General features: G+C 43.1%; 8 protein-coding genes and 2 pseudogenes across 20 annotated transcripts; 5 read left to right on the top strand and 5 right to left on the bottom strand.

Annotated features, from left to right (window-relative positions):
* Positions 1–27,252: 27,252 nt before the first annotated feature.
* LOC115130901 (junctional adhesion molecule 2A-like) lies at positions 27,253–32,407 on the bottom strand. Its single transcript, XM_029662479.2, has 10 exons — positions 32,247–32,407; positions 29,701–29,766; positions 29,458–29,568; positions 29,082–29,231; positions 28,785–28,972; positions 28,549–28,657; positions 28,244–28,354; positions 28,134–28,152; positions 27,964–28,003; positions 27,253–27,781 (listed from the first exon to the last, which is right to left on the bottom strand). The coding sequence occupies exons 1-10, from the start codon at positions 32,293–32,295 to the stop codon at positions 27,743–27,745; spliced, it is 882 nt and encodes a 293-aa protein (XP_029518339.1). The 5' UTR covers positions 32,296–32,407; the 3' UTR covers positions 27,253–27,742.
* A 7,000-nt stretch (positions 32,408–39,407) lies between these two features.
* On the top strand, positions 39,408–41,891 carry LOC135572409 (uncharacterized; annotated as a pseudogene).
* A 9,413-nt stretch (positions 41,892–51,304) lies between these two features.
* LOC115130890 (protein-lysine methyltransferase METTL21C-like) lies at positions 51,305–53,700 on the top strand. Of its 2 annotated transcripts, none has more exons than XM_029662467.2 (5): positions 51,305–51,354; positions 51,727–51,917; positions 52,280–52,443; positions 52,618–52,735; positions 52,893–53,700. In XM_029662467.2, the coding sequence occupies exons 2-5, from the start codon at positions 51,794–51,796 to the stop codon at positions 53,288–53,290; spliced, it is 804 nt and encodes a 267-aa protein (XP_029518327.2). In that variant the 5' UTR covers positions 51,305–51,354; positions 51,727–51,793; the 3' UTR covers positions 53,291–53,700. The 2 variants fall into 2 exon arrangements, with proteins under 2 accessions (XP_029518327.2, XP_029518317.2); XM_029662457.2 differs by having other exon boundaries at positions 51,727–51,944.
* Positions 53,701–54,014: 314 nt separating this feature from the next.
* Positions 54,015–57,758, bottom strand: LOC115130884 (rhodopsin kinase GRK1-like; annotated as a pseudogene).
* A 2,390-nt stretch (positions 57,759–60,148) lies between these two features.
* On the bottom strand, positions 60,149–79,189 carry LOC115116792 (transcription factor Dp-1-like). Of its 6 annotated transcripts, XM_029645547.2 has the most exons (13): positions 78,206–78,955; positions 77,438–77,523; positions 77,135–77,213; positions 76,933–76,999; positions 76,453–76,556; positions 65,927–66,048; positions 65,679–65,844; positions 64,917–65,063; positions 62,990–63,058; positions 62,252–62,403; positions 61,669–61,835; positions 61,380–61,461; positions 60,149–61,273 (listed from the first exon to the last, which is right to left on the bottom strand). In XM_029645547.2, the coding sequence occupies exons 3-13, from the start codon at positions 77,147–77,149 to the stop codon at positions 61,135–61,137; spliced, it is 1,230 nt and encodes a 409-aa protein (XP_029501407.1). In that variant the 5' UTR covers positions 77,150–77,213; positions 77,438–77,523; positions 78,206–78,955; the 3' UTR covers positions 60,149–61,134. The 6 variants fall into 6 exon arrangements, with proteins under 6 accessions (XP_029501407.1, XP_029501217.1, XP_029501544.1 ...); XM_029645357.2 differs by lacking the exons at positions 77,135–77,213; positions 77,438–77,523 and adding an exon at positions 79,140–79,189 and having other exon boundaries at positions 78,206–78,280; XM_029645684.2 differs by lacking the exons at positions 77,438–77,523; positions 78,206–78,955 and adding an exon at positions 79,140–79,164.
* A 1,769-nt stretch (positions 79,190–80,958) lies between these two features.
* dcun1d2a (DCN1, defective in cullin neddylation 1, domain containing 2a) lies at positions 80,959–86,522 on the top strand. 7 transcript variants are annotated; one of them, XM_029645115.2, is made up of 7 exons: positions 80,959–81,051; positions 82,891–83,107; positions 83,307–83,475; positions 83,930–84,060; positions 84,242–84,324; positions 84,458–84,554; positions 85,058–86,522. In XM_029645115.2, exons 2-7 carry the CDS (start codon positions 82,933–82,935, stop codon positions 85,138–85,140), a joined length of 738 nt encoding a protein of 245 aa, XP_029500975.1. In that variant the 5' UTR covers positions 80,959–81,051; positions 82,891–82,932; the 3' UTR covers positions 85,141–86,522. The 7 variants fall into 7 exon arrangements, with proteins under 7 accessions (XP_029500975.1, XP_029500845.1, XP_029500910.1 ...); XM_029644985.2 differs by lacking the exon at positions 80,959–81,051 and adding an exon at positions 81,523–81,626; XM_029645050.2 differs by lacking the exon at positions 80,959–81,051 and adding an exon at positions 81,587–81,630.
* Positions 86,523–87,363: 841 nt separating this feature from the next.
* LOC115116185 (growth hormone-regulated TBC protein 1-A) lies at positions 87,364–92,848 on the top strand. The gene is made up of 8 exons (XM_029644698.2): positions 87,364–87,843; positions 88,549–88,694; positions 88,849–89,013; positions 90,084–90,208; positions 90,514–90,610; positions 90,930–91,102; positions 91,199–91,384; positions 92,494–92,848. Exons 1-8 carry the CDS (start codon positions 87,767–87,769, stop codon positions 92,596–92,598), a joined length of 1,074 nt encoding a protein of 357 aa, XP_029500558.1. The 5' UTR covers positions 87,364–87,766; the 3' UTR covers positions 92,599–92,848.
* A 567-nt stretch (positions 92,849–93,415) lies between these two features.
* Positions 93,416–102,944, bottom strand: LOC115116690 (lysosome-associated membrane glycoprotein 1-like). The gene is made up of 6 exons (XM_029645205.2): positions 102,560–102,944; positions 96,808–97,010; positions 96,591–96,716; positions 95,957–96,023; positions 95,612–95,779; positions 93,416–95,431 (listed from the first exon to the last, which is right to left on the bottom strand). The coding sequence occupies exons 1-6, from the start codon at positions 102,612–102,614 to the stop codon at positions 95,292–95,294; spliced, it is 759 nt and encodes a 252-aa protein (XP_029501065.1). The 5' UTR covers positions 102,615–102,944; the 3' UTR covers positions 93,416–95,291.
* A 1,854-nt stretch (positions 102,945–104,798) lies between these two features.
* LOC115116053 (high affinity immunoglobulin epsilon receptor subunit gamma-like) lies at positions 104,799–115,010 on the top strand. Its single transcript, XM_065016057.1, has 7 exons — positions 104,799–107,518; positions 111,115–111,209; positions 111,410–111,454; positions 112,872–112,943; positions 113,045–113,080; positions 113,246–113,305; positions 113,636–115,010. Exons 1-7 carry the CDS (start codon positions 107,461–107,463, stop codon positions 113,732–113,734), a joined length of 465 nt encoding a protein of 154 aa, XP_064872129.1. The 5' UTR covers positions 104,799–107,460; the 3' UTR covers positions 113,735–115,010.
* LOC115115568 (POU domain, class 2, transcription factor 1-like) lies at positions 114,571–142,546 on the bottom strand. Its single transcript, XM_065016080.1, has 15 exons — positions 142,459–142,546; positions 132,134–132,225; positions 130,277–130,372; positions 129,143–129,325; positions 128,789–128,875; positions 128,196–128,325; positions 127,938–128,029; positions 127,680–127,853; positions 127,356–127,492; positions 127,082–127,241; positions 126,330–126,524; positions 126,020–126,125; positions 125,559–125,886; positions 125,189–125,289; positions 114,571–122,852 (listed from the first exon to the last, which is right to left on the bottom strand). Exons 1-15 carry the CDS (start codon positions 142,502–142,504, stop codon positions 122,578–122,580), a joined length of 2,202 nt encoding a protein of 733 aa, XP_064872152.1. The 5' UTR covers positions 142,505–142,546; the 3' UTR covers positions 114,571–122,577.
* Positions 142,547–143,089: the final 543 nt, after the last annotated feature.

The raw sequence follows: 143,089 nt of genomic DNA, 5'->3' as shown, positions 1-143,089 counted from the left end.
CAAGCAAAGAGGCACTGAGTTTGAAGGTAGGCCTTTAAATACTTCCACAGGTAAACCTCCAATTGACTCAAAGTATGTCAATTAGCCTATCAGAAGCTTCTAAAACCATGACATAATTTTATGAATTTTCCAAGCTGTTTAAAGGCACAGTCAACTTAGTGTATGTAAACTTCTGACCCACTGGAATTGTGATACAGTGAATTATAAGTGAAATAATCTGTCTGTAAACAATTGTTGGAAAAATTACTTGTGTCATGCACAAAGTAGATGTCCTAACTGACTTGCTAAAACTATAGTTTGTTAACAAGAAATTTGTGGAGTGGTTGAAAAAACGAGTTTTAATGACTCCGACCAAAGTGTATCTTCCGACTTCAACTGTATTTATCAAATGTTTAATTGATTTGCAAAGTCTTATTGAGATCAAGTCTCTTTTGCCAAGTGTCAATCTTGTTTACGGTACTCTCATTAATATAAAAATCTCATTTGCAATAGTCTTATTGAAATAAAATCTCTTGCAATACTATGATGTGAGTCACTGAGGCAGATTCAGCGGTTTAGAATAACAGTGTGATGTTGTGAATGGCCCTCTCTGGGTTTCCCTCCGTAACCCACTCCTCCCTCCTAAAGTCTGTGACAGATACTGGAGGGCTAAGAGAGAATAACTGTTTTCCAGACTACCCCTGGGGTCAACCAATTTGCAGGGCTTCCCTCAGCTCTTCCTGCCTCACGTCAACTCAACACTCCTGCTATCTCTTTCTCTGTCTGTCTCTATCTTCCTCTCCTCCTCTCTCCCTTTGTATTTCTTCCCTTCTCTCTTTAGTACTCTCCCCCTATCTTTGTGTCTGTCTTCTTCTTTCTCTCCATCTCTGTCTCTCTTCCTCTGTTCTGTACCATATGTGTTTATGATGTCGGATGTTCTCTGCTAGAATATATTACAAGGGAGCTACTTGTTCAGGACTCATATTTTCCTTAATATTCCACAGCTCTGTCCTCTCTGTAGGACCACAGCTCTGTCCTCTCTGTAGGAACACAGCTCTGTCCTCTCTGTAGGAACACAGCTCTGTCCCCTCTGTAGGAACACAGCTCTGTCCTCTCTGTAGGAACACAGCTCTGTCCTCTCTGTAGGAACACAGCTCTGTCCTCTCTGTAGGAACACAGCTCTGTCCTCTCTGTAGGAACACAGCTCTGTCTTCGCTGTAGGAACACAGCTCTGTCCTCTCTGTAGGACCACAGCTCTGTCCTCTCTGTAGGACCACAGCTCTGTCCTCTCTGTAGGAACACAGCTCTGTCCTCTCTGTAGGAACACAGCTCTGTCCTCTCTGTAGGAACACAGCTCTGTCCTCTCTGTAGGAACACAGCTCTGTCCTCTCTGTAGGAACACAGCTCTGTCCTCTCTGTAGGAACACAGCTCTGTCTTCTCTGTAGGACCACAGCTCTGTCCTCTCTGTAGCACCACATCTCTGTCCTCTCTGTAGGACCACAGCTCTGTCCTCTCTGTAGGACCACAGCTCTGTCCTCTCTGTAGGAACACAGCTCTGTCCTCTCTGTAGGAACACAGCTCTGTCCTCTCTGTAGGAACACAGCTCTGTCCTCTCTGTAGGACCACAGCTCTGTCCTCTCTGTAGGACCACAGCTCTGTCCTCTCTGTAGGACCACAGCTCTGTCCTCTCTGTAGGACCACAGCTCTGTCCTCTCTGTAGGAACACAGCTCTGTCCTCTCTGTAGGAACACAGCTCTGTCCTCTCTGTAGGACCACAGCTTTGTCCTCTCTGTAGGAACACAGCTCTGTCCTCTCTGTAGGAACACAGCTCTGTCCTCTCTGTAGGAACACAGCTCTGTCCTCTCTGTAGGAACACAGCTCTGTCCTCTCTGTAGGAACACAGCTCTGTCCTCTCTGTAGGACCACAGCTCTGTCCTCTCTGTAGGACCACAGCTCTGTCCTCTCTGTAGGAACACAGCTCTGTCCTCTCTGTAGTCCTTATTATGCACTCTTACATCAGAGAGAGGAAGTATGTTTTTCATATCCCCAGATTTGAAACTTCCGGTTAGGGACAGAATAGTCAGCTAAATGTTTCCATGTCCCACTAGTTGGGGGAAAAACTGCTGTGTCTTGTTAGATGACATTAAAGTGAGATCAAGAGAGAGCAAGAGAGAGAGCGTGCGTGCGTGTCATCTCTGCCAATCAAAAAACAGCCAATCTTCCCCTCAGCTGTTTGAGGTATCTGCAGAGGCATTTCCTATGTGACTTCCTGTCCGTCTGGACCAATGAGACAGGTGATAAATCTCCACAAGGGAAGAAATGTGTGTTGAGGGGGGAGCAGGGGGAAGGGAGGTTAAGACAGAAGGGCAGAGAGAGGGAGGAGTAGAAATAGGAGAAGAAATGTGTCAGGAAGAGGGGAAGAGCATGACAAGTGGTGGGGGATCAGTCAGGGTTAGGGATATGGTGGGGGGTTGAGGTGTTCAGAGGGGTGAAAGGGGTGGAGCAGAGGGGTCATTAGACAGCTTCATCCTGTGATAAATCAGAGAGCACTCTGCCTGCTTTTTTTTTACATCTGAATACAGACGTGACAGGAGGGCAAGAGGACACCGTTCTCAGAGTTACTACATCACACAGACTCTCCATGCATGGGAATAACAGCGCAAGAGAGGGAGAGAGAGAGGACAACAAGAGGAAGAGAAAAGAGACCCTTTTCACAAAGAAAGGTAGACACACAGACACAGGGATTGAGAGAGGGACAGACAGGCAGTGACAGTAATTGAGGGATGCCGGCGGATGAATATGATGGATAAAAAGGAGAGAAAGACGGATGATATCTGTCCATCCCCAATGAAAGCAATATATCCACTGCTAGGGGAAGTATTAATGACTTCCATTGATTTACGGTGTGAGACAGATACCCAGCAAACAACAAATTTATCACCTGTCTCATTGGTCCAGATGGACAGGAAGTCACACAGGAAATGCCTCTGCAGAGAACCTTCAGTTAAGAGTCTCATTAGGTCATTACCTATGTTTTCAAAGGATTGTTCCCGTGATGTGCAAGGAATATTTCCAAGAGACCATTCCTTTAATGTCAAAGGGGCCTATTCCGACTTCACACCTGTCCAACTCACTTGTCAGTATTTGGTATTCAGACTTAACTTATTCAGTCGTGTAATGCGCTCTGCAGGTGTGGCTACCTAATTAAATCGCTGAAAACCCATCCACTTGCTGGCCAACAGATTTTCTCATGGAGTTTTCATTCAATAGGCTTTTCAGTACATGTATCTTAAACCATCCCTTTAAATACAGTGTACGTTTAATTAGAATTGTGTGACCAGACTCAATAACAAACAAAGAGAGAAAGGGTTCAGGATATATGGGTCCAAGGAAAGAATGCCGTCTATATATCTTAGTCTCCGTTTCAGCACCAACTGGTAGATTTAAAAATACTCTGATCTTGTAGATTGTTTAGGCACATTTTAGGGCTAGGGAAGTATGTACGGATCAATAAAAAGGAGAGTTTTTAAGGAAAAAATATAATGGTGAATAAAAAATACAGTGGTTTGATTCATCCTGAAAGTTGTCAATTTCATGTTCAATCCATGAAATATTGGAATGTGGAGAAAAGTGTACAATAGGGGTTGAACAATAGTAATATAAATCTACCCTAAACCTCACTAATCATGTAAATGTATGGCAACGGTCCAGTCATCGTGAACTAGGCTCCAGGTTTAACCTGTGTTGTGCTAGGCTCCAGGTTTAACCTGTGTTGTGCCAGGCTCCAGGTTTAACCTGTGTTGTGCCAGGCTCCAGGTTTAACCTGTGTTGTGCCAGGCTCCAGGTTTAACCTGTGTTGTGCCAGGCTCCAGGTTTAACCTGTGTTGTGCCAGGCTCCAGGTTTAACCTGCTATGTGTGGTCTGAGTTCCATAATCATTTAAATAGGCTACATGTCCCAAATTATTGCACAACATTAGCCTAATGTATTCCACTAATGCTTGAGACCTTCAGGAACACCTAAACAGACGTGACAGAGGACAAAAAGGTGATTCCTAGTCTCAGTGCAGTGGGCAGTTGGGAGGAGGTGCTCGTATTCTCTAGAACTTTACAGTGTCCCAAATCTTTTTGGAATTAGTGCTGCAGGATGCAAATTTCTGTTTGAAAAAGCTAGCCTTTGCTTTCCTAACTGACTGTGTGTATTGGTTCCTGACTTCCCTGAAAAGTTGCATATCGCGGGGACTATTTGAAGCTTGTGCAGTACGCCCACAGAGTCTTTTTGTGCTGGTCAAGGGCAGTCAAGTCTGGAGTGAACCAAGGGCTATATGTTCTTAGTTCTTAATTTTTTGAATGGGGCATGCTTATTTAAGATGATGAGGAAAGCACTTTTTAAAGAACAACCAGGCATCCCCTACTGATGGGATGAGGTCAATATCCTTCCAGGATACCCGGGCCAGGTCGATTAGAAAGGCCTGCTCGCAGAAGTGTTTTAGGGAGAGTTTGACAGTGATGAGGGGTGGTCGTTTGACCGCGGACCCATAACGGACGCAGACAATGAGGCAGTGATCGCTGCGATCCTGGTTGAAAACAGCAGAGGTGTATTTAGAGGGTAAGCTGGTCAGGATGATATCTATCACGGTTTACGGATTTGGGGTTGTACCTGGCGGGTTCCTTGATAATTTGTGTGAGATTGAGGGCATCTAGCTTAGATTGTAGGACGGCCGGGGTGTTAAGCATATCCCAGTTTAGGTCACTAGCAGTACAAACTCTGACGATAGATGGGGGGCAATCAATTCACATATGGTGTCCAGGACACAGCTGGGAGCTGAGGGGGGTCTATAACAAGCGGCAACAGTGATGGACTCATTTCTGGAGAGATGGAGCTTTAAAAGTAGAAGCTCGAACTGTTTGGGCATAGACCTGGATAGTATGACAGAACTCTGCAGGATATCTCTACAGTAGATTGCAATGTTATGTTTAAGGTCAGAATATGCATAGAGAAGAAAGTGCATATAAAGGTAATTAAGTTCAGTTTACGCACGCTTAAATCGGGTCAGAATCGTGGCTAAATAGAACTTTCCCAAAACGTGGTTAACATGGTCTCGGATCTTAAGATATTCATGTTCTAGACACGTTTCATGGGATCGTTGCAAAGACATTCATTTCCTGTAGGTTAGGAGAATATTCCATCAACGTCTCACCAAACATACACAGAACATGAGAGTAAGGTGACTCCCCTAGCAGGTGTCGAACACAAGCCACCAGCACCAACGATGAACACCCTAACCTTTGTCACAATAAGGGATAGCTTGCAGCATTTCCCCAAACTCTGTCCTCGGGACCCCAAGCGATGCATGTTTAGGTTTTTGCCCTAACACTACACAGCTGATTCAGATTTTCAAAGCTTGATGATTAGTTCATTATTGGAATCAGCTGTGTAGTGTTAGGGCAAAAACCAAAACCTGTACCCCTTGGGGTCCAAAGGACCAAGTTTTGGAAATGCTGTTCGAGGATATGTGCTTATTCAAATCAAATCAAATTGTATTTGTCACATACACATGGTAAGCAGATGTTAATGCGAGTGTAGCGAAATGCTTGTGCTTCTAGTTCCGACAATGCAGTAATAACCAACGAGTAATCTAACCTAACAATTTCAACAAAATACTGCATAGTTTCCAGTAGTTAGGCCCTTTCCAGAAGAAACCCTAACCCCACCTCCCTAGGCACAGATCTGAAATAACTTGATAGATGTAAGCAATAGGGTGAATGCACTTTGAAGTAAATCCACAGATTATCTATTATATTGACCAGATACTCTAGTTGCCGCTTTAACAATGAAAAGTAAAGTATTCAAAATTGGAAGGCAGTCTGGAGGAGGCAAGATCAAATGGGTCCATTCTAGCCAATAAGAGAGCAGCTACGAGTGTGAACAACAGGCACAACGATTTCCACTAGTTCCACAGCCACAAAGTCAAAATTGGCTATATCATAAAAAATGTATGAAGACATTTTTAAATGTTTTATTTTAATTTAAGGTTAGCGTTACGCATTCGGGTAGTAGTGTGGCTAAGGTTAGGATTATGTTCTATGGGTTATAGTAAGTAGTAAGGCCAAAAATATCACAAATATATACTTACATTCAAAATCAAATAGCTAAATAATCAATGGTATGACCATCTTAAAACAATTCCATATGCTAGCTTAATAGACCTTTCACCTCCTCTATTCAATACTGGCCATGTAATTCTGATAAATTAAATAAACATTCTTAGAATAGCCTAATTGACTCCTATGCAGTCAAGATCTCCCCGGAACACTGAATATTTCAACCTTACAAACATTTTAGTTATATACCTCGCCCACCTTAGCCCAGTTGATCCCTGGTTCATTGAACTAGGGAATTATTTTATAAAGATATTTGGTTGTAATTGTAATGTTGCAGAGTGGCCAACCTCCTCCTGGAGAGTCCAGGAGAGCTACTGAGGGTGCAGGCTTTTGCTCCAGCCTTGCTCTAACACACCACATTGTAAGAAAAAATCAGCTGCTCAACAGGACCTTGATAAGCTGTCTGGTGTGTTTGAGCAGGGTGGGATCAAAAGCCTGCACACCCAGTAGCTCTCCAAATGAAGGATTGATGGACCACATGTGTTTTATACAGTAGCCCATCAGTGCAGTATTTTACTTTGGGGGGGCATTGCTCAAGGCCACAATGGCAGGAGACATAATTCATGGGATCAGAGACCAGCAGCCTTTCATTTTGAAGTGGTTCCTTGTATCATACAATACAATTTCCAGTCACCTTTTTGGCTCATGATGTTACAAACCTTTTTTGGGGGGAGGGGCAGCTACTCTTCCAAGGGGCCTGCAAAATTAAGGCAGTTATCCAATTTTTAAAACATTACGATACATTTCAAAACAGATTTCACAACACATGAAGTGTGTGCCCTCGGTCCACTATTGTACTACTACATATCTACAACACAAAATCCCTGTGTACATGTGTGTATAGTGTGTCGGCAATCATGTGTGTGTATGCATGTGTCTGTGCCTGTGTATTTGTCTCTTCACAGTCCCCGCTGTTCCATAAGGTGTATTGTTATCTGTTTTTTAAATCTGATTCTACTGCTTGCATCAGTTACCTGATGTGGAATAGAGTTCCATGTAGTCACGGCTCTATGTAGTACTATGCACCTCCCATAGTTTGTTCTGGACTTGGGGACTGTGAAGAGACCTCTGTGTGGCATCAAATCAAATCACATTTTATTAGTCACATGTGCAGAATACAACAGTGAAATGCTTACTTACGAGCCCCTAACCGACAGTGCAGTTTCAAAAAAATATGGATAAGAATAAGAGATAAAAGGGACAAGTAATTAAAGAGCAGCAGTAAAAAATAAGAATATATACAAGGTGGTGCCGGTAAGGAGTCAATGTGCAGGGGCACCGGCTTATTGAGGTTGTATGTACATGTAGGTAGAGTTAATTAAAGTGACTATGCATAGATGACAACAGAGAGTGGCAGTGGTGTGGAGAGGGGAGGGGGAGCAATGAGAGTAGTCTGAGTAGCCATTTGACTTGATGTTCAGGAGTCTTATGGCTTGGAGGTAGAAGCTGTTTAGAATCCTCTTGGACCTAGACTTGGTGCTCCGGTACCGCTTGCCCTGTAGTAGCAGAAAGAACAGTCTATGACTAGGGTGGCTGGAGTCTGACATACCAGGCAGTGATGCAACCAGGATGCTCTCAATGGTGCAGCTGTAGAACCTTTTGAGGATCTGAGGACCTGAGGATCTGAGGACCATGAGGACCATGCCAAATCTTTTCAGTCTCCTGATGGGGAATAGGTTTTGTTGTGGCCGCTTCACGACTGTCATGGTGTGGTTGGACCATGTCAGCTTGTTGGTGATGTGGACACCAAGGAACTTCAAGCTCTCAACCTGCTCCACTGCAGCCCTGTCGATGAGAATGGGGGAGCGCTCGGTCCTCTTTTTCATGTAGTCCACAATCATCTCCTTTGTCTTGATCACGTTGAGGGAGAGGCTTTTGTCCTGGCACCACACGGCCAGGTTTCTGACCTCCCTATAGGCAGTTTCCTTGTTGTCAGTGATTAGGCCTACCACTGTTGTGTCATTGGAAAATTGAATGATGGTGTTGGAGTTGAGTGAACAGGGAGTACAGGAGGGGGCTAAGCACGCACCCCTGAGGGTCCCCTCTGTTGAGGAGAAGTGTGGCGGATGTGTTGTTACCTACCCTTACCACCTGGGGGCGGCCCGTCAGGAAGTCCAGGATCCAGTTGCAGAGGGGGGTGTTTAGTCCCATGGTCCTTAGCTTTGTGATGAGCTTTGAGGGCACTATGGTGTTGAACGCTGAGCTGTAGTCAATGAATAGCATTTTCACATAGGTGTTCCTCTTGTCCAGGTGGGAAAGGACAGTGTGGAGTGCAATAGAGACTGCATCATCTGTGGATCTGTTGGGGCAGTAGGCAAATTGGAGTGGGTCTAGGGTTTCTGGGATGATGTGAGCCATGACCAGCCTTTCAAAACACTTCATAGCTACAGACGTGAGTGCTACGAGTCGGTAGTCATTTAGGCAGGTTACCTTAGTGTTCTTGGGCACAGGCACTATGGTGGTCTGCTTAAAACATGTTGGCATTACAGACTCGGACAGGGAGATGTTGAAAATGTCAGTGAAGACACTTGCTAGTTGGTCAGCGCATGCTCGAAGTACACGTCCTGGTAATCCGTCTGGCCCTGCGGCCTTGTGAGTGTTGACCTGTCTAAAGATTTGACTAACATCGCCTGCGGAGAGTGTGATCACACAGTCGTCCTGTATGTCTTGCGGGGTATGCATGGGTGTCCATGCTGTGTGCTAGTAGTTTAAACAGACAGGTCGGTGCATTCCACATGTCAATAACTCTCACAAATACAAGTAGTAATGAAGTTAATAACTCCTCTACTTTGAGTCAGGAGAGATTGACATGGATATTATTCATTCATGTTAGCTCACCGTGTACATTTAAGGGCCAGCCGTGCTGCCTTGTTCTTGGGCCAATTGTAATTTTCTAGTCACTCTTTGTGGCACCGGACCAGTCATGGGCTTGTAGGACCTGCCTTGTTGATAGCGTTGGTAAGAAGGCAGAGTGCCACTTTATTATGGACAGACCTCTCCCCATCTTAGCTATTGTTGCTTCAATATGCTTTGACCATGACAGTTTACAATCCAGGGTTACTTCAAGCAGTTCAGTCTCCTCAACTTGCTCAATTTCCACATGATTCATTCCAATATTTCATTGAGGTTTAGGGTTTAGTGAATGAGTTGTCCCAAATACAATGCTTTTAGTTTTTGAAATATTTAGGACAAATATATTTCTTGCCACCCTTTCTGAAACTGACTGCAGCTATATATGTTAAGTGTTACAGTGATTTCACTTGCTGTGGTAGCTGATGTGTATAGTGTGATAGAGTCATCACACAGGCTTTACTCAGAGCCAATGGCAGGTCATTAGTAAAGATTGAAGAAAGTAAGGGGCCTATAAAGCAAGGGATGTAAATCTATAACACATATTTTTCCAGCAGCAGATTATGATCGATAATGTCAAAAGCTGCACTGAAGTCTAACAAAACAGCTCCCACAATCTTTTATTATCAATTTCTCTCAGCCAATCATCACTAATTTGTGTAAGTGCTGCATATGTTGAATGCCCTTTCCTAGAAGTGTGCTGAAAATCTGTTGTTAATTTGTTTACTGTGAAATAGAAATGTATCTGGTCAAACACCATTTCTTCCCACAAGTTTACTAAGGGTTGGTAACCGGCTGATTGGTCGTCTGTTTGAGCCAGTAATGGGTGCTTTGCTATTCTTGGGTAGTGGAATTACTTTAGCCTCCCTCCAGGCCTGTGGGCACACATTTTCCTGTAGACATAGAAGAGATGACAAATAGGAGTGGCAATATCGTCCGCTATCAACCTCAGTCATTTTCCATCCAAGTTGTCAGACCCAGGTGGTTTGTCATTGTTGATAGTCAACAATATTTTTTTCACAGTTTGCCTTTTTGCCCAAAATGTAATTTAAGGTGGTCCAAAGCTTTTCTCTATTATTCTTTATATAATTTATATTTGGATCATAGTACAGTTTCTTCGGCTTTTTGTTCATTTTAGTCAGATGATTTCTCAATTTACAGTAGGTTTGCCAATCGGCTGTGCAGCCATAATTATCTGCCATTCCTTTTGCATCATCCCTCTCAACCAAACACTTTTTCAATTCCTCATCAACCCACATCTAGTTAACAGTTTTTACAGTCATTTTCTTAATGGGTGCATGATTATAAGTAACTGGAATGAGCAATTTCATAAATGTGTCAGCGTCGGGATGATCCTAATTACACACCACAGACCAGCAAATATTCTTTACATCTTCAACATAGCAATCACTACAAAACTAATTGTATGACATCTTATACACTATATTAGGCTCCGCCTTTGGAACTCTGGTATTCCTATATTTATTTTATTGTATTTTTTTAATGTAACCTTTATTTAACTAGGCAAGTCAGATAAGAACAAATTCTTATTTACAATGACGGCCTAGGAACTGTCACGACTGTCACGTCTAGAATTTGTTCCCTCTCCTTGCTTTCAAACTAGGGATTTCGTGGCCAATTGAAGTAAGAGAGTAATTTTGCTCGTAGGTAATGCATGTATTTTTTTTATGTTTGAACTAACACATCCAGCCCAAAGCGGAAGGTTTAAAAAATACTTAGTAGTCGCATGAGTTCTAGAGCATATCTTTAACCACTTATTAACATATTGTTTTCATCAGAAGAGAAATGTGTGCAATTGTATTCACTGTTTCCAGCAATCACTGAATACTAAATACTAGTGCAAAAAAGTCTAAATCACCACATCCGTGTCATACCATGTACAATATAGCCAAAGATCTACCCACTGGGCACACAATGGTTGAATCAACGTTTTTTCCACATAATTTCAATGAAATTACATTGAACCAACGTGGAATAGATGTCTATGCCCAGTGGGTAGGCAGTGGGGATTATCTCATTTATATGATTTAAAAAATATTGTGGATTTGCAGAGAATTAATTTTTTTAAGTTGAGTTTTTGCTCTTTTACTTTTGGTTTTGTACACCAGCTTCAAACAGCTGAAAATACCGTATTTTTGGTTCTGTAAAATATATTTCACAGCGGTTTAGATGGTACACTGATTCCAGTGGAGGCTGCTCATAATAATGATTGGAACGGATCAAAGGGAATGGCATTAAAAATATGGCAATCATGTGTTTTTGATGTATTTTCTACCATTTATATCTGCCCATCATCCCCAATTAAGGTGCCACCAACCTCCTGTGAATGATTCTCTACACCCTTCAAACTCAACTCTGGACCTCGAAGCCAGTTTCACTGCGTTTTTTCATTGTTCCCCTCTAACAGGGAATGATTTAGACCTTGGACACCAGGTGGGTGCAATTAATTATCATGTAGAACAGAAAGCCAGCAGACCTCATGGGGTAAGAGTTGAATACCCCTGCTATACACTATACTTGCTTGTTCAAATCAAATCAAATTGTATTGGTCACATACACTGTGTAGCGAAATTCTTGTGTTCCTAGCTCCAACAGTACAGTAATATCTAACAATTCACAACAATACACACATCTAAAAGTAAAAGAAAGGAATTAAGAAAAATATAAATATTAGGACGAGCAATGTCGGAATGGCTTTGACTACAGTAGAATAGTATACAGTATATACAGTACATATGAAAGGAGTAAAGCAGTATGTAAACATTATTAAAGTAACTAGTGTTTTCAACCCAATGTCACACTCTCCTTCTCTCCCACTGGGCTTGAGACACAGTGGGATGTAGTGGAGGGGTTAGAGTGCCAGTGAATCATCTACTAGAAAACTATGCTGCCTCCTCCCCTTTCCCTCATCCATCCCCCCTCTTATCCACCCCCACCCCTCTCCTCACCCTCCTCCCTACACAAAGGCTGGTGGTGCAGCTCTGATCCAATCTGACCAGACAACTCTGGGGACAGAGGACACACAGCCAGGACTATCTCAACACTCAGGGCACATACACACACGTACACACGCATGCAAAGGTCACAGTGTGACTGACTGTGTAACTGAATGAGTGACTGATAGAGAGAGAGTGCCATGGAGACAACACTTTTCACAGACACAGAGGTCACAGAGGCAAGAGAGGGAAGAGAGGCTGGAGAGAGGGTGAGAGAGGGAGAGACCCTCCACTGGGACCACAGTCGTAATCAATGGGAAAGAGGGATGAGGAGGGGGATGGAGAGAAAAAGAAGAATGCAGTCAAGAGGGAGGTTACAATCAAAAGGAGAGATGGATGGAGGAGGAGGAGAGAGAGAGAGATGAAAAAGCAAAAAGAGAAGTTTAGAGTCGAGTTGTGAATTTCTTTACTTCCTGTAATCAGGGAAAGTGCTCTCTCTCATCAGATGCCCTGAGGTAGATCCACCCTCTCCTTTAATCACAGTCAGACAGAGAGGGAGGAGAGAGAGAAAGAGAGGGGGGGGGGCAGTTAGCCATCAAGGTTAGACAAAACTTCTCTCTTCTCCACTACTCTCCACTTCTCCTTGTGTTTCCTCTACTGTCTTTGAATGGGGCACATGGCCGTGAACTAGTGACACATTTTAATGCCAGGTGTAACTACGACTTGCCCAGATATGATTGTAATCTGATCATCTGTAGTCGTATCTGTTCATCGCAGTCAGGTATAAGCAGGATATGTTCTGACATCCTCACAGCTCTCTCCGTCGCCCAACTCTCAACCATGTGTTACCTAAAAATCCATTTCTCCCAACCGAGCATTTGGAAGTATTAGGTGGGCCATCTCCAATAATGCACCAGAATTGTGTAATCTGCCGAACACACCAAAACGTCCCTGTTTGATGTCATGGCTCTTTTAATTTCCTAAAACTGCAGATCTGTTGCTACCTCGTGATCCTTGTGCATTACGTAATTGAGGTAGAACTGCTGTAGAAACTGGATATGTTAAACAATAAATTGTGTTTATCTTACTATGATATCCCTGACAGTTTTATGGATTCATCATTGTTTGGTTAAAGTACCATTATGTGGCTGGCTGAGTGTAAGCCTCTCTGTCTGTTTGTCTGTGAGACTGGCCTCTTTATTCACTCGATGAATATTCATCTGGTTTGTTGTGGAAAATTTGATCCAAAGATTAAAGCGGAGACTATTTAATTATATAATAGAAAAACATGTAATGCAAGCAGCTGCAGGGGAGATCTACCTCTCAAATCTACAGTTAGCAGCACATGTCATAAACCCAATTCCTCAAATAGAAATACAAGTGAATGGCATGAGGCACGGACACACTGGTAGCGTTTGCCGGCCGAGAGTACTTAGCCCCTCTGAATACAGTGCCGGACGTCATTTCAGAACAGAGTGCAAACTGATTCAACATGTAGAAACAGTCTAGAACATCATCAGTAAGACGCCTACCGGCGGACAGTCCCTAAAACAAACTGCGCTGAACGAATAGCAGACCCTCATTCGGTGAGATGTGTTTTCTCCTTAATGAAAGATTTGTATCCGCAACTAAATGGCTGGCATACACATCTTACAACCTATACACATCTTACAACCTATACACATCTTACAACCTATACACATCTCACAACCTATACACATCTTACAACCTATACACATCTCACAACCTATACACATCTTACAACCTATACACATCTTACAACCTATACACATCTTACAACCTATACACATCTTACAACCTATACACATCTTACAACCTATACACATCTCACAACCTATACACATCTCACAACCTATACACATCTTACAACCTATACACATCTTACAACCTATACACATCTCACAACCTATACACATCTTACAACCTATACACATCTCACAACCTATACACATCTCACAACCTATACACATCTTACAACCTATACACATCTCACAACCTATACACATCTTACAACCTATACACATCTTACAACCTATACACATCTTACAACCTATACACATCTCACAACCTATACACATCTCACAACCTATACACATCTCACAACCTATCTCACAACCTATACACATCTTACAACCTATACACATCTCACAACCTATACACATCTCACAACCTATACACATCTTACAACCTATACACATCTTACAACCTATACACATCTTACAACCTATACACATCTCACAACCTATACACATCTTACAACCTATACACATCTTACAACCTATACACATCTTACAACCTATACACATCTTACAACCTATACACATCTTACAACCTATACACATCTCACAACCTATACACATCTCACAACCTATATATACACATCTCACAACACATCTCACAACCTATACACATCTCACAACCTATACACATCTTACAACCTATACACATCTTACAACCTATACACATCTTACAACCTATACACATCTCACAACCTATACACATCTCACAACCTATACACATCTCACAACCTATACACATCTCACAACCTATACACATCTCACAACCTATACACATCTTACAACCTATACAACCTATACACATCATCTCACAACCTATACATCTCACAACCATCATCTCACAACCTATACACATCTCACATCTCACAACCTATACACATCTCACAACCTATACACATCTCACAACCTATACACATCTCACAACCTATACACATCTTACAACCTATACACATCTTACAACCTATACACATCTTACAACCTATACACATCTTACAACCTATACACATCTTACAACCTATACACATCTTACAACCTATACACATCTTACAACCTATACACATCTTACAACCTATACACATCTTACAACAACCTATACACATCTTACAACCTATACACATCTTACAACAACCTATACACATCTCACAACCTATACACATCTCACAACCACATCTCACAACCTATACACATCTCACAACCTATACACATCTTACAACCTATACACATCTCACAACCTATACACATCTTACAACCTATACACATCTTACAACCTATACACATCTCACAACCTATACAACATCATCTTACAACCTATACACATCTTACAACCTATACACATCTTACAACCTATACACATCTTACAACCTATACACATCTTACAACCTATACACATCTCACAACCTATACACATCTTACAACCTATACACATCTCACATCTCACAACCTATACACATCTCACATCTCACAACCTATACACATCTCACAACCTATACACATCTCACAACCTATACACATCTTTTGTGTCTTTAGATATGTTTGTCAGATGTTACTATGGAATACTGAAGTATAATCACAAGCATTTCATACGTCTCAAAGGCTTCTATTGACAATTACATGAAGTTGATGCAAAGAGTCAATATTTGCGGTGTTGACCCTTCTTTTTCAAGACCTCTGCAATCCGCCCTGGCATTCTGTCAATTAACTTCTGGGCCACATCCTGACTGATGGCAGCCCATTCTTGCAAAATCAATGCTTGGAGTTTGTCAGAATTTGTGGGTTTTTGTTTGTCCACCCGCCTCTTGAGGATTCACCACAAGTTCTCAATGGGATTAAGGCCTGGGGAATTTCCTGGCCATGGACCCAAAATATCGATGTTATGTTCCCTGAGCCACTTCGCCACTTTTGCCTTATGGCAAGGTGCTCCATCATGCTGGAGGTATTGTTCGTCACCAAACTCTTCCTGGATGGTTGGGAGAAGTTGCTCTCGGAGGATGTGTTTTGAACGTCGTTTTCCACTCGTCCCCCTCTCTGATGCGGACCAGATGGTAGGCAGGTCGAGTTTGGTGAACACTGTGGCACCATGGAGGGGGGCAAAAGCAGAACTGATGAGTGGCAAGGGGTACTTGTTCTTCACAGTGATGTTATTCAGCCCACGGAAGTCTATGCACGACCTGAGAAGTGGAGGGGAGCGTGGCAGGAGCAGATGTAACAGCGACTTCGGGATGCTGGTCTTCTAGGCAGAGTTCCTCTGTCCAGTGTCTGTGTTATTTTGCCCATCTTAATCTTTTCTTTTTATTGAGATATGGCTTATTCTTTGCAACTCTACCTAGAAGGCCAGCATTCCAGAGTCGCCTCTTCACTGTTGACATTGAGCCTGGTGTTTTGTGAGTACTATTTAATGAAGCTGCCAGTTGAGGACTTGTGAGGCATCTGTTTCTCAAACTAGACACTGTAATGTACTTGTTCTCTTGCTCAGTTGTGCACCGGGGCCTCCCACTTTTTCTATTCTGGTTATGCGCTGTTCTGTGAAGGGAGTAGTACACAGCGTTGTAATAGATCTTCAGTTTCTTGGCAATTTCTCGCATGGAATAGCCTTCATTTCTCAGAACAAGCATATACTGCAGAGTTTCAGTAGAAAGTTCTTTGTTTCTGGCCATTTTGAGCCTGTAATCGAACCCACAAATGCTGATGCTCCAGATACTCAACTAGTCTGAAGAAGGCCAGATTTATTGCTTCTTTAATCAGAATAACTTTTCAGCTGTGCTAACATAATTGCAAAAGGGTTTTCTAATGATCAATTAGCCTTTTAAAATGATAAACTTGGATTACCTAACACAATGTGCCATTGGAACACAGAAGTGATGGTTGCTGATAATGGGCCTCTGTACTCCTATGTAGAAATTCCATTAAAAATCAGCCGTTTCTAGCTACAATAGTCATTTACATCATTAACAATGTCTACACTGTATTTCCGATCAATTTGATGTTATTGTAATTGTCACGTTCTGACCTTAGTTCTTTTATTATGTATTTGTTTTAGTATGGTCAGGGCGTGAGTTGGGTGGGTTGTCTATGTTCCTTTTTCTATGTTTTGGGATTTCTGTGTTTGGCCTAGTATGGTTCTTAATCAGAGGCAGCTGTTTATCGTTGTACCTGATTGAGAACCATATTTAGGTAGCCTGGTTATACTTTTGAGTTGTGGGTGATTATTTTCTGTGTTAGTGTTTGTTACCACACGGGACCGTTTCGTTTGTTTCACTTTGTTATTTTGTATTTTTGTAGTGTTCAGTTTGTCTTATTAAAATGGACACTTACCACGCTGCATATTGGTCCGACCTCTCTTACTCCTCATCAGAGGAAGACGACACAGAATCACCCACCACCAAAGGACCAAGCAGCGTGTTAAAGGGCAGCAGCAGCGATCGCAGGACTCCTGGACATGGGAGGAGATTCTGGACGGAAAGGGACCCTGGGCACAGGCTGGAGAATATTGCCTTCCCAAGGCTGAGCTGGAGGCAGCGAAAGCCGAGAGGCGGTGGTATGAGGAGGCAGCGCGGCTGGAAGCCCGAGAGGCAGCCCCAAAAATTTCTTCAGGGGGGGCACACAGGGAGTGTGGCGAAGTTAGGTAGGAGACCTGCGCCAACTCCCCGTGCTTACCGTGGAGAGAGAGGGACTGGGCAGGCACCGTGTTATGTCGTGAGGCGCACGTTGTCCCCGGTGCGCAGGCATAGCCCGGTGCGATACATAGCAGCGCCTCAAATTGGCCGGGCTAGAGTGGGCATCGAGCCAGGCGCCATGAAGCCGGCTCAGTGCATCTGGTCTCCAGTGTGTCTCCTCGGACCGGGGTAGCAGCCTTCCGCATGGTGTCCCCGTTTCGCCAGCACAGCCCAGTGCGGGCTATTCCACCTCGCCACACTGGCCTGGCTACGGGGAGCATTCAACCAGGTAAGGTTGGGCAGGCTCGGTGCTCGAGTGCTCCAGTGCACCTTCACGGTCCGGTCTATCCGGTGCCACCTCCACGCACCAGCCCTCCGGTGGCAGCCCCCCGCACCAGGCTGTCTCTCCGTCTCCTTCCTACAGGTGCTCCCGTCTCCTTCTTACAGGTGCTCCCGCCTGCTCAGCGCTGTCGGAGTCTTCCTCCTGCCCAGCGCTGCCAGAGTCTCTCGTCTGTCCTGAGCTGCCAGAGTCTCTCGTCTGTCCTGAGCTGCCAGAGTCTCTCGTCTGTCCTGAGCTGCCAGAGTCTCTCGTCTGTCCTGAGCTGCCAGAGTCTCTCGTCTGTCCTGAGCTGCCAGAGTCTCTCGTCTGTCCTGAGCTGCCAGAGTCTCTCGTCTGTCCTGAGCTGCCAGAGCCGCCCGTCTGTCCTGAGCTGCCAGAGCCGCCCGTCTGTCCTGAGCTGCCAGAGCCTCCCGTCTGTCCTGAGCTGCCAGAGCCGCCCGTCTGTCCTGAGCTGCCAGAGCCGCCCGTCTGTCCTGAGCTGCCAGAGCCGCCCGTCTGTCCTGAGCTGCCAGAGCCGCCCGTCTGTCCTGAGCTGCCAGAGCCGCCCGTCTGTCCTGAGCTGCCAGAGCCGCCCGTCTGTCCTGAGCTGCCAGAGCCGCCCGTCTGTCCTGAGCTGCCAGAGCCGCCCGTCTGTCCTGAGCTGCCAGAGCCGCCCGTCTGTCCTGAGCTGCCAGAGCCGCCCGTCTGTCCTGAGCTGCCAGAGCCGCCAGTCAGCCAGGAGCTGCCGGAATCACCCTTCACTCCAGGGCTACCGGAATCTCCCGTCCATTCGGAACCCATGGCTTGTGTCCCCAGTCCGAGGTCACGGCGAGGATCGCCGTGTTAAAGAGGCCACGGAGGTGGGTAAAGAGGCGGAGAAGGACTATGGTGGAGTGGGGTCCACGTCCCATGCCAGAGCCGCCACCGTGGACAGACACCCACCCAGACCCTCCCCTATAGGTTTAGGTTTTGCGGCCGGAGTCCGCACCTTTGGGAGGGGGTACTGTCACGTTCTGACCTTAGTTCTTTTATTATGTCTTTGTTTTAGTATGGTTAGGGCATGAGTTGGGTGGGTTGTCTATGTTCCTTTTTCTATGTTTTGGGATTTCTGTGTTTGGCCTGGTATGGTTCTCAGAGGCAGCTGTTTATCGTTGTCCGTGATTGAGAACCATATTTAGGTAGCCTGGTTTCACTTTTGAGTTGTGGGTGATTATTTTCTGTGTTAGAGTTTGTTACCACACGGGACCGTTTCATTTGTTTCACTTTGTTATTTTGTATTTTTGTAGTGTTCAGTTTGTCTTATTAAAATGGACACTTACCATGCTGCAAATTGGTCTGACCTCTCTTACTCCTCATCAGAGGAAGACGACGAACGTTACAGTAATGGACCAAAAATGTAATTTTCTTTCAAAAACAAGAATTTCTAAGTGTCCCCAAACTTTTGAACGGTAGTGTATATGTATATTTTTTCATCCCCTTTATTGGATCAAGACCCCACACTACAGTCCATCACCATTCAGCCCTCATTTGTCATGCTCAAATATGAGAACACATGGTAAAGAGGATTTTTAAAAACTCCAGAGCTCCCTCATCGACAGAGCACAATGCCCCCCGAAGGCCCCTTGTACCAATGACGGTTCCCCACCAGCCTCTAATAGGCATACTTAACCCTCAGCCTTGATACCAGCATCCCCTTAGGCATGCCCACCACATCCACAGACCCCTGTCCCTGTATGCAATTTTACTTAGTCTTCCAGATAGCTAGCTTGGCTGCTCCTGATATGAAGTTGAGTAGGACTATACCACTCCCCTGAGCCTAAAACTATACTTCGGTCTAAAAGAGAACAGCCTGGAAGAGAAGACCTATTCCAAGGCAGAAAACCAGCTGGTTAATGGTGTAAACAGCCCCTCCACTCTGGGACATTGTACAAAAAGATGCGCTGACTCGGGACAGAATGGACAACCCTCCCCAACGCTAGGATCTAGGTGCACCAGATGTCAGTTGGTGGCTATCACCCCATGTATTATCCTCCATTGGAGGTCAGCTGTCGGTTTATCAATTGGCAGCTTATATAGAGACCGCCAGCAGCCTTTCGGGGAAGCACCTTTCCTCCCATTGCCGTGAACTCCCCCAGTTCTGGGGTCTTGAATGGCAGCAGCAGCCCCTCACCCTCCTGCACCGCTCCCGCAGCAGGGTGACGTCATTCAGAATAGGGACAGCGTAAGCTTGGCTCTTCTTCTATTGGTCAGCGTGTGTGTAATTGGACACTTATGCCTGATAAGTTGCTGGCAAGGATTCAGAGACCTCTGTTACCAACTGCTTCAGCAGGCTAAATCTTCCACTTCTGAAGACTTGACAAGATTGGGTTTAAGCAATATGGTAATTGCTACACCTTGCCTTTTGATTAGCTGGGTGGAATCTTCTCCATATTGTTTACACCTTGACACCCACAAGGTTTCATGGTTCCTTGAGGTTTCATGAGATGTTGTGGAAATTAATATTTGTGTCATTCTCAACTTTTGGCCACGACTGTATAATATTTCTCTATCCTGGCTCTCTCTCTTTCCTATCACTTTCTTGCTCAGTCTCTTCTCTCTCTCGGGAGGATAAGTTAAAAGCACATTACTGGGGCTACCTGAGAGCTGAGGATTCTTGCGGAATGTTAAACAGTCTTATCAAATGGCACTCCGCATGACATCCCAGGGCCCTAGACACTGCTGGTCAGAGGTTGGCATAGGCATTTCTGTCATCTGTTCAACTTTATTTTCAAGATGAGCTTTTAAAATATTATTCCAAATGAAGGGGAATTCATTTTTAACACGTTGCAACACACGTGCGCACACACTGTCTCACCACATGGTTTTTCATCTCAAATCCGACTGTGTCGTAAGTCTTCATATACAGGCCCAGCCGTGGGTGAAGCTTGTAATGATTTGTTTGGGACGCCTGGATCAATATGTTAGCTGAGCTCCATATCAGCAGCTGGGGAGATGGTTTGTGTGTGTTTTCTGATCAGGCGCAACGGAGCAGGAGTTATGACTCAGAGGCACTGCAGCATTAAATACCCTGTACACACACACACACACTCCACTCCACTCCACTCAAACATGATCCACAGTGCTGAGTCAGAGGCCAGAATATCATTGTTCTCTTTTGAACAACAAAATATAGTTTTTCCTGGTCTTTATTCCGCCTGGTCCTATTGATAATGTTTCAGAAAAAGGCCCCTCTCAGAAGATTTTATTACAGTCATTAGAAGTAACAGACGAACTCTCTGTTCCCATTGTAACTAGCTAGCATGTATTTGTCCTTTAAAGAGTGACTGCCTTTAAAAAGCAACAAAGCAACAAATCCCTTTGAAAACGTCCTATGTGGCACCGATATGAGTCAGAAACAGTTATTCTAGTGTCAACATTGACTACAAAGTGTAAATAGTATCATTTTGGTCATAAAGTCAGTCTCGTATAAAATGGAGTTTGGATCATCCATGCGTCACACTGGGTAAATGTGGAGGTTGGGTTTTGATTTGACGATGTCCATGTTTGCCCACTAACATGGGGTGAACAGCTGCAGTGATTGCTCTCTATTACAGCAGCTCTGACTGTTCACGTAAGACAAAACGTTGCAAATTCTTTTACACCTTAGTTAGATGTATAATTGTGCAACTAAAACATCCTCGGCCAAAACGTCAAAATGTATTACAGATTTCTTGAGTTTTCTTAGATTCATTCTGGGGATTTTGAGGAACTGAAATAGGCTTCTCGTGGGAATAACAACATGAACTAAATAACCAAATGCGAAATCAGTCCTCTAAGACTGAAATCTAAATTCTCGAATGAACAATAGAAAAACACGTGCCAATCAGTGTGTTCAGTGGCTCTTTATGACTGATACTGTACAGTGGTAGCTCGGGTGGTAGAGCATGAAGCTTGCAATGCCAGGATAGTGGGTTTGATTACCCACATGTGCAAAATGTATGCATGCATGACTGCAAGTTGTTTTGGATAGGAAGCGTCTGCTTTCTAAATGGTAATCGAAACCAAAGCTGAGAACAGATACTGAGAAAAAGTTGCCAAACAGGTTCGTGAAACGGTCAAATTGTCACGACTTCCACCGAAGTCGGCTCCTCTCCTTGTTCGGGCGTCTCCTCTCCTTGTTCGGGCGGCGTTCGATGTCACCGGCTTTCTAGTCATCGCCTATCCATTTGTCTTGTCTTGTTTCCATACACACCTGGTTTTCATTTCCCCAATCAATCTACTTGTATTTACTGTTTCCCATCGTGTTTTGTGTGTAAATGTTATTGTGGTGTCTTATTACGCGCTTTACTTTTGTTATGTTCCGTGTTTTGAGCGCGTTTGATTTATGTAGTGCTCTCGTTTTGGAACTAAAATAAAAGTGCGCCTGTTTACATCACGCTACTCTCCTGCACCTGCCTTCACCTCTTATACACCCGCTGACACTAATGGAATCAGAAATTCTCATCAATGGCTGACTACCTACAACCACAGACTATCTGCACTGACTCTATGCACACTCATAAACTCTGTCCAAACACCCAGACACTGTCGCACCCACACACACTGGCATACTCACATACTGACGCTCACACGCTATCACCATGTACGTTGCTGCTACAATTTATTATATTTATTTAACCCTTTTACCAGGCAAGTTGACTGAGAACATGTTCTCATTTACAGCAACAAACTGGGGAATAGTTACATGGGAGAGGAGAGGGGACGAATGAGCCAATTGGAAGCTGCAGAGTCACTTTAAACCCTGATTACACGCACATACAGTGCCTTCGGAAAGTATTCAAACCCCTTAACTTTTTACACATTTTGTTACATGTCTTATTCTAAAATGTATTAAATACAAAAAAAACTCTGCAATCTACAAACAATACCCTATAATCACAAAGCCCAAAAATGTCTGCAGCATTGAAGGTCCCCAAGAACACAGTGGTCTCCATCATTCTTAAATGGAAGATGTTTGGAACCACCAAGACTCTTCCTAGAGCTGGCCACCCTGCCAAACTGAGCAATCGGAGGAGAAGGGCCTTGGTCAGGGAGGTGGCCAAGAACCTGATGGTCACTCTGACAGAGCTCCAGAGTTCCTCTGTGGAGATGGAAGAAACTTCCAGAAGGACAACCATCTCTGCAGCTCTCCACCAATCAGGCCTTTATGGTAGAGTGTCCTGACGGAAGCCACTCCTCACTAAAAGGCACATGACAGCCCGCTTGGAGTTTGCCAAAAGGCACCTTAAGACTCTCAAACCATGAGAAACAAGATTCTCTGGTCTGATGAAACCAAGATTGAACTCTTTGGCCTGAATGCTAAGCGTCACATCTGGAGGAAACCTGGCATCATCCCTACGGTGAAGCATGGTGGTTGCAGCATAATACTGTGGGGGTGTTTTTCAGCGGCAGGGACTGGGAGACTAGTCAGGATCGAGGGGAAAATGAACAGAGCAAAGCACAGAGATCCTTGATGAAAACCTGCTCCAGAGCGCTCAGGACCTCAGACTGTGGCGAATGTTCCCCTTCCAACAGGACAACGGCCCTAAGCACATAGCCAAGACCATGCAAGAGTGGCTTCGGGACAAGTCTCTGAATGTCCTTGAGTGGCCCAGCCAGAGTCCTTACTTAAACCCGATCAAACTTCTCTGGAGAGACCTGAAAATAGCTGTGCAGCAACGCTCTCCATCCAAACTGACAGAGCTTGAGAGGATCTGCAAAGAAGAATAGGAGAAACTCCCCAAATACCCAAGAAGTAAATGTGATATTTTTATTTTATAAATTAGCAAAACATCTAAAACCCTGTTTTTTCTTTGTCATTATGGGGTATTGATGAGGGGGGAAAACTATTTTAATAAATTTTAGAATAAGGCTGTAATGTAACAATATTTGGAAAAAGTCCAGGGGTCTGAATACTTTCTTAAGGCACTGTAGCTACCTCAACTTTCACCAATATCCTTGCCATTGATTTTGGGACTGATATTGACCCTGTATATAGTGTATATATTCATGTATGTATTAATCTATTGTCATGTGTGTTTTATCATCTGACCTAGTATTATTGCATTGTGTGAAAAAGCATTTCACTGTACTGTTTACACCGGCTGTATCCTGTTCACGTGAGAAGAAAAAAAATGTAGATTTGATTTGACACACACAAACGCACGCGCACACATACGCACACATACGCACACACACACACAGTGTAGTAGTAGGACCTCTCCTGGCAGTATGAGAGGTCCTGTTAATGCAGTTTTAATGGGGCTCTGATGGCCTGTCGTCTAGCAGGGTTTAAATGTTTTAATGTTGCTATTTCTCACTCCACTACTTTCAGCCTGGGAGGAGTGGGACCAGGGAACAGCCTTGGGGTTAAAGAGCTCTAACTGGAACTATGAGCTATTATAGCTATCCATTCCTTCCAAAATGCTTAGAAGTGGCTTAAAGGGATACTATGGGATTTTGGCAATGAGGGCCTTTACCTACAGTACTTCCCCAGAGGCAGATTAACTTGTGGATACCATTTTTATGTCTGTGTGCAGTTTGAAGGAAGTTGCGTAAGCGCAATGCCTGGAAGTCGATGGGTATAGCATGCTAGCAGATACCCATAGACTTCCAGGCATTGCGCTAACACTAGTTCGTGAAACTACCTCTCTCTAACTTCCTTCATACTGGACACAGAGACATAAAAACGGTATCCACGAGTTGATCTGTCTCTGGGGAGACATTAGAGCTGGATTGCCAAAATCCCTAAGAATCCCTTTAAGGCATGAGGAAGTAAAGCTGAGAGTATGGGGTAATCAAGAGATTTTACCTTTATTTAACTAGGCAAGTCAGTTAAGAACAAATTATTATTTTCAATGACGGTCTAGGAACAGTGGGTTAACTGCCTTGTTCAGGGGCAGAATGACAGATTTTTACCTTGTCAGGTTAGGGATTTGAACTTGCAACCTGCTCTAAGCACTAGGCTACCCTGCCGCCCTAGGTGATGATGAGAAGGTGAGGGTACGGGGTGAGAGAGAGGTGAATGATGGGGGAGAGGGGTTATGGGGAGATGAGGGGACATGGGGGGGGGGGGGGGCAGTCATGTTTCTGAGAGGAACACAGAGGGTCTTTCATTGTACCCTCACACACAGGGGAACATTCCCATAGCTACCCCTGAGAGAGGGAGTGTGGGGGTGAGAGAGGAGAGGGGGTTACGAGTTGAGAATCCCAAGAACACACTCAGCACTGAAGGACCACAGCTCTAATGAAGAGTACAGGCATTGAGTGTATTTATAAGTACGGCCAAGAGTGCCTGTGTACATGTGCGTGTGTGTGTGTGAATGCACCTACATGTTAAATGAGTGGTGTGTGTGTGAGTGAGTGTGTGGTGAGACACATAATATGTGTGTGTGTGTGAGGAGAATGACTGTGGGATCAGGTCTGGTGAGTATTTAAAAAGACATTCTACTCCAAAATTAGTGAAAATAAAATTATGCTGACATCTAGAACATCATTCCCCTGCAGAAATGAGCCCAATAACATATTGGTCCATATTATCAGGCAACTGTGCTATTTAGCAATGAGCATTATCACCTGTAGTTCCAGGTAGAATCCTTTTGGACGTTCTCCCTGGAACCAAAAGGGGTTCTCCTATGGGGACAGCTAAATAACCATTTTGGAACCCTTTTTTCTAAGAGTGTAGGTACCTGGTTTTGGAACTGCCGGAACACAGCCTGATTGAACCCCTGCATGTATTCGTATGGACACACATGCACCTGTTTGAGGACAACCTGTGATCCCCTGCCAGTACAAACACACCTCCATTCCATCACCTCGTCTATGCCAAACTCCAGCTGCCTAGAGACTCTAGTGTGCTCTGTGGAAACATATCATGCAATACCGTAAGTGGAGAAAACTCATATTGGAAAGAATTCATTGCATTGCATACGGTCATAAACCATGTGTGTGTGTGCGTGTGTGTGTGTGTGTGTGTGTTAGGCATGAAAATGAAAGGAGGAACTGTGATATTTCCCCAGAGGGGTGTGTCAGAAGTTGTGTCTTATGCCACTTGCCTGTTCAGAAGGGAGCAACGTTTTGTAGAGCAGGGCCCAGATTCACAAAACCTTCTTAAGAAGAAATGTATTCTAAACTGCCATTTTTTTCCTTAACTATAGACAAGTAGAAACTTAAGCAAAGTGTCTATTCCTCAAAAAAGGTTTCTCCTTAATTAAGCAAAAAGTTAAGAAGAAATGAGATCCTTGAAAATAAAGTTCTTGGAAATGTTGTTAATTCCAAGACAGCTAAACCCTTGTCTTAAACTGAGGGCAGTGAGAGATAAAGCTCATGAAAGCGATTGTTTAATTCACTCCCAAACTTCATCTGAAAGTTTCAGTATGGATTATTTTGAACCCAAGAACATGTTTTAGAACAGCAATCTCAAGAAATATGCTAACGTGATTGCCATTGCTAGCTAGATAAAACGGTTGCCTAGCAACAAACCTCTTAAGAAGATTTGTAAGAAGATATTTGAGAAGTTCGTAAGAAAATCATTAAATATTAAGATATTGTTGAGGAATTGCACTTAGCAAACTATCTTATGAACTTCTTTTTTCTTAAGAAGCTCCTTACATTTTTGCTTAAAAAGTGTTTTGTGAATCTGGGCCCTGATATTATATTATGTCATGCAGAATTAAACTGGGGATCATGTCAGCACTATTCATTACATTTCTAGATGCAATGCTTCACCTTGCTGAATACATTCCAGATGTGATGTCCCAGGAGCCTGGGCCCCACTCTATTGTGATGCTTCCTGTTTTTTTTCCCTTAGTTAAAGTCTGTTTTCTCAGTGTGATGTGATACATGGCTAAAGGCTAGGTGACAGAGGCAAGCACAGAGAGACAGGGCAAGGGCACATCTTTAAGGAGACTTTGTTTCAGGCTTCTGGCTGTCAGCCATCATCTTCCACACACAGTAGCAAGACCACATTCACACATTCGGTGGCAAGACCAGGGTCACACACACTGTGGCAAGACCACATTCACACACAAGTGCATGTGTACCAACAAGTTTACGGCAGCGGAGACACACACAAACTATTCCATATATTTGAATTAATGCTCAGAAAAACAATTCAAGACCCCCACATGTAGAGGCAGCAGAACAACAATAAAATAACAAAATGAACAATAGTGCCGTAGTTTGTAGATCACTAATAGATACTATTATACTGTATACAAGTTGACAATCTTTGCTAAGGTCTTTGTGCAGTCTGCCCCCGATAAATATCCTACACTGTACCGCCACCTGGTGGTTCAATCATGTAAAAAACAACTGGAGGAAAATCTGTGCCTGATAACAGCTTGAACATTCAAACAAATGTTAATTTTTTTTTGCCGACTACTTAGTACCTACCTACCTCTTTGTTCCTTGTAAATTATACAACATTTTAAAACTGAATAGAATCAGTATGAGGTTCATGGCCAAACTTATCATTTTGTCAAAAAGAAGGCATCATGTGGTAAAATAACTTTAATTAAAAACTAGCTATCTAAAAATGGTCAGTGCATACAGACACCTGTTCAAACATCACATATCCTTCATCACACAAAGACCTTGTAGGCTACATCCAAAGCCGCAAACAAATACTTTAAAAACATAATTATAAAAGCATCTCTGTAAAACAACAATAATAATACACATCGTTGCTTCTCAATACAGCCATAAACAGCAGAATGTTCTATAAAGCACAAAAAGAGAATAGTACACACAGCAAGTGACAGTTTTTGTGTGACAAATATATCATTGTGCATCATCCTTTGGCCACTAGGCAGTGTAAACAAGCTAAAATATGTATGTTGAACAATTTCATCCATCCACCCTGTGTGTGTGTGTGTGTGTGTGTGTGTGTGTGTGTGTTGGAGGGGGACTTTGTGTGTGTGTTGGAGGGGGACTTTGTGTGATTTCACTGCTTCAAGCTTTGATTTGAGTTTCACAAAGGAAACCCTTAAATCATGAAGGACTGGGTGTGCTTGTAGTTCTTGGGCTGCAGAAAAGGAAAGAGTATCCATCAGTTCACTAGACCTGTTGGTATGATCAACAACTCAGTCTTATCAACACGGTGGTGTGGTCAACAACTGCTCAAAGACCAGTCCAATGTAAAACATGACAACTTCTCTACCAAGCCTATACTGATAGTAGAAGAACTAGGGTTGGGAACACACTCACGTTTCTGGTGGGAGGAGGAGGTGGATTGTAGGAGTTGGTACTAAAAGAAAAAATACAAACACCACTATGAGTTATTTTATTTTTATTTATTTTTTCTGTAAAGAGCTAATGAAATGAACTAATGAAAAACACAATGATAAGTTGCCAGAATGGTTGTCTGAAACACGAACCTTCTTCCTTTCTGCTCCTCTGTTGGCAAACATGAAGAACAGGACAGTTAGAACATATTGTTAATGTTATCAGTCAGTCACAAGCTCAGTCAGTAGTGGTAAGTGCTCACGCTTTTTGCAGCAGCCCCGTCGATGACAGAAGCACACACCCAGGCAGCACATGACAACGAGCAGGAAGAGACCTACAGCTCCGGCTATCAGTGTCGTCATACTCAACTGATCTGAAAGAGGGGGCACAGAGGCCAAGACGAAGAGATGGGATAGGGGCCGAGAGTGAACAGAGAAATGCAAGAAAGATAAGCATGATTGATGATTGGAAAAGAGAGAGAGGGTGAAAAAAAGGAAGAAAAAAGACAGAAAGGGTTCAAATTTCCACAAACATTCTAAAAACACACACACACTGGATTGTACATACATTCTATGACCTTCATGTGATGGGCCACACAGCTCTTTGGCGCCCCCACACTGTTGGATGCCTCGCAACGATACTGGCCTGAGTCAGCCTTGGACACACTCTTGAACTTCTGCTCCGGAGACACACAGAGAGAGTAGAGAATCGGTGAGGACAGAAAGAGAGTATGCAGTGTGAGAAAACGTCATTAACGTGCCTTTGATCAGGCACGTGAACCACCTCCATTACATGTTACTCACCAGTGTTCCCTTGTCAGTGTCCATGCTAAAGGAGGTGTCAGTTGTGTGTGTGGTGCTCAGCGCCTTGTTGTCTTTGTACCAGATGTAGGTAGGAGGGGGTACACTGAGTTTATCCTTACAGTGGAGCTCTACCCCTGCCCCAGACAAAACTGAGCTGGGCACCTCACAGGACGGGGTGTGGGGGGGCACTGGGGGAGGAGGATAGGATTACTAACGACAGCACAAAGGCCCCTCAGCACAAATACACAGACTTCCTCAATCTCTCTCTCACACACACATCCACACGCACACTCTCACCCAGTACGCTGAGGGTGACGTTAATCTCTCCCAGGTTGGTGTGGTCTGCTGGAGCACTGACCTCACAGCGGTACAGCCCAGAGTCCTTCTGGGTAACGGCGTGCAGCGTCACTGTCGCACCCTCGATGTTGGCCCGACCTGCAAAGGATCCTGGGATACCACAGGTGTCAAGGGTTACAAAGATGAGAGAAAAAGTGTAGAGAGATGAAAGAAGAAAAAACAACAAGAGGGGGAGGAATGTAGTAAGAGATGGTGTTAGAGGGGAAGAGATAAGAGAGACGGAGGAGAGGTGGAGCGGTGCAGTAGAGTAGAATCAGGAAAAAAGTTGAAGAAAGAGAGGCGAGGAGGAAGAGAGAGAGGGAGGTCTAGTGGTCACCGCTGAATTTGCCATCAAAATAAACAAAGGTGATGTCCTTCCCTTTCTTCTTCCACTCGATACGAGGGTTAGTCTCCTTCTCTGTCTTGAACTGACATGACAGCACAGCGTCTGACAGAGACCGAGAAATTCAGAGAGAGAGACAAAAACAGTGAACAAACAGTTCATGAACTCACACAATTCATGATCTCTCACAATTCATCCCCTCCCCTTCTCTTCGTCATCTAACTTCTCCTCTCATACCTGTGTTCTCATGGACCACCACTTTGGCCTTACTGGTGCTCACTGTCAGAGAGAGGGAGGCAGGACCTGAGACAGTGAGACAGTGAGAGAGAGAGAGAGAGAGAGAGAGAGAGAGAGAGAGAGAGGTGATTCAAGAGTAAATAATACACACAGCAGCACTCAACATTAACTATTTGTAGCAATGTTTCTAACTTCTAACTTTCTTTCTTAAATACAAAAACTTTATGTAAACATGAACTGAACTGAGATTTTGTACTACACAGTCCAGATTGGGCTGAGGGGGGTATTTCAGAAGGTATTTGTTTGAGAAAGAGCAGACACAAATCCAGACACAGACAGACAAAGAGACACGCACACACACACAATGAAAACACTCATTCACTTACTATACACATTCACTAACACATGTACACACACACAGAGCGAGGTGGTGTAAACCCACAGAATAGATATGCCCTGGTGCCTGGTGTTACCAGTAGGAATGTCGTGTGTAGGAGGAATGGAGGTGATGGATGGCAGACCACTGATCTCTACATGACCTGATTAACCTGCACACACACTTAAACTAACATAGGAATACACACATACTGAAACAACACGCAAATATCAACACAGGAAAACATTTTCTGGGAGATGATTTGTTTACTCTCTCTCTCTTTCAGACACACACATTTTACATTTGAGTAATTCAGCAGATGCTCTCATCCAGAGTGACTTACAGTAGTGAGTGCATACACACGCAGACAGGAGATGGAGACGGCTGCTGGTCATCCACTATCAATGTCCTTAATATTTTTGACTCTGTGTTTGTGTGTGGGGGGGTCCCCTCTATACAAAGCCCCTCTGTATCACAGTAACTCTACACCAACATAGGGTTTTTAACTCTCTCTCTCTCTCTCTACACACACACACACACACACACATCAGTCATCTAACCTAACTGTAATTGCTGATATTACATGAGATTTCTTTGGACCAGTGAACAGTGATAACGATTCCCATGGCTGTTTGGAAGAACAACCTCAAACACTACAGACAGTCTGTAACCCTTCCAGATAGCAACTGATTGCATCTCTGGCCAATTAGCAGCTGGGTCATGGAGGGGCTATTGACAACATTAAACAGGACTATTGCCTGCCTACACCAGGCATCAGAGAGGTTGGCTCTCCAGAACCCTGGAGCCCCTCAGAGATCTGGCCTTTCATCAGTCTCTGGGTCTCTGGGCTTGGACAGCATCAGAGGGTCTAAGGTAAATAGAAGATCTGTATGATTCCCGTCCCACTCTTCCCAACCCCAACCCACTCCCAGCCCAATCCCAGCCCAATCAAATCAAATCAAATCAAATGTATGTATAAAGGCATTCTTACATCAGCTGATATCTCAAAGTGCTGTACAGAAACCCAGCCTAAAACGCCAAACATGCAGGTGCAATCCCGAAACACATTACACACACTTCACCAAATCGAACTGTTTAAAGTGTGCTTAGTCTCAGGGACACATACACAAGAACATACAATTCACGCAATGCATATATATATTGCTTACACACACATACAGCGTGAGAGGCAAAGCTATGGTAAACACTATGATGGAAAATGAAGTGGGGGGCTGTCAATGTTTTGACCCACATTTGCACCCCAGTTCCCCAAACCCTCTTGCTGCTTAATGTGTAAACGTATGTGTTTAAACTATAGTGCTCTGTGTTGTAAATGTGTCTGAAACTTTGTGTGTTCCTATTTTGACCAGGTCTCTCTTGTAAAATAGACTGTTCATCTCAATGAGACTAACCTGTTAAAATAAATGTAAAATAGATTGAAAATCATCAAACATCAATACCATATAGCTTGTATGGTATTGAATACAACTATCCTGTATTAGTCATATGTATGAAGGTTGCAGTGTGCATGACAGCTCATTGACTCCCCTTGAATTCATATTTTCACAGTGGTATAAAGTACTTAATTAAGTAAAAATACTTAAGTAGTTGTGGGGGGTCTCTGTACTTTACTATTTATATTTTTACAACTTTTATTTTTACTTCACTACATTCCTAAAGAAAAGAATGTACATTTTACTTGTTACATTTTCCCTGACACCCAAAAGTACTTGTTACATTTTGAATGCATGGTAGGACAGGAAAATGGTCCATTCACACATTTATCAAGAGAACATCTCGGTCATCCCTACTGCCTCTGATCTGGTGGACACACTAAACACACATGCTTCGTTTGTAAATTGTGTGCCCCTGGCAATCCATTAAAAAAAATGTATTGTGCGGTCTGGTTTGCTTTATATAATGATTTATACTTTTACTTTTGATACTTAAGAATATTTTAGCAATTACATTTACTTTAGATACTTAAGTATATTTAAAAACAAATACTTTTAGATTTTTACTCAATTAGTATTTTACTGGATGACTTTAAGGTATCTTGACTTTTACTCAAATATGAAAATTGGGTACTTTTTCCACCACTGTATTTTCAGACAAAATACCCATTGGGCCAAGATAAAACAAATAAAAGTCTGCATCTCCATCTACTCACTCTGCAACAAGACGAGGAAGATAAGAGACAAAATCCCCATGCGGTCCATAGTTCTTCCAAACGAGTAAACAGTGTCCAGTTAATTTAAATAACCTAGAAAGATATTTGAGTGTCTGAGAACGTTCGCTCCAGACAAGACTGAAACACTTCCAGACGTTCAGAAGTGCTTGAAGTTTTCTATGTGCGCGCTCCCGATGGAGACCATTTCATCGAGCGGAGATACTCAGGCGCGCGCTCACCACGACACACGCGTCTGTGCTTTTGGCTATAGTAGACAAACGTTTTGTCCTCGAAGAGGATTTTACCTCTTCAGTGTGTGTAGGCAGTAAACGGTTATGTACAACGTTATTAACGAATAATGGGTCAATGTATATACCGTCAAATACACCACCCAGCAAACACACAACGTTCTCTAAAAGTTGTGGGACTTAAAGATGCACTATGCAGAAATCCACCATTTCCTGGTTGCAAAAATTCTAATAGTTAGCCTAATTTCAGTTTATGTGACAAAACAAGCAAGCATAGTGTAGAGAATCACTGTACGATCTACTAAACTGCTGTGAAATATATTTTCCATAACCAAAAATATTGTATTTTCAGCTGTTTGAAGCTGGTGTACAAAACCGAAATTAAAAGATGCAAAACAAAACGTACGAATGGAAGGTATAGAAATAGCACATAGTACAGAACTACTGCTTCTTAGACTTTCTTTCAATATGAATGCCAGAACTGTAACACACATTTCTATGTGAATTTGGTTGGGTCGCCCAAAAAGTGACATATTGCAGCTTTAATGTGTCATTGCTACTATCATGTATGTTAGATATAGCCTACAGTAGTCAAAATAGTGATGATCAATTTGTAATTTTCTACCAATTTGTAGCAAACATCTTTTCTCTATCAATTTGTGACAAAGGTGTACTTGTTGTCTTGTTGAAGTAACAAGTAACAAGTTCTAAGTTGTGATAACATTCATATTTCTGTTTATGCTCATCGTACAATCTAGGCTACAACATTCATATTTCTGTTTATGCTCATCGTACAATCTAGGCTACAACATTCATATTTCTGTTTATGCTCATCGTACAATCTAGGCTACAACATTCATATTTCTGTTTATGCTCATCGTACAATCTAGGCTACAACATTCGTATTTCTGTTTATGCTCATCGTACAATCTAGGCTACAACATTCATATTTCTGTTTATGCTCATCGTACAATCTAGGCTACAACATTCATATTTCTGTTTATGCTCATCGTACAATCTAGGCTACAACATTCGTATTTCTGTTTATGCTCATCGTACAATCTAGGCTACAACATTCATATTTCTGTTTATGCTCATCGTACAATCTAGGCTACAACATTCATATTTCTGTTTATGCTCAACGTACAATCTAGGCTACAGCACTGTTTTTGCAAATGTAGATATTTTTATGTTTTTATTTAAAAATGTGTGGTTGTTATAAGTAGGGCCATGCTTTTTAGCCACTTCTTTTACTGGTATTTCCAGCGTTATCCACTAGTGTTGCTGCAGGTAGAAAATCATAGGAAATGTTATTTAATTGAGACAAGCTGTCTCCAATCAACCAATCAATGTCTTGTTGTGCATGTGTTTGGCGGGGGAGGCCTGACCCAGGGTAGACTCTGAGAATGTTCTTCGCACAAAAACTATTATTTGGCAGGGAATGCTATTTGTAGATCAGTAATTCTACTACACCTCACTTTACTCAACCTGATGCTCTCCAACGGACTCGGAAGTTGTAGCTAGAAATGTGTCAATTAGGGGCAGTTAAAGGGGAGAGTCAATGAAATCAATCAAGTATATTGTAGCGAATTCAGGTGTAGCCCCGATCGGGACTTGAACCAAGGTCTAGGTGGGGGATTTGGACCTCTTGGCGTAACAGTTAAGGTGTTGGTTTGACAGTCGCTGTAATGCGATGCTACTGGCGGCAGAGAAGTCAGGCACAGGAGAGCCAAAACTGATTTACAACAGTTGTGTTTAATAACCATAAACCACCATCAACAGAACAATAAAATAAATGGGTCAAACAAAACGCGGTACATACCAGCATACCATGCATAACCACTACAACAAACAATTACGGACAAGGACATGGGGGGGAACAGAGGGTTAAATACACAACATGTTATTGATGGAATTGGAACCAGGTGTGATGGAAGACAAGACAAAACCAATGGAAAATGAAAAGTGGATCTGCGATGGCTAGAAGGTCGGTGACGTCAATCGCCGAACGCCGCCCGAACAAGAAGAGGGACCAACTTCGGCGGAAGTCGTGACAGTCACTGGACATTACAGGAGGCTGCTGAGTTGCGGATGGCTCTTAATAATGGCCGGAACGGCGCAAATGGAATGACATCAACCACACGGAAAACATGTGTTTGATACCATTCCACAAATTCTTCTCCAGCCAATACCACAAGCCCGTCCTCCCAAATGAACATGCCACCAACCTCCTCTGCTGGCGCATTCACACACACAGATGGAGTCAAGAAAACACACTGCCATTGTTCTGTCCTATAGACAGAGGTGGCTTTGGGGAGGTCAATAGGCTCCACACACACACACACACACACACACACACACACACACACACACACACACACACACACACACACACACACACACACACACACACACACACACACACACACACACACACACACACACACACACACAGGGGATCAGAGAGGGACAGCTGGATGGGCTACTGTGTCTCTGCTCCCCTAGATCATGGGTATTATGTGTCTCACCACTCACATTCACACAGACAAGTACATACAGTTATACATTTAACATGTAAGTGCATTCACACACACACACACACACTGCTGTGGCACCTGTTTCCAAGCCACTGTCTGTGCAGCTGCTGTGTTGAGAGAGGACCCTGCTGCTGTTAGCTCAACACACACACACACACATGATGGAGGGGTTGACAGGAAACCCCATTGCCATTACCCACAACCATTCCCTCTGACCGCAGGGAAACATTAATCAACAGCTATTCCAGTATTTTTACCATATTTACTACCTTTTCTTGTAAGGCCACTAAAATGGATAAGAGACTGATTACAAAATGTAAAGCTGCAATAAATAAAGTAGCAGATCAAAGCACATGAAACAAAACGTGATAGATAGATTAATGACAGGCTGATAGATCAAGATATACATGTACTTCTGTCTGACATACATTTTCATTTCAGAAAACAGGTTTGGCTAAGTCCATTGTCATTAAATCTTTAATCACATTCAAAATTTTTGACCACTTTACAGTTAAATTGCAATTTACATCTGCCTCTGTGACAAGCAGGATCTACATTTACTATTTCATTTTATGTACATTTTATAGACTCATTCTGCAAGGCCCCACACACGTGACCAAAATGCGCTGTTACAAAGAGTCTGCCAGCGACTGTTGTTGATGTATAACATGATAATTATAACATATTGAGATAGGGATACTGTTTTTTTACTGTACAGTCTGGGAAACCAGGATGCAGAGGGAGAAAAATAGAGGGATGCTGAAGAGATACTGAGATAGAGGACAAATGTGTTTAGGAATTTACCTGCACATGATAGGAGTGGAGGGGGATTTAGGGGAGGGTGGTAATAAAGGACCAGCTCTTTATAGGGCCAGGAGAGCTCAAAACACACATCACAAAGCAGACAATTGGAGCCGTTACCTTGACTACATTCACAGGTAAGGCAATAACAACAAAGCATGAAATTATACTTTTTTTCTTCACAAAGAGCAAGGTTGTTGATTTGTTCAGTTCAGGCTGACATCAGAGTGATATGAGGGATATTATACGTATATTTACGCACCTCCAAGACATATGATATACACTAATGGTCTTGTTACTTTAGACATAAACGAATGTAGGGAGGTCGGTCGCCTAGCAATCCAAGGGTTGCATGTTTGAATCTCTTCAGGGACAACTGTAGCAGTTGAGTTAATCCTTCTTCTAACATTTTATGTAAATTCTCCTAAACTTTGTCATTACAATGAAAAAAGCAGCCTGGCCTCAGAGAAAGACGTATAATACTATACCTCCTCCAAGATGTATGATAATGTCATGTTCTGACCTTAGTTCTTTTGTTATGTCTTTGTTTTAGTATGGCCAAGGCGTGAGTTGGGTGGGTTGTCTATGTTAGTTTTTCTATGATTTGCTATTTCTATGTTTGGCCTGGTATGGTTCTCAACCAGAGGCAGCTGTCTATCATTGTCCCTGATTGAGAACCATATTTAGTTAGCCGGTTATCTATTGTGTTTCGTGGGTGATTGTTTTCTGTGGTGGGTCTGCACCAGCCATAACTGTTTTCAGTTGTTTCTCTTTGTTATTTTTGTTATTTTCTGTGTTAGAGTTTGTTACCACACGGGACCGTTTCGTTTGTTTCACTTTGTTATTTTGTATTTTTGTAGTGTTCAGTTTATCTTATTAAAATGGACACTTACCACGCTGCGTATTGGTCCGATCTCTCTTACTCCTCATCAGAGGAAGACGATGAACGTTACAGAAGCTACATTATACAATTAGTATGATATTGTACAACCAGGTAAGGCGTATGATACTATAGATCCTCTAATTTATATGATCTTGTACGACTGTTATTCCATTCATAAAGTAACGTAATATATCATACTAAACTAATGGAGGGAAACAAATTTGCATACCTGTCACGAGTGGCGCTCGGCGGTCGTCATCACCGGCCTATTAGCTGCCACTGATTGTCTTTCCTCCCCCTCCTTGTATGTTTATTGGTAGCACCTGTTTAGGTATGATTAGTTTGTCTTTATTAGACAGCCGGCCCGCCTGGTTGTTGTGCGGGATTATTTCAGTGTAACCTTCGGCTCTGTTGTAGAGGTACGTGTTAGTGCCTGGTCGTGACTTTTCCGTTGTACATTTTCATTCCCTGTGTTTGGGGCCGTTACTATTGTGAGCACCCTGTGGTGCGTTGGTGCAATTAAAGACGCACAGCATTGCACTCTCTGTCAATACCAAATCCTACATATTGCTTACTCTGTGTTTCTAAGTGTTATTTGTCTCCCTGTCTAGAGTAATATGAAGACTCTGGTCTTGCTATTGTTAAGCCTAGCAGGCAAGGTGTCTCAGAAGTTCTACATTTCATGTTCTATAAAGTTTTCTAAGTTCTCTCATACAATATTCTACCATCAGAATACTATGATAATGGTTTCCAAAGTTCTCATTCTTCTACATAGTGGTGTGCTGAATGCATGACAAATGAGTAAAACACCATTCTCTGTCAGATCGCTGTGGCCCCTCTGTGCTAGTACATGTTTTGTGTGCACTCTGTTTGCAACACCAGTACAGTAGTATCTTATTTTGAACCAGTTTGCTACATCAGAAAAATGATCTTGGGCAGGCGGGCAGGTGCAGGCAGTGATCGATCGGTTGAAGAGCATGCATTTAGTTTTACTTGTATTTAAGAGCAATTGGAGGCCACGGAAGGAGAGTTGTATGGCATTGAAGCTTGCCTGGAGGGCAATTGTCCTAGCTTTGTCCGGGTTAGTGGGCGGTGTAAACTGTCATTGTAAATAAGAATTTGTTCTTAACTGACTTTCCTTGTTAAATAAAATAAAAAATGTACTCTGTTCCATCTGACTGCGCAATCCACTGTCTCATCAGCCCAGTCAGGCAAATTATAAACTTGATCTCCACTATAAAAAGCATCGATACATTATCTCATATTTCTTTTAGACTAACATTTAGTTTTCAAAAGAGGAGATTTGTATAAACCTTGCTGTCTGTCTCTCCGACATTTGCAACATTGTTTCAATATTCAAATTCAATTTCCAGCTGTCTCATAGTAATGAACGTGTCGGGGTCGTGAGTCAGGATGACAGACAGACAGCGTTTCTCAGCCAGTCGAAATCATGAATCAGCTGGCATTATTTTTTTATGGATATATTCAAAGAAATGTCAAATGAAAAAAGGTAAAACGAAACGAAGTGCAGCTAGTTTGCAGTCTTCACAGCTTCAGTGTTTGAAGTTATTGTATTAGCTGTGTTGTTAGCTAGCTCCTCTGAACAACAGTGTCCTGACGAGAGAGCACATTTTCTATGCCAGGCGAAATCACGCCTCATTAGCTCATTGTTATGGATGTGTACTAATAAATGTCACTAGAAAACAGCTTAAACAAATGCAAATGCGGCCACTGTTATTATTTTTGACGTTGACATGACTTTAAATTAGCCGTAGTTGGCTAGCTAGCAAGTATGGCAATGGAACATTTAGAACGAATGTCTGTAGATACAGAACAAAAAGACTGAAGGACTGGGTCGCATCTCTGGCAACCGAACCAATAGAACGAACGACCAGCCGGCCGGGGTAGCAACCCCTGCCAATATATCCTCCAAACACCAGTTAATCGGGCATTATCACTTACATAGTAGTACGCCAGTGCTACATTTGTAGCTGAATTTCAACGAATAGAGTACATTTTGCTAATGTAACTTCAGAATTAAAATATTAATTTCACCTATTTTTTACATTCTGGCAATAAAGAGCATATGTTTAACATAATAAAAACAAGTTTTCTCGTCTTAAGGGGTAAAACCCCTTAAAAGTCTATAGTAAGTGCCAATAAAATGCCATTGAAGTAACAGGGTTGTGGTTTTCATCTTAAATCAGCCATTTCAGGAATACCTAGGATAGGATAAAGTAATCCTTCTCACCCCCCTTAAAAGATTTAGATGCACTATTGTAAAGTGGCTGTTCCACTGGATGTCTTAAGGTGAACGCACCAATTTGTAAGTCGCTCTGGATAAGAGCGTCTGCTAAATGACTTAAATGTAAATGTAATAAATCCACTTGTGACGGGGGATGCAAGCTTGTGTGCAACAGGGTGAGGCAGTTTAATATATTGTTAAAACATTTGTTAAAGAATTTCTAGCCTATAAGGGTTGTTTTGCTCAACATGATCAGTTTTCCACCATGAAACAAATCTCCAAAAAGAGTATAACCAGCCCACCTGCTTTTACTCTATGATTATTATATGTTCAATGTTTCTTTTGAAAAAATAATTTTAAAAGTTATATGTTTTTAGACCAAAGGAAAGAGTGCCTCCTACTGGCCCTCCAACACCACTTCCAGCAGCATCTGGTCTCAGGAGACCGATGGAGGCTGAGATGGAGGGGGACCTACTGAGGATGTAGATGGAAGATCCAGAGATGGGGGAACTAGAGATGGAAGAAGTAGAGACAAAGAAGATACAAGATCCAGAGCAGGGGTTAGATATGAAAAACCAGAGACGGAGATGGGAAAACTAGAGATGGAAGAACCAAAGATGGCAATGGAGGAGCCAGAGATGGAGAAACCAGAAGTACAGATGGAAACAAGGGTATAAATGGCAGCTGAATTAGAAATGGAGCCAGAGGTGGAGATGGCACTTGCAATGGACAAGGGGCTAACACAACAAGAGAAGGGCCCTCTTATGAAGGTTGAATATGTGATGGCTGAAGAGCCAATCATGGAGTTGGAACCATTTGGGGCGGCAGGGTAGCCTAGTGGATAGAGCTGACAAGGTACAAATCTGTCGTTCTGCCCCTGAACAGGCAGTTAACCCACTGTTCCTAGACCGTCATTGAAAATAAGAATTTGTTCTTAACTGACTTGCCTCGTTAAATAAAGTTTTAAAAATATATTTAAAAAACACTACCAGAGGACGGTCTGATTTAAGAGTATGGGAGAGGAGGCAGGCCTATGGATGACAACAAGATGGCTCCAGAGATGATGTATCAGTTTGATCTGGAAGATGAGCCAATGTCAGAACTGGAGCCATCGCTAGGGGAGGGGCCTGGTTTGGAGGAAGACGATGAGTATTTAACGGCAGAACAACCAAATCATGGAGCTGGAGCCTGGGATTAGGGAGATAGCCTTTGGAGAGGATCCAATCATGACAGATTACACCATCACAGGGGAGGAGCCAGTGATGGAACTGATGCAAGACATGGGGCTTAAGATAGAGGGGGAGTACTTGCTGACTGAGAAACCCATCATGGAGCTGGAACCTGGAATGAGGGAGGCGCCTTTCACTCAGCATTATCCAAGGACAGACTAAGGCTGTGACGGTAGAATAACCAATGATGGAGATGGATCCACTAGAACAAGGGTTCTCAAACTTTTTCACCCAGGTCCCCCTTTCCAGCATTGGGGAACACCCCCCCCTTGCGCGTGCGCCCACGTGCCACGTCTATTTCTATAGGCAAAAGCACTGTTCATGGCACAAACTGTTCACACCTCTCTTTTTGATGGAGAGAATTTTGCATGTTTAAAGCAAATTTTCTTGCAATTCTATATAATTTTGCCATGTCTAATGTGTATTCATGTGATATTCAAGTGACTAAAAAATGACAATATTTATTGGCTGAAAAACAAAATAGAAATAGCCCTCTAAGGTATGTGATGACTAACGTGGCAAGAGGAACTGATGATGCACTGCCCAATTTCGAAATTGCACCTTGTGCATTCTACTATTACAACTTTCAAGAGTAAGATTGAGTTTCTTTAAAAAATCATTAACAAAAACACTTTTTGGGGTGGGGGTGGACCCTCGCCCTACAGTTTGGGAACAACTGCTTTAGAAGGGGAGACACCTCTTAGGGAAGAGAGTTTGCTATTGGTGGAGGGCTTTCGAGTAAGAGAGAGGCCTCTCATGGAGCAGCCAAGCATGGCGAGGGCCCCATGATGGTCGGAGCAGGGTACATAGTGGTGGAGCCAGAGCCCTCAGAGGTGGTCTTTAAATAGGGAGGGGGGGGGCTAATGAAGAACATGGCCCGAATTGAACCCACAGGTTAGAGGGGGGGAGGTCCACACACTACATGTAAAATCATGTTGCAATTCTGCTTTCTACCATAGGGAGGAGCTCCTGCAGTGGTGTGGTCCTAGAGGGTAAATGCTACTAATTCTTTAGAGGCACAAAAAATGCTGCTGATGCAGAGGTGAGTGGAAACTCATTCCTCCTCATGTTGTTTTTAGTTTTCTCAATCTCTCCAGCTTGTCTCTTTTTGAATCATTCACCATCTCTAATTCAACAAACATGTAAACATTTAATTAGTGTTTTCTCTGCTCCTCTGCAGTTCTACTGCCAGGCTAACTTCCCTTGTGGCCACCTGGCATCTATCACCAGTCAGACCATCCACAGACAGGTCATGGACCTAATGCTTCAGCAGAATTGTGAATACACACACTCCTGGGTTTGAGGGCTGCACTACCTGGATGTGAGTGTTTGTGCGCATCCTGTTTTTTTTCTTCATATTTGTGTAGACACTATTTTCTATTCTTTGCTCTGTCAGACTGGTGCCCACTGCCCTGAGGATTGGCTGCCTGAAGAGCCAGTGGAGGACTGTCTGGAGCTTTTGGTAGTTGGTACGTATGACTGAAAGCCAACTAATCATGCAGTGTTTTCTTAAATACTGTATATCCATATTGCGTGTGGGGAATGGAAGGATAGCTATGGATAGTATAATGACGTATACAATTAAATAATACTTTGTTCTTCTGCTATTATTCATTTGTTTGTTTGCTGTTCAGGAAAAGGGAAGTTCAATAATATGCCATGCTGTGATCTGCAAGTGTTCATCTGCACTTACCCTGTCTAGAAACAGAGTAGGACAAAGTTGCCCCTAGTAGACACTGATCTAAGGTCAGATTGCATTCTTCACCCCAATGTTGATGATTTGGGGAGGGTAAGCTGATCCTAGATCTGTACCTAAGTTCATCCTCTATCCCGAGCTCTAGGAATACAGCGGTCTTAGTTTCTGTGACCCTTGCACTTTGAACCAGTGGCCCCTCTTGAACCTATGGCCTCTCAACTGTCAGTTCCACTCTGCATCTCAGGAAGTTTCTAGTTTGAGCAACTTGGGATTCAGTTCCCTGACTTGGTGAAAGCCATTCTTAAACATGTCACTGCATTCACACTGTAAGATGTTATTTCAAAAATATGATTTATTTCGTTGACTTTTAGGGCTATAGGAAGGCACTTGTTATATTTTGAAGACGGGATATCTATGTTCATATGTTAGTGTAAAGGTTATATAAGTGACTAATTAATTATGTAAATAGTACGACTAACTTCTCTAGTGTGGGTTTTGCTCATTGGTCTCCTTTTTGATGACTCCATTAAAGCTGCGCTTTAGGGTCATAGCAAAGGGCAGACTGGGTGGAGCTTTGTCTGAGCACTGTTTACTGACAACATACAACCCATACACTACACAGCACATACACTGAGTGTACAAAACATTGCTATTTCTAACCAGGTGAAAGCTATGAACCCCTATTGATGTCACCTGTTAAATCCACTTCAATCAATGTAGATGAAAGGGAGGAGACAGGTTAAAGAAGGAATTTGAAGCCTTGAGACATGAATTGTGTATGTGAGCCATTCAGAGGGTGAAGGGATGGGCAAGACAAAATATGTCAGTGCCTTTGAACGGGGTATGATAGTAGGTACCAGGCGCACCAGTTTGAGTGTGTCAAGAACTGCAATGCTTCTGGGTTTTTCACACTCGAACAGTTTCCCATGTGTATCAAGAATGGTCCACCACCCAAAGGATGGCCAGCCAACCTGACACAACTGTGGGAAGCATTGGAGTCAACATAAGCCAGCAACCCTGTGGAACACTTGACACCTTTTAGAGTCCATTCCCCAATGAATTGAAACTGTTCTAAGAGGAAAAGGCGGTAAAACTCAATATTAGGGAGCTGTTCCTAATATTTTGTACCCTCAGTGTATACAACCCATATTAGACCCATATATGACTCACATTCAGCCCATATTAGACCCATACACTACACGGCCCATATTAGACCCATACACTACACGGCCCATATACAGCTTTCTCTTCATCAGACTCACGATTCCAAACATTCCAGTGTTTCCTGCATGTCGTCTGTTGGATAAGGGAAGAGCCACTCTGTCCAAGCGAGTGTTAGTTCCCGGGCCAACAGTCTCCCATGGTGACCAAGGCTGCATACATCCAGCTCTAGTATTTTAACTCCGTCTCATTGTCCACGGGGGTGCTAAATAGTGTATCTGTGTGTGAATATGTACCAGTGTTTTTGAGAAGTTGAGAGAATAGACTGAACTACTGTACGCCCATCCACAGATCTCCATCAGAATTAGAGGAGCTTAGCACCCTTTCAAACACACACACACACACACACACACAATAAAGCCTGCTGGGACTCCTACATAGTTGTGTATGAGTGTGACTAATTTTCCATTGGACTACAGAGGCTGTTAATGAGCTTCTGAGAAAGAGGCAGCATTAGCAGCTCTCAGGTGACAATCAACCCTGTCTAATCATTTGAATCACTAATTACCATGCACACAGAGATATCACATGCAAACTCATAATACAAATTCTCTCACGTACAAACACAAACTGAAATGGGCACCCATGCTCTCTTTCCCCCTCCATCCCTCTTTCTCTCTCTGTCTAATTCCAGCCAGTGGTTGAGAAAGGCAACCTTTCACTGTGAGACAATTGAGGCCTGTTTGGGTGATGATCAGAAACAAGGTCATTGTTCATGTACCGGGAACCCGGCCTTTGGCAGGGTTTAGGAGATCAGCCCTCACAATACAACTCCAATCTATTACTGGCGTTGAAATCTAGACCAGCTTTGCATCGCATTACATGAAAATGGCAACCTTATTCAATCATATCTGGAGATTAAACACATTCAGGACAGGTTAGTCACAGTCACTCAACAGTGTTCCTCTGAAGAATGTTATACTGTTGAACCCTTTCACCACTTGATGACTGTAATGCTGTATTTTGCAGACATAAAAACATTTACAATCAAGAGCAATTTTGACCCACAGAAGTTTGATAAAAACATGAAGCCGTACTGTAATATGTACATTCCATCAAAGAGAGGGTTCCTCTTGATACATTTTCTAGGATGCATTTGAAATATTTAAAATTGTCCAAATAATGCATTTCAGAAATATATATTTAATACATGTTTAATACATTCAAACATATTACAGAATGTATTTAAAATGTATAAAATGTATACCAAACAAAAATATAAACACGACATGCAACAAGTTAAACATTTTACAGAGTTACAGTTCACATAAGGAAATCAATCAGTCAATTTAAATAAATTCATTACATCCTAATATATGGATTTTACATGACTGGGCAGGGGCACAGCCATGGGTGGGCCTGGGAGGGCATAGGCCCACCCACTGGGGAGCCAGGCCCAGCGAATCAGAATACGTTTTTCCCCACAAAAGGGCTTTACTACAGACAGAAAGACTTCTCAGTTTCATCAGCTGTCCGGGTGGCTGTTCTCAGACGATCTAGCAAGTGAAGATGTCGGATGTGGAGGTCCTGGTCTGGCGTGGTTACACGTGGTCTGAGGTTATGAGGCCAGTTGGATGTACTGCCAAATTCTCTAAAACAACATTGGATGCAGCTTATGGAAGAGAAATTATCATTCAATTATCTGGAAACAGCCCTGGTGGGCATTCCTGCAGTCAGCATGCAAATTGCACGTTCCCACAAAACTTGAGGCATCTGTGGGATTGGATTATCTTTGCAAAGGAGAAATGCTCACTAACAGGGATGTAAACAAATTTGTGCACAAAATTTAAGAGAAGGAAGCTTTTTGTGCGTATGGAACATTTCTGGGACTTTTTATTTCAGCTCATGAAACATGTGACCAACATTTTACTTTATGTTGCATTTATATTTTTGTTCAGTATATAAAGTACCAGTCAAATGTTTGGACACACCTGCTCATTACAGGGTTTTCCTTTATTTTTTACTATTTTCTACCTTGTAGAATAATAGTGAAGACTTAAAAACTATGAAATAACACATATGGAATCTTGTAGTAACCAAAAAAGTGTTAAACAAATCAAAGTATATTTTATATTTGAGATTCTACAAGTAGCCACCTTTTGCCTTGATAACAGTTTTACACACTGTTGGCATTCTCTCAGCCAGCTTCATGAGGTAGTCACCTGGAATATATTTCAATTAACAGGTGTGCCTTGTTAAAAGTTAAATAGCGGGACTTTTTTCCTTCTTAATGCATAGTGATGGTATACAGAAGATAGCCCTATTTGGTAAAAGACCAAGTCCTTATTATGGCAAAAACAGTCCATCATTACTTTAAGACATGAAGGTCAGTCAAACAATAGTACAAACAATAGTACGCAAGTATAAACACCATGGGGACCACGCAGCCGTCATACCACTCAGGAAGGAGACGCGTTCTGTCTCCTAGAGATGAAAGTACTTTGGTGTGAAAAGTGCAAATCAATTCCAGAACAACAGCAAAGGATCTTGTGAAGATGCTGGAGGAAGCAGGTACAAAAGTATTTATATCCACAGTAAAACGAGTCCTATATCGACATAACCTGACAGGCCGCTCAGCAAGGAAGAAGCCACTGCTCCAAAACCGCCATTAAAAAGACAGACTACGGTTTGCAACTGCACATGGGGACAAAGATCGTACTTTTTTGAGAAATGTCCTCTGGTCTGATGAAACAAAAATAGAACTGTTTGGCCATAATGACCATCGTTATGTTTGGAGGAGAAAGGGGGATGCTTGCAAGCCGAAGAACACCCTCCCAACTGTGAAGCACGGGGGTGGCAGCATCATGTTGTGGGGGTGCTTTGCTAAGGGAGGGACTGGTGCACTACACAAAATAGATGGCGTCATGAGGAGGGGAAATTATGTGGATATATTGAGGCAACATCTCAAGATATCAAGAAGGGAGTTAAAGCTTGGTCGTAAATGGGTCTTCCAAATGGACAATGACCCCAAGCATACTTCCAAAGTTGTGGCAAAATGGCTTAAGGACAACAAAGTCAATGTATTGGAGTGGCCATCACAAAGCACTGACCTCAAACCTATAGACAATTTGTGGGCAGAAATGAAAAAGCGAGTGCAAACAAGGAGGCCTACAAACCTGACTCAGTTACACCAGGAATGGGACAAAATTCACCCAAATTATTGTGGGAAGCTTGATGAAGGCTATCTGAAACATTTGACCCAAGTTAAACAATTTAAAGGCAATGCTACCAAATACTAATTGAGTGTATGTTAACTTCTGACCCACTGGGAATGTGATGAAAGAAATAAAAGCTGAAATAAATCATTCTCTCTACTATTATTCTGACATTTCACATTCTTCAAATAAAGTGGTGATTCTAACTGACCTAAGACATGGAGTTTTTACTAGGATTAAATGTCAGGAATTGTGGAAAACTGAGTTTAAATGTATTTGGCTAAGGTGTATGTAAACTTCCAACTTCAAATGTATGTAAGAGTGGTTTTTCATTTTTAAAATATTTTTTTATATACATTTCCAAAAAATTTGAATACCTTTGTCATTATGGGGTATTGTGTGTAGATTGATAAGGCGGGGAAATGAAATACATTTTTATGTGACGTTAAATATATTTAAATGTATTTATTTTTTCTCCTATGGGTAGGCTTAATCTGTGTCTGGGAAACAGTCCCTCTGTATTAAACCAGTATTTTTGTATTCCATTCAAATGAAACTTCTTCTGCAGCTGTTGCTACTGTGGACGTGTGTGCACTCTTTAAGCCCAGACACACCTGTTTCTCCAGAGGCTATGAGAATGAATAAGCCTGCAGCCTGCCTGACTAACACACACACAGGCTGGATTAGACTCCACTCCATCAACGCTCAATCATAAACTACATGAGCTATAGGCCCATCCATATTTGGCATACTCTAGCCTCTCAACTGTTCACCAGACATCCATTGCCATAGTCTCACTGACCCCAAACCAACTGTTTACTGTAAGTCAAACAAGCCTGATCATAAAAATTACAACTACATCTCCCACATAGTACAGTTCCATGATCTATTCTACTCACCTGTCTCCCTTGGATACAACTGGGAATGATATTAACTCACATGGTATTCCAAGCCTCTCCAGATGAAATCAGAATCCTCTGATCCATTTTTGGAGGAATCTGCTCATAAAAGAGGCAAGCCATTGAAACAGGCTGTTCTGTTCTCCTGTACATAATCACCAATCAAACAACCCTCTTATTGTCTAACATAAATCAAACTATTTGAGTGATCCTGTGCTTAGACTGGTATGAGTGTTTTGATATTGAGCTATATCATTTACATGACAACGAGCCTGGTTTATAGATTTACACACTCAGAAATCCTCTCATCTGTTAGTGTCAGCTGGCTCTAGTCTGTGTATCGTTATCCGTACAGGCGAGAGAGGGATGGTGGAGGAGAGAGAATACAGGCCGGGGAGATGAATGACAGAGACAGAGAGAGAGATAGTGAGTCAATTGTGGTGAGAGAAACAGGAGAGGAGAGCCAACTCAATCCCTGGTCAGTGCTGACAGGGAGGAGAGGGGGTCAAGTCCGGGTCAGTGATACTTGACCCCACAAACTAATGTCACACAGTACACTAACTTCATAAGACTTGTGTATAGTGTAATCTGAGCCATAGGCAGTAACCACGGCAGGCATGCCTTCAGTGTGCCCTTGCTCCATATCTCATATTATTGTCATAAATCAAATCAAATTTTATTTGTCACATACACATGGTTAGCAGATGTTAATGCGAGTGTAGCGAAATGCTTGTGCTTCTAGTTCCGACAATGCAGTGATAACCAACAAGTAATCTAACTAACAATTCTAAAACGACTGTCTTATACACAGTGTAAGGGGATAAAGAATATGTACATAAGGATATATGAATGAGTGATGGTACAGAGCAGCATACAGTAGATGGTATCGAGTACAGTATATACATATGAGATGAGTATGTAGACAAAGTAAACAAAGTGGCATAGTTAAAGTGGCTAGTGATACATGTATTACATAAGGATGCAGTCGATGATGTAGAGTACAGTATATACGTATGCATATGAGATGAATAATGTAGGGTAAGTAACATTATATAAGGTAGCATTGTTTAAAGTGGCTAGTGATATATTTACATCATTTCCCATCAATTCCCATTATTAAAGTGGCTGGAGTTGGGTCAGTGTCAATGACAGTGTGTTGGCAGCAGCCACTCAATGTTAGTGGTGGCTGTTTAACAGTCTGATGGCCTTGAGATAGAAGCTGTTTTTCAGTCTCTCGGTCCCAGCTTTGATGCACCTGTACTGACCTCGCCTTCTGGATGATAGCGGGGTGAACAGGCAGTGGTTCGGGTGGTTGATGTCCTTGATGATCTTTATGGCCTTCCTGTAACATCGGGTGGTGTAGGTGTCCTGGAGGGCAGGTAGTTTGCCCCGGTGATGCGTTGTGCAGACCTCACTACCCTCTGGAGAGCCTTACGGTTGAGGGCGGAGCAGTTGCCGTACCAGGCGGTGATACAGCCCGCCAGGATGCTCTCGATTGTGCATCTGTAGAAGTTTGTGAGTGCTTTTGGTGACAAGCCGAATTTCTTCAGCCTCCTGAGGTTGAAGAGGCGCTGCTGCGCCTTCTTCACGACGCTGTCAGTGTGAGTGGACCAATTCAGTTTGTCTGTGATGTGTATGCCGAGGAACTTAAAACTTGCTACCCTCTCCACTACTGTTCCATCGATGTGGATAGGGGTGTTCCCTCTGCTGTTTCCTGAAGTCCACAATCATCTCCTTAGTTTTGTTGACGTTGAGTGTGAGGTTATTTTCCTGACACCACACTCCGAGGGCCCTCACCTCCTCCCTGTAGGCCGTCTCGTCGTTGTAGGTAATCAAGCCTACCACTGTTGTGTCGTCCGCAAACTTGATGATTGAGTTGGAGGCGTGCGTGGCCACGCAGTCGTGGGTGAACAGGGAGTACAGGAGAGGGCTCAGAACGCACACTTGTGGGGCCCCGTGTTGAGGATCAGCGGGAGGAGATGTTGTTGCCTACCCTCACCACCTGGGGGCGGCCCGTCAGGAAGTCCAGTACCCAGTTGCACAGGGCGGGGTCGAGACCCAGGGTCTCGAGCTTGATGACGAGCTTGGAGGGTACTATGGTGTTCAATGCCGAGCTGTAGTCGATGAACAGCATTCTCACATAGGTATTCCTCTTGTCCAGGTGGGTTAGGGCAGTGTGCAGTGTGGTTGAGATTGCATCGTCTGTGGACCTATTTGGGCGGTAAGCAAATTGGAGTGGGTCTAGGGTGTCAGGTAGGGTGGAGGTGATATGGTCCTTGACTAGTCTCTCAAAGCACTTCATGATGACGGAAGTGAGTGCTACGGGGCGGTAGTCGTTTAGCTCAGTTACCTTAGCTTTCTTGGGAACAGGAACAATGGTGGCCCTCTTGAAGCATGTGGGAACAGCAGACTGGTATAGGGATTGATTGAATATGTCCGTAAACACACCGGCCAGCTGGTCTGCGCATGCTCTGAGGGCGCGGCTGGGGATGCCGTCTGGGCCTGCAGCCTTGCGAGGGTTAACACGTTTAAATGTCTTACTCACCTCGGCTGCAGTGAAGGAGAGACCGCATGTTTTCGTTGCAGGCCGTGTCAGTGGCACTGTATTGTCCTCAAAGCGGCAAAAAAGTTATTTAGTCTGCCTGGGAGCAAGACATCCTGGTCCGTGACTGGGCTGGGTTTCTTCTTGTAGTCCGTGATTGACTGTAGACCCTGCCACATGCCTCTTGTGTCTGAGCCGTTGAATTGAGATTCTACTTTGTCTCTGTACTGACGCTTAGCTTGTTTAATAGCCTTGAGGAGGGAATAGCTGCACTGTTTGTATTCGTTCATGTTGCCAGACACCTTGCCCTGATTAAAAGCAGTGGTTCGCACTTTCAGTTTCACGCGAATGCTGCCATCAATCCACGGTTTCTGGTTAGGGAATGTTTTTATTGTTGCAATGGGAACAACATCTTCAACGCACGTTCCAATGAACTCGCACACACCGAATCAGCGTATTCGTCAATATTTTTATCTGACGCAATACGAAACATGTCCCAGTCCACGTGATGGAAGCAGTCTTGGAGTGTGGAGTCAGCTTGGTCTGACCAGCGTTGGACAGACCTCAGCGTGGGAGCCTCTTGTTTAAGTTTCTGCCTGTAGGCAGGGATCAACAAAATGGAGTCGTGGTCAGCTTTTCCGAAAGGGGGGCGGGGCAGGGCCTTATATGCGTCGCAGAAGTTAGAGTAACAATGATCCAAGGTTTTACCACCCCTGGTTGCGCAATCGATATGCTGATAAAATTTAGGGAGTCTTGTTTTCAGATTAGCTTTGTTAAAATCCCCAGCTACAATGAATGCAGCCTCCGGATAAATTGTTTACTCTCATAAGTCTGGTTTCAACGGGCTGCAGATGGTCGATATGGGATCAAACCATGCTTTCCAAACTCAGTGGAGGAGGGTATTGCAATGCAGAGGCTCTAAAACATTCCGAACGGGGCTTGCAAGATACTGCTGGATTTCATTTCATTACAGCTAACCACACAAACACAGGTGAGAACAACAAAGTCTCAACATATACATGAAGAGTGACCCTCTGATATCGGACACCAGTTCCCGCTGTGCCCTCCGAACCAGAGTGCCCTGGCCAATCCCTGGTATGGGCACTGTGTTGCCAAGTCCACTGTTTCATTTAGACTAGCAGAAAGTTATCCTCCGCTTAGGTTCTACACTAACCTGGACGCACACACCAGTGGAGGCTGCTGAGGGGAGGACGGCTCATAATAATGGCTGGTAAGGCACAAATAGAATGGCATCAAACACCTGGAATCCATGTATTTGATCCCATTCCACTGATTCTGCTCCGGCCAATACCGTGAGCACGTCCTCCCCAATTAAGGTGCCATCAACCTCCTGTGGAACACACACATAAACATCTCTGGAAATGGTGACTTCACTTGTCTCCATGTCAGTGGGATCAGTGAAGAGTGGAGAGGGCTTTAGTCAAAGTGGGGGTATGGCTTTAGGCAGCATATCTGTCTCCCACTCTCTCTGACTGTCACTCTATCATACTAGCTTAGTCTGACGTTCCCTCCCTTCCCTAATTATAGCTCCGTGTTTTGGGGACATATTTAAAGGGATGCTGGCCAGCTATAAACACAGGATGCAGAAGGTCAGTCACAAAGACAGAGAAAGAGACCACCACCTCACACAGGTCTGTATTACATATCGTACATCATCCCATCTTATCTCACGCATTCTGTTCAATTTCATTCAGCTTGATTAATTTCTCTGGAGCATGAGTCTATGAATCTGCAAGCCTCCTGGACATTAGTATGTGGAAATTAACATGTCTGTAAAAGCCTTGTTACATTATAATTTAACTTGTATTAATGATGCTCCATTCTGATACTTACAAACACTGTCTTAGCGAACAATGTTTTGATGTGAAGTCTGGTGATTGTATGTGTGGAGAAGATCAACTGTAAGAGCATGGAGCTGAGGGAGGTCGGTGATGTATTCCCTTTCAGAGCGTGAGTGGCATGCTGCTGACGGTTGGTTATAAATAAGTATTTCTCTGGGCCAGAACCCAGACCCAGGGGAGATAGGGGAGCAGCGGACTCACCATTGCCCAGTCCAAGCACAAGGTGGCGATGGAGACCTACTCTACAGCCAAACAGTCTGACCAGGAGGTTCCCAAGAAAGAAAGGACAGATGGAGAGCCTGGTGAGAACAGGGAAGAAGAAGAGACAATGGAAAATGGAACAGCAGGGGAAGGCAAGCAGTGGTTTCCTAACCTTAACAGTAAGGAATGGTGACTGTGATCTAGTGTAGAAGAAAATGCGAACTAAGACTCACACTTTTGCTACTAGCACAGACTTTGCTGATGACTACTTCTTCTCCCACTGCCAGCCACGTGGCTTCCTCTCATCACCAAATTTGGTGGTGAGTGGAAATGCCACCCGGATGCTTCAGATTTATACATCCTGTGAAACATCTGTCTCATTGTTCGATCTGTGGTTGTGTGTAATGGTCAGTCTTATTTTGTGACCCTGTGTACTGTAATAGTGATTATTAAAATATTGGCCATCCAGTGTGGTGTAGAATTATTGGTTGTATTGTGGTCCTGTTCTCTACAGTGGTGTCTGACTGTAAGCAGATGGCCAGGGAGGCGTTGGACAGACTGAACGTCTGGGAGCCCAGTGTTTACTACACCCTGGGAAAAGAGTCCTTCTTCATCGCTGGTCATGAAATCTGCATCCGAGAGTCTCTGGACTCCTACGGCGCCCTCATCTGGCCGGGGGTGAGTTCTACAGATGCACACCGACAGTGGAATATGATGATAGAAACCCATTTTTACAAGGAAAAATGTAAACGCAGTGCACGTAATTCATATTGACTGATCTGGATTTACTGACAATCATTGTGCGATAGTTGATAGTAGTGACGATGATGATGATTGTGTGTGTGTGTGTAGGCGGTAGCTCTAAGTCAGTTCCTGGCGAATAACCGGCAGCAGGTGAATCTCCTGGATAAAGCAGTTCTGGAGATCGGGGCAGGCACAGGCTTACTGTCTATTGTGGCGAGTCTACTGGGTGAGTCTGTCCTTCAGTCTCTTAGTCAGTCTGCCTAACTGTATAGTGGCCACTGGCCAGTCTACTGGGTGAGTCTGTCAGTTGGTAACATGGTTTGATAGACTGATTGATTTGACTGATTGACTGGCTGATTGTTCCCTTGTGTCCTGTTTTCCAGGAGCCTGGGTAACGGCCACCGACCTGCCCGAAATCCTTCCCAACCTGACCTTTAACCTCTCTCGTAACTCCAAGAGCCGCTGCCGCTACACGCCCCAGGTGAGGGCCCTCACCTGGGGTCAAGACCTCGAGAGAGACTTCCACTGCACTTCCTGTCGCTACGACTATGTTCTGGCAGCCGATGTGGTGTATCACCACGACTACCTGGAGGATCTGCTGGCGACCATGCGCCACTTCTGCAGACCAGCAAGTGGCACCACGCTCCTGTGGGCCAATAAGGTGAGGTTTCAGTCAGACCTGAGGTTCAAGGAGAGCTTTGAGAGTTGTTTTAGTACGACGCTGCTGACAGAGCTGAAGGAGGGGGACGTGAGGATCTATAAGGCCACTGCACGGGAGTGAGGGGGAGGAAAGGAGGGAGAGAGGATAGATGTGGAGGGGATAGTGAGAAATGAAGGAGAAAGAGGGATGGAGAGACCAGGGAGGATAGGAGCTAGACACAAGGAAAAGAGGTGAGAAATAGAAAGAAGAGATGGAGGTTGTTCTCCACCGTGGATGAAACCGAGAACGGACTGCCTAGAGCCCATTCTGTGGTGCTAAGTCATCCTCGGGATGGGTACATTCACCTCATCAGCATATTAGACAGACAACAAAAGCTGATTCTGTGTTTCAATGACATTCCTGTGAGCTACATTATATTTACAATGTGTCATGCAGAAACTCCATGTGACTTTAAAAAAAAAAACAGTGGGTTTTTTTCTTCATATATTTGATAGTGACAAATGTTTTGTTAATAAATTTGCTTTGCAATACAGTGTGAAAAATGTGTTCCTTTCTCCATGCTCCATAGTCTGCATTGGCATCACCACAGATACATGTATATTGAAAGTTACTGTATAAAGTTCATGTCAAAAATCTACAAGAAATCATCTCCATATACAACAATGGTCAAACACTTTTCCACTAAACATGAAAACAGACTAGTTTAATAAGAAGCTAAACACTCATTTTTATATACAGTGCATCCTAGGTAAATATGAACAAAAATGGCTGTGAAAATGTCATTGTTATTCATCAGCTTGATCTTACACTGAAAATATGATAGGAATCTATCCTTTGAGTTAAACATTTTCAAATCAATTTAAAAAGTCATGAAATAATTATTTTATGAAAAAATTTGTCACAATTATTGGCACCCCTTCACTTAGTACTTTGTGCACCCTCCCTTTGCCACGATAGCAGCTCTGAGTCTCCTATAATGTTAGATAAGACAGAGTTAAGACCATTCCTCCATACAGAAACTCTTCAGATCCTTCAGAGTCCTTGGTCCTCGCTTGTGGACTCTCCTCTTCATCTCACCACACAGGTTTTCAATAGGGCGTGCCCTGATCTCGTCACAGGCGCCGTTCTTGAAGCATAGTCTCTGGTCAACCTGTTTCTCCAGTAGCCCGGAGCAGATGGACTTGCCGTTCACACTGAATGTCTCTGGGTAGACCACCGTCCCAGTCATGATACGCTCCTTCAGCTCTTCCTTCCTACCTGACCAGAAGACGACTGCAGGTTAAAGACATTACATCAATGTCATAGACCAACTCTGGACCAAGAGAGCTACTGGGTGTACAGGATTTTGTTCCAGCCCTGCACTAACACACCTGGCTCAAATAATCATTGTCTATGAATGAAGAATGATAAAACAGGTGTGATAGTGCCGAGATGGAACAAAAGCCTTCAGACTCCAGTGGCTTTACAACATGACCAGAATTGGAGACCTCTGAATTAAACGGATTAGCCTTCACACTCATCAGTTTGAAGAGTTAAGACATGAAAGGGAGGCAGGATAGAGTGGGTTACCTTCTACCCTGGTTCCCTAAACGGGTTCTTGGCGGCCATGAACTCAAACAGCGTGACCCTCGGGGTGAAATAGTCTACTGAGGTGTCATACTTCTCCCCCTTCAGCAGCTCCGGGGCCATTAAACCCTTGGGGCAGAGGTCAAAGGTCAGTCACAAGAGACAGAGTGGCGCTTCTTGGAGACACTAAACATGAGACCCATTGTGAGATAATGATGTCGGGCAGGTGAGACTGACCTGGAGTTCCGGCATAGCCTTCGCTTTTTGTCTGGTCCACTTTTAGTTCAACCACCAGACCCAGGTCAGAGAAACACACATTACCTAAGGACAACATCGCATCACAAAGCATCACGTCAACGTGTGTGTGTGTACATAACTGTATCAGTGTGTAGCTTCATTATTCAGGAGGACGTTCTCAGGTTTGAGGTCTCTGTAGAGGATGCTCTTCTGGTAGAGGTGCTCCATGCCCTGGATGATCGGAGCAGAATAGAAACAGGTTCTGGGCTCCTCAAACCCTGGGTTGTTCTCATCTATCAGGTAGATGTGGTAACTGGGGCAGTACGAGAACAAACATGTTACAGATCTATTACAAGAAACAACAAATAGGATAGTTCCTGCAGTGTGTGTGGGTATGTGCTTTGTGCATGCGTTTACTTCAGGTCACCTCCATTCATGATGGTCATAACCAGACAGAGTATTCTAGGCCAGCAACACGATGAAGTGACTGTGAACCCTGGCAAGGATCCTCTTCTCCACCATCGCCCCCTAAAGCAGAGGAGGGGGACAAACATGACAATGTATAATACAGAGGGCCAAGACAGAGGCTAAAGTGATTAAGAGCATCTCCTCATCACTTACTGGAGAACAGGTACTGTAGCCTACATCAAAACTGCTTCCATGAACATAACCATTTCCACTCCAGATAAGGGGGTTCTAACAGTCACAGTGGCAGAGACACTGTAGCACAACCCTCCATGTCATTAGTCATTGTGTTTACAATCCTATTCTGATCTAGCATTAATAGTCTACAGAAGCATACTGTACTGTAATTAACCAAGTTCCCCCTTTAGATAGTATCTTCTCTCTCACACATCAACTACAGCAGTGGTCACCGATTGACTGGACAACCTTCACTCCTTCCTAGTCGATCACCAAACATTTCTGTAGAAAAGCCCATGATAAAAAGCACAAAGGCTTGCGACCCTTTTTCCCCCGAGTTGCTGGTAGGTGCTCTTGATTCGGAAGCAAAGTGTTCCCATTGTGAACCATTTATTGTGTCTGAAAAGATGAATTCAGCCTATCCGACGGATGAGAACTGTGGATACAGCGCTGGCCAATCAGACAGCTCAAATCACCGTACCTACAGCTTCCACGACCCTGGCCACAACAAAGTTTGATACTAGCCTACGTGAGATTTAATACGTTTTAAAACCATGACAAAAGAGAGACTATCAAAAATACAGCAAAGAGCTTGTGTTTTTATGAGTGAGTTCATGTCTATGTTCTATTCAACACTATTACAAAACGCACTTCTTTCTACTTCCACTCGCGCTGCAACTGCAAGGAATGAGTAGCCATGCGTTTTTATTAGTATTACCAGCTCGTCGTGTCTATTTTAATATCGAGGAGTATTTCACTTGCTCTGGTCGTAGGAACAACATTAATTTGTGCCTGAGGCAGATGCGGTGCAAATTGAGTTTCGCCATCAGGTGGAAGACTGTGGCCCCTTTCTCTGGTCAGTCTAGGAGAGAGCAGGGCCCGTGAGATGCGTAACCTCAGCTGCTCTCTCCGTTGAGACTAATGCCGTGTTCAAAACAACTGGAATCTCGGAAATCTCCAACTTCCGAGCATTAATGACAACTGGGAACTCGGAAATAAATTAGATCCGACTGGGTGAAATCGTTTTGAGGAGTCATCCAAATCAGAAACTCCGGCACCTTTCTAGAGCTTCACTAACATGATTTTAACTCTTTTTTTTTCTGGAGTTCCCAGTTGTCTTGAACGCACCATGACCATCAGACGCAATTAGTCCAGTAAAATAAAATACAATTTGAAAATTATTTCAATTTATGCTCAGCTTTGCCTCGCAAGTGCTGCACCAACTGATCTATTTTGTCAAAGCTAGAGTTTTGAAATATGGTCTGTATAGAAGAACAATAACGTATAGCATATATGGCATATAGCCAATATGCTGTGATAAGGTTTTCGGGCTACTGCACAAACCTCATTCTTACATAACTGTTTTTATTAGTTTGTTAAAAAAAAAAGTTTAGCTGTAGATCTCAGCTTGCTTTTTGACTGCATAAGTGATCTTGACTCAAAAGGTTGGGGACCACAACTACAGTAAACATCAGGAGACTAGACTACAGTTCAGGTGGGGCATACCAAAGACACTCACTCACACCTCATAGCCTTTCCTCTTCTTCAGCCTCTTCTTGTTGAGATTCATGCAGGCGTACAGACTCCGTGTGGCCTTCATCTGACAGGCAGACACCTCTCTGAACCCCCCCTCCCCCTCCACTGAAGGAACCTCTTCAGGAACATGCTTTCCAGGAAAAATGTGGAGGGAGCATCCTAGAGGTAGCCCAGTACTGAGGTCAGTGTTTGGGCAAAGAGGCCGTCCCCAGGCCCCTACAGGGGGTTCACCGTCTCCGGAGTCAGAAAGGGACAGTAGAGCCTCCAGGTAGCGCTGGACGATACTGAATGCCTTCTGGGCCCGGTCTGAGCCTTCTGCTTAGCCGTACTCCTCAATGTCCAGCCACAGGTGGCAAGGACCATGGATTTGGGAGCAGCCTCAAGGAACACGCGGAAGAGGCGTTTGCCAATGGGCTGCTCCAAGCAGACTGACTAGAAGGCCAGGTCCAGGGTTTCCTGGATGCCCTCACACACTGATGTGGGGCAGCTTGAGGCAGGTGGGGTACTTGTTGTCAGACAAAGCCGCTAGGTTTGAGCCATCGAAGCTGCCACGGGCATTGATGGTGGTTGCCAACTCAACCTACGTGGTCAGGCTGCCCAAATCCATGGCAATGGAGGAAGAGGGCCTGCAGCACTCAGAGAGCATGGTGAAGGAGAGATAGGGTGAGATAAAGAAGCCTGCAGCACTCAGAGAGCATGGTGAAGGAGAGATAGGGTGAGATAAAGAAGTTCAAATGTGAGAGTAAAAGGTGTTAGAGAAAGGGAGGATTAGAGAAGGGTAAGATGAACAGAGGGAGCGACAGGAAGGAAAAAGATCAGTGCCTTCAGCAGGACAGAGGACACAAGAAGATCCTCCGCATGTCCCAAGGCATACTTCCTGAGCGCTTTATCGGTCTCTCTCACACACACACCTGACTCAACACCCTTCAGACAGTAATGCCTTTATCCACTAACTCCCTAATACCACAGGCGGAGAGTGAGCCCAAGCTGATAATGTATTCAGTCCCTGTGGCTGGAGTAGCACCTGTTATCTAAAGAACAAGAAGCAGTGGTGCAGCACAGTATAGGGGGGACATGCAGTCTAAAATGGACAACTCTGGACTCTTCGGAAAGGCCCCTAGCCCTCGGAAATGAAAGGTTCAGACAGGTGAAAGCAACACTGTTATGGCTCCCTCTAGCCCTCAATTCTTCCATCATATCGCTCACACATTCAAATAAAATAAAATTGTATTATTCACATGCGCCGAATACAACCTTACAGTGAAATGCTTACTTACGAGCCCCTAACCAACAATGCAGTTAAAAAAAAATATGTCTAAGAATAAGAAATTACAGTAATTAAAGAGCAGCAGTAAAATAACAATAGCAAGACTATATACAGGGAGATACTGGTAGAGTCAACGTGTGGGGCACGGGTTAGTTGAGGTAATATGTACATGTAAAGTCATTAAAGTGACTATGCATAGATGACAGAGTAGCAGTGGTGTAAAAGGGGGACAATGCAAATAGTATGGGTAGCCATTTGATTAGGTGTTCAGGAGTCTTATGGCTTGGGGTAGAAGCTGTTTAGAAGCCTCTCGAACCTAGACTTGAAGCTCCAGTACCTCTTGCCGTGCGGTAGTAGAGAGAACAGTCTATGACTAGGGTGGTTAGAGTCTGACAATTTTTAGGACCCTCTGACACTGCCTGGTAGAGGTCCTAGATGGCAGGAAGCTTGGCCCCAGTGATGTACTGGGCCGTACTCACTACCCTCTGTAGTGCTCAGCGGTCAGAGGTAGAGCAGTTGACATAGAAGGCAGTGATGCAACCAGTTAGGATGCTCTCGATGGTGCAGCTGTAGAACCTTTTTGAGGATCTGGGGACTCATGACAAATATTTTCAGTCTCCTGAGGGGGAATAGGTGTTGTTGTGCCCTCTTCACGACTGTCTTGGTGTGCTTGGACCATGTTAGTTTGTTGGTAATATGGACACCAAGAAACTTCAAGCTCTCAACCTGCTCCACTGCAGCCCCGTCGATGAGAATGGGGGCGTGCTCGGTCCTCTTTTTCCTGTAGTCCACAATCATCTCCTTTGTCTTGATCACGTTGAGGGAGAGGTTGTCTTGGCACCACACGGCCAGGTCTCTGACCTCCCTATAGGCTGTCTCGTTGTTGTCGGTGATCAGGCCTACCACTGTTGTGTCAACTGCAAACTTACTGGTGTTGAAGTTGTGCCTGGCCGTGCAGTCATGAGTAAACATGGAGTACAGGAGGTGACTGAGCATGCACCCTTGAGGTGCCCGTGTTGAAGGTCAGTGTGGCGAAAGTGTTGTTACCTACCCTTACCACCTGGAGGCGGTCCATCTGGAAGTCCAGACTGATCCAGTTGCAGAGGGAGGTGTTCAGTCCCAGGGTCCTTAGCGTAGTGATGAGCTTGGAGGGCACTATGGTGTTGAACGCTGAGCTGTAGTCAATGAATAGCATTCTCACATTGGTGATACTTTAGTTCAGGTGGGAAAGGGCAGTGTGGTGTGCAATAGAGACTGCATCATCTGTGGATCTGTTGGGGCAGTATGCAAATTGGAGTGAGTCTAGGGTTTCTGGGATGTTGATGTGAGCCATGACCAGCCTTTCAAAGCACTTCATGGCTAAAGACGTGAGTCCTATGTGTCGGTAGTCATTTAGGCAGGTTACCTTCGTGTTCTTGGGCACAGGCACTATGGTGGTCTGCTTAAAACATGTTGGTATTACAGACCAAGACAAGGAGAGGTTGAAAATGTCAGTGAAGACACTTGCCATTTAGCTCAGGATAGTCACCCTGGGCACCATTATCATAACGCAGTCAATTAAATTAATTAATTAACTAATTAACACAGATTTCCCATTGGATTTAATAGGTTTGACACATTTGAGGTTTTACTGTCCTAGTTCAGCTATTGAAGACAATTGAGAAAATACCACCCAACTGCTTTTCAGATTAGAAGTTATAAAACCGCACAAAACGCTCACTGAAGTCAACTTGTTAAAACAGTCTCTATATTTAATTTTCAAACTTATATTAGATTACAGAAAAGGTATTTTGGAAGAATCAGTACATGGGTTGTTCAGTTTGAAAAAGGAGATCTTCGAAGTGAGTCCATAGAGACCTACACAACCCACATATTTGATACATCGATCACGTCCAGGCCTTCCTTCCGCCACTGACCTGTAAAGGATGCTATAAACTACAATCTTTACAGGATCCGTTTACATTTCACAAACAAAGCCTAACATTGTCCTATAGTTAGCGTGGGTAGGAGTTATTTTCTTCGCTGGTGCCAGTCATTTGTAAACACTACCACGGTGTGACAGGGTCTGAGGGATTGAGTCGCTGCTAAAACGCTCCAAAAACAAGGAGCAGAAAAGCAGCTGCCTACAGAACTGTGGGGAGCAGATACAAATTCTCTGCTTGAAATCAATGCCACAAATAGCAGGGGAGGGGAGGTATAACAAAATAGTGTCCACGCTTTCAAAAGGGCAGTTTCAATCTTTCTTAGGGCGTTGTGGCAACTAAATCAGCCATTTTGGATCCAGTGAATGTCTCTGAGCCAGCGGTCTGGTGCAGTTACACTGGCAGCCATCTTGAAACAGTGGTTCACCATTGAGTCTCTCCAACGTAATCAAAACATAATAAAGATAACTATTTCACACACAAGGAACACTATACATTCTCCAACAGCAATGAGTTGGCTGGAAGATTTTTTGTTGTAGCTTTATTCTCAGGTGGGATGGCTTGCCAAGAAGAGGGTGATAATACACAGAAAGGACGCAGCAGTGCCAAAGCCATAAACTACACTTCCCAGAGAGCCATTGGCTATCATGTGATTCAGGACCCCGCTCTGAGAAGAGGGTTGCACAGCCTCCATACTCAAACATTCTTCAACGCCCTTGAGAGAAAGCGATACAGAGAGAGATGCAGAGACAGACTGCATGTTGGAGATGAGAAATGTGTGGAGTGGCAGGAGGTTAATCTTCATCGTCATTCTCATCATAGTCATCCTCCTCGTCATCATCCCCCATGTACGACACAGGGGTCTCAACACGGGAGCCGCTGTAGTGAGAGTCATTAGAGCTGGAGGCCAGGGTACCATCTGCACCACTGTCACTACAGAGAGAGAGAGAAAAATATGGTAACTCTTCCTCTCCCTCTATGTGAACGTGCTATAGAACACCCTGAATAGGGCAACAGTAGAGGAGAGAGAGAGACTCACCTGCCCTGGCCGTGATGGCGCCCCCCGTTGGTGGAGGATCCTCCAGTGATGTAGACGTTACTGATGGGGCCCTGGGCCATCTCTGCTTGAGACAGTAGTACACACGTTCACATATATACCTTAGAGAGAACCAAACAGGACCAATCTACACCGAATTAGAAACATGTTTGAGTATTTCATGCCCAATTAATCCCACTTACTTTGATAAGGATCATGTGTAGCTCAATGACTTGACCTATTGCTGAAATTTAAGCATGCGCCATGAACCCTGAACCCTATGGTCTCTGACCTGTGACGTAGGGCTCCAGGGCTTTGGGCACCAGGCTACGTGCCACCTTCAGGTCCTCCGGGGAACACTTGCCCACCTCCAGGCCACAGGCCATGCCCATACGCTTCAGCACCTCAATGTCGTCGTGGATCTCAAACATGCTGTCAAAGTTGAACAGGTACTCAAACCTGAAGAGAAGGAAAGTAAAGAGGTGAATATAATGGCATGATTAGAACATGAATGAAAACATTTAATCCTGGAAAAACTTGAGCAGGGTGTTGCCATTGCCTCAATACGATACTTTATTGGGGGGCGGCAGGTAGCTTAGTGTTTAGGAGCATTGGAGCAGTAACCGAAAGGTAGTTGGTTCGAATCCCTGAGCTGACTAGGTGAAAAATCTGTCAATGTGCCCTTGAGTAAGGCACTTAACGCTAATTGCTCCCCTCCTCCAGTCACACTGGATAAGAGTCTGATAAATTTACATTTTAAATGGTCCATTTACATGAAAATCTATTTGGTGAAAATTCTGTGGGACAAAATAAAAATGTCTACATGAATTAAGTTGATCAATTTACACAGACACTCAAATATTACAGTCACTCACTTGTCGTTGGAGATGCTGCAGTCGATGACAGTCTTCTTGCTAGTGTTGACAATGATGAAGGGGAGGTGGATGAGAGAGTTGGGGGGTGGAGGTCTGTTGGTCTGCTGTTCAGTCTGTCGGTTCCGCTGCACCAGGTTCTTAAAGGCTATTTGCTGCAGGAGAGGATCATGGATAGAACATTAGAACAATGTTAAAGTGCCAATCGGCAGTTGAAACAATAAAGCATTGTCACCACCACTGTCGTTTCGGTAGAAAGCTGAGGGACGGGGCTCGAGAAATATAACAACTCAAATTCAGACAAAGCTATGGATGCATGGACATGATATCAAAATTATAGTTTTTTTAACCAGTAAAACAGGCTTATATTTTGGATTCTGATGGGGTACGGCAGTTCAGGTAAGCTATTGTATATGCTTGCCTTTATCAGTGATTGTATTGTTGTCGATGAGGCAAGCTAGTCCTGTAACAGGAGGCAAGCTAGTCCTGTAACAGGAGGCAAGCTAGTCCTGTAACAGGAGGCAAGCTAGTCCTGTAACAGGAGGCAAGCTAGTCCTGTAACAGGAGGCAAGCTAGTCCTGTAACAGGAGGCAAGCTAGTCCTGTAACAGGAGGCAAGCTAGTCCTGTAACAGGAGGCAAGCTAGTCCTGTAACAGGAGGCAAGCTAGTCCTGTAACAGAAGGGAAGCTAGTCCTGTAACAGGAGGGAAGCTAGTCCTGTAACAGGAGGCAAGCTGATCACCTGTAATATAAGCTCTTGGAGTTGTGACTGCTTCTGCTTGATTCTCTCCAGTCGCCTTTGTCTCTCCACCTACAGAAGAGCAGAACACAGCCAGGGTGTGAGAGCGTATTAGAAAAAAGGGGGTGAGGGAGAAGAGAGTTCATGGTGTACCAGGTGTGTGTATATACACAGTGGCTTCGGAAAGTACTCAGACCCCTAGACTTATTCCACATTTGTTATGTAACAGACATATTCTAATATTGATTAAATTGTTTTTTTCTCCTCAATCTACACACAATACCCCATAATGACAATGAAAAAAAAACTGGTTTAGACATTTTTGCAAATTTCTATTAAAATAATTAGCTGAAATATTACATTTGCATAAGTATTCAGACCCTTTAGTCAGTATTTTGTTTTAGCAGATTTGGCAGCGATTACAGTATTGAGTTACAGCATCGAGTCTTCCCCATCCAACCCGACAGAGCTTGAGAGGATCTGCAGAGAACTGGATAAACTACCCAAATACAGGTTTGCCAAGCTTGTAGCATCAAACCCAAGAAGAGGGGTGGGAGGTTGCCTAGTGGTTAGAGCGTTGGGCCAGTAACTGAAAGGTTGCTGGATTGAATCCCGAGCTGACAATTAAATAATCTGTTGTTCTGTCCAGAACAAGGCAGTTAACTCACTGTTCCCCGGTAGGCATTCATTGTAAATAAGGCTGTTAAGTAACAAAATGTGGAAAAAGTTAACGGGTCTGAATACTTTCTGAATGCACTGTGTATATACACTGAACAAAAATAAAAAAGCAACATGCAATTAAAAAGATTTTACTGAGTTACAGTTCATAAGGAAATCAATCCACTTAAATAAATAAATTAGACCCTAATCTATGGATTCCACATGACTAGGAATACAGATATGCATCTTTTGGTCAATCAATAAAAAGGTAGGGGAGTGGATCAGAAAACCAGGTAGTATCTCTGGTGTGACCACCATTTGCTTCATGCAGCGTGACACATCCTTCGCATACAGTTGATCAGGCTGCTGAGTGTGGCCTGTAAAATGTTGTCCCACTTCAATGGCTGTGCAAAGCTGTTGGATATTGACGGGAACTGGAACACGCTGTCGTTCAAGTCAATCCAGAGCATTCCAAACATGCTCAACGGGTGACATGTCTGGTGAGTATGCAGGCCATAGAAGAACTAACATTTTCAGCTTCCAGAAATTACATTCAGATCTTTGCGATATGGAGCTGTGCATTATCATGCTGAAACATGAGGTGATGGTGGCAGATGAATGGCAGGAAAATTGGCCTCAGGATCTCATCACTGTATCTTTGTGCATTCAAATTGCAATCGATAAAATGCAATTGCGTTTGTTGTCCGTAGCTTAAACTATAACCTCACCGCCACCATGGGGCACTCTGTTCACAACGTTGACATCAGCAAACAGCTCTCCCACACAACGCCATTCACGTGGTCTGCGGTTGTAAGGCCAGTTGGTTGTACAGCCAAATTCTCTAAAACAACTTAAGGCTTATTGTAGAGAAACGAACATTCAATTATCTGGCAACAGCTCCGCATATTCCTGCAGTCAGCATGCCAAATGCACGGTCTCTCAAAACTTGAGACCTCTGACATTGTGTTGTGTGACAACTGCACATTTAAGAGTTGGCTTTTATTGTACCCAGCACAAGGTGCACCTGTGTAATGATCATACTGTTTAATCAGCTTCTTAATTTGCAACAACTATCAGGTAGATGGATTATTTTGGCAAATAAGAAATACTCACTAACAGGGATGTACAATTTGTGCACAACATTTGAGAGAAATAAACTTTTTGTGTGTATGGAAAATTTGGGGGATATTTTATTTCAGCTGGTGAATTATGGGACCAACACTTTACATGTTTAGTTTATATTTTTGTTCAGTGTATATATTAGACTCACCTCTAGGTTCTGGCATTCTTGGGCCGAGTTGGTGGGCAGACCAATCCACTTGATCTCCTTCTTCTCTTTAGAGATTATGTTCATGGCCATAAGCACATTGAGTGCGTCGTACACACGCCTACGGATGTTCTTCTGGTCATACACATGCTACAAGGAGAGGGGGAAGGGGTTAATCTCTGACTCCTGGGTGTGCAGAGCACTTCCATTGGGTTTGGTGTCATAATGATCATGTGGTTTTGTCATAATGAAACCAGTGTGCTAAAGCCTAATTTACTACTTCCGTTTTAGCATGAGCGAAAACATCCGCTTCAGTCCGCACTCCGAAATCTCTTTCGGACTTTACAAGGTGGATGAAGCGGAACACTGAGGATGGCAGCTGATGTTTGAAGTCCGAACACCAAAAGCAAAAGTAGTGGACATAAATTAGGCTCGAGGAAGACCTCCATGTCATAACTTCATTTCCTGAGTAGGTTTGTTGTGTCTGAAATTGTGATGTCATATAGAGATTTGTTTTGTCTAAGAGTAAGGCTGAAAAACGTGATGGTTGTCAGAGAGTGATGTCATAACGAGGAGTTCTGTCAGAAGAGTTAAGAGTGATGCAACAACGGAGAATTCTGTCTGACAGTGTGATGACATAATTAGGAATTCAGACAATGTCTGATGTCACAGAGAATTATGTCTCAGAGAAAGTGAAGTCAAAGACTTCCCCAGGCTGTTTTGAGGAAGAGCCCTGTGCATTGTGCATACAGTTGCAAAACTCACAGAGTCATTGGGGGAGATGTGGTTGTCTGCAGCGCTGAACTCCGCCACCAGCTCATCTGCCACCTCATTGTACGAGGTGATACCCTTCTTTTGCACCTTCTCACACACCTTCATGGAGAAATGCCTCAGGCCCTTGCCATTCTTCTCCCCCTTCTTACCACGCTTCCTGTGGACAAAGGTGGTTAAACACAGCTATATACTTCTAGACTACACTGGCACATCACACAGAATAAATCAACTAAACTCACCCCGATGACCAAGGCGACGCGTCGGCCGGCTGGCTCTGTGTGAGGAACTGGGAGCTGGGTGTGTGAGGGCTGTTCACCAGTATGGCACTGGAAACACTGGGCCTCTGGGGCGTACCAATAACCTACAGGGGGAGGGGGGAGAGCTCAACCAATTCAGTTTTAGAGTACTAGAAGCTTTATAATCCAAAAGAGTCATTTGCTTTGCAGCAAGCTGTAAATTTTTTTTTTTTTTACATACACATCAATATGAACAGACCATCATAGTCATACATCATTGAAAAGGTTAGTGTAGGGTTGGGCGACAATACGATTGCATTGTCTATCAACGATGATTCACAGCCATCATCAACGGTGACGACATTGTGATTAGGGCTGGCACAGTTACTCTATAACAGTGTTACCAGATGAAGATCTTCATTCGGCTTGTCACCTAAAACCCTTACACATTTGTACAGATGCACAATTAAGAGCATGACTGGTACGGCAACTGCACTGCCCACAACCGCAGGGCTCTCCAGAGGGTGGTGCGGGTCTGCACAGCACCGGGGGCAAACCACCTGCCCTCCAGGACACCAACAGCACCCGATGTCACAGGAAGGCCAAAAAGATCAAGGACAACAACCACCTGAGCAACTGCCTGTTCACCCCGCTACCATCCAGAAGGTGAGGTCAGTACAGGTGCATCAAAGCGGGGACCAAGAGACTGAAAAATAGCTTCCATCTCAAGGCCACCAGACTGTTAAACAGCCATCACTAACAGTGAGGATACATACCGACTTGAAATCATTGGCCACTTAAATGGATCACTAGTCACTTTAATAATGTTTACATATCTTGCATTACTCATCTCATAGTATATACTGTATTTTATACCATCTATTGCATCTTGCATACACTGCTCATTTGCATCCATATATTTATATGTATATATTCCTATTCCATTCCTTTACTTAGATGTGTGTGTATTAGGTAGTTGTGAAATTGTTTGATTACTTGTTAGATATTGCTGGACTGTCGGAACTAGAAGCACAAGCATTTCGCTACACTCGCAATAACATTTGATTTGATGAAAATAAAAGCCTTAACTGTTTAAAAAAATGACTAATGGGGACACCCGTTCTTTCAATCTATTTCTATTGCAGCACATGCTGTCAGGAGCAGAAGGAGAAAATGTGTCTTAAGTTGGGGCTAGCCCTGAATACTGCCCCTTCTGGAGGAATTCGGCACCCATATAAACCATGATAAATTTTTGTCAAAAGTTGCTAATATATGCAATTAAAAATTGTTATCGAATAGGAAACACTCTAAAGCTTATAAAACCGTTTAAATTTTGTCTCTAGCTAAAGCAGAAGTCTCAGGGCATGCATTCTCCCAAAGTCTCTCTTGTAATGGGAAAAGTTGCCATCACTTTGACGTCATTGTATACACACTTCCCAAACAGCTATAACCATGGAAACACGTTCTATGTCTTCAGCGTGAAGCCTGCTTTCGATGAGGCGTGTAACTGTAAGAATCCCGTGCTCACGAGACGTTCAGCGTGACCAAACGTCCCGGTGACGCAAAAAAAAAGTTTCACCAATGGGAGATTGGATATTTCTCTCTCTTTCTCCCAGGACAGACTGAACAACGTGTGCTAATCTGTTCGCCCTCACGATTGCTGTAGACCTTTATAACATGCTAAGGCTTAATTATAAACATAGTTTGACAAGTTTACTCGAAATATAATGTATACTTTCGACGTTTTGGTGCGCAGCCACTTGAAATTTGCATACATTTAGACCGAAAAGTGTCTAGTTTGAGAACGGAAAGACACAGACTTGCAAACTGAACGCTAACTTGGTGAGTATTAACCCTTCCACGTCTTCTGAAGCAAGAACAGCCATGGTAAGGGAATATTTACGTCTTCATTTTGGGTTTCTGCCGACTCCATGATAGAGGAGTCAGCATGCTAAATGAGAGCGCCGACTCTCTATTATAGCCTAGTAAACGCCAAATGTAACGTTAAAAATAATTGTAACATAGCAATTGCATTTAGAAGAAGTTTATCTTGCCATACATATGTAAAACATGCATATTTAGTCAAAGTTTATGATGTGTATTCCTTGTTAGCTGACGTTATCTGCCGGAGCTATTTATTTCTCCTGACATTGCAGTAGCATTTTTTGAACGATGCATAATTGTAAACAGAGATTTATGGATATATATTGCATATTATTGAAAAAAAAAATGAATGTACTGTGTAACATGTTATATTACTGTCATCTGATGAAGATTTCAAAAGGTTAGTGAAATTATTTTTCTTTTAATCCTGCGTTTGTTGATTGCATATTTTTTCCTACTTGGCTATGCTAATGAGGTATGTATGCAGTGGTGGTTGGACATAAATATGTGCTATGTTTTCGCCGTAAAACATTTTAGAAATCTGACTTGCTGGGTAGATAAATAACTTCTTTATCTTTCATTTGAGCCATTTTTCAAGCGATTCTGTGGAGGTTAAATATTTTTAGGATTATTTCTTGCGTTCCCTGCGCCACATTACAGCTCAGGGGGGGTGGGGTGAGTTCCCAAAGGGGAACTAGTAGCTCTAACAGGTTTAATATCATATATTTTCTCATTTGAATGGTCATTACAGTGATCACTGTCATTTGGCTGGCCAATAACCGTTATCCAAAAAGTCATGACCGTCACAGCCCTAATCATGATGTGAAATGTGATAAGAGCGTCTGCTAAATGACTTAAATGTAAATGTGATGGCTTATAGACCAGGGATGTCAAACTCATTACACGGAGGACCAAGTGTCTGAAGGTTGTCATTTTTTCCTTTGAATTCCTTACTAGTCACCTTAAATTCATCAATCAAGTACAAGGGGAGGAGCTAAAACCTGAAGACACTTGGCCATCCATGGAAGGAGTTTGATACCTGTGGTTTAGCCCAATTGATTTTGTTGCTCACACTGATAACATATTCAAACATTTCTCTCCACCTGATGCCAAAAAGTGTAGCATTGCCAGAAATGAACTTAAACTTAAATTTGTTCTCTCCGCTGTCAAGATGGGGAGGATGTGGGTACGCAGACCGGCGAGCCACTGTGGCCCCTCACAAAAAGCAGTGTAAAGTATTTCAGTAAAAATACTTCAAACTACTACTCAAGTCATTTTTTTGGAGTATCTATACTTAACCATTTATATTTCTGACATGTCGTACCACATTCGTCAAAATACGAAGTGTACAAGCAGTGGACACGTTTTCGAGTTGCAGTGCGTTTTGTTGCCAACCTATTTTGCTACCTGACAGCTTTACGGTTTTCACTTTTTAATTACCGTTCATATATTTATTTATTTTTTCCTCAACTTTTTCACTCCGGACGCTTTATCTGGACACGATTCGTCAGGACCTCCAACAGCCGAAGCTAAGTAGTAACATTAACATGATGCCTTCTAATTGCAGCCGCTGTGCTCGCCTTACGGCAAGGATAGCTGTACTGCAAGCCCAGCTTCAGACGCAATCGTTAGGCAAGGGTAATTTCAGTGTAGGAAAGGATGAAACAGCGTCTGTGCCACCAGTAAGTACAGATAGTAGTATAAATCCCCTGGCACAGTCCCCGCAGCCGGACAACTTTCTCACGGTTTCTGGAAGGAAATGCTGTAGGAAAGCTCAACCGGTGTCGCTCATTCAGCTGACAGAAACTTTCAACCGGTTTTCCCCATTAAGCAGCGGGTCGGTGTCAGAGGCCGAGTCTTCTCTGGTCTCTACTCCTCCCGTTACGGGTCTGAGACGCCGAAGCTTCCCACCATTAGCTCTGACAAATTGAAAACTCTAGGTCATTGGCGACTCCATTACCCGCAGTATTAGACTTAAAGCGAATCATCCAGCGATCATACACTGTTTACCCGGGGGCAGGGCTACCGACGTTAAGGCTAATCTGAAGATGGTGCTGGCTAAAGCTAAAACTGGCGAGTGTAGAGAGTATAGAGATATTGTTATCCACGTCGGCACCAACGATGTTAGGATGAAACAGTCAGAGATCACCAAGCGCAACATAGCTTCTGCGTGCATATCAGCTAGAAAGATGTGTCGGCATCGAGTAATTGTATCTGGCCCCCTCCCAGTTAGGGGGAGTGATGAGCTCTACAGCAGAGTCTCACAACTCAATCGCTGGTTGAAAACTGTTTTCTGCCCCTCCCAAAAGATAGAATTTGTAGATAATTGGCCCTCTTTCTGGGACTCACCCATAAACAGGACCAAGCCTGACCTGCTGAGGAGTGACGGACTCCATCCTAGCTGGAGGGGTGCTCTCATCTTATCTACCAACATAGACAGGGCTCTAACTCCTCTAGCTCCACAATGAAATAGGGTGCAGGCAAGGCAGCAGGCTGTTAGCCAGCCTGCCAGCATAGTGGAGTCTGCCACTAGCATAGTCAGTGTAGTCAGCTCAGCTATCACCATTGAGACCGTGTCTGTGCCTCGACCTAGGTTGGGCAAAACTAAGCATGGCGGTGTTCGCCTTAGCAATCTCACTAGGATAAAGACCACCTCCATTCCTGTCATTACTGAAAGAGATCATGATACCTCACATCTCAAAATAGGGCTGCTTAATGTTAGATCCCTTACTTCAAAGGCAATTATAGTAAATGAACTAATCACTGATCATAATCTTGATGTGATTGGCCTGACTGAAACATGGCTTAAGCCTGATGAATTTACTGTGTTAAATGAGGCCTCACCTCCTGGCTACACTAGTGACAATATCCCCCGTGCATCCCGCAAAGGAGGAGGTGTTGCTAACATTTACGATAGCAAATTTCAATTTACAAAAAACAAAAACGACGTTTTCGTCTTTTGAGCTTCTAGTCATGAAATCTATGCAGCCTACTCAATCACTTTTTATAGCTACTGTTTACAGGCCTCCTGGGCCATTTACAGCTTTTCTCACTGAGTTCCCTGAATTCCTATCGGACCTTATAGTAATAGCAGATAATATTCTAATCTTTGGTGACTTTAATATTCACATGGAAAAGTCCACAGACCCACTCCAAAAGGCTTTCGGAGCCATCATCGACTCAGTGGGTTTTGTCCAACATGTCTCTGGACCCACTCACTGTAACAGTCATACGCTGGACCTAGTTTTGTCCCATGGAATAAATGTTGTGGATCTTAATGTTTTTCCTCATAATCCTGGACTATCGGACCACCATTTTATTACATTTGCAATTGCAACAAATAATCTGCTCAGAACCCAACCAAGGAACATCAAAAGTCGTGCTATAAATTCACAGACAACACAAAGATTCCTTGATGCCCTTCCAGACTCCCTCTGTCTACCCAAGGACGCCAGAGGACAAAAATCCGTTAACCACCTAACTGAGTATCTCAATTTAACCTTGCGCAATACCCTAGATGCAGTTGCACCCCTAAAAACTAAAAAAAATGTCTCATAAGAAACTAGCTCCCTGGTACACAGAAAATACCCGAGCTCTGAAGCAAGCTTCCAGAAAATTGGAACGGAAATGGCGCCACACCAAACTGGAAGTCTTCCGACTAGCTTGGAAGGACGGTACCGTGCAGTACCGAAGAGCCCTTACTGCTGCTCGATCATCCTATTTTTCTAACTTAATTGAGGAAAATAAGAACAATCCGAAATTCCTTTTTGATACTGTCGCAAAGCTAACTAAAAAGCAGTATTCCCCAAGAGAGGATGACTTTCACTTTAGCAGTGATAAATTCATGAACTTCTTTGAGGAAAAGATTATGATTATTAGAAAGCAAATTACGGACTCCTCTTTAATCCTGCGTATTCCTCCAAACCTCAGTTGTCCTGAGTCTGCACAACTCTGCCAGGACCTAGGATCAAGAGAGACGCTCAAGTCTTTTAGTACTATATCTCTTGACACAATGATGAAAATAATCATGGCCTCTAAACCTTCAAGCTGCATACTGGACCCTATTCCAACTAAACTACTGAAAGAGCTGCTTCCTGTGCTTGGCCCTCCTATGTTGAACATAATAAACGGCTCTCTATCCACTGGATGTGTACCAAACTCACTAAAAGTGGCAGTAATAAAGCCTCTCTTGAAAAAGCCAAACCTTGACCCAGAAAATATAAAAAACTATCGGCCTATATCGAATCTTCCATTCCTCTCAAAAATTTTAGAGAAGGCTGTTGCGCAGCAACTCACTGCCTTCCTGAAGACAAACAATGTATACGAAATGCTTCAGTCTGGTTTTAGACCCCATCATAGCACTGAGACGGCACTTGTGAAGGTGGTAAATGACATTTTAATGGCATCGGACCGAGGCTCTGCATCTGTCCTCGTGCTCCTAGACCTTAGTGCTGCTTTTGATACCATCGATCACCACATTCTTTTGGAGAGATTGGAAACCCAAATTGGTCTACACGGCCATGTTCTGGCCTGGTTTAGATCTTATCTGTCGGAAAGATATCAGTTTGTCTCTGTGAATGGTTTGTCCTCTGACAAAACAACTGTAAATTTCGGTGTTCCTCAAGGTTCTGTTTTAGGACCACTATTGTTTTGACTATATATTTTACCTCTTGGGGATGTTATTCGAAAACATAATGTAAACTTTCACTGCTATGCGGATGACACACAGCTGTACATTTCAATGAAACATGGTGAAGCCCCAAAATTGCCCTCGCTAGAAGCATGTGTTTCAGACATAAGGAAGTGGATGGCTGCAAACTTTCTACTATTAAACTCGGACAAAACAGAGATGCTTGTTCTAGGTCCCAAGAAACAAAGAGATCTTCTGTTGAATCTGACAATTAATCTTAATGGTTGTACAGTCGTCTCAAATAAAACTGTGAAGGACCTCGGCGTTACTCTGGACCCTGATCTCTCTTTTGAAGAACATATCAAGACCATTTCGAGGACAGCTTTTTTCCATCTACGTAACATTGCAAAAATCAGAAACTTTCTGTCCAAAAATTATGCAGAAAAATTAATCCATGCTTTTGTCACTTCTAGGTTAGACTACTGCAATGCTCTATTTTCCGGCTACCCGGATAAAGCACTAAATAAACTTCAGTTAGTGCTAAATACGGCTGCTAGAATCCTGACTAGAACCAAAAAAAATTGATCATATTACTCCAGTGCTAGCCTCTCTACACTGGCTTCCTGTCAAAGCAAGGGCTAATTTCAAGGTTTTACTGCTAACCTACAAAGCATTACATGGGCTTGCTCCTACCTATCTCTCTGATTTGGTCCTGCCGTACATACCTACACGTACGCTACGGTCACAAGACGCAGGCCTCCTAATTGTCCCTAGAATTTCTAAGCAAACAGCTGGAAGCAGGGCTTTCTCCTATAGAGCTCCATTTTTATGGAACGGTCTGCCTACCCATGTCAGAGACGCAAACTCGGTCTCAACCTTTAAGTCTTTACTGAAGACTCATCTCTTCAGTGGGTCATATGATTGAGTGTAGTCTGGCCCAGGAGTGGGAAGGTGAACGGAAAGGCTCTGGAGCAACGAACCGCCCTTGCTGTCTCTGCCTGGCCGGTTCCCCTCTTTCCACTGGGATTCTCTGCCTCTAACCCTGTTACAGGGGCTGAGTCACTGGCTTACTGGGGCTCTCTCATGCCGTCCCTGGGGGGGTGCGTCACCTGAGTGGGTTGATTCACTGTTGTGGTCAGCCTGTCTGGGTTGGCGCCCCCCCCCTTGGGTTGTGCCGTGGCGGAGATCTTTGTGGGCTATACTCGGCCTTGTCTCAGGATGGTAAGTTGGTGGTTGAAGATATCCCTCTAGTGGGGGCTGTGCTTTGGCAAAGTGGGTGGGGTTATATCCTTCCCGTTTGGCCCTGTCCGGGGGTGTCCTCGGATGGGGCCACAGTGTCTCCTGACCCCTCCTGTCTCAGCCTCCAGTATTTATGCTGCAGTAGTTTATGTGTCGGGGGGCTAGGGTCAGTTTGTTATATCTGGAGTACTTCTCCTGTCCTATTCGGTGTCCTGTGTGAATCTAAGTGTGCGTTCTCTAATTCTCTCCTTCTCTCTCTCGGAGGACCTGAGCCCTAGGACCATGCCCCAGGACTACCTGACATGATGACTCCTTGCTGTCCCCAGTCCACCTGGCCATGCTGCTGCTCCAGTTTCAACTGGCCTGGGCCCTAGGACCATGTCCCAGGACTACCTGACATGATGACTCCTTGCTGTCCCCAGTCCACCTGGCCATGCTGCTGCTCCAGTTTCAACTGTTCTGCCTTACTATTATTCGACCATGCTGGTCATTTATGAACATTTGAACATCTTGGCCACGTTCTGTTATAATCTCCACCCGGCACAGCCAGAAGAGGACTGGCCACCCCACATATGCTCTCTCTAATTCTCTCTTACTCTCTCTCGGAGGACCTGAGCCCTAGGACCGTGCCCCAGGACTACCTGACATGATGACTCCTTGCTGTCCCCAGTCCACCTGACTGTGCTGCTGCTCCAGTTTCAACTGTTCTGCCTTATTATTATTCGACCATGCTGGTCATTTATGAACATTTGAACATCTTGGCCATGTTCTGTTATAATCTCTACCCGGCACAGCCAGAAGAGGATTGGCCACCCCACATAGCCTGGTTCCTCTCTAGGTTTCTTCCTAGGTTTTGGCCTTTCTAGGGAGTTTTTCCTAGCCACCGTGCTTTTACACCTGCATTGCTTGCTGTTTGGGGTTTTAGGCTGGGTTTCTGTACAGCACTTTGAGATATCAGCTGATGTACGAAGGGCTATATAAATAAATTTGATTTGATTTTAGGGCCCATAATGCAATTCTGGAAATGGGTGTGGCTTCACAACGTTTTCAGATTTGAAGAATATATGCAGCCGAAGTCCAACGAGGGCGGAAACAAATTCATTGCTTTAACGAATTACGACAAATGTTAAGCAATGAATTAAAGTAATGACTTTTCAAATGGGTTAACTTAAATGTTATGTCTGACAATTTTATAGCTATCCTTATGAACCATATAGCATATAACTACAGAAGTATCTACCGGTATGTTAGCTAGCTACCTAAAGTTAGTTGTCCTACTGATACATCAAACTTGCCAGTATATTAACTATATGCTAACTAATTAACTACACAACAATAATTGACTATTATTCCCATCATTCTTAGCTTAACTAAGTGGTATAGTCGTTGGGCTTTCTCAATGGACATTCGGGTGCATTCGTAAATTCGCTCTGGCTATCTACTCTGATTTCAGAGCACTCTCCTCTGAGTACCAGAGTGCAGAATAACTGATGAATTTACAAGTGCTCAACACCCATTGAATATGGCCGGTGTCAGTAAACGTCAGCAAAAACGCGTAATTAAATTGTTGCCAGCAGCACAATTAGTCACCAAAGCTCTGGATAACATGAAAACTGCCTAAACAGCTCTGCTATGGCGAGTAAAATGGTCAGAGTGAGGTGTTCTCTCATTTGTGTCTGGAAGTAGCTAACCAATGTTAGCTTGGATGCTTGACTGCCGTTGTAAGCTCACAACGCTTGAATCCTCGGCCCGAGCATCCAGTGTGCGCTCCGACTAAACACAAATGCATCTTTTGTAAATCATGTCTGAGAGTTGGTGTGCCCCTGTATATCACAGTGTCAGCTTGTATAGCAATGTTTTATGGGTGGGTGTATCTCCCACAAGACCATAAGAAATGGAAAGAGCATTATGCCGCTGACTCATAATATACCAAGTGCCTGTGGTGGAGTGAGTCTTCTCTGAGGTGAAGAGAACTTCCTGCTCAAATGAAGTACAGGAGACAGGCCAGGTAAGTAATCTATTCCATTGTCTGCTGGCCGGCCATCAGGTGATACCTAAACTGATTCCCTCCATGTATATATTCTCATGTTTGTAATGGGATGGTGTGTAATCCTGCTGACTGCAGAGGTTGATCAGCTTAAGCTCATCCCCGGTCACCTCACAAGGCTAATGGTTTGGGCTTAGAGACCATGAAGTATGTGTGTGCTTGTCTATAAACTGATAGATTGTAGCTGTGAAGCGCTTTGGCCAAGTGTACGCAAGTGGTGAGCTTGCATTTTTTATTTTTTATTTTAAACCTTTATTTAACTAGGCAAGTCAGTTAAGAACACATTCTTATTTTCAATGACGGCCTAGGAACAGTGGGTTACCTGCCTTGTTCAGGGGCAGAACAACAATTTTTTTTAACCTTGTCTGCGAGAGCAAATATCAACCTGCGATCTACCACACGGTCTCAAAATAAAATACTTTGTCATCAAGTATGTGGTTGTGATATGCCTGTATTTTTTATTTTTTTACTTTACCTTTATTTAACTAGGCAAGTCAGTTAAGAACACATTCTTATTTTCAATGACGGCCTAGGAACAGTGGGTTAACTGCCTGTTCAGGAGCAGAACGACAGATTTGTACCTTGTCAGCTCGGGGGTTTTAACTTGCAACCTTCCGGTTACTAGTCCAACGATCCTATCCACTAGCCTATCCTGCTGCCCCCCCCTGCCGTATTGCAGTATATTTCTGTCCATTTGGGTAAATAGTGAAGGTAGACAGACACACTCACCATGTGTGGAGCAATGTTGACATTGGAGAGCCCCAGTGTTTTGGGCAGTAGTTGTTTGGCCACAGGGATGGATGTAGGATGGACAGCAACCAGAGACAAGACACCTAGGAAGGAGCAGAGTAAACACTAGGGTCAAAGGGGTAATCTGGAACCACTGTCAACAAAATGGCTGCCTCTTCATATCCAGTTCCCCCAGGTAGATGGTTACAGAGAACAGGCAGGAGGCCCTATGGGATGCAAACTTACTGGCCCAAGTAAGGGAAAACATTTATTTGCGGGTACACAGATATTTAGAACACCTGCACTGTCTGATATGGAAGCCAGTAATAAGACGAGCAGAAGTTGGGAGGGGAGTAAAATGAGAAACTTCTGTGTAGTCTTATTGCCCCCTGCTGTTGAGTTGAGGACATATACCGGACATAGACAAGGTTTGAATGACACTGATCTGTATTCTGGAGCACAACACTGTGCTTTGCTCACCTTTACTAGGACTCAGATTCTGGTCAATAAAAACCTTCAGTTCTCCATTGGTTTCCATCAGACCAACCTGTGGGGAAGACACCATCAACATCTACTCCAGTAAAATTTCAACAGCTGGTCTCTATTGAATCTCTCAAATGTCTAAGTCCCCCAGGACCAAGGTGGAAGAATACTGCATCTGGTTGTCTCTGATCAGACTCACATCTTTGGCCATCATCCTGTCGGAACAAAGTAAGGCTCTGTCTGAAGAAAGGGAAGCTCTGATGTCACCAACGAGTTCCCTGAAACAGAACAACCATGATACAGCAGGGGAGTGTGTAATGCAATGACGAGAGCTGGATTTTTAGCTGTCCGTGCATAAAAGTACACTGTGGAAACTACCCATTTAAAGTTGGCTTTAACCTGAATAATTCCAAGAATGCATTGGACAAAGCAGGACGACTTTGGTATGGGGAGCAATTGAGCAAAAAATGATCAACATAAATGAGCATAAATAAAACATTACCCAGGAAATTCCTCCCCTCTCGAGTTGGTTAGGCCTCGGGTGTCATGAGAATGTCACACAGGTGAACTATTGCGCATGTATACGAACTGCATATTGTACATGAAATGTTTGCAAAGGCAGGCAGCAGATTACATTATTGATCAAAAATCAAGGCCGCTAGTATGCAAGCAATATATTGCACAAAAGCACTAGCTGGCTACATCGCTATAGCCTGAACAAAAACATTGCTAGCCGACTAAATTGTCTTTGGAAAGCAATTTCGATTGCATATTTCAAAGTGATGAGTTCGATCACCTGTGATATCTATCAAACGTCCTCATTTTTATATTTCTGATATCTTACCATAACTTTTATCATGCAAACTGTAAGGCCTAGTAGGTGTTGTTGACCACGTCCTAGACCAGAGATTCCCCACGAAGTTTACGAGGCAGAGCAGAAATTGCTAGCCAGCTACAACAAGGCACGTTGTCTGGCTGGCTAATGACTTTTTACAATGGAATTTGTTTTTATCCAGCACTCTGCGACAGCTAACTCAAGGGGCAAACTGATGCTAACTAGCTAGCAAGCTACCCACCTAACGTTAGTGATATTACAGGCCAGCTAGTTTAGAGGCACATTGAGACTATTCCAAATGCACTTGAGATTGTGTAACTATAAGAAAACGGATTCAAATATATCCTGCGTGCATTCTAATAATAAAAGCGAACACATGCATTTGCAATAAGGAATTACCAAACAATTTAAAGGTTTAATTTGATATGCACTTACGAGTGCACTCTTCGTCTGCTTCTTCGACGGCTGTTTTGTTGGCATCGAGGACAGAGGAAGAGGAGGTCTAAATCCCTATCGCCAAACAGGAAACAAAACTATACGTCAAATTATCTTGATTCTGAAATAATGAATTTAAGCTTCTAAGCAATTCAACACTCCACGCCTGAGGTATGCATACATGCATAGTTTGACCTTAACGAATTAGTTAGGCAGCTTTCTGGTCCATCATGTCTCAATCTCAAAATGGATGCTTTTCCAAGTAACATCGCTAGCCACCGAGCTAATAACTATGAATTACATTAATAGCGCTCGGATGCCTCGGGTGTAAATGGTAAAAAAATAACGAAATGGTCTAGTTTGCTAGCTGTAATCTAGCTGTCGTACGTGTAGTAATTGGTCGGTAGGCAAAGACTAGAAGGTTGCTGTTAGCTAGCAAGCTAGGACAAAACTTTGCCTACTAACGTTATATTGTAGGAATAAATCTGCAACCATCAATGACAACGAAATATTTCATAAAAAATTACTTGACACTAACGCGCAAGAGAAAGTAACTACTTTATTAGCTATGACTGGCTAACTACAATAACGCGATTCATATTGATGGTCAACTGGTGGGCTTGATAACCATAATGTATAGCTAGGTGTACCAGTCTTGCAATTCTAGCCGGTTGGGTAAATTAGCCAACGTTAGCAAACTGGCTAGCCAACGCGGTCAAAGCACTAGTTAGCAGTAGCAAGTGGTTAGCTAACTTGCTAACATAACAAGTTACCTCCAAGTTACAAAGCAGATAGCCTATCCTTTGGAGAAATCGCTGGATAGACAAATATCCCTTTCGAATGTCAAATGTATAAATTCCCCCTTTCAATCAATAAACACCCAAGTCTATTGCATTTGCTAGCCGTTAGCTCGAGATTCGTGTTCAGCTGTTACCTTCCACCGTCCTAGTCTGAAAACCAATCTTGGCGGTGTCTAACATCTGAAGTTTCGGATTGGATAGCTTCAATATGACGCAGGCAACCCATGCCGCTAAAGCCACGCCTTAGGCGCGTTCTGATTGCTTCGCGCACTAGGACCTCCTATCCCGGGTTCACCCATTGGTCTCCAGCTTTTCAGCGTTTCAGAAGCCTTTTCCGGGATTTAAAACTGAGTAAAAATAGTAACAGCTAGGAACAGTGAGAAGCCATTCGAAAACATCGCAAATCAGAGATCAATGTCATAATAAGTAATCTGTTCAGTTATATATGGGCCTAGCTGGCTCAACTGTCTTAAACACACTGATCTAGGAACTGCTCATATTCCCTGAATATGTACCTTAACCTTTGGGGGTAGTTGCAGCACTGACTTTAGATCAGTGTTCACAGAAAACCTCATCCAGCACCGTCAGTGTCCTGAACCCTTACATACTAATCCTTTATTTTTTCTTGTGACAGATGGTGAACTGTGTTGATTGGGGAGTCAACTGTGAATGGTCTATTGTTTATTACAACCACAACATTCAACACATCTATTTAGAGGAGAGAATGAGACTGTTCAGCTAAAGACTTAAAAAAAAAAAATAAGCATGAGGTGTTTGTGTTGAAAATAACTTATGGAACTTTCTTGGTTTTCTGTTGAGAATAACTTATGCTCAGCTCAATACATTACGTTTTTATCTGAATGCCATGTTGATACCAGTGAAATATTTTCCTGATTACATCTGAATGTGAGTGTTGTACGAGGTCTCACCTTTAAAAGTCGTCCTATGAGCATAACCACGTACACCACAACAACCACAGACATTTTTTTTAACACACAGTCTGACAACCATATATAGCAGAATGGCAGTGCAACCAGCCTAGTGGTTAGAGCGTTGAGCCAGTAACAGAAAGATTGCTGGATGGAATCCCTGAGCTGACAAGTTAAAAATCTGTCGCTCTGCCCCTGAGCAAGGCAGTTAACCCACTGTTCCACCGAAGATGTGGATGTTGAGTTAAGGGAGCCTCCCGCACCTCTCTGTTTCAGAGTTGGGTTAAATGTGGAAGACACATTTCAGTTGAATGCATACAGTTGTACAACTGACTAGGTATCCCCCTTTCCCTTTTCCCTGATTCATTAAGTGATAGATAGAATGCCGTTCTCAACTGAGCCTCCCAGTCCCAGCTCAGTCATTCATGACCCCCTCCAACCTGTAATCATAGAGAGAAAGATATGTCAGTTGTGTCCTCCCAACCTCACCTGCTAGTCACACACACAAAAAGAAAAACGTACAACATGCAACACATGTAACATAGTCCCTAAAACACATTTAGTGATGCTTAATAGTGTGGATGGATGTCAGTTGTGATAAAATGTTGCAGAAGAAGATTATGTGGGAGATTTCTGTTGAGAGATGCAAGTAGGCTAAATTTGGACTGCTATCGCCAATCTGAATACATCTATTTTTAATTGAACCTTTATTTAACTAGGCAAGTCAGTTAAGAACAAATTATTATTACAATAACGGCCTACCCCAGGCCAATTGTGCGCCGCCCTATGGGACTCCCAATCACAGCCGGATGTGATACAACCTGGAATCAAACCAGGGACGCTTCTTGCACTAAGATGCAGTACCTTAGACCACTGCACCACTAGGGACCCCTGCTTTTAAACATGCAGACAATTTCTGATATTTTTTCCACGAATTGGTCTTTTCACCAATCACATCAGATCTTCTCACTTATCAGATTTCAAGGCATGAAGCAACTCCTTTCATGACGTCTGCTTTTCTTGGATATTGGGAAATGTGTCTGGTTTGCAGCCCCACACAATTTCCCCTGGCCCAAAGACCAATATTTCCCCAACCTCGACGGTAGGCCTACCTGAGGTATGTACTTTAATCGAACAGTCTGCTAATGAGCTTTGTGTACATAAAGAAGGGCTCCTTCAATTTCCAACTTTTGGATTACTAACGTTAATCCAATAAACGACTGTGGTTTAGCTAAATTGAATACTGACACCGAGACAAGTTTATTAATATGATATCAATAATAGGTATTAAGGGGTCTAACATATATTTAAAATTAATAATATGTTTTTAGCACACATAAGAAAAAAACTTGTTGATCTTAGACTTGCTTGCTAGCTACTTCCGAAACAAACATACGTTGCATTTCGGGATATGTAGTCTTCGTGACTGATCGGTAGCCAGATCAGTTGTCATCCTTCTCTTTTGTAGATTTTTGATTGATACAGTGGCATCCATATCTAGGTTTGTGCATGACTCGAGTCCACTCGACAAGTGTTACTTGTCAAAGTTTCATTGTTATCCCGTGATATCTGTAGGATATTTACTCAAATGACCTCGACGTGCAACTCTACAAGGCAAGGGCTGTCAGTGCTTCCGCGCAAGCGCATAATGAGCGACTGGCTATCAAATTGGTAAAAAGCCGTGTGAAAATGGTAGGTAAGGAGGGCATTAATAAACAGATTCTCAAACATAAACCGCTGCTGTGATGTTGAACCCCGGGATTATAACATGTTGCGCAAGGTAGAAATGGTTCCGTCGCGGCTCACGGACTGTCTCCTGTCTGTCTGTGTTGCCATTGTTGAGCTGTTTCACTTGACTTAACGTATTTACCAGGGAAAGGAAAGGAAGGTCAGTTGGTGGTATTTTGAGACCTAGAACCGCATTCGTCCAGCGCGCAGCTAGCTGGTTACGACTCCCTTTTTGGTAGTCTGGAAATGCGAGCTAGTCAGACGCTCCAAGTGGAGAAGTTGGTCGTGGTTGACGGCGGTGGCCAAGGCGGACCAGTGAGCGCGCAGGACGGATAGTGTTTTCTCGCACACCCGTGAAATATCCTATGGACGCCGATCTGTTGTTGCATGTTTTTGATGATTACGTTTCCGTCCGAGGTAGTTGTTTGTTTGCTCAACAACATCATAGTTGTCGCTTTTCACGCACACGCTCAACAGAGTAGTTATAACCGAACTAAAATTCACTCTATGGTGAAGGCAGTTAAGTAGTTATCAGTCAGTTATCCAACACCCGGTGATCATCGTTTACAGTTGTTGACTGTCTATTAAAATAGATGCATGTCTCGAAGTTATGGAAATATGCTTAACTTTTAACACGCAAGCAGGACTGCATTACATGTTTAATTGTGCATGCACTCAGTTTGAAATGAACACACCTGGTCACTTCATTACACAATCTGCTTAGTGCTTACTCTGCAAAGTTGGAAATAACCCCTGTATATCTGGCAGTAGCATGGTGTGTTTGGGACCATGGGACGCCCTGGAACAGTTGAGCAGTGAGGTCCCATTGATGGCATCCCCCTACTCGTGTTACATTACATTCCACTAGACGCCCCATATACTGGGGGCCTTCTGGGGTGCACGTGCTCTGAGCTTACCCAACGTTCTCCACTCTCAGAATAGTTCTAGGTCTGCCTTGCTTGTTGACTGGACACCCAAAGCTTGTTTGCTTGTCTGTCTACTGCTGTCTGTTTGTCGACTTGTATCTCATCATCATATGAAGTGAGTGTCTGTCTGTCTGTGACCACCTACCCTTATGTCTGGTGTCCACATGACCTCGGCCTGAATGTCTGTGGATGTGTGTGTGCCCCTGTGTATCCTGGTGTGCGTCTCAGTGTGTGTGTGCGTCTTGCTGTCGGTGCTGCACGGTCTCTCGGTATCTGACAGCCCGTGTCCTGTCTCCGTGCAGCATAAGCTGAAGTCTTCGCAGAGGGACAAGGTCCGGCAGTTCATGTCCTTCACGCAGGCTGGGGAGAAGACTGCTGCTTACTGCCTGACCCAGAATGACTGGAAACTAGAGGTGGCCACAGACAACTACTTCCAGAACCCAGACCTCTACTACAAGGAATCAATGAAAACCCCTGTGGAGAAGAAGAAGCTGGAACAGCTCTACAACCGCTACAAAGGCAAGTGGGGGAAGTTATAGAGGAATACAGCCTGTGGAGATTGTGTGTCAAAGTTTATGTATCTGTTATGGGTTAGTAAGTGTGTAGTATGTATTTGTGGTGTTATGCGTTGTATTGGTTATCCTGTTTCTTGAAAGAGGAAATTTGTAAGTTTCTCTCAAATCCCTAAGATGATTGTATATACATGTCATTTCCATAGATCCCCAGGATGAGAATAAGATAGGCATCGATGGCATCCAGCAGTTCTGCGATGACCTCACCCTGGACCCGGCCAGCATCAGTGTCTTGGTGGTGGCGTGGAAGTTCCGGGCCGCCACCCAGTGCGAGTTCAGCAAGAAGGAGTTCCTGGATGGCATGTCTGAACTGGGGTGAGCGAGGGGTGAAGTCATCACTCTGCGACGCAGCTTCGTTTGGTGGCATGACAGTGTATTGTTGGTTAATGCCAGTACATGTTATTGTGGTGTTTGTTGTTAGTGTGTTCACATGGTGGGGAGAAGTTCTATATTTAGACTCTGAAATTTGGCATTAATACTGTGTGTCTTATGTTTTGTGTGAGGTAGGTAGGTTAGCTCTGGGTCTTATTTAGTAGGTACAGAACAGGAACATATTTTTAAATGGAAATTGAAAATAAGTGTTCTTATTGGACAAGGTTTGCTACTAAAGGTTATCCTGTTTTGTGCCTACCAAACACTGCCCTGGGGAACCCAATGGATGGGTAACAGATCATAGCACAAGAACAGTTTAGGAACCACTGGATTAGAAGAGGTTTGTGTTTTTGATTGAGATCCATTTACTTGCCCACTGTATTTATCTTCTCTCAAGGTGCGACAGCCCAGAGAAGTTGAAGGCTCTTCTTCCCAGGTTAGAACAGGAGCTTAAAGACAGTGGCAAGTTCAAGGACTTCTACCAGTTCACATTCAACTTCGCCAAGAACCCTGGACAGAAGGGTTTAGGTAAGCACAGATGAACGTTAGTTACATTAGTGTTCACAAGAGTTATTGTAGTTACATCAGTGTTTCTTAAATCCAGTCCGGAGGACACCTGAGGGTGTGCAGGCTTTTGTTTCAACCCAGTGTGAACACATCTGATTAAACTATAGTGAGATAACAAGGTGTAACTCTGGCTGTGTTTTAGATCTAGAGATGGCTGTGGCCTACTGGAACCTGGTACTGACAGGCCGCTTTAAGTTCCTGGACCTCTGGAACAGGTTCTTATTGGTGAGTGAGTAATGTTATGCATCCCAATCTAACATTACATTTTGAGCTGGACTCCTTGCTTGCTATGTACATCCTGTGTCTTGTTTTCTGCTTGTGCGCTTTTCCCACTTTTGTTTTCTCGTGTTTTATATAGGAACACCACAAACGGTCGATTCCCAAAGACACATGGAACCTACTCTTGGATTTTGGCAACATAATCGCAGACGACATGTCAAATTACGACGAGGAGGGTGAGTTTAGAACCCGTGGTTACCTGGAGTGTATTCAGTAGGGTACAGAGTAGTCATGGTTCATTGCTGTTTGCAAAAGTGCAATACACTGAATGTTGCTCTCAACTGAATATACACAATGACAGACTGCAGTAGTCATCAAACCTGGTCCTGGAAAGCTACTGAGTGGGCAGGCTTTTGTTCCAGCTCAGCACCAACACACCTGATTCAGCTAATCAAGTTTGTGATGAGCCGTAAATTAGTTGAATCAGGTGATTCAGTACTAGGCTGAAACAAAAGCCCGTAGACCCTGCAGCTCTCCTGGACCAGGTTTGGTGACCAGTGACCACTGCTTTAGATGAGACACTGATTTAAGGTCAGTTTTGTCCCCCCCCCCATGCCTACAGTTAGGATGTAGAGGAAGTCAGCTGTTTTGAGGTCTGGGCTAAAGGTAACTTTCATCCAAGCGATGGATTAAGAGAGTCAATAAAGTGACCGCTAATCATACGTCTCCTTCCTGTCAGGGGCGTGGCCAGTTCTCATAGACGATTTTGTGGAATTCGCCCGGCCGATTGTAACAGGATCCAAACGCAAAACCCACTACTAACAACCCAGCTCTTGAAAGGGGAGCTGAACTTTGGTTCCTCTTCATTGACTTTGTTGGATTTAAAAAAATATATATACTTTTTAAGAGGAAACAGAGAAACACTTGAATCCGTGACACTGCACAACTATCAGGTAACCAACCTATGAGGGAAGAGTGAGAGGAAAACACAGGAAGCAAGGCTTTATTTCTATCCTTGTTTGATGGGAGTCGCCACGTGCACATTGCCAGCTGGCAGTACATGTCCCAGCCTGAGGGCCAGCTGGGAAGAGGCCTTGGGGATATCAGTGTTCCAGGCAACGCTCCCTTTGGAATCTCAGTATTCCAGTGAAGAGGAGAAAAGGAGATTCCTCCCCTGGCACAGTCTCGCTCTCTCTCGCAGCTCTGAGAATTCGGATTTACAAGTGTGAAAAAATGTGTGTTTTTGGGGTTGATCCTTGTTAGTTAGCTTTGTGTGGCACGCAGGGCTCTGAGGGGACTGTTCAGAACGGGCCTTGTTTCTAATACAAACACTTTGGGACAGACCGAGCTGCTTGCAACGTTTCCTCACAACACCAGCGTCAACAAAACTGTTAGTTATATACTGTATATATTATACTGTCTTTTAAAACAGTATGTACAGAGAATTATATAAAGAATAATATAAATAAGTTACATTTATGAATATAAGAGATTCATCTTTTTGTGTAAATTAAAAATAAAATAAAATATCTGGTATATGATGCCTCAATAACATTTGATAGAATTTTAGGTCTGGTGTGTACCAAGTCATTATTTTATTTCAACGTTTGGGTTGGAAAAATTCCAACATTCTGTGTTTTAGAATTTTCTTTTGGTTCACTATGTTATATTTGTTATAAACAAATACATTTCAGCCATTTTAAGTAAATGGACCATGACTCTAAATGTTTGTCCCATTCGACATCTGTATATTAGGGAAAGGCTGTTCATTCTGGCCCACAAAGACTGAAATACTGTTCTGTTCTTCCTGGTTGTTTTGGAGGTTTGGATAAAACAAATGTAATGCAGTGTCTGCAGGCCAATTAATGACACTAATTTGTCAATTAAGTGTAGGCACAAAAGACCAGCAGGACTGTGGACCTCAATGACTGTGAATTGTGCGCTTCTGCATTACGTAATTTAAACACCCCAAAAACGGAACCACCAAGCAGTCACTGGGGGGCACTGTTTGTCATGCATGTGTGTGCGAGAGGGAGCGCTTTGGACAGTGCTTACGTGTGTTGAAAAGGTCCCTGCTGCCCATCCATTTTAGTATTAATGCCTTTGTGACATGCATTTATTTACACTTTGTCATTCACTAATCACACAGGTATTGTTAGTTTGGAAAGGAATATTGAATAAAGCATGTTTTTATCAGAAATTAAGAGGCTGTTCTGCTGTAATGTGATGATTCAGTCTCATGTTTTAAGTGTCTCTCTTGCTATTTGCAAAATGTTTCACCTTCTGAACACATCCACCCCAGCAGACTCAAGTTACACACCACACACACTGCATCATGAGTATTTAAGACCCAGTCCAATTAGCTGTTGCCCTCTAGTACTTGTCTTCCTCCTCCACAAGCATCTGAGCTTCATTTACACATCACACAAGGGCCTTACGCAGGTTGAAAATGTCCCAGAACACTCCAATATAACCTACTGTATTGTGTAGATTAGAACATACATTCTCTATGTTGTAGGACAAGACTAGAATTTGGACTAATGGCAGGTTACTATACTGATGGAGGGAATGAACAGATACTGTATTGTTGGCATCATTACTTGTGTAAATGCACTTACCGGTCAACATATTACATTTGCTATTGATGTTATCACCATCCCAATGTTGCTCTTAGGCACATATCTATGATCTGCTTAGCCTACCTTTTACAAACCTTAAGCTTAACCATTAGGGGAAACCACAACTCTTATACACCCAGAATGCAATGTTTATTTTGTTGATCAACTGTTGAACATTAGTCTAGGCTACTGGAGAGTGGAAAAGTAGGTTTGTCTTTTGTGAGTAAATAAATACACAACACTGACATGAAGGCACAAAAGTGGCATCTGTTGCTGCCATGGCTTGATAGAACCAAGGAGACCATTGAGGATGGAAAGCGGAACGAGCACTATTTAGACATGAATTTGCGGCCTGCAGTTGCACGCTATTGGACTATAAACCAAGTGGGCTGAATGTAGAGTTTACTGAATGGATACACCTGAGGAAGTTTACAAAACAAGTCCCGCCTCCTGATTAATCACTGGCGAGATAGGGGAGAGGAATCGTATTCATATATGGGCTGAAGAGCGGTAGTAGATGAATTAATTAATGGACTTTTCCATGTTTTTTTTGTTTCAACATTTTATGGCAAGATATTTAATTTCACATTAGCCTGCAAGTTGTTTCGTGACATGGATTGCTCCTGATTAACCTTTGAGCATCCGTGTGGTTACAAGTCCGTCGTTTGTTTTGCTCCCGCTGACTGGCAGCTGGCAATGTATGATAGTAGTCTTATGACTTTCTGATGTGACTGCAACTATTGGAGTTGGTTGGATCAGAAACTTAAGTTCGAGAGTGGGTGTCACGTTTTCACATTTTACCGACAATTCGGAGGAGTAGGCTACAAACTATGGAGAGTGAAACGAACGGTAACATCTCGATCACTTCCCAGCTTCACCTGAACAACAGCACCAATGCGAATGACAGGTAGGGACCTAACAGTTTTGACATTTCCTTGTGTGATTTTTGTGTTGTTGCAATGATGAGTATCATACATTTATTTGTCTCCGACTTATCCGTGATGAAAGCATGTAATAATCAAACAATTGATTATTACAAGCAATGAAAAGTTATACAGCATCTGTCATGAAGTTGTGTATCAGGTGACAACGTCATGGCATGACAATAATTAACCAGGTGGGCTTTTAGTGTAGGGCCTATCATCTGGCTTTTACTTTGCTGTCTACAGTATGTCACAAAGTTTGCATTTACCAGCTGAATTGCCATTAAGTACACAATTGTGAAACCTCTACCTTTTTGTTTTATTGCATGTTATGTCTGTTTGGGATGTTTGAACTTAGTCTTCATCTTCCTTCTTTTGGCTTGGTTTTTGATATGCAGTTTCAACCTCTAAGGGTTGTAATTTCACACGGGTTGATTGAACAGCATGTCATCTGATCCCAGCTACCTGTCACAGTAATCCCAACCACCTAGCTCAGGTTATTGTAGCTAAAGCTTGGCCAGTGTCATGTCACCTGACTGTCACTATGCTATAACAGTTCCAGGCTTTCAACCCACACTGACATCCCTCTGTGATCAATGCAGTCTACTGGGTCTAGAATGTGGGTCATATAGATCCATAGTTTTTTTCTGTGTGTGTATTCTCAGACTGACCCTGCTTTATCTCTCTAGGGTGGACTCGTATGGGTTTGAGATGCCTGAGGGTTATGAGTCCTATGAGAAGATGATGGCTGAGTATGTAGCCGTGCTCACCAGAAGGTCCATCAAGTGGTCTAAACTCCTACAGGGGAAAGTCCACGTAGAGAAGAACCTGAAGGGTGTGATGCACACACACACACATATATATATATATATCTAACACACACACAGACAGGGAAATAAACACACAACACATACATATATTGAATAAGAATTTTCATTCTATATTTGCATTCGGAGTTTTGACTGTAGTCATGGTTTCGGTTCTCTTAGTGAAGCGGTACGTGCGTAAGGGTGTGCCCAACGAGCACCGAGCCCAGATCTGGATGGCAGCCAGCGGGGCCCAGGAGCAGCTGGAAAAGAACCCAGGGTACTACCACTCTCTGCTGGGTACCGAGCAGCAGCACGATGCCAAGCTGGAGGAGACCGTCAGGATAGGTACTGTAAGCAATATCAAATGTTTTATGGGCAATTCCACGCCAGCAGGGGTGGAAAATATTTTTGGAATCTCAGATTGTTCTGGCAATTGTTAAATAGGAACTTCATTGGTAGAAAGCATGAGCAGCAGTGAGCTGCATTTTCCTTTCTGTTTTCTAGGAAGGATGTTTACCATGCTTTTTACATTTGTATCACAAATTTGATGATGAAATTGGGCCATTTTAGGCCCATTTTAGACCTATACACTCCTATAAGACCCTATATTCTGTAAACCATAAATTATACAGGCATTTATACTCCTTATAGTGTGTTCCCAAATATGGAGTATGTCTTCATTATGAAATACACATTTTCACATTCATGCACATTTATTCAACATGGTACTTTTAATGATATTCCCTATTTTATTCATGGCAATTGACATTATAGGTCATTAACAAAGGTCACAACCCTCCTTCAGGATTGCAATTTCAGTCACCAGCAAATGGAGTTCCCTTTGAATCCATTTTCCCATTCACTGTGTTGGTGTCGCTCATAAAATGTATCATACCTTCAGAATTAGCAGAGAGCCCACTCTGGAATTGTGATGTACTTGTAGAGTATATTGTTCCAAACAATCTGTCTTAAAATGAACAAAATCAAAAATGGTAGTTTTGAGACATTAGTTTAATGTGTAAATTTATATTTCAGAATCAAGACCTACTCCATATTTCAGAGCACATTATAAGGAGTATAATGACACCAAGATGTGTCTATCAAATACGGTTCACAGATCGGGTCTTACAGGAGACATGTACAGGTTAAAAAGGGCCCAAAATGGCCACTTTTATCATGAACTTAAAAAAAATGTGAATAATGTAAAAAGCATTTCAAACATCCTTCTTCCCAATGGAGTTTCTATGTGAGAATTTCCAGAACAATCTGAGATACCAAAGATATTTTCCGCTCCTGCTGGCGTGTAATCGCTCTATAGCATCTTGCAACAGAAAACATAATTGCTGTCTAATGAACAAGACCCTGATTGTTCCTTTACAATGATTGGCTGATGGCGGAGTGCCCTGTCTCGCCAGACATGCACAGAACGTTCCCTGACAACGTGCAGTTCCGGAACAGCTCAGAGCCCTGTCTGCAGAAGGCCCTGTACAACGTGCTGCTGGCGTATGGACACCACAACCAGGCTGTGGGATACTGCCAGGTACTGGGCCTTATAGATACTATAAATCATCTGTTGGATGGATCTCACCGGTCTCCTGTGTCAGTCTTGCTTACCTTTGTTTACAATACGTCCACTGTCGCCTCTTCCATGTGTACCTGTTCTGTCCCCTGTGGCTGTAATAACTGCCTATACCTCACCTGTCCTCTAAAGGCTCTGGATAAGAGCGTCTGCTAAATGACTTAAATGTAATGTAATGTAAAGTGTGTGCATTGTGGGTACACACCATGTGTGCACAAGTTTCTGTTTGTGTGTGTGAAGGGAGTTATTGTTTTTCTCTACTCTAGGGTATGAACTTCATTGCAGGTTACCTCATCATCATCACTAAGGATGAAGAGAAGTCCTTCTGGCTCATGGACTCTTTGTTGGGAAGAATACTCTCTGGTTAGTCCCACACGCTCCTGTTGTGTCTGTCTGGTTGTGTGAGAGGATACGCGTGGTGAGGTTTGCATAGTCATAGTAGTAGACCCACTTGTTTGTTTGAAGGTTTTCCCTTCTGTGTATTTTGGGAGCTGCTAATGTGGAATAGCGCCATGGTCACGAGGCTTGTGGTAAGACTGTGGTGTTGGTATGTCGAGCTCTCATTACGACATGCGCAAACACAGGATCTATCTCAGGTTTCAGGATATATGCCATCTATGTACACACACACAACCTCTTGTCAAACACTGGACTGAATTAACCTGACACGTTCTTGTTGTAGACTACTACAGCCCGGCCATGCTGGGGTTGAAGACGGACCAGGAGGTGTTGGGCGAGCTGGTGAGGGTCAAAGCCCCGGCTGTGTGGCAGGCCATGGCCCAACACAACGTCATGTGGACCCTGGTGGTCTCCCGATGGTTCATCTGCCTCTACATCGATGTCCTGCCTGTAGAGGTGAAGGGGATTGGGGTAGTGTGTGGATGTTTTGGTAAAGTCTGGGTCTATCGTCACCCTCTGTATGATAATTATTCTCTTTTTTTCTTCTCTTAGACGGTTTTACGGATCTGGGACTGCCTGTTTTACGAGGGCTCTAAGATCTTGTTCCGCGTGGCCCTGACTCTGATCCTCCACCACCAGGCTGAGATCCTGCAGGCCCGCTCCATGGTCGAGGTGTGTGAGCGCTTCAAACTGATCACCCAGGGAGCCTTCACATACGACTGCCACACCTTCATGCAGGTAAGCTACTCCAGAAGAGAAGTAACCTTAGGCAAAGGTCTAGGGTCTGTTCCTAACCTTAATGTCAAATGCAGCTGGGTGACAATTAGGTACCCTACTGTGATTGTTTTCAATTAACATGGTCAAAAAGCTTCTTAGCGAAGACTCGTTTCTCAAACAATAATTTTGCTAGGACTATCTGGGAGGGGAAAACTTAAAGCCAGCTGTTATTGGCAGAGAGGTTTGGATCTCTTTCTTATTGGTCTGTTAACTAATTTACCACCTGGTGATGTCACCAGGCATGCCAAAACGCCATCCCACCAAAACAGGCTAAACTTTCAGGCAGTCTGTTCAAACAGCTCTTGTACGAAAAGAGGGCATTTATAAGGTTCACAATTCCTCAGTATTATTCCAACCTCATGTGGAAATGTATAAATAAAACACAGGAAAAATCACATTCGTTGACTGCACTGGAAATTTAACAAAAGGCACATCTCTATAGGTGGTCCAGGTATGACATTGCATAAGTGTGTGTGAGCCTTTCCTCTTTTGACCTGTATTGCTTGTCTATTGTTCCCACGAGCAAGGGGGAGGAGTTAACTCCTTGAATAGCCAACTCTTGAAGTTGGTGTAAAACAGGGGTTCTCAAACATTTTCACTCGGGCCCCCTTCCAGAATTGGGGAACATCTCGTGCCCGCCACTGCTATTTCTATGGGCACAAGCACTGTTCCTGACACAAACTGTTCCCGTCCCACTACAATCTATGGGCTAAAAAACCTAGCTCAAATGTTAGCTGACATGGGCTAGTTGATCTGGACATTTGACGAGTTATAAATAGCTCTAATGTATGCAATGACTGACATGACGAGGGAAACTGATGATGCACTATCGCATTTGTGCATTCCCAGGGAACCACTAGTCTAAAAAACACTTGCTCCAAAAAATGTTTTACCCTTAAGTCCGTGTACATTACGATTTATACTTGGGATATAATTTAACAGGAAAAGGTCCAAAATAGCTGAAGTGCATCTTTAACCATGAGTAAGGAAATGCCAGAGACTTTAGATCAGCATCTATTGACAACTTCACCAGTGAACTCTGGCTTTTCTCCTTTTCTTGATATTGACAGGAAATCTTCAGGGAACCAGGAAGTCTCTCCATGGCAACCATCACTAAGCTAAGGGAGACATGCCGAGAACACATAGTGACTGAGATGTCCAGACTCCGCCCTTGACCACTCCTCCACCAATAATAACCTCTTAAGGCAATCACCCTGTGGTTATCCTGGGCTTGTTCCAGGTCATCTTCATTGTAGTTGAGCTACAGATGATCAGATTTCACATTTGGAGAAATAACCAGGAACCACAAATATGATGACATGGCAATCACTCTTCTGAGATGCTGAATTGAGCTGCGTGATTGTAGTACCCCCATCTAGCCAAATATTATTTGTATTGTAAAAAGCATTAAACTATAATCTTGTACTTTTTGCACTTTTCCTGTGGTAGGATCATGGGAATGATAAGTTTTGGTTTGACAGAGTGGAGAAGCATTGTAAATAATGAGGTGTAAACTCTAAAATGAAGTCAGGGGATGTAGTTAAATTTTCCACCCTTCTCCCCAAAGGGTACCATATTCCAGTCCAACCCAGGAATCGCCTGGGGAGGAAAATGTGATAACTCTAGACCATACTTACACCATCCCAATGCTTTAAAATCCATGAGGGAGAGTGAGCAAGTGCACACTTAGGCCTGAATCATAACTTGAAGTGTGCATATAAGTTCATGCAATCTTGCATTGACTCAATGTATGATTTACTCCATGTCTGTGCGATCATACCTCAAGTTGGAATTTGACTGGTTTAATTGGACCAAAGTTGACTCTTTTCAACAAAGGGCTGCTCTCTCACTGTAACCTTCAATTGGAAGTTAATTACTGTCGATTACATTTAAGCAAAATGTATTGCTTTGTTCAAGCTTAGCGATTTGTGTTCCAATACAAGCAATCTCGAATAGAACCAAGGGTTCTGTCAAACACCAAGACAAACTAGATAGAGCTCATTCCTCACCTTTATTTCATTTGCTCCGCTTTTAGAAAACAATTAAAACAATCTCTTTTAAACCTTAAGGGCCGGATCCAATCTGTATCGCGGAACAGCCGCGTTAAAATTCAGGTAATTGCTGATTGAGTTGACATGTAGCGCTTAGGTTAATGCAGTCTCCAAACGCGGGAACATCTCGCTCTGATACTGATTGAATCCAGCCCTGAATCACTACATATGGATATTAACTTCTAAATGGAGGGGTGGAGTGAAAGTTCACATCCTTTTCACTTCCCCGTTTCACTACAAACAATGCATCATCTATGATCATTCAATAGGCCAGGCAAATCAACAAAGGGAATGTCCCCAATGACAACGAAGATGTGCACTACATGGGGAATAGGGTGTACTTTGAGACATAACTGAGAGAAACTAACATTGGCATAGATCCCATCCTTCTTGTAAGTGGGGAGGCACAGATTCCATTTGGCACGGGCATTTAAGATGTAGTATTCCTCTCTAAAATGGTGTTGTACTATGGACAGTAACACCAACTCCCTTAAATTGTTCTAACTGTAATAGCCTGAATCCTAACTTGAAAACAACCTATAACTATTCACTTAAATGTCCAGTTACATTTTAAACTAGTATTCGGCCTTTGTGAGCACCATGTAATTTTACTTACCTCCCCTTAATATAATCACTGGAAGTACCAACAAAAATCTGTCTTAATGTAACTATAATTGGTAGTACCAGTATTCATAAAACCAGGTTTAAGTCACTGCTACGGGGAAAGAATTGGCACATAATCAATTAGGTAGTAACATGGTAGTCATGTTTCATAACAGCCATGGTACAATGCACTGTAATAACAATGTCTAAGTGGAGCACACGCACGCCCACCACGTCCGTTCGTTCTGTCAATTCAGTTTCACATTCCCTCTTAGAATCATCAAAAAAAAAATCTGAGGCCTGGTCCAGAAACAACCTCTAGCCCCGCAAATGTACTATTCAGACAAAGTGGAGATTCCAAGTTATTTAGGGGTTACAGGGTGGTTTGTGGACTTTGATTACCATAAATTAGTCCCTCGCTCTGCAGACAACTGCTTTACCATCCAATTACCTTCATCCTCAATCCATTCTTAGGGGAACCCAAAGTAAACAAAATGTGCCCCTATGGATTGACAAACACTACCAGTCCCAAGCTAAGCCCCTAACCACAGATCTAAGGTCAGATTATTCAACTCATAACAAACAGGATACAAAAATATCTGACCCTGGACCAGCGGTTAGAGGCAACTTCCATCAACTCCATATTCAATGATGTTGCAAACATTATGCAACAAGTTAACTTTCATTGGTTGAGAGAGGGGAGCAGCCAGCTACAGTCATAATATTCCCTTCACACAAGAGTAACAGTGACCTATTATGTGACTGACAATGGCCACCATCAAAAACAGAAAAAGCCATTAAAACAGCAGCAGCAATGCTTGTAAACAAACAATCCCTCAGAATTCCCATGTCAGACACCAGTAAAACGTAAGCATGATAAAAATACCTCAGGCTACGCAGAGTGTGGATTATTATTCAGCATATGGTTATGAGCACGCCACCACACCATCCCCTCCTGCAGTGTTGAGTGACTGTGTCGAATGTTTCGTTATGTCATTACAATCTGTCAGCATACAAAGGAGCAGTTCAGTTCTGAAAGTGCAAATCAACCCCATGGAGACCCAACGTGGAGTAAGTGAGTACAAAGGGGAGGAGGTGGCAGCAAGGATTCTACGGTAAGACCAACTGAATGGGGTTGGGGAAGTTCAGTTGAGGGTCGGAGTGAGGTTCAGTCAATCGGGTGGGGGGGGGGGGTCAATTGACAGGAAGTAATCTCAGATAGTCTGGTACCCGGCGTGGCTCCTCTTCCTGCCGATAAGGTAGGCCACAAGGACGATGAGGACCAGGCTGGCCAGCGCAGTGCCCACGATGATGGGGATCAACATGTCATCCTCATCCAGCTGACACTCCTCCGCTGGAGAGATTGAGGAGAGACCCCAATGGAGAGAGAAAGAAAAGAGCAGGTGAGACAGGTGAAAAAAAATGGAAAGAAAAAAAGCAAGAGTTGAATTAGTGACCATCTATTACTCCAATCTCAGAACTCTGGATAACCACTTTCCTGAAATAAGTCCCATAGTAACACCCAGTATAGTACCTGCTCCAAACTGGTCCCCGGTTAGGCCGAAGGGCTGCACCTGCAGCTGGAAGGTGTTGAGAGAGAAGTTCACAGCCACAGCCAGAGTCTGCTCCTCACGACACATGTAACTACGCCCCAGGGTACCATGCAGGTAGTCCAGACTACTGTTACTGGCTGAGAAGGGCTCTGGAGAGACAACAGTGAGGTTATAGGTGGGGTGGGAAAGGGAGGATTATAGAAGGGTTCAACACTGGAAAAACTGCAGATGGAGGTTATAAGAGGATAGATTGCTCATGTATTATTCACAAAATTATATGCTGCAGAGATGATCCATTGATTGGTGAACTATGGATCCAGACTCACCACTCATGTCAGGCCAGGCTGCAGACAGAGTCACTCCACTCAGGTGGTACTTACTGGACGTGGCATTCTGCAGACACAAGAGAACCAATGACGAGACACGGTATGTACATCAAACACATACACAGGATTACAGAGCCAAGCCCACTCCATTTAAACCAGGATGGAACAAACTAAATCACGAGTGCCTGTTCTCTGCTTGTTCATTAGGCTCCATCTTGTGGCAGTCAGGTGTTAGTGCAGAAAGGTTTGTACTACTGATACAGAAGACTACCTTACTTAAGCATGTACTGATATGAGAGAGAGTAAAATCAATTCCCAGATAATGTTTTCCTGTGTTGATATTTGCGTGTTGTTTCAGTATGTGTGTATTCCTATGTTAAAGTGTGTGTGCAGGTTAATCAGGTCATGTAGAGATCAGTTGTCTACCATCCATCACCTCCATTCCTCCGACACACGACATTCCTGCTGGTAACACCAGGCACCAGGGCATATCTATTCTGTGGGTTTACTCTGCCTCGCTCTGTGTGTGTTCACGTGTTAGTGAGTGTGTGTCTGTGTCTGGTAAGAGGTGAATGGTACAGCCAAAGATGAGAAAAGAGAAGCTAAAAAAAAAAAAGGTAAAGAGCGCTCTGACCAGGGAGAAAACGAAGGTGAGGTTGGTTTTCTCCTCAGCCATCAGCAGCAGGGTGGCACTGTCCGAGTCACATGACCCTGAGCTCTTAGTCACGTTGGGCTGGAGGTTCAACACGTCTTGCACAGTCTGCACACACAGGACAAGACACAAGTTAGTGTGAGGGTGCGAGAGAGTGCCTGGGCTGCAAGTATGTGCAAGTCTGTGTCCGCGTGTGTACATTATTGAGAGAGGCAGAGCTGAAGCGGATGTTGAGCTGCAGTCCCATGCGGGCCATCAGACAGACGGTCCCATTGCCGTTGGTTACAGTGTAGTTGCCCCTCTCAGGCCGGGCTGGGGGCGCAGGAGGCGGAGCCGTGGTTTGAGGGGCAGCAGCAGTGGGCGGGACGTCAGTGGCAGCAAAGCTCTGATGCAACGTGACCGCTGTAATGGAACAATAAGTCAATAAAGTGAAACAGCCAATGCCCGTCTACAATCAGAGTACATGCATGGATAGAAAAAAAGATACAGCTCGGTCCGATCCTCAGCTAGCTGGTGGTTAGGTCTCACAGGGTGCATCTCAATAGTCTTGAGTGTTCTCCTCTATCTGTATAGATGTGAAAGAACTAGACAAGCAACCTCTGTGGAGGCATTCAACGCCATAATGTTGCTTTCACCCATCATGCGTTATCAGATATGAGGAGATGAAGTGAGACACTTGAGATGCACCCATTGAATAGGTCAGTAACTTTGGGGTAATATTGTGGCTAATTCCTTTAATGGGTTGGTTTAAAACTGGGTGGTAACAAAAGTCTGGTTCCATTTATTTTGCAGTCACAAATTCCAAGCGCTTTAGTGGGTCACACCTAGGGTTGCAAAGGGTCGGAAACTTTACAGTAAATTTCCATTGAAGTTAAGCCTGGGAAATTTGCTTAAATTCATTTAAAAAGTGTGCTTAACAGGGATTCTAGTTCTTGTGGCATATTTTGGTAACACTATCCCCAATTCAATGCGATTGCAACCCTCCATGCATTCTTCCATCAGCTGATTCTCCAGATCTTGCACACTAATGAGATGCTATTGAGCCCATACTACTACACTGTCTGAGCCAATGACTACATGCCTTCTGGTAAGTTTTGATTACAATACTGGGTGGGGTGAATATATTTTATGACATGCATGATTTTGTTAACTAGTAAATAGTAGCCTACAGGAAAGTGTGTTTCAATCATTTCTAACTTGTTAACAATTTCTGCTAGCTAGTTTTTGCTACCATGTGGTTTTTCGCTTGCTTGAGCCCCCTGAGGAGTGTTAATTCACCTCTTTCCATAATGTTTCATTTTAAAACGTATCTTACAAAGGAGTTGTATAATCTAGCTGCTTAACCATTTATCTATACATGGAATTGTTTTTTTTTTACTAATCTTTACAGTAAAATGACACGGGCACGATCTGATGTGTGGAGACATTTCACTGCAGCTAATGTAGAAGGTAACGCTGTATACATTTGCAAATACTGTGCCATATCATATGTGAAGAATGCAACAAAGATGCAGAATCATCTGGCCAAGGGCATAAAGTTTCCTCAATGCTCACAACCTCTGACAAAAGTCCCTCTACTTCTATTCAAGGTGAAAATGAGGAATCAGACACCTTATCGATAGCAACAGCTCGTGGTCCTCCTGGAATCAGACGTTGACTCAATGGAGGAACGTGGTCAGAGAAATGCTGATGAAGGTCTTGCTCGAGCTGTGTATGCAACTGGTTCACCCGATGCTCACAGGCAATGTGTATTGGAAGAGACCCCTCCATACAGACATGTTTTATCTAGTAATTTGCTGGATGCAGAGTTCAAGTGAAGGTCAAGCAAATCAGAGAAAGCAAACTTTATTGCAATCATCTCTGATGGGTGGTCGAATGTTCTTGGGCAAGGAATAATTAACTACATAATCGCCACCCCTCAACCAGTATTCTACAAGAGCACAGAGAAGGGACAACAGACACACTGGTGTCTACATTGCAGATGAGCTTTAGGCAGTCAATGACCTTGGACCACAGAAGGTATTTGCACTGGTGACAGACAATGCTGCGAACATGAAGGCTGCTTGGAGGAGTCTTACCCTCACATCACTCCCATTGGCTGTGCTGCTCCTAAAGGACACCATGGCACTGAAAACAATGGATACAATCTACAAGACAGCCAAGGAAATGGTTAGGTATGTGAAGGGTCAAGTTATTCCAGCAATCTACCTCACCAAGCAAAGTGAGAAGTATAAGAGCACCACATTGATGCTGCCCAGCAACACCCGTTTGGGTGGGGAAGGAGAAGGAGTCTCCAAGAAATGGCCATATCGCAGTCTGCCAATATGGACAGCCCCATCAAGAGGATCCTTCTGGATTATGTATTTTGGGAGAGAGTGGTAAGCAGCCTGAAACCTATAGCAGTGGCCATTGCAGCGATTGAGGGTGACAATGCCATCCGGTCTGATGTTCAGACTCTGCTTGCAGATGTAAGAGAAGAAATCCGTACTTCCCTGCCCACTTCACTGTTGCGCCAAGCAGAGGAAACTGCAGTTCTGAAATACATCAAAAGCGTGAAGACTTCTGCCTGAAGCCCATACACGCCACAGCGTACATGTTGGACCCCAAGTATGCTAGCAAGAGCACCCTCTCTGGTGCAGAGAAACTAGGCTTGTGGTGTCAACACTTCAGTGTCTCGCCACCTTGGCCTGGATGAGGGCAAGGTTCTCGGCAGTCTGGCGAAGTACACTTCCAAGCAAGGGCTTTGGGATGGAGATGCAATATGGCAGTCATGCCAACATATCTCATCAGTCACCTGGTGGAAGGGACTTTGTGGATCTTTGGCTCTTTCCCCTGTTGCCTCCATCATCCTCCAAATCCCACCAACATCAGCCACCTCAGAGCGCAACTGGTCCTTGTTTGGGAACACACACACCAAAGCACGCAACAGGCTGACTAATACAAGGGTTGAATAATTAGTGGCCATCCGGACAAACTTGAGGCTTTTTGAGCCTGACAATGATCCATCCTCAAGGTTGGAAAGTGACAATGAAGATGAGACCCCAGAGTCTGATGTTCAAGAGGTGGACATTGAGGAAGTCCAGGGAGAAGCCTGAGGAAGACAACCAAAGCTTTATTTTCATTTACAGATGTTAAACGTTTTTGGGAGATGCGATGGATCATTCAATATTCCCTATCTTTTGTTCAGAGAAATCATTCCATGTGAAGAGTCAACTCAATTAAAATTCAATTCATAACTAAATGTTTTTTATTTCTATTGGAAGGATTTAAATCATTTGAAATGGTCTACTTATGACAAGGTAAAAGGTTCATGTTTCTGTCTCCATGATATTGTCTCCATATATGGTAAATATATCCTATACAAAAAACATCTACATTTTAAATTATATTCATATGCATACATTCCTGTTAATTCCCACAGAAAGTTTCCACCTCTGAATAGTCCCCAAAATGTGAAACCCTTGACTCACACAAGTGTTTTTTTAAGAACCATTGGAATGAAGAAGCATTTCTGTTCTACTTGGTTCATCTATAAAAAAAAAAATCTACAATACGGTCACATTCATCACAATTAGCTTCATGTGGCTTCCAAGGCTACATCATTGTTGATGTCATCGCTCACATTCTCTTTGGCCAATGTCCGTCTATCTCCCTGTGCAGAGGAAAATACTAGTGAACACTGTCACCACTACCTCGCTTTTGTAGGAATAGAGGAGGAAACCTTAGGCTAAAATGTAAAAAATATTCAGCAACTTGAGGACAATTAAGTTTACAGAGCTGGGCAATATAGACAAATCCATATCACGATAAATTGACAATCACAATAACACAACAGTAATTATTTTTATATTGCCCTTAAAACTATTACTACTTTGAATGTTGTGGCTATCAATTGTCCTGTTGGCAATAGCCCATATTAGCAGACTTATTTAATTTCAAACTCCACATTCCTCTAGTAAAAGTCTATTTGTGGAAAACATCACCCTGATTAACTATTTACTTATGGCTTTGCCTACACCTAAATACTTTATTTATTTATTATATGAGCAAAAGATATTCCACTTTATTTGGAACGCCAAGCCAGAAAATTGAACAGGCCTATTTATGTAATGAATATGGATTTGGAGGGCAGAAAATATTAAAGCATTGGACCGCTTACTTAAGACTTCAGTCATACAAAAGCTATACTTAAATCTGAACTGGTTCTCTAGCAGATTTGTAAGAATGGCTCACCCCGTGTTCCAGAATGGCCTTTTTCCCCTCATTGTTGTTTACATCTCACTTTTGGTTACTTAAATTAAATAAATACAAATATTGCTATATTTAAAACAAGCTGATTGCAATTTTAGTATAATCCACCAGAAAAGAAAACAAATATTACAATAAATATTATTAAACACAAACTAATTGATAATAAAACAAAAAATATATAATAAAAGATATCTTTAAATTCTGTAATAAATAGAACTGGTGGAGTTGTCACATGCGGTTAATAGAAATGTATGGAAATGTCTGCTCTATCCAAAATTGCAGCATTACCGTAAAAATGGAGGCGGCAAGTGGAAGGGGTAGAAGGTAAGGAACTTGTCTGTCGGCCCTGCATTAAAGACCAAAACTGATTAAAGAAAATTGTGATTAAAGTATACCCGTTTAATTTAAGCCCCCAAAAAATAGACCACTGCACCATACAGCTTGCATTAGATCACTTGTTTTGGTACTGACCTTATGTAGCTTGTTTATGGATGCACATTCATGAATGGCTGAAGAATTACAACATTTACCTGGAGTTAACGCTGCAAATATTTCTGCTGTTTGACTTAAAGCCATAAAATCAATCAATGAAATAATACTCTTAACAAAAATGTTCATCTTTAATTTAAAATATGTAGAAACTGAGCATAGAAAGGTTCAGAACTTTTGTGAAACAGTTATATTATAAAAATATATGGCCACTAGAAATCAAAGCTGGATGGTTTTCAGATATAGATAGGAGGGGTTGAGGGCAACTAAAAAAAACAGAAAAGTGTAAAATATACTGTCAGTAAAATACTGTCAGCTGGAAGTAGAAGCCTAAGTATTGTTGGCCATTAGTTTACTCCAATTAGGGGAGGTAGGGATAGGGAGAATAATAAATTAGTAAAATATATTTAATAAAAAATAAATAATTTAGCCTACACTTAAAAAAAATAGGGGGGATTGGAAATGGACAATTACATTGATAGAAGCCACAAGCTGCAATATTAAAGCTGACCTACTCCCGAAGAAAAATAACTAATTTATAGTTATTATTGATCTGTAAAATGTCCCCGGTAAATCATTGGTTCGTCTGGATCGATCATTTTCATTTCTGTCTCACTTATTACTTCAGACAAATAGACAATCAATTTCCACAATATCTTGACATTATTTTAGTTGCCTGTACCCATTTAGATTACATTTAGGCCCAGTTTGTCCTACAAAGAGAAGATTACAAAGGACAGGCTGTACACATGTTACTGCGATCTAATAGCATGGCCTTCTACAGCACATGACTACCAGCTTATTGCCCAAAGCACTAAATCGGTTACTTGCCAAGAAACAAGCATATAATGTAATAAACAAAACAACCGAGTGCAGTGACATCAATAATGATACAGGTCATAATGAATCCAGTTTTTTTTATCACTGTCACAGCACTTTTGGAATCACGTGAGGGGCCCATTGCCACAAAAGCGCACATGCACCGCTTGACTTCGTCATGCACTACAGCCACTAAGCAAGACAAACAACTCAGTCTGGACCCGCATCGACCTGTAACATAGGGCAATGCAAGTCAAAGGGCAAACGAAGAACCAGCTTTACACGTTTACATAAACCAGCAAACGAGGTTAAAATAGGTTAGAGGACCGAGTTCTGGTGTATTCGCGTTAGATTCATTGTATTTATTGTGCCCATCTAGCATCTATACTCACCTAAAAACGTGATGAACGCCAGGAACAAGGGTTGTTTGCGGTTGTGTTGTTTCATATTTTTTATTCGGTTGTTTGCCAATGCGAATCACAACAGCATGCACACGACCCAGAGACAGGAATGCAGGACGATCTGTGAGCTAGCTTTGCTAGAAACAACGCAAACCCACTGTTCGTGCTCTCTCTTTGCTACCGCGAGCAAGAGTCCTCTGGAAACAAATCTTCGGAAATATTTCCTTTCCCTTTGATTACTTTGCTCTTTTTGCTTTACCTCGTGCCGATTAAATTGATGATCGTTGTGTTTGCACCGTCACATACCACGGATGATTTACGCTCTGCACCAAGAAGAAATGACAACGGTCATGTAACGGAGAGTTTTAAGAACCGCCCAGGATAAACACGTGACATGAGTAGTGATTCGTGTTGACGTTCGACAGCTGTGGAGTTACAGATGTGACGTTGGTTGCGATGTTGCCATGGAGATGTAATGTTGGAAGTGACGTGTTCTGTATTTTGGTCGCAGTAGTTTGCCTCGTAAATAACAATGCTACCGTTTTCTCCATACAGTTTATTTTCTGAAAAGAAAAGAAGGAAAACAAGAAGAGCATATTCGTTTTGAAACCAGCTCATCCAAAAATGTGTCCCAATAGACCTACACCATCACTCTCTTCACTCATTAAATGTTCATATTGAAGAGGATTTTTGCTCATCATTCAGGCCAGTTGTGGTCCATCTTCCATAGTCAGATGATGCCGGGCGAGCATTTCACACAGGGATGTCAAAATGCCTTGTCATCCACTTGCTATTTACCCCCTTCTTCACCTCAATTAGTCTATTGACACTCAAGCTGCAACCTCGAACCTCCGTTCTGGTCTTCTTCAAGTCTCTAATGTCTTAAACAGGGATGAGTGAAATAATTAGATTCTTAGTAAGGCCAGGTCGAATCTTTATGCACTCATGATTCCAGTCTATGTTCTCCAAAATTCGCTGAATTTCCTTGTGAAAGCCTAATACTGTAAAATCGTATTTTATCATTTAGCTAGTCATGTTGGCAATAGAACAACCTTTCAAATTATGCCCATCTGACCCAGATTGCGATTTATAATGGACTGTTATTGGATTGCGTAAACAGCAACAGTAATTGTGTAAAGCCAAGTCTTAATTACTGAAAAAGGTAAATGGTTGAGGTGGATATCATTTGAAAGCCTATAAACAGGGCTGTCAAACTATTCTATGATTTCTTGGGGGGAAAAGTTTTTAAATATAAAATGTTCTTTTTTTTAAAAACCTTTAACATCAATTATCTAAAAACGCATGGATTCCGATTCTTAGACACTATTTTACATTATCTGATGTGTCTGTGTTATGCCAGTCATCGGTTGAGACACAGCATACTCTCGAATACAGGCTAGGTGTCATTTCAAGAATAATAATACAAATATGAATAGAATGAACCTATCCCTGCAGACCACTGCAATTTAGCTGGTACACCATTCAAATGTAAATGTGATTTTTAACTGTCTAGTACTACCAGAAATATGGCTGCCGGTCCACCCAACATGGAAAGTCAACTTGAATAGGAAGGTCAATTATATTATCTATATTTCTATGATTTCAATAGGTTACCTATGAAAGATTGACAGCTAAATGTATAACAATGGATATTCCCACTCAAGTCAACATTCTCTGATGTGTGGACCTCCAACCATCTTTGTGGTAATAATTTGAAAGTTGAAATGTACATTTTATTCACATTTTATTACATTTATCAGCCAAAACATGACACCCAGTCTGTATTCAAGAATATGATATGTCTCAACCGACATCGAAAACAGAACAAACACCTCAGTACGAAAGACTATTGAGACTCCCGCCCACCGGGAGCAGAGCATGCTGGGTGATCTTTAACTGAGGAGAAGGTAGTAAGGAGAGAAAGTACAGAAGCCGTGATAAGTCAAATCAAATCTAATTTTATTGGTCGCGTACACATGGTTAGCAGATGTTAATGCGAGTGTAGCGAAATGCTTGTGTTGCTAGTTCCGACAGTGCAGTAATAACAAGTAATCTAACAATTAACAAGTAATCTAACAATTCTCCAACCTAATACACACATATCTAAAGGGATGGAATACGAAAATGTACATATGGATGAGCGATGGCCGAGCGGCATAGTCAAGGTGCAATAGATGGTATAAGGTACAGTATATGCATATATTTATTTTTTATTTATTTAACTAGGCAAGTCAGTTGAGAAAAAATTATTATTTATATGAGGCTGGGTGTCGCGATAAGTTCCAGCCATCTCCTGTGATTACCTTTAGTTCGTGTTCTTTGTTTTAGCCAAGGCCAGTGTGCGTCCTTCAGAAATGTGATTTCATATTTCTTACAATTATGTGTTGTGGATGCACTCCTTTGTTATGCTAAATCGTGTTTTTACCGCGAGCTAGTAACTGTAAACTTTCTAACCCTGTTGTTTCTGTCATCTCATTTCAGACATTTAGCATTTCAGTGTCTAGTCTTATGCCCAGTGGTTATATGGATGTATACTGTATAGATTATGTGGGTATTTTGTTAGCATTGAGCCTTGTGGATGCATTATACATTCAAGTTCATGCAGTTGTGTAAGGATGATGGTGCTGCTCAGTAGTACTGTGTACTGTAGTTGCACACCTCGGATCATTCATTAGTGAAGTCACAGCCATGTCATTAGGTTGTATTGGCATGTGCAGCAGATAAGCTATAAATAATATTGCTACAATATGTAATGTAATTGGAGGTTGTATTAAGCCTATACCTGCCATTTACTATTGTACTTAATTTCCCCCTTTTCAGAACCGTACACACTCTTGGTTAAAACACAATTGTCAAGCAATACGCTGTTCTGTGCCGTTACTGCTCTATGTGAATCAGCGTCATTAAACAACCTGAACTGGAATCCTACCGGTCTGTCATCTGTGCCCTTACCAGCACCTGGAAGAGAACGCAGTGCTAAGTAAAACCTAACCCTAAAGAATATCCAGTCCACCAAGTCCTCAACTACAACTTCCGAAGATTTAAAATAGGGTCCAAGCTACAACATAAACTCAGCAAAAAAAGAAACATCCTCTCACTGTCAACTGCGTAAATTTGCAGCAAACTTAACATATGTAAATATTTGTATTAACATAAGATTTAACAACTGAGACATAAACTGAACAAGTTCCACAGACATGTGACAAACAGAAATGGAATAATGTGTCGCTGAACAAAGGGGAGGTCAAAATCAAAAGTTTACAGTCAGTATCTGGTGTGGCCACCAGCTGCATTAAGTACAGCAGTGCATCTCCTCCTCATGGACTGCACCAGATTTGCAAGTTCTTGCTGTGAGATGTTACCCCACTCTTCCACCAAGGCACATGCAAATTCCCAGACATTTCTGGGGGAATGGCCCTAGCGCTCACCCTCCGATACAACAGGTCCCAGACGTGCTCATTGGGATTGAGGTCCAGGCTCTTCGCTGGCCAGGGCAGAACACTGACATTCCTGTCTTGCAGGAACTCACGCACAAAACGAACAGTATGGCTGATGGCATTGTCATGCTGGAGGGTCATGTCAGGGTGAGCCTGCGGGAAGGATACCACATGAGGGAGGAGGATGTCTTCCCTGCAACTCACAGCGTTGAGATTGCCTGCAATGAAAACAAGCTCCATCCGATGATGCTGTGACACACCGCCCCAGACCATGACGGACCCTTCACCTCCAAATCGATCCTGCTCCAGAGTACAGGGTTCGGTGTAACACTCATTCCTTCGACGATAAACGCGAATCCGACCATCACCCCTGGTGAGACAAAACCGCAACTCGTCAGTGTAGAGCACTTTTTGCCAGTCCTGCCTGGTCCGGTGGGAACGGTGGGTTCGTGCCCATAGGCAACGTTGTTGCCGGTGATGTCTGGTGAGGACCTAACTGACCTACCGTCTGTAAGCTGTTAGTATCTTAACGACCGTTCCACAGGTGCATGCTCATTAATTGTTTATGGTTCATTGAACAAGCATGGGAAACCGTGTTTAAACCCTTTACAATGAAGATCTGTGAAGTTATTTGTATTTTTACGAAGTATCTTTGAAAGACAGTGTCCTGAAAAGGGGCCGTTTCTTTTTTTTGCTGAGTTTATATAAGCACAAAAACATAAAAACTCACCTGTTATCAATGGTACACCATTAGAGATCAAGTTATTCTGTACCTTAGCTTTGAAATGTTTTGATAATTTGATATCCTTGCTCGCTGTGTACAATACTGGAGCTGCCACCTTGCCATGGTGGGGTAGATTGCACATTTTTGTGATGTGTCCCTGTGGGCTGTAACAACAGCAACCGAATTTAGGCTCTTGCAGGTTTAACAATCCAGCCGTGCCAATAATCACAGTAATGCTTACCCTCTTGTTTATTATTGCTTTATTTGACAGCCGGAGGAAGCACACAGTACCTTTAGGAAATGAAGTTGATTTTTACATTCATAGGCTGTCTGTTGATAAAGCCTGAAATCTGTTACAAATGGAGATACTGAGGAGCTGAACTTGCACTACGGAAAAACAAATGCTAAGAGAGAGGGATAAGGGCGTAAAATAGAGAAAGAGTGGTGGTTAGAGAGAGGAAGAGCCAGCGAGAAAACTAAGACAGAAAAAGACAAGTATATATGCTAAGGGAGGTAAAAATAAGAACCTTAGATAGATGGAGAGAATGTAGGAGAGCGAGGGGGAGCAAATACATTGGTGTCAGTGCAGCCACTTCCTGTGATCAGAGAGAGAGAGAGAGAGAGAGAGAGAAAATGAAGAGAGCCCTCTAGAGCTAGCGCCCATCATTCAGCCCAGGACCAAAAGAGAGGGATCATCACCCGTGTCCTTGCAGAGAAATAGAGAAAAGAGGATGACCATTACATGGAGGACAGGTGTCATGCTGATGCTGATGTTTTTTTCTTCTGCAGGTAAGTGCCAACCTAGATGTATTACGATAGTCACTAAATAGCCATGGTAGACTGCACAGAAGTGGCGATACCATCAAAACTATTCAGCAAGTATATGAGCTGTTGGTTCTGAATTTATGTGTGAGGGCTAAGGTTAGGAAAATGATACATTAAAGTTGTTTGTTTGGTTAGAAATGGACTTTAATGCTTTCTAGTGTGGCTAGATAGTACGTTTCCTGTGCTACTGTGTATATGCTCTGTCCAAAGCCCTTCGATGGCGTTCCTCTCCCACCCTCACCGCCTTCACCTCCTTACCCACCCAGAGGTGCTCTATCCTGAGTACGGAGAGTGTCCTGCCCCTGGTCAGGAGAGAGGCAGGCTCCAGGAGATTTAGTGCTCTGTACCCTTACCTATATGTTCATGTTTGTGATTGAGCGGCTACCTTTCTACGCATCTATTTTTAGAGTCTGCGAAGAACATGAAAGCTTAGACGTGGCCTTGTTCGTTTCCGCATTACCAGAATGGCAAAGTCACAGACATACACATATGCGAAAGAGTAGCACCTGTTGGTGTTTGAGAACTGAAAACTAGAGAGTGATTATTCCGAGACAATGTTGCTGCTGAATAAAGAGGGTGACTCAATAGTGAATTTGAAATAAAGTCCTTGATGCAAAATCAAAACTCCAAAAAGTGAATCTTTCCAATAAAGTTATCCTAACATACCATACATTCACGTGTGCAGGTCAATATCCTCAATTAGGTGTGTGTGTGTGTCTGCATGCGTGCACCTGTACAGATGTAGGATCTTAATTGATCACTATTTTGTTGCTGAGAATTTCCCTGCAAAGAAGGAAAATCAAACTTGTAGTGTATTTGAGTTTTAAAGAAGTGGGAAATAAACAGACTTGATTTGCCTGAACGAAAAATTAATCTACCCCTAAAAAAATGTATATTTATTATAACCCACATAATAATTCACATTTCCTGTTGCTGCTGGATTATTTTCTTGCTGTAGCAAACTGTCTCTGATTAAGATCCTACATCTTGTAGAAATGTAGATGATCACCAGCTGGCCCCAGCTAAATGGTCTCAGGCATTTCCCCCCACACCTTTCTTACACTAATAAGTGTTAGAAATTACCCAAGCAACAGCTTCTCTAGAAACCACTGAACTACATAGTGTGGAGGCAAACCACAGAAAGATTGAGAGAGATATAGCGCTCCCCCTTTTTAGTGACAGGGAGACTGTTATCTATATTTCCGATTACATGCAGACTTTCTCTTACATTAGTGTACTGTAGTAAAATGTCTCCAATTTCCACCTATGTAAATATAGGTACAGCTCTGTGCTCAGTACTACCCCATTCTCCTTTCTAGTTAAGTATCCATTCACCTTTTTACAGTTTTTCTCAATCGAGTACAAGCATTTATTTTTGTAACAATGTTGATTTTCAAAAACAGGGTCCACAAGACACACAATTCTGTGGCATTTTGCGAAACAGTAAATATGTTTTCAAAATGTAGTTGCCTTCTCAAAACATAAATACATTCATCAGAACTATATTATACCATGCAAATTGCAAATACATCCATCAAAAGAACAGTACTGCCTGCAAAAGATTAACCCAACCTCATACACTTATACTGTATCTTGAGTCCAAGCACACAAACAGAAAGTAACAAAATTCCAGTTGATCAAAACATTTTCTTTGCCGTCACTAAATCATGATGATCAAAATTGGAAGAACAACTATCCAACGGTGCAGAATTATGGGCAATTATTCTGTTTTTTAATGCAAATTTCACCCAAAAATGTCGTACACATCAAATATTCCTGATGAAATAAGCACATTCATTCATCGGTACTATCATAATCTAATTCCATCTATTCCACAATGGCTGGTTTGCTTATAGTCGGAAGTTAACATACACTTAGGTTGAAGTCATTAAAAGTCGTTCTTCAACCACTCCACAAATGTCTTGTTAACAAACTAGTTTTGGCAAGTCGGTTAGGACATCTACTTTGTGCATGACAAGTCATTTTTCCAACAATTGTTTACAGACAGCTTATTTCACTTATAATTCACTGTATCACAATTCCAGTGGGTCAGAAGTTTACATACACTAATTTGACTGCCTTTAAACAGCTTGGAAAATTCCAGAAAATGATGTCATGGCTTTAGAAGCTTATTATAGGCTAATTGACACAATTTGAGTCAATTGGAGGTGTACCTGTGGATGTATTTCAAGGAGCACCTTCAAACTCAGTGCCTCTTTGCTTGACATCATGGGAAAATCAAAAGAAATCAGCCAAGACATCAGAAAAATAATTGTAGACCACCAGTCTGGTTCATCCTTGGGAGCAATTTCCAAACGCCTGAAGGTACCACGCTTATCTGTACAAACAATAGTACGCAAGTATAAACACCATGGGACCACGCAGCCGTCATACCTCTCAGGAAGGAGATGTGTTCTGTCTCTTAGAGATTAACGTACTTTGGTGCGAAAAATGCAAATCAATCTCAGAACAACAGCAAAGGACCTTGTGAAGATGCTGGAGGAAACGGGTACAAAAGTATCTATCCACAGTAAACATGTCCTATATCGACAAAACCTGAAAGGCCGCTCAACAAGAAAGAAGCCACTGCTCCAAAACCGCCATAAAAAAGCCAGAACACGGTTTGCAACTGCACATGGGGACAAAGATCGTACTTTTTGGAGAAATGTCCTCTGGTCTGATGAAACAAAAATAGAACTGTTTGGCCATAATGACCATTGTTATGTTTGGAGGATAAAGGGGGATGCTTGCAAGCTGAAGAACACCATCCCAACCGTGAAGCACGGGGGTGGCAGCATCATGTTGTGGGGGTGCTTTGCTGCAGAAGGGACTGGTGCACTTCACAAAATAGATGGCGTCATGAGGGAGGACAATTATGTGGATATATTGAAGCAACATCTCAAGACATCAGTCAGGAAGTTAAAGCTTGGTTGCAAATGGGTCTTCCAAATGGACAATGACCCCAAGCATACTTCCAAAGTTGTGTAAAAATGGCTTAAGGACAACAAAGTCAAGGTATTGGAGTGGCCTTCACAAAGCCCTGACCTCAGTCCTATAGAAAATTTGTGGGCAGAAGTGAAAATGCGTGTGCGAGCAAGGAGGCCTACAAACCTGACTCAGTTACACCAGCTCTGTCAGGAGGAATGGGCCAAAATTCACGCAACTTATTGTGGGGAGCTTGTGGAAGGCTACCCTAAAACGTTTGACCCAAGTTAAACAATTTAAAGGCAATGCTACCAAATACTAATTGAGTGTATGTTAACTTCTGACCCACTTTGAATGTGATGAAATGAATAACAGCTGAAATAAATTATTCGCTCTACTATTATTCTGACATTTCACATTCTTAAAATAAAGTGGTGATCCTAACTGACCTAAGACAGGGAATTTTTACTAGGATTGAATGTCAGGAATTGTGAACAACTGAGTTTAAATGTATTTGGCTGAGGTGTATGTAAACTTCCGACTTCAACTGTATTATTATACCTCCCCCTTCTCTGCGCTCGTGTGTGTGCCCTGTCTGTGTTTTAAAGACTCTTCATCTTCTGTGTGCCCTGTAGAGGCTTCATTGAATGAACCGGTCATCTGCTACATACTGGACGGAGTCCTGATTCTCTACTCCATCATCACCACCGTTCTATTCTTCAAAGTGAAGGTGAGTCACAATACAGGTGGGTAATGCCTTCCATTGTCTAGCAATGATGAGGTACTAGTTATTTAAGTGTATACAGTGAGGATGAGTTAGTGCACATGTTACAGAGGCGTGTTATCGTTCAATTGAATACATAGAAATGGATGTAGAACAGTGTTATCCACTCCTTGTTTCTGCTCCTCCCCTCTTCTCTCTGTCTACAGTGGGGCAAGTCTGTAACTGCACCTGTGGAGGACTCCACATATGCAGTGAGCTACAATGTCCCATACTGTGTGTGTGTGTGTGTGTGTGTTGTGTGTGTGTGTGTGTGTGTGTGTGTGTGTGTAGTGGCATCATGGACATGGTACTGACATTCTGAATGTACAGTACCGGTCAAAAGTTTGGACACACCTTCTCATTCAAGGGTTTTTCTTTATTTTTACTGTTTCTACTTTGTAGAATAATAGTGAAGACATCAAAACTATGAAATAACACATGGAATCATGTAGTAACCAAAAACGTGTTAAACAAATCTAAATCTAGTTTATATTTTAGATTCTTCAAAGTAGCCACCCTTTGCCTTGATGACAGCTTTGCAGACTCTCTTCATAGTATTCTCTCAACCAGCTTCACCTGGAATGCTTTTCCAACAGTCTTGAAGGAGTTCCCACATATGCTGAGCACTTATTGACTGGATTTCCTTCACTCTGCGGCCCAACTCATCCAAAACCATCTCAATTGGGTAGAGGTCGGGTGATTGTGGAGGCCAGGTCATCTGATGCAACACTCCATCACTCTCCTCCTTGGTCAAATAGCCCTTACACAGCCTGGAGGTGTGTTTGGTCATTATCCTGTTGAAAAACAAATGATAGTCCACTAAGCACAAACCAGATGGGATGGCGTATCGCTGTTGTAGCCATGCTGGTTAAGTGTGCCTTGAATTCTAAATAAATCACTGACAGTGTCACCAGCAAAGCATCCCCACACCACCTCCATGTTTCACGGTGGGAACCACACATGCAGAGATCATCTATTCGCCTACTCTGCGTTTCACAAAGACACGGTGGTTGGAGCCAAAAATCTCAAATTTGGACTCATCAGACCAAAGGACAGATTTCCACCATTCTAATGTCCATTGCTCGTGTTTCTTGGCCCAAGCAAATCTCTTATTATTATTGGTGTCCTTTAGTAGTGGTTTCTAATGCAGCAATTCGACCATGAAGGCCTGATTCACAGTCTCCTCTGAACAGTTGATGTGTCTGTTACTTGAACTCTGAAGCATTTATTTGGCCTGCAATTTCTGAGGCTGGTACCTCTAATGAACTTATCCTCTGCAGCAGAGGTAACTCTGGGTCTTCCTTTCCTGTGGCGGTCCTCATGAGAGCCAGATTCATCCGTGCTTGATGGTTTTTGCGACTGCACTTGAGAAACTTTCAAAGTTCTTGAAATGAGAGTGTGCAAAGCTGTCATCAAGGCAAAGGGTGGCTACTTTGAAGAATCTCAAATATAAAATATATTTTGATTTGTTTAACACTTTTTTGGTTACTACATGATTCCATATGTGTTATTTCATAGTTTTGATATCTTCACTATTATTCTGCAATGTAGAAAATAGAAACAATTTATTAAACCCTTGAACGAGTAGGTATGTCCAAAGTTTGACTGGTACTGTATGTTTTTGTAAAGGAACTCCTGACGGGTGCTATTGCTGACGACTATGAGGATCTAAGAACTGACCAGACTGCAGCTACTAGACGGGTGAGTGAGAGGGCTATTATGACTAGCGTGTGAGAGAGGCCGTGTTATAATTCTGAGCACAGTCTTTTTAATGCGTTCATGTTTGTGGTTGTCCCTCTTAGAAGCGCAGACAGGAAGCTAGTAGCGACACATACCAGGTAAGGACTACTTCTTATATACCACAGGCTTATAAACGTGTTCCAATTCTGAGATGTTGCAGAACACTGTGATCCTAAATGCAGGTTCATCCACTTCTGCAAGCCTTCCATCCCAGGGGCGCTTTATTCATTGACCAATACCATAAAACGTGTTTTGTTTTCTAGGCTCTCCAGATAAAAGATGATGGGAGTGAGGCCTACCAGGTGATCGAGTCCAAGGGGAGGGTAAGAGTCACATGTAGTGAACAAAACACATGACTCAGCCCCCTGTGCTGAGTCATGTGAACTACATATCTGCATTTACTGGTATTGTGACATAGAACATTGAAAATCTATAGGTTATGTACATTTGAGAGATGGAAAGATGAAATCTCTACTCTGCCATCCATATACTATACTGTGGATAGTCATCAGCATGTCATAAAACTGCTATCAAACTTACATGACAAAACTAGGGCAACACAAGTGAAATGTTGTTGTCCAACTTAATCTGTAGAAAAGCTCCTGATGGCTATTAACCTACACATTCTTCCTGTGGGTTCTCTCTTCTCACAGACTCGCAAGAAGGACAAGAAAGCCAAGGTCCCCCAGCCTCTCAGTGCAAACACCCAGACTCAGACCCGGCCCTCCGCCCTGCCACCACCTCCAAACTGATCTGACCCAGTCAACCCTCGGCACAGAGGCAGCTGTTTACTCCATTGGCAGATCTCCCCTCCACTGATCCCCCAGTCAGCCCTCGGCACAGAGGCAGCTGTTTACTCCATTGGCAGATCTCCCCTCCACTGATCCCCCAGTCAGTCCTCGGCACAGGGGCAGCTGTTTACTCCATTGGCAGATCTCCCCTCCACTGATCCCCCAGTCAGCCCTCGGCACAGAGGCAGCTGTTTACTCCATTGGCAGATCTCCCCTCCACTGATCCCCCAGTCAGCCCTCGGCACAGAGGCAGCTGTTTACTCCATTGGCAGATCTCCGCTCCACTGATCCCCCAGTCAGCCCTCGGCACAGAGGCAGCTGTTTACTCCATTGGCAGATCTCCCCTCCACTGATCCCCCAGTCAGCCCTCGGCACAGAGGCAGCTGTTTACTCCATTGGCAGATCTCCCCTCCACTGATCCCCCAGTCAGCCCTCGGCACAGAGGCAGCTGTTTACTCCATTGGCAGATCTCCCCTCCACTGATCCCCCAGTCAGCCCTCGGCACAGAGGCAGCTGTTTACTCCATTGGCAGATCTCCCCTCCACTGATCCCCCAGTCAGCTTATATCTCTGAAGATAACAGCATAGGTTATCTGCTTTCTAGCTATAGCAGTGTTCTACTCCTGAGCTCAACTCCCTGCTCTGTTATTGCATGTTACAAATCAGCAGAAACGTGTGCATATCTTATCTATGTGTATTATCATGTCATTTGTTAAGTTTATTGACTGCTTTCTGTGCCCTTTATGGCTGTATGTGGTAATGTTGATATTTTGAACATAATAAAAGACACAGTACACGTTCCAATGTTAAAACACTTGGAAAATGGTTTAATGATGTTTACAACTAAAGAGAACTGTACAGTTACAGTAAAATATTGTTTATATATATATATATATATATATATATATAAACAAATAAAATACAGCAGACAAATGCATCAAATCTACCATGTGTCCTGATTCACATACTTTAAAATGTTCTACACAATCTTTCAGTTCTATATGCCACCACCCGCCATGTCTGGAGGGGGCGTTTCGTAGTCGGATCTGAGGCATGTGTCCATAGTGAGCAGTGTTCTAGTCCAAACTGGAACGGTAGAACCGCGCGTCACAACGACAGCGTGGCTCCCAGAGTTCTAGAGTGACAAGACGGAGATTATTCAGAGGAAAGACTACAGTCTGGGACGATACAGTGGACACATTCCTTTAGTTTAGCCCAAACTTATTTTACAGAATGCATTTCTCAAAAATCCACAAACAGAAGTAATATGTACAGGTTTACCTTATATTGTTTTTTATATATTTTTTTAAACCATGGTCACTTGGGCCGTGTTGACTGATATGATCACACACATAATTTGACACACCCAAAACATACAAAAATACTATATCTTTAACCTACCAAGTGTAAGACAGTTCTGCAATTAGTTCCATGCTGTGACAGAAAAAGAGCGATACACCAAACAAACGAGAAGTTTTTCATTTAGGTTTCTCAGAAATATACCAAAATATACATCTATGCTTTGGAATTACTGAGGCTAGAACTAAAGCCAGTGCTGGGGTTGTCTCTTAATACACAAGCTGCAGGGTGAGAGGAAGGGAGAGAGAGAGCGAGTGACAGGACAGAGAGTTATCTTTGGTATCTGCGTTTGTAAAACATTAAATATTTGGATATTTTTGCATTGGGATAATGCTTGTGAGATCCTACAACTCCCCACTTGGAATAAAGCATCAAACAAAGCTTCCCTGGGACCCCATTGGCCAAAGAGTTTAGCCAATTGGACACAGGCCATGCAGAGTGAAGGACCATGATGCATAGTGTCAAAGCTGAACAGAGAGAATCGAGAAACATAATAAGAAATGAGGGAGGGAATGTAAGAAAGAAAACGGTGATGAGACAGAGAGACAGAAACAGTACCCTAGAACCAGAGAATGTGTATCCTAGAGACAATGTGTCCTGGCAACTACAATGCATTGACTTGGAGCCAAACAGACACACTGTACCCAAGAGGCAGAAACAGTGTATTTTCGTGACAGTCTTTGAACATGTGTGTCCTAGCAACAGTTCTACAGACAGACCGAGACAGTGAGTCCTGAGCATAAACAGTGTGCACAGGATCAACCCTCAGTGTGTATTAACAAACATCACCCAGCCACCACGGGATTGGTTAATTGACCTGTCCATCAGAGAAGCCCACTTTGCCCCTCCACACTCAACCTATCCCCATCCACAGGCACTGCTACAGGTACCAGTTGTGTCCACGGTGCACACACAGCTCTGCCATATAGGTGTATTGACTTTACAGGTGTGCACAGCTGAATGTGTGTCTCATGGGATAGTGAGGCAGAGAGGGGTGAGAGATGGTGTAGTCCATATACAATCACTTTAGAAGTCTTTGGTTAACGTTCCCACAGGAAAGAAAGAGAGCACATCAAGACAGAGTGCCACCAGGTGAACAGACACACACACACCAACATCTACATTCAGAATCTAAATTAGAATAAAATAGGGCAGGATTGTCAAATCATAGAAAACAGAATGGAGGGGTAAATCAAGTACATACTATTGGTAAATATTTCAGAGGTAAAACCAAATAAAAATGTGGATAATACTTTCAGCCTTATGAGACAATTGGAGGTTGAGGTCTGAGAGGCCAGTGTGTTTAGGGAGACTGATGGTTAATGCTCTTGTAAAAAAATATTATAAAAAAATAAGCAGACATTCTGGTACTGGTGCGTGTCTCCCCCCGGTGGCTGCAACTGACACTGGACACTAAAAACGGACATCTGTAGGCTTCTCTGACAGGACCTTGATGTTTATGTTTATTATAATATTCAGCTTTACATTTTTTTATTTCTAAAGTAGATTAAAGCAGGTTTCACTTAGTCTCGAGTTAAAAATGAGGTATACAACAGCTCCCTTAACCCAGTTAGTTACCCCAGATTTACTGGTGCCGTTCTGCACTTTCCCTTTACACCCACCACACAGGAGGGTAGACCACATGCATCAACACAGATCCACTTCTAGAGCATCAGACGAACCAGAGATCCACAACTTCACAAGTCTTATACTCAGAGGAAATTAAAATGATTGTTAAAAACACCTATTCAATATTATCATCCCCTTCTTCCCTTCAATGATTTTATCATAATCTCATCTTTCTCTGTAAACTGAAAACAAACGCACCATCATGGTCTGCAGTCAGCACTCCCTTCTCTCAATCACACACACACGCACGCTCACGCACACACACGCACGCGCACACACACACACACACCTCTGCTGGAGTTCAGTTATTTGTAAAGCTTTTCTATAGGTATTCCGACCTGTATGAGTCACCCCTAAAATCATAGGTAGCAACATAACCGCGACAGAACAGCACTCTCCCAAATGATGCCTAAAATACACTGTAGATTTTCAGCAAATACCTATGCACTGACTGAGCTAGCTAAACACAAAAGCTAGCGAGGAGGTAGCCTCTCTCACTAGATTACTCTCATACACTGTCGCACAAACAACAATATGCTACAATGCTTGTCTTCTAAATAACAATAAGGCATAAATGTCAATGTTAATCTTTTGTCAAACCTAGAAAGACAGTGATCTTGCCCTCTCATGCTATACAAAACAATTAAAGGCATAAGTAATAAAAAAAAAACATTCAAATGATTGTTAAAAACAGCACATCAAATCAAATCCATAGTAAACCAAACAACCAGACAAAAAAAAATAAAGATTAAGATCAGGCGCATCAGTCTGTTTGTTCCCCTAGCAACTGCACAAGCAGGGACTGTCCGATTGAAGCACCACAGCAAGCCTCTCTCACTCAAGAGACCACACCCACACATGTAATGGGCACAGGTGTCCGCAAATCACGCACCAAGGGTCAAAGTTTTTGGTCTTGACATTAATAAAAATGTTTTTTTTTTAAGTTTTTTTTTTATAAGCATGACAAAACATTACATTCAGTCTTGATAACATACTAGTTCAAATATAAAATATGAATATCTTACATAAGTTGTATATATATATTTATCTCTAATCCTTTAGTCGTTCCTCAGATAAATATTTCAGTAACTTCCCATGTTGCCGATGGCCAATGGTTCACGACTACAAACAGCACTACAAATAGGACTACAAGTCCCATTCGGCCTGCCATGACCTCAAGGACAGAAAACCAGTGAAGTGAGCAGCATCGAGACATCAACCCAGCCGCAGAGAGAAAGGCTTTCGCTGCTTTGGCAAGGATCACAAAATAATGTCAAACCTGTTCAAACCTGGAAATACCCCATAAGTAGTAGTACTAGAAAATAGCAGTAGTAGTTTGTCCTAGTTTTAGATAACGATTACTCTTTTGTTTATTTTTAAATGGCAAAGCCATTCAGTACTTGTACCAGTGGAGGCTGGTGGGAGGAGCTATAGGAGGACGGCCTCATTGGAATGGCTGGAATGGATTCGATGGAACAGAGTCAAACACGCGGTTTCCATATTATTTATATGTTTGATACCGTTCCATTGATTCCATTCCAGACATTACAATGAACCCATCCTCCTATAGCTCCCCCCACCAGCCTCCACTGACTTGTACATTCTACAATATTCTACGGGTGTGAGATTTCTTAAAGTGAACCTAATGTTTAAGTGATGCTGAGGTATTCCGTCAAAGTAATTCACGATTAGAAAAGGAGCACATAAAAATGTATTAGCGTAGAGATGTCTCTGCTTTTTCAAACTAGGCAGTCATTCATCTGGTTACGTTAGGGCCGATAGAAGAACACTATTGTTGTGTGGGGTTGTTGTTTACGAAAGGGGCAGCTCGATAAGGGCGGCACAGGGCTAACATCTTTACTGGTGCTGACAGGGGATGAGCCCCCACAGTAAAGATAGTTGGGCGATGAGAGGAAGGAGGGCTTCAACCACGTGACCTGAGAGCTGCTAACAGGATGTGGTTAGAAAGCTAGAAGAAGAAAACGTGCAGGTCCTTGTTCCTTAGAAGTGGGTTAGAGGCGGGGGATGCCAAAAGGATTAAAATAGGTGGGTATAAGAGAAGAAAACTTGTCAGTAGTAATGTGTAGGATAGTGATCGTGTGAACAGCAACTTGCGCGAGCACACAGGCACAGCAGCTAGTGAGAAAACAACTTTGGTTCAAGCTTTTTATTTCATGGCTAAAGATTGGTAGAAAAACTAAAACGGACAGCCCCTACCCGACTACTGAATGCCTGACTACAGCCCAAACTGCTGCCAAAGCAGATACACCAGTCTAGAAAGGATCACAACACAGTCCGCCATATCATCATAGGGGGAAACGTAGAGAAACAGGAAAGATTATTGCGGGCAAGCACCCACTGATATCATATAACCACTACCATTCAAACCTAAACACCACTCAAATATATTAACTTTATACAGGGGGACAATACCCCTGATCTCCCTTCTTCCCATCCCTTTCTATTTGGATATTTGCGCTGTCACTTTAAAGCTGAGCAGGGAGAGCCTTAGTCAAATTAAAAAATAAGTTTGTCTTTGGAAAGTGATCATCAAAATATTGCATTTTTATCTCCTGTTGTCTAGAGGGAGAGCTTGTACTCAAATATTGGACTAGGCTAAGCTACACTGACAATACACAGCAACAAATATTTTTGGTACAACTTGAAGTAAGCCAGTCAAAAGACTGCAGAAATAAAGGACAGAATGATGGGACAGAATGTTTAACTTCTCTAAAACAGGCAGACTACAGTACATAAATCCAGTTTTTTTTGGTACAGATACTGTGCACAAGTAGATAAAGCGGCATTAAAAAATCTATCAGAGCAAAAACAGACAACGACCCCATCTACCTCACACCAACTCCATCCAGTTGGCATGAAAACCATAGACACCAACCGACATAGCAGTCAGAGAACACTCAGGCATAGAACTCCATGGATCATACAGCTAACCCCCTGCCCCCAAACCAGTTAAAGCTCTGAGCGTTGTCATTTCAGTCATTTCATATCAGTGTCTACGGTCCACACCTAGACTACGGTTTACAAAATAGTGGCAGGCAAAATATATTTTTTTATATAAACAAACTCAGTGTTACCAGACAGAAGACCGGAGAGAGAACACGTGGTCAACCCCGAATCCTTAAAGCAACGATAACCGTTATATCGGCCATTTATTATTACTCGGTTTTAAAGCCTTATAACCACGATTAGAAATTGATATACAGTACCAGTCAAAACTTTGGACACACCTCGTCATTCCAGGGTTTGTCTTCATTTTCTACTATTTCCTACATTGTAGAATAATAGTGAAGACATCAAAACTATGAAATAACACATGGGGAATCATGTAGTAACCCAAAAAAAGTGTTAAACAAATCGAAATATATTTTATATTTGAGATTCTTCAAAGTAGCCACCCTTTGCCTTGATGACAGCTTTGCCACTCTTGGCATTCTCTCAACCAGCATCATGAGGTAGCCACCTGGAATGCATTTCAATTAACAGGTGTTCCTTGTTAAAAGTTAATTTGTGGAATTTCTTACTCTTATCAGTTGTGTTGTGACAAGGTAGGGGTGGTATACAGAAGATAGACCTATTTGGTAAAAGACCAAGTCCATATTATGGCAAGAACAGCTCAAATAAGCAAAGAGAAATGACAGCCCATCATTACTTTAAGACATGAAGGTAAGTCAATGCGGAACTTTTCAAGTACTTTGAAAGTTTATCAAGTGCAGTCGCAAAAACCATACAGCACTTTGATGAAACTGGCTCTCATGAGGACCGCCACAGGAAAGGAAGACCCAGAGTTACCTCTACTGCAGAGGAAAAGTTCATTACAGTTACCAGCCTCAGAAATCAGCAATGAACTGCACCTCAGATTGCAGCCCAAATAAATGTTTCACAGAGTTCAAGTAACAGACACATCTCAACATCAACTGTTCAGAGGAGACAGGCCTTCAACTGTTCAGATGAATCAGGCCTTCATGGTCGAATTGCTGCATTAGAAACCACTACTAAAGGACACCAATACAAAGAAGAGACTTGCTTGGGCCAAGAAACACGAGCAATGGACATTAGAACAGTGGAAATCTGTCCTTTGGTCAGATGAGTCCAAATCTGAGATTTTGGTTTCCAACCACCGTGTCTTTGTGAGACGCAGAGTAGGTGAACGGATGATCTCCGCATTGGTGGTTACCACCGTGAAGCATGGAGGAGGTGTGATGTTGTGGGGGTGCTTTGCTGGTGACACAGTCAGTGATTTATTTAGAATTCAAAGCACACTTAACAAGCATGGCTACCACAGCATTCTGCAGTGATACGCCATCCCATCTGGTTTGCGCTTAGTGGGACTACCATTTGTTTTTCAACAGGACAATGACCCCAAGCACACGTCCGAGCTGTGTCAGGGCTATTTGACCAAGAAGGAGAGTGATGGAATGCTGCATCAGATGACCTGGCCCCCACAGTCACATGACCTTAACCCAATTGAGATGGTTTGGGATGAGTTAGACCGCAGAGTGAAGGAAAAGCAGCCAACAAGTACTCAGCATCAAGACTGTTCGAAAAGCATTCCAGGTGAAGCTGGTTGAGAGAATGCCAAGAGTGTGCAAAGCTGTCATCAAGGATTAAAAAAAAAAAGTATTTAACCTTTATTTAACTAGGCAAGTCAGTTAAGAACAAATTCTTATTTACAATGACGGCCTCCCCTGGCCAAACCCGGACGACGCAATCGCCCAGTGTGTCGCCCTATGGGACTCCCAATCACGGCCGGATTTGATGCAGCCTGGCAAAGGGTGGCTACTTTAAAGAACCTAAAATATAAAACGTATTTTGATTTGTTTAACACGTTTTTGGTTACTACATGTTTCCATATGTGTTATTTCATAGTGTTGATGTCTTTACTATTTTACTACAATGTAGAAAATAGTAATAATAAAGAAATACTGTTGAATGAGAAGGTGTGTCCAAACTTTTGACTGGTACTGTATATCAGAGTTAAAGCTTAAATTAATGTTAGACGTACAAAGTTCTGAAAATGTCCACTCACAGACACACTAAAATAAGAGAAAACAAACTAAGCGCCTCTAAAATATAACTTTGATATGATTTGTGCTGAGGCCTGTCCAACAGAGCCCGACACAAAATAAATTCAAACTATAGATGGGGAAATACGCAAACCCCCCTTTTAGTGATGATGTAGATTGTGAACTTTAGTAGTAAATCATTTTTGTTAGAAGAAAAAAACGTCAAAAAAGTTAAATCAAATTTTTGGTTAGAAGTATTTCAGAAGATGTTCTGAACAGGGAAGAGGAAGATATATACTTTTGAAAAAGGTGACAGAGAGGAAAGAGGGAAAGCTAGGTGGTCCCTCAGGGGTCACAAGGAGCACAGACCATAGAGTTCAAGATGATCCTGCCTCAGAAAATGGCCGCCCCAGTCCTCCTGTGTGACCCGCTGCGTACACCGACAAAAACATCCAGGGAGTCGCACATGGTTTTTGGAGTACAAGGGAAAAGAGAGAATGAATAATGAAATAAAAACGTAAAATATAAATTCCAACCCTCTTCACAGAGGGTTTCTTTTTGGTGGCAGCAAAAGGATTAAATAATGATAGATGACAGGCAGAAGGACAAGGAGGAAGAGGATGAAGAAGTGGATTGAGCAAATAGCCTATGGGCAAATCTTAAACAACAGCCCTATTCCCCATGTAGTGTCTTACTATGGCCAAAGCCATCCATATCGTATGCAACATTTAACCAAAAGTAGTGCACTAAATAGAGCATAGGGTGTCATTCGAGGCAATTTGAGCCTTCAGCTTCACTGGGCCTTGGAGGCAGTGGTGATGGTGGAGGCGGGCACTGGGACGGTCGCCGTGGTGACCTGGTGGTTGGCTGTGACCTGCAGGGCCCCTCCCCCGGCGGCTCCGGCCGACACCAGGCTGACGGGGTTGCTGGTGAGCAGGGACAGGTTCTGGGGGTTCAGGAAGAGGGGCTGCACCAGGTTGGGGGTGCTGCCGGCCGAGGTGTTAGCGAACAGCAGGTTACCACTCCCGTCCAGCGAGGTGATGGGGAGAGTGCCACCCGATGCCAGAGCTACAGGTGGAGGAAAGGAGGGACAGAGGGGGTTAGCTAGCCATTTAGCCATCGTCAGTTGGAGGAGAGTTACAGTAACTGTGGATTAATGGGGATGGGTAGTGTAGCTAGCTAGCTGCCGGAGCTGTGAAGAGTTCTGATTACGTCTCAGACACAACGATGTCAGTGACGAGACCAACGTGTGGCGAAGACAAGGAGGACAGGTGCACGAGTGTCAGGTATAGACTAGTTATACAGGTAAATAAATGTACGGCAGTGGTTTTCAACCTGTGGTTTTCACATTTTTTTACGGAATAGGTTGGGAACCGCTGCTGTAAGGTACCGAGCAAAGAGAAAAGTACTTATATATATATTGAGGTTGGATATACAGTATAAGTTCCAGCTATATAACATGAAAATAGCATATGTATATACAGTACTTTCAGAAAGTATTCAAACCCTTTGACTGTTCAACATTTTGTTGTGTTATAGCCTGAATTTTAAATTTATGAAGTTTAGATTTTGTGTCACTGATCTACACACAATACCCCATAATGTCAAAAGTCAAAGTGTAATTATGTTTTTAGAAATGTTTACAAATTAATTAAAGATTAAAAGCTGAAAAGTCTTCAAAAGTATTCAACCCTTTTGTTATGGCCTAAATAAGTTCAGGAGTAAAAATGTGCTTAAAAAGGCACATAAGCTGAATGGACTCTGTGTGCAATAATAGTGTTTAACAGGATTTTTTACATGACTACCCCATCCCTGTACCCCACACATACAATTATCTGGAAGGTCCCTCAGTCGAGCAGTGAAATTCACTTCACAATTTCAAGCAGATTCAACCACAAGGAAGCCTGTACAGAATAAAAATATTCAAAAAATGCATCCTGTTTGCAGTAAGGCACTAAAGTAATACTGCCAAAAATGTGGCAAAGAAATGTACTTTTTGTCCTGACTACAAAGCGTTTTGTTTGGGGCAAATCCAACATAACACAATGAGTACCATTCTTTGTATTTTCAAGAATGGTGGTAGCTGTATCTGTCACACCCTGATCAGTTTCACCTGTCCTTGTTATTGTCTCCACCCCCTCCAGGTGTCGCTTGTTATCCCTGGTGTTTATATCACTGTGTTTCCTGTCTCTCTGTGCCTGTTCGTCTTGTATGTTCCAAGTCAACCAGTGTGTTTTTTCCCATGCTCCTGCCTTTTCTATTCTCTTTTACTAGTCCTCCCGGTTTTGACCCTTGCCTGTTTTCTGGACTCGCGTCATCCGGGTTAGGGAGGGTTTGGAAGGTAGGGATATCCTTGTCTCATCGTGCACTAGCAGACCCGGGTGCAGTGCACGCTAACCAGGTCGCTAGGTGCACGGCGTTTCCTCCAACCCGGAAGCCAGCCGCACCAATGTGTTATTGGTGCGGCTGGCTTCCGGGTTGGAGCAACGCTGTGTTAAGAAGCAATGAGGCTTGGTTGGGTTGTGTTTCGGAGGACGCGTGGCTTTCGACCTTTGTCTCTCCCGAGCCCGTACGGGAGTTGTAGCGATGAAACAAGATAGTAACTACGAACAATTGGATACCACGAAATTGGGGAGAAAATGGGGTAAAAAAAAAGAAAGACTCACAGCTTTAATTGCTGCTGTATTGTACTCCGGAGGTTGAATAGTTATATAATCACAATATACAGTGGGGCAAAAAAGTATTTAGTCAGCCACCAATTGTGCAAGTTCTCCCACTTAAAAAGATGAGAGATGCCTGTAATTTCCATCATAGGTACATTTCAACTATGACAGACAAAATGAGAGAAAAAAAATCCAGAAAATCACATTGTAGGATTTTTAATGAATTTATTTGCAAATTATGGTGGAAAATAAGTATTTGGTCAATAACAAAAGTTTATCTCAATACTTTGTTATATACCCTTTGTTGGCAATGACAGAGGTCAAACGTTTTCTGTAAGTCTTCACAAGGTTTTCACACACTGTTGCTGGTATTTTGGCCCATTCCTTCATGCAGATCTCCTCTAGAGCAGTGATTTTCTGGATTTTTTTTCTCTCATTTTGTCTGTCATAGTTGAAGTGTACCTATGATAAATTACAGGCCTCTCTCATCTTTTTAAGTGGGAGAACTTGCACAATTGGTGGCTGACTAAATACTTTTTTGCCCCACTGTACGTACTAGTATACTATTTTCCATTAAAAAAAATAAAAATCTTCCACTTTGTATAGATTGATGGCAAAAAATGACAATTCAATTCATTTTAACAACAAATTTTGTAACAAGAAAATGGAAAAAGTCCAGGAATACTTTCTGAAGACACTGCATATGTGTGAGATGCAGAGTAATTAAACAGGTGTACTTGCCGCTCCATAGACCTTGGATGGTGGCCAGGGTGCTGTTGCTCAACATGGCGGGGTTTATAGCCCCTCCAAGCCCACCCGGAGCTAAGCTCAGCAAGGCCCCCCTACACACAGAGACAAGTATAGTCAGACAGACAGAGACACAGTGATTCCAGTAGAGATTACCCTGAATTCCTTATTCCTCCCTCAATCCCTGAGATTATGATGATCATAGCAATGAGCGTTCAACTGCAACTATTACTACTATGACTATTCAAAATAGTTTCAACATGGCTTATATCATATTTTAGATATACATGGGCACTGGAAATATCTTCATGTAGTTTGACATGTGTTGTGATCCTGCTCTGAAACCCTTTCCCGTCCTACTCACCCAGGAGTGAACTGTGAGGATGCCATCAGTCCTGGGTTAAGGCCAGCCATGGAGGCGTAACTAGAACTGGTGGGTAACTGGGCAGCTCCTTGCAGGGCCGCTGACAGCCCCGGTCCAGCCACCATCACCTGACCTGTCCCCAGATTGGTTGCTAGTGACGATGGCGCCTGCATGACCACCGTGTGCTCCTGGGTTCCATCCGTCTTCGCTGCCGTGGCCTGGAGGGCCGTGGGGGAGGGGCTTAGCGAGGTGGAGTTGGTCACCGCGGTAACCATGGGTGCCGTAGAGATGACAGATGCCGTGTTTGTGGTCGCTCCGATCGTCGTGCCTGAGACGGAACCCGGAGGGTGGTGTTTAGTTTTTAAGTACCAGGTGGGAAACGGGAAGGGAATTATGCCTGAATCCTAATTTGAGATTTCTTTCTTCAAATATGATCCTGTCCCTCCCCTTTCCCCGTGTACCTGTCAAGGTCAGACCGGAGACGCTGGTGCTGGTGAGAGGCATCACTGGGTTTAAAGTGAGTGTGGTTGGTGTGTTACTGGTCACAAGGCTCGCCGTACTGGCCACCTGCACCAGGGAAGGAGAAGAAAAAGGCTTGAACATGGAATAGAAACAAATACACTTTACTTGTGTGTGTGTGTGTGTGTGTGTGTGTGTGTGTGTGTGTGTGTGTGTGTGTGTGTGTGTGTGTAATGCATGCTTACACTGTGTATGTGTCCATGCGTGCAAGTGTGTGTGGTACATGTACATGCCAGTGTGTTTTGTCAATACCAAGGGGCTATTGGGGGTGAAGATGGTTTTGATGGGGGTGCTGCCTGTCCCTGTGATGCTGTGTCCGCTGCTGGGGGGGTTGATCCGCTTCTCTTTTTGCCGACGGTTACAGAACCACACCCGGATCACCTCCTTCTCCATGTTGAGCTGGTCAGCAATTATGGTGATCTCCTCAGAGGTAGGTTTTTGGTTCTGCTTGAAGAGGGCAAAAGACCAGGTATTCCATTTCAGTATGGGGCAGTTTCTTTCAGTATGGGGCAGTTTCTTTCAGTATGGGGCAGTTACTTTCAGTATGGGGCAGTTCCTTTCAATATGGGGCAGTTCCTTTCAGTATGGGGCAGTTACTTTCAGTATGGGGTAGTTATTTTCAGTATGGGGCAGTTCCTTTCAGTATGGGGCAGTTCCTTTCAATATGGGGCAGTTCCTTTCAGTATGGGGTAGTTATTTTCAGCATGGGGCAGTTATTTTCATCATGGGGCAGTTATTTTCATCGGGGCAGTTATTTTCATCATGGGGCAGTTATTTTCATCATGGGGCAGTTATTTTCATCATGGGGCAGTTATTTTCATCATGGGGCAGTTATTTTCAGCATGGGGTAGTTATTTTCAGTAGGGCAGTTTACCAGACACACTGAATGAAGTCTTTTCCATTTCATTGATTCCCTTCCTAATGGTTTAAGTGCTAAAATTGGTTGATGAGGTAAGTTAGTGAAGACAAGTGAGCGCTAATCTAGACTGTAACACTTCACTCACCTCCAGAAAGCTCTTTTCTAAGGCCACGCGGATGTTGGTCTCGATGCTGGTCCTCTTCTTGCGTCGGCGGTTGAGCCCCTCCATGCCCAGACCGGGGGACCCCAGGCCGCAAGGGCTGGACAGGGCCAGGTCAGACGACAGATTCTCTGCACAAACAGCACCGCGACAAGGGACAGGGACGGAGGTAAAGACCAGGTACTCTGCAGTGCATAATACGGTACACAATAGAGTACAAACACACACAGCTGTCGGTCAGCTCAGAGACATACCTGCATCGTTGAGCCACTTCTCCAGAAGTGGCTTCAGCTTGCACATGTTCTTAAAGCTGAGGTTCAAGGCCTCGAAGCGGGAAATGGTGGTCTGGCTGAAGTCGTTACCATACAGCTTGCCCATGGCCAGGCCAACATCCCCCTGGGGGAGACAGAGAGGGTTAGGTAGAGCTCTGCTGTTAACACAAACACACGTATGCACACTCATGCAAGCATACACACACACACACCTTCCTGCAGTTCGCTAATACCCCAAACCACACACACAGAATGTACACACGTACACACACCTTCATACAGCTCCCTCACAACACCAACCATACACCCACCTGTGTGAAGCCCAGTTTGATGCGTCTCTGTTTGAAGGTCTTAGCGAACTGTTCAAGCTCCTCCAGGTCGCTGGGCTCCTCCAGACTGGGTGTGTCCAGGCGTTTGGGCGGGGTCTGACTGTGGGACAGGGGCTGGATGGGCGTGGCTGCTATCGTGTGGGACGGAGTCGCTGGCTACAGGACGGAAGTATGGGGTTAGGGCTGAAAGGAAATGACAAACTAAACATGGTAGTGATAGTTGTAGTTGTAGTGTCTGACCTGTGAGGCAAGGTTGATACTTGGCTGAGTCTGCAGGAGGTTGGCTTGGTTTTGAGGTAGTTGAGTTAGAAGATTATGGGCTTGCAGGAAACCTGTTGAGAGAATTATGGAGACCATTTAAGAGGTACGAAAGGAGGGTGAGCGAGGACGGGCGAGTGTGTATGTTTGTGCACGTGTGTGTGCGTGCCTGTGTCCATGTGTGTGTCCGTGTGTGTGTGAGTGTGTGTGTGTAGTACATACTCTGCGTTGTGTACATACTCTGCTGGCTCTGCGGCGTCTGTGAGATGATGAACTGACCAGGCTGCAGCTGGGTGGCGATGTGGTGGCCAGGTTGAACCAGGACAAACTGAGGCATGGTTAGGTTCTGCTGCTGCAGCTGCTGTAACTGCTGAAAGTCCTCACGCACACACCCACCGGGAGAAAGGAGCACACATTACTACAGGCACACACAGACACGTATAGTCACACACCACTCATGCTGATGTTGGTCATCTCACACACACACACACACGCACACACAAATACAGGAAGTGAGGAACCCTCGTAACTACAGGGAAGCCAGTATTTTGTCTAGTCCTACAGGTAAGGGGGGTACAGATCAACTAGAGGTGATACTGTAGCTGCTGCCTGCTGGCCTTTATTCTAGCTTCATTCTACAGGTGCACTCATTCATACAACAGAGATCAACAGAGGAAAGTTTTCATTAAGCTTCCACAGGGAGAAAAGGTTACAACGTACTACAGGTAACAGCATACTTATAATCATTCATATAGCAGTGTTATACATGAGTACTACTAGGTAGATTTTACAGGTCCAGTCATTCATATAACAGTGATATAAAGGTGTACTACAGGTAGGTAACTGCTGAAGGTCGCCATCTCATACGGGTATCCCAGCTGGCTTAGCTGGCCTGGGAGATGAGTAGAGACAGAGGGAATCTGAGGGGGAATGATGTGAACATTACAGCTCTGTGTTTCCTGCATATTCAATTGATGACACTGTGGCTGTTAAATGTTTTGAGGCAGTATTGGGTTTGACTTCAGGATTTTATTTTACACCCCTTTCTAGAGCAGGTAGCAGGATACTCTGCCCCCTGCAGATTCCGTCTAGCCCTAGTGATGGGGTTGTATGTGTGTGTGTGTGTGTGTGTGTGTGTGTGTGTCTATACACATTCTCATGTATTTGTGTGTGTGTATCTCTCTTACAGAGGTGATCTGGACGGGCTGGGACAGGGGCAGCTGTGTGATGGGGGTGGCTGCGGAGGCAGAGATGCTGGCCCCCGTGGTGCTGCTCTGCTGGCTGGCTGATTGCTGCTGCATGGCTGCTGCCAAGAGCTGGGCCTGGGCCTGCTGCAAAAACATCTGCTGCTGCGCTGGAGACAGGGTCAACTGGAGAGGGAAAGCGAGACGGGGGGGTCAAAGCGAAAGAGACGGGGAGACAGCGAGAGGGGGGGCAGAGAGAAAGAGGGAGATAGAAAGGCAGAGATGACAGATATTGTGGAGAGAGGGCAGAGAGAAAGGTAGAGGGGGGCGCAGAGATAAAGAGAGAGAATAATGTAAATGGAGTGAGCGGTTGGAAGAGAAACAATAGTATGTCAAGACAAATGCCCCTCACCATTCATTTCAAAATGTCAAAGGTCTTTCAAGTTGCAAAGGACTACAAAACTAGCAGTACATGTGATGCAGTGACTGAGTGCCTTAGGGCCCAACAGACGGAGAGAGGAGAGGACTCATGCATTTGGACGGGAGATGATGTTGGTGTTTGGAGAGGTTTCTCATCGCAGCCACTGGCTGTCTGATCTTTAGGTCACATGACTCTATCACATGTGAGGGCTTTCTGGCCATGCGACAGAATGATCATGGATGAGTATGACGCCTGGGCTCCCGGTCGCTCACACACAAACCAAAAGATGGTACCAGGGTGATGTTTGTCGTGGGGTTGGCATGATTGCACATGTGCACAAGCCCACACAGGCTACGTCCCAATACTCTTCTCTCAGTTCCTCCCACCAACACTGATCATAGCAGGAATTGGTAGAATGAATAAGGTAGGTAGATCAATTCCCATTCAATCTTTATATCGAATCACCGGTCACTAAGGAGAGGAAACAAGGAAAATAGTATTTGGACATAACCCCACCCTCTCTCTGAGTGTATCTCAATAGTCTCCTTCCGTTCATATGCACTGATCTGAGAACAGTGAAAGCAATATACTGACGATACCTCCTGAGTATTTGCTGTTCTTTTAGATCAGTGCAGATGAGGAAGCCATAGAGATCCAGCACATTACAGACAGACAGATGAACCGACAAGCAGGCAGGCAGACAGCATGACACTTACTCCAGCTATCTGTCCCCCAGCCAGCATGAGCTGGGCCTGAGGCAGCACCCCCTGCTGGACGGAGGTCGGAATTGCACCCGAGTCTTCAGACTTGGACTAGGAGCAGAATACATAGGATAACCTTATATAGAATAACCTTCCCAGATACATGTCATATAGACACAAGCGACTCCTGATAACTGTAAACTCGATGAGTGCAATACAGTTTTCCAGTCTCAGTTCAACTGCATTATTTTACATTGCTCCTGATAACGACATGTTCCTGTTAAGTCCAGTCTCAAGCCGTTGCATTTATCACGAGTCGTCTGTACATTATGTCGATCTGTTTTTGAATTATGATGTTGACTGATACTTATTGTACTCAGATGCCCTAATTCTTGCAACTATATCTGTCAGAGTCTTGACTAGAGATAATGAGCAAAGACCAAAATGTTTAATGTTCAACATTGGAGTGGAGAAGAAGAGAAAAAACATATACACAGCAAGACAAAACACAATCCCACACACACTGCCACATAAACACAAAAACAGGGTTTCAATAATAGGTAGCACACTGAAGGTATTCTCTAAATAGAAAATGATCGACATAAGGAAAGCAGGAGAGGAATGTACTGCAGCCCACAGAGAACAGAGAGGAAAGAGGGAGGGGTGAGTGGAGAAGTTAATTTAAAAAACTGTTATGCAGTGCATGTAAATTCTGCAGAGATTTGCATATTCTTCGCCATCTGTTTCCGAGCAACCGCAGAGCAGCTAATTAGCATACAGGGTTGATTAATCTGCCTTGTTGCCAGGCGATACCGAGAGAGCCTGGCTCATTTACATGTACTGTGTGTGTGTGTGTGTGTGTGTGTTAGAGCTGGGATGGTAAACCGAAAATGACGGATATTGCCTTCCTCTTACCGAAACATTTTACCTACGAAGGTAATTTTCTGTGATTTTGCTACACGACATTCCTGTAGATTGTTGTAAAACCAATATTTGGTCAACAATAATAGCCTATGCATTATGTTGATTCCTGCTATGAAAGTATCTGCCCCATTTCGCTGTCGTATTTTGTGTGAGCGAGCCACTCTCACTCCCTCATCCTACTGTGAAGCACAAGCATATGACAGTTGCTCAAAATGTAATTGCGGGAGAGTCACAGCTTTCTGGGAGTATATCATGTATTTCTCACCTCTTGAATTCATGGCACAACTTTACAACCAGAGTAGACTGTAGTTAGTATGGTGCGCAAAGCAGAGTGTGCCATTTATATAAATTAGCCAAGACCTAGTCCTGAAAGGTTTTTGTAGGACATTAGCCTACATTCACTGATAGATTAATCAATTAGCCTACATGGCTATATAGCAACAACATCATATTTAGAGTAAGCAATCCAGCCAAGTGTTTTGAGTTCCCACTTCCTCAGGTTGTGAATAATACAGCTTATAGTCCAATATGCACAAAGATGTCGGCAGATTCTCTGAAGAACCAAAAATAAATCTGATCCTTCTGGATCCTATTTGACAGGTCGCACATCAACATATCAACCATGCATTCCCTGGATATGTTAGATCGAATAGCTGACTTTTTGAATCATGGCTACCATCTCAGTGTTCTTACTTCGCACTGAAAATAAAATGGTTAGATTTATCACGATATGGATTTTCTGTCCATATCGTCCGGCTCTAGTGTGTGTGGCTCTGTTCTGTTGGCATGTCTCTGTCCCCTCTCCTCATTTCAACTACACTTCTGCCAGCCTGGGCACGTGCAAAAAATACACCCACATATACTCAGATCACACAGACACACACACACACTCTCTGGTAAAAGCAGCAAACCTGTGTGCGTTTTGGTCTGAGTGAGTGAGTGAGTTACCTGTTGGAGCAGAGCCTGTGCATGTGCATTGGTGATTGCATTTGTGGTCTGCACCGTCTGCCTCTGAATGTCCAGTCCATTCGTTTGGACTCCTGAGAACAGAAAAGCAATTAAGTCATCAGAAGAAAAAAAACTTTCACATACACACACACACTTTCACATACGCACACACACACTTTCACATACGCACACACAGCACACACAAATCGACACGTGTGAACATAATACGCATACAGTAGCCTCTAATTACAGCAACAGCACAACAACCCAATTAACTTTCACTGAACCTCTCTCTCTATTAGGTTTCTCAATCAATACAATAAAAACACACACTCTGTAGGACATTGAAGTGAGCAGAGTGCAGACCCGGGGGGTGTTCAGAGGGCACCAAACAGGACCACAGGTTTTTAAACAGAAGACCATTACCTGAACTTAAGAGTCTAATAACCAAGGAGATTTTCTCTGTCCGTTTGTGACTATTTGAAAGCGTTTGTGCCTCCTGAACGACACTCCAGGTGCCGGCAGCCAGAGCAATGCAGCAGCAGGTCACAGCAGGTAACTCACCTGTGTTTCCGTCCCCACTCTGACTCTCCATTGCACATTTACTAGTTTCTGATGGATTACTCATTCTACAATCTGAAAGAGGCAGACAGACAAAACAGACAGACAGAGAGAGACTTTCACTCAACTGTCATCTAAAAGTAACGCCCCACCATCCCATCCCAAACCAGCACCTAAAGCCCACATCTTTTAAATATCTGATGTCGTATGCCGCAGTTAATACAATAACACTAGACATCTCCCACTCCTTCCAACAGAGTCTGATAATAATGTTTTCTGATGGGCTACACACCCACAACTACCTCTAGCCTACATGCAGAGTATTGTTTCCATACAAAACCAGGTAAAAAAAATTGCGCCAGGTGAAAATTTTACAATTAGAAAACGCCCCATTTAATACAGTGGAAATCAACATCTTCAACAATGGCAATTAGGGGATACACTTTGAAGCATGCCTTTACATGCATAAAAGCCCAGCAGGACAATGTTTCATCCCCTTTTGACTTGTTCCTTGACGATCTCGCTCTCTCTCTCTCACTCGCACACACACATTTGAAATACTTTATTTGAATCTACCAATCAAATTGACAATGAAAAGATCCAAACATTTCAAAAGGTCGCTTTATGCATGGCATGTAAGGGTACAGAAAGCACCTCCCTCTCCAAACAGCTAGGCTGCCCACGACAGCTGAAACAGAGCAGTACCTAGCCAATTGCTTTGCCCTAGTTTTTATCAGGCCCGCAATCTGGAGGACACGCACTGCAAGGCTGTGCCAAATATCAGCGCCACCAGCTTGGATGTCCAAGCCTGCCACCAGGAGCTGGTATTTAAGCACCTTCTCTGCAAATGAGTAGCCCACTTCCAAAATGAGCACCTCTCCTTGGTCTCCCCCCACAACAATATCTGGTGTATTTGGTACCCCATCATCATCAACATCACAAACACACAACACCGGACCACATGACTCACCCACTTCTGTTGAACCTGTATTTTCCAGCATGCTTGCAAAATCTGGCGGCGGCAGATAGGCTTGGTTCCGCCGGACAACACACTGCCCCTCCTCTCCCTACTCCCTCTCTTCACTATCCACTGGTCAGTGCAGAGTCCAGTCAAACTACAGCTACACACACAAGACACAGACAGACTGGCACAGTCCACTGAACGCTCCACTGAACAACACTGAGACACAGCCTCAGCACTCCACTTAAGCCAATGGGTTTTAGACTAACAGCTCTCCCTCCCTCTCAATCGATCTTTCTCTACCTTTCCTTTCTTCTCAACAGTTTCCCTCCTTTTCCCTTCCTCTCTCCGATGCGTGGCAGGATTGTCGCAACTACTGAAAAAGTTCTCTCTCCCTCTCTTTCTGGAAGAAAACAGAAACAACTAGTGCAGCTGGCTCCTCTCTCTCTCCCTCCACCCACCCCATTCTATAATGGAGTATAATCAGTATTCAGCTGATTAAAGCTGTATGCAAATAAGGCCCTACCTCGTTAGCGATTCAAGGCTTTGAAGTCCTGTAAGCAATTCATTTCACACCGGGCTCTGAAAGCTTTCTGCATAATTTAAAATCCATAAATATGTATCATTTCATTAGCATATTAATTGGATGGCTTTTTGGAGAACAATAAAAAAAACAGGGGAATATATTTTTTTTTAAAGATGTCCGGGCTCAAACTAAGCCCAATTACCGGCAGAATGCAGGCAGCAGAGTAATTAGCTGAGAGAGCCAGGTAAAGAAACAGGGCAAACAACTGCCCAGAATTCAGTGCGAGGCCTGTCGGCAGTGGTCTGGGCACGTTGGCGTGGAAAGGTGGCGGGTGCTAATAGAACTAATAGAATGTCTCGGACTGCTGGTCCCAAAGTCCGCCAGGAGTCACAGAGACCAAGCCTGGTTATTAATGAGGGCTTGGAGGTGGGGGGAATAAATAACTCCACCACGAGCCTGTCATTACTACCAGACCCCCTGTGGCTATGGCATTCCACTCTGCACAACTACTGAGACAGAGAGAGAGAAACAGAAATGGGAGGGGGGGGGGGTACTATCAGCTATGTTTATGAAGCGTGTGAAGATTAGCATATTTAGATTAGCTTTAAATTCCATTAGGCTAGTTGTTCTCATTCAGACGGCTTTTTTCCCATTTCACTCTTTTTAATCTAGTGTAGAAGAACATGCCTTGGAAGTTAATGTAGCGAGCAGGCAGGCGCCGACTGACAGAGTGGGGTGTCAAAGCAATGTTAAAATTAAATCTGACTGTTTTGTGGGGTAGACCTCTGAAAAATAGGGGGATGAACGTGTGGTTTTGCCTTGCTCAAAAAATCCTCAATAAAAAACTAAACCGAATTTGTCTCTTTTCTTGGCTCCCTTATCACACTAGTGACCAAGACAAACAGAGACTGAAGAAAGGGCATGACAAAGCAGTAGGGACAGTAATCAACAGTATGGACAGTAATCAAACAATAGCCTAAAAACAGTGTTTTTGCAGTTGCAGTGTGGGCTATTATTAGACTAGTTTGTAGTACTTTTTCAGCCAAGGAAGCTAACGGCTAACCATTTTCTTCAGAAGGCCGATTTAGGCCAGGTTACGACACTGTCCCGCCCTGATCTGTTTCACCTGTCCTTGTGATTGTCTCCACCCCCTCCAGGTGTAACTTATTTTCCCCGGTGGATTTATCCCTGTGTTTCCTGTCTCTCTGTGCCAGTTCGTCTCGTCTGTTTCAAGTCAACCAGCGTGTTTTTCCCGTGCTCCTGCTTTTGCTATTCTCTTTTGCTAGTCCTCCTGGTTTTGTCCCTTGCCTGTTTTCTGGACTCTGTACCCACCTGCCTGACCAGTCTGCCTGCCCTGACCTCGAACCTGCCTGCCACTCTGTACCTCCTGGACTCTGATCTGGTTTTGACCTTTTGCCTGTCCATGACTATTCTCTTGTTTACCCCTTTTGGAACTTATATCAAACACTCAAACCATCTGCCTCTCGTGTCTGCATCTGGGTCTGGCCCTGAGCCCTTATGGACACTTAAACTCACGTTCTCAAAGCCACAGCAAATGTTTCAACCACTAACTCTCCAAGTGTGAATTTGTTGATGGAAAAAAATAAGGGTCCCTCCCATGAAACAAGGACAGAGATACCCAAAAAACAGACACCCCATCTTCCTTCCTTCCAAACCACAACCACCCACTATACCCTCTTAATGCAAAACAAAAAGAGAAAACAGAAGGGTTCAGAGGCAAAGAGAAGTAAGGAGAAAGGCACTTTATTTAAACCACACTTGCTAGGGTGGCTCGCAAAATCCAACTGTGGATCGAACAATTCATTATGCAAATATTTTAGCAGAGAATATTTAATAGGTAAGTCATTAGCACTTTTTTATAGAAAGGCTGAGTGAATATAGCGGAACAGCTAATGTGAAAGGGAGACATTCAACGTGAGGCATAGCGAGTGTAGAATAATAAGCATATTCAAATTCCACTGACATTTAACTTCACCCATGGTATGTAAGTCACGGCAACACTTCAAACTAAGTTCCCATTAATATCATGTAGCTGAGTTAAGCCTATAGGCCTAAACTAGTTTGTTAATACAGTACTTTGCATGTAACTGTGTGTGCATAAGGCATTTCACTGTTCTACAATTATGGTGACCAAATCTTTTTCCATTTGTCCTATTGATCATGCATGTCTCTCTCCTACTATTATAGACCTTTTAAAACAAGACGTTTTGCCACCAACTTTAACACTTTTTGGCAACTTGCATTTATATCTGAAAGGTATTGCCGGCAACATAGCCTGTACTTTTATTTTCCGCCAACCAACCTAGTCATGATTGTGGTAATATGTGTAAAATGTCCCGCCAGACCCTCAGTATAAATGTCCCCTATCATCATATAGCGGCGTGGCACGCTTTCAATTATGAACATTCTATTGTTGTTCTCTGACATTAAACTTGTTCTTGTTATTAAGAAAAAGTATAAACCTGGTATAAACACAAAAACGTCAGTCTGCTTGACATTGAAGCAGCCGAGTCCAAATAGCAGCATTACCTGCTACATTTTTTTGCACAAAAAAAAACATTTGTTTTAAATTGTATTTAGGATATGTAAATTTAGCAAGCCAGGCAACTAAAAGACACTTTCTATACAATGTTTTGGGTTGTTGCAGTTTTTTTTATATTTAGCTAACAGCTATCTAGCTAGCCAGCTCATATACACTGAGTGTACAAAATATTAGGAACACCTTCCTAATATTGAGTTGCACCCCCTTTGCCCTAGGAACAGCCTCAATTCGTTGGGGCATGAACTCTAGAAGGTGTCGAAAGTGTTCCACAGGGATGCTGGCCTATGTTGACGCCAATGCTTCCTGCAGTTGTGTCAAGTTGTCTGGATGTCCTTTGGGTGGTGGACCATTCTTGATACACACAGGAAACTGTTGAGTGTGAAAAACCCAGCAGCGCTGCACTTCTTGACACACTCAAAACCGGTGTACCTGGCAACTACTACCATACCCCGTTCAAAGGCGCTTAAAATATTTTGTTTTGACCATTCACCCTCTGAATGGCACACATACACAATCTATGTCTCAATTATCTTGAGGCTTACAAATCACTTTAACCCCCCCTTCATCTACAATGATTGAAGTGGATTTAACAAGTGACATCAATAAGGGATCATAGCTTTCACCTGGATTCACCTATGTCATGGAAAGAGCATTTTGTATAATCACTGTAATTACCTAGCTACAGACAGGTTATATCACATTATCTAGTGTACAAAGATTTTTGTCCATTACTGGTCGTTACAGGAAAGCCCCATACAAACCACCGCAATAGATTTTTCAACTAATCTGTATTTTTTTTATTTCACCTTCATTTAACCAGGTAGGCCAGTTGAGAACAAGTTCTCATTTACAACTGCGACCTGGCCAAGATAAAGCAAAGCAGTGTGAAACAAACAACAACAGAGTTACACATGGAATAAAAAAGCGTACAGTCAATAACACAATAGAAAAAAATGAAGTCTATATACAGTGTGTGCAAATGGCGTGAGGAGGTAAGGCAATAAATAGGCCATAGCAGCGAAGTAATTACAATTTAGCAAATTAACACTGGAGTGATAGATGAGCATATGATGATGTGCAAGTAGAAATACTGGTGCTGTGCAAGTAGAAATACTGGTGCGCAAAAGAGCAGAAAAGTACATTTAAAAAGAATATGGGGATGAGGTAGGTAGATTGGAAGGGCTATTTACAGATGGGCTACGTACAGCTGCAACGATCGGTTATCTGCTCAGATAGCTGATGTTTAAAGTTAGTGAGGGGAATATAAGTCTCCAACTTCAGCGATTTTTGCAATTCGTTCCAGTCATTGGCAGCAGAGAACTGGGAGGAAAGGCGGCCAAAGGAGGTGTTGGCTTTGGGGATGACCAGTGAGATACCTGCTGGCAATACCTTTTAAATGATTTGTTAGGCCAGACAAGCTCACAGAACGGGACCGCCGAGTGCTGAAGCGCATAAAAATTGTCTGTCCTCGGTTGCAACACTCACTACCGAGTTCCGAACTGCCTCTGGAAGCAACGTCAGCACAATAACTGCTTGTGGGGAGCTTTATGAACGGGCCGAGCAGCCGCACACAGGCCTAAGATCGCCATGCGCAACGCCAAGAGCCGGCTTGAGTGGTGTAAAGCTTGCCGCCAATGGACTCTGGAGCAGTGGAAACGCATTCTCGAGAGTGATGAATCACGCTTCGCCATCTGGCAGTCCGACGGACGAATCTGGGTTTGGCAGATGCCAGGAGAACACTACCTGCCCGAACGCATAATGCTAACTGTAAAGTTTTGGCCACATTTTTATTACATTTACATTTAAGTCATTTAGCAGACGCTCTTATCCAGAGCGACTTACAAATTACCTTAGCTTGCCCTGAATGATATTGACTTTGAATCTTTCATCGTCACACACACAATTATTTATTTAACTAGGCAAGTCAGTCAAGAACAATTTGTTATTTACAATGACGGCCTACATCGGCCAAACCCAGACAGCACTGGGCCATTTGTGCTCGCCCTACAGGACTCCCAATCACAGCCAGTTGTGATACAGCCTTATAGGTCTGTTGATCTTGAAGTACACAGTACCTCAATAACTTAGTTGAGTTATTTGACTGATTAGATTTTGGCTTGTTTAGCTCTTTTCAAGGCTGAAAATAAATTGACTCACCATAATTCACCATAACAGGAAAATTAACACATTAGAAGGTAATTATTTACAAAAGATTTACAAGTATGGCAAACTGCTAACTTACTGTTTGTGAATGTGAAGAAATTAAAGCAGTTAATTGCATTCTGTCCTATCTGAGAAATATAGAACTTGATCAATGCTGTTTGCTGCTTCAGGTTAGCATGACAACTGTTGCAGCAACAGGGTCAAAGTTGAATGTCTCTTTGCTCAGTTCCCGCCAAAGTAGTGGCTCTGACTAGAGGGAGTACAGCTTCAACCGGAAGTTAGGAGTTAGGAGAACTTACGCATCAGGTTAGGATAATTAACGTGGCAGGTTAGGAGACTTAGGTTAAGGTTAGGTAAAGGGTTAGAGTTAATTAAAATGCTCTCCTAACCTGCTACGAAATGTAACTTCCGGTCATAGCTGTACTCCCTCTAGTCACAACCCTAAGTAATGGCTATATAAAAGGTGAATGCCTACAAGAAAGAGGTAAAGATGAGCTGTTTGAAAGGGGATCATATAAACATTTCCCAATTGTTTTTAAAGGCAAAATACTGTGAATCCTATGTGAATGGCCTAGCCCAGTGTTAGCAGGGCTACTGGCAAACCGGATTAGGCCTATAGTATATTTCAAAAAATTATACCCGAACAACACTATATATTTTCATTTGTCTTTTGCCCCTTTGAGAATCTTTTTGGCCTTCCTCTTGTCCTATCCTAGGCTACATCCCACACAGCTGTCTGGTCCCTTATCTTACCAGGTTAACTTTACCATGGTAATCTAGTACCAAGCCTACCTACTATCCATCTAGTCACATACTGTATAGTATATCACTATGTGCACATGACATACTCCTCTCGAACTCCCACTATAGAACAGCTTGTCTGTACGTACTTCATGCATACTTTTCAGATGCCTTGCATCTATTACTGAACATAATGCATTATTCATGAAAACCATGTTTACAACTATGAATATTCATAGACGGAACTCTCGGGATGGAATGGGATGAAAATATAAAACTGTGAGGAAGTGAGGAGGGTGAGTGTGAAAATTAGAAAATAATTTCTCACCACAAAGTAGCTTAGTTCATAATCGACCCAATTTTGTTCTAAAAGCCCCCCCCCCCTTTATTTTTATTTTTTACAAAGGACTTACTGAATGCTTCCCACAACAAGACAGGAACCCAACAAAATAAGTGAATGCTGTGCTACATTGACAAGGATAACCTGATTTCACACTTTGCAAAAAAAACACAAGACACAACACAGCAACACGAATAAGATTATCTTTAATAAGTAACAGGGATGTAGCCTACAACTAAAATATGGACACAAACACACACAAACGCCTAGCCTAAGCAGCAAATAGTTTGCATGGCTACCCAAACTCCTTACTCCGGCCAAACGTTACGCCACGCCCACGGACGTTAGTTCATAAGTCTGGATCTGAGTACCTCCCCACTGATTTCTAGAACGCATACACACTCTAACTGTTCTGTTTGGTCCCATTAACCGATGGGTTGGGCCAGAGCCATAACACACCTGGATAACGCAGCGTTTAAAAAATGTGTCATCGGCTTTGATAATCTGATTGGTTAGTGATGATCAAATCGCTGATGACTTTGTTTTGTATAACATAACCAGAAATTACTTCAACAATAGCAGTCTTAGACTGAAGTACAGTATGTAGTGAACATAGGGCAGAGGAAGAATTCAGTTTGAGTCATCAGGCAAGCAAATTGTGTAGTTGTCATATCTTTTGGAAAATGTGCTTGCTGGCTAGAATGTTCATAAAAGTTGAAGAAGGGCGACAATATAATATGACATCATATCAGAGCAAAAAGATTTGAACTACTTCAGCAAATCTGTATGTTTGTCTTAAGTGTTTATTATCATGGTGAAAACAGTGTCACCAGAAAAGAAAATGGGTGGGAGCCCTTGTCTGCCCTTTCATCAAACTGAGACCGAAGACATTCATTGGATGTGGGCCTCTCTTGTGCCCCTGGCTGTCACGGAAGTACGCATCACCCCTCCCCGGGAAAAAATGGCACAGGTAGAATGCGCCTCGCCGACATGTATTGTAAAGAAACAGCATTCAAAACTGATGCTGAACACGGGAATCGCTCTCCACAAGAGGTGGGGAAATCCAAGGCATCGTTTTTAAGTATCGGAAACGTCCCCAAATTAGGCATTCTACTGAAGTTTTTAATATATTCAGTCTGCGTAAACAAACGCCACCGATACCGACGCACACACAGAACTCAAGACAAGAGGGACTCGGTTGTGTGGGGCGAAACTTCAAAGCTCTCATCCAAACTCAGACTAGCGAATGGCGAGACAATGGCGGCAACTATTTTTTCCCTTTCGACCGTGAATGTTTTTAGTGGATTTATGGCGGCAGGAGCAACATTTATATAACTGTCATTGCTATATTTTGGGGAATGTGGTCAAATTAAATAATCTAAATAAAATAAATTGAAAATCGTTTATTTCTTAAAACACATCCAGGAGGTAGGCAGCACCAATACGTCCTAAACATAAACAATACTAGTTAGGCTATACATTTCTTAAAGCGTTTAGGCTTTTATCTGCTAAAGAGAGCAGTACTATTGTTGATATCACGCTTCTGGAAAATAAACTAGCTCACGGGCTAGGTGCTGAAAATGGGCAGATTGTAGCTGCCACAATGGATGGAAAAAAGATGGGTTAGCCTACTGTTAATCTAAAAACATGATCAATAGGCATATAAACTTAGTGGAGACAATCGGCATGGTCTATAACCGCCAAACTAAAGGTTTTGACATATTTTGCGGCGAACGCGAGATAATGTCGAATAGTTCATGGTATATGCTGAACCCCGCATTCTCTATGACTACGTTATTATGCTCGGACAGGCCCACATGAATAACACAAGACAGGCTACAGCGTCTGTATCGAGCACAAAGGCTGGGAAGATATAAAAACACGCTGCGGCCCTCCGACATCAAGCAAGTTAGCTTCTCGGCTTTCTATTATGCTACTGTAAATATGATTATAATGTAATATGCACAGCCGCTGGCTGTTGTTGGAAAAATAAATATGCAAACCTCCTCCAAGAAGCAGATAGGTTAGCGCCACAATAAGCATAAACACAAAGCCGATCTGCCTAGTTTTAGCAGCCAAGCTAGCCATCTTATCAAGCTAGTACAGCTACAGTACAGTATTTGAGCAATATCTGAATATGGCATGTATAAAAACCACAGACACGTCGCCAATTACTAATAAAATATGCTAAATCGCATTTGTAGACAGGGGTATGAATATGTAGCGGCGTACAGTGCTCTAATCACACAAAGAAGGGAGGCATGTTTTTTGCCTTTAATTTGTCATCGCACTGCAATAGCCCGTTTACCCCTCTGTCAAATATCCGCTAGCTGTGAATTAACTAAAATTACGCGTACAACAGCAACATTGGGCTAACTCATTTTGTTGTCGCGTTTCTTCTGTGCTACATGGGTTGAGAGAAAGAGTGTTTGAATATGAGTATGAATATGTAAAATTCTGTAATGATTACCTGGTCCTGAACTCTCATCTTGACTCGCTGCTCCTCCATCCGCCATTTTGAATATTTAACCCGAAATCCCATCCCTGGTAGGGGGAAAGAGAGAAAACTACACACCCTGCGCGACTCGTGTGCAAGTGCACTGTATTTACTTGATAAATACAGTTGGAGAAAGTATGCATAAATTATGTTTTTTTTTAAATAATTGTATTATGTTTGCATGTGTTTATGTAACCCATGTTAGTAATATTCATATTATCCTACTATGTTAAATTGGAACTAAATTCATCTTCAAATATCCTTAATGTTGTCTGCTGCAAATACGGTATAATATTTAAGGAATCATTCATGGGGGGCTATTAGGTGTTCTATGGAAAATAATGAACGCCGTGGAAGGTATGTTCCACGATGCGCTAGCGTAACTGACCTTCCAGGGAGATGCATTGTTTTCCAGAAAACGCATAGAGCCCCTAGTTGATTTTTCATTTTAGACCATGGCCGTGGGGACCCGTCATTCTGGGCATTTAGCTAAAAAATATATATATATACAGAAAAATCCATGTTTTTTTAGAGGGGGGGTACCTGTGTCACATATCAGTTTGCAAACAATGTAAATAAATAAATAAATTGAGAATTCATTGAG

The sequence above is a fragment of the Oncorhynchus nerka genome, linkage group LG1, assembly GCF_034236695.1.
Source record: "Oncorhynchus nerka isolate Pitt River linkage group LG1, Oner_Uvic_2.0, whole genome shotgun sequence".
NCBI classification, from domain to species: domain Eukaryota; kingdom Metazoa; phylum Chordata; class Actinopteri; order Salmoniformes; family Salmonidae; genus Oncorhynchus; species Oncorhynchus nerka.
The sequence above is the reverse complement of the archived record's forward strand: the minus strand, read 5'-3'. Positions and strand labels throughout refer to the sequence as shown.

Bases quoted from the DNA above. Each gene is read 5' to 3' on its own strand.
- LOC115115568 (XM_065016080.1), bottom strand. From the start codon at position 142,504: ATGGCGGATGGAGGAGCAGCGAGTCAAGATGAGAGTTCAGGACCAG. The intron at 127,242-127,355 runs TGCAGGTATGTC...CCCTTGTCGCGG, and splicing joins CTGGAGAAGTGGCTCAACGA to TGCTGTTTGTGCAGAGAATC. The intron at 125,887-126,019 runs GTACACGGGGAA...GTTCCGTCTCAG, and splicing joins CTCCGGTCTGACCTTGACAG to GCACGACGATCGGAGCGACC.
- dcun1d2a (XM_065016498.1), top strand. From the start codon at position 82,768: ATGTCTGTGGATGTGTGTGTGCCCCTGTGTATCCTGGTGTGCGTCTCA. The intron at 83,108-83,306 runs GCAAGTGGGGGA...TCATTTCCATAG, and splicing joins GCTCTACAACCGCTACAAAG to ATCCCCAGGATGAGAATAAG. The intron at 84,555-85,057 runs GTGAGTTTAGAA...CCTTCCTGTCAG, and splicing joins GTCAAATTACGACGAGGAGG to GGGCGTGGCCAGTTCTCATA.
- LOC115116690 (XM_029645205.2), bottom strand. From the start codon at position 102,614: ATGAAACAACACAACCGCAAACAACCCTTGTTCCTGGCGTTCATCACG. The intron at 96,024-96,590 runs GTCAGAGCGCTC...TTGTGTCTGCAG, and splicing joins TCACCTTCGTTTTCTCCCTG to AATGCCACGTCCAGTAAGTA. The intron at 95,780-95,956 runs GTGAGTCTGGAT...TTGTCTCTCCAG, and splicing joins AGCCTGGCCTGACATGAGTG to AGCCCTTCTCAGCCAGTAAC.
- LOC115130890 (XM_029662457.2), top strand. From the start codon at position 51,794: ATGGAGACCTACTCTACAGCCAAACAGTCTGACCAGGAGGTTCCCAAG. The intron at 51,945-52,279 runs GTAAGGAATGGT...TGTTCTCTACAG, and splicing joins GTGGTTTCCTAACCTTAACA to TGGTGTCTGACTGTAAGCAG. The intron at 52,444-52,617 runs GTGAGTTCTACA...GTGTGTGTGTAG, and splicing joins GCGCCCTCATCTGGCCGGGG to GCGGTAGCTCTAAGTCAGTT.
- LOC115116792 (XM_029645357.2), bottom strand. From the start codon at position 78,250: ATGCCAACAAAACAGCCGTCGAAGAAGCAGACGAAGAGTGCACTC. The intron at 62,404-62,989 runs GTGATCAGCTTG...CCTCTCCTGCAG, and splicing joins TCCAAGAGCTTATATTACAG to CAAATAGCCTTTAAGAACCT. The intron at 61,462-61,668 runs GTCAGAGACCAT...TGTCTCAAGCAG, and splicing joins CCTGGAGCCCTACGTCACAG to AGATGGCCCAGGGCCCCATC.
- LOC115116053 (XM_065016057.1), top strand. From the start codon at position 107,461: ATGACCATTACATGGAGGACAGGTGTCATGCTGATGCTGATGTTTTTT. The intron at 111,210-111,409 runs GTGAGTCACAAT...CTCTGTCTACAG, and splicing joins TTCTATTCTTCAAAGTGAAG to TGGGGCAAGTCTGTAACTGC. The intron at 111,455-112,871 runs GTGAGCTACAAT...GTTTTTGTAAAG, and splicing joins TGGAGGACTCCACATATGCA to GAACTCCTGACGGGTGCTAT.
- LOC115116185 (XM_029644698.2), top strand. From the start codon at position 87,767: ATGGAGAGTGAAACGAACGGTAACATCTCGATCACTTCCCAGCTTCAC. The intron at 88,695-88,848 runs GTGTGATGCACA...CGGTTCTCTTAG, and splicing joins CGTAGAGAAGAACCTGAAGG to TGAAGCGGTACGTGCGTAAG. The intron at 90,611-90,929 runs GTTAGTCCCACA...TTCTTGTTGTAG, and splicing joins GTTGGGAAGAATACTCTCTG to ACTACTACAGCCCGGCCATG.
- LOC115130901 (XM_029662479.2), bottom strand. From the start codon at position 32,295: ATGGACCGCATGGGGATTTTGTCTCTTATCTTCCTCGTCTTGTTGCAG. The intron at 29,767-32,246 runs GTGAGTAGATGG...TCACTGTCTCAG, and splicing joins CTTCCTCGTCTTGTTGCAGA to GTCCTGCCTCCCTCTCTCTG. The intron at 29,232-29,457 runs GTGACCACTAGA...GTGGTATCCCAG, and splicing joins TTTTGATGGCAAATTCAGCG to GATCCTTTGCAGGTCGGGCC.